This window comes from Panthera onca, chromosome C1 (assembly GCF_046562875.1).
Source record: "Panthera onca isolate mPanOnc1 chromosome C1, mPanOnc1 haplotype 2, whole genome shotgun sequence".
NCBI classification, from domain to species: Eukaryota; Metazoa; Chordata; class Mammalia; order Carnivora; family Felidae; genus Panthera; species Panthera onca.
The window spans coordinates 57,288,975-57,433,153 of NC_138346.1; the positions used below are offsets into that span (position 1 = coordinate 57,288,975).

The 144,179-nt window shown below is 37.2% G+C and overlaps 1 protein-coding gene and 2 long non-coding RNA genes across 3 annotated transcripts; 1 reads left to right on the plus strand and 2 right to left on the minus strand.

Annotated features, from left to right (window-relative positions):
* Positions 1 to 24,277: 24,277 nt before the first annotated feature.
* MTX2 (metaxin 2) lies at positions 24,278 to 90,539 on the minus strand. The gene is made up of 10 exons (XM_060621847.3): positions 90,321 to 90,539; positions 67,559 to 67,606; positions 66,519 to 66,565; positions 43,873 to 43,945; positions 39,307 to 39,383; positions 37,950 to 38,042; positions 37,404 to 37,442; positions 36,893 to 37,018; positions 35,711 to 35,787; positions 24,278 to 24,722 (listed from the first exon to the last, which is right to left on the minus strand). The coding sequence occupies exons 1-10, from the start codon at positions 90,358 to 90,360 to the stop codon at positions 24,539 to 24,541; spliced, it is 804 nt and encodes a 267-aa protein (XP_060477830.1). The 5' UTR covers positions 90,361 to 90,539; the 3' UTR covers positions 24,278 to 24,538.
* A 29,094-nt stretch (positions 90,540 to 119,633) lies between these two features.
* On the minus strand, positions 119,634 to 135,480 carry LOC132671258 (uncharacterized). The gene is made up of 4 exons (XR_009607020.2): positions 135,387 to 135,480; positions 131,557 to 131,743; positions 124,997 to 125,114; positions 119,634 to 119,802 (listed from the first exon to the last, which is right to left on the minus strand). It is a non-coding gene; the product is annotated as an uncharacterized LOC132671258 (long non-coding RNA).
* Positions 135,481 to 135,614: 134 nt separating this feature from the next.
* LOC132671259 (uncharacterized) lies at positions 135,615 to 137,473 on the plus strand. Its single transcript, XR_009607021.2, has 3 exons — positions 135,615 to 135,733; positions 136,575 to 136,689; positions 137,197 to 137,473. It is a non-coding gene; the product is annotated as an uncharacterized LOC132671259 (long non-coding RNA).
* Positions 137,474 to 144,179: the final 6,706 nt, after the last annotated feature.

Genomic DNA, 144,179 nt, shown 5'->3' on the forward strand with positions numbered 1-144,179 from the left:
AGTCCTAACTAGAATCTGAAGTATGTGGAGACACAGGATGAAAGGAGAACCCTCTTCCCTCAATAATATCTCATAATTCTTAATAAAAAGTAAAGTATATTAAATTGGAATCTAGAATACTGATCTATCACTGATTTTCTCTTAAAATTTAAAGAGGAAATTGAAAACCTAAACAAATTAATGACCAAAAATATAAATTGAACTGGTAGTCAAAACTCTACTCTCTACTCCTTCCCCAAATCCAGTAACTTTGAAGAATGGGAATCCCTACCTTATATAAGTTTCAGACAAGAGAGAGAAAGTGTCACCCAATTCATCTCTTTAAATCATCTTTATTGAAATATGGTATAATTTTCACAGAATAAAATATAGTTTGATGGGTTTTGCCAGAATTTGTTATACATCTTATAAACAACACCATAATCAAAACATAGAACATTTCCATTACCCCAAAAAGTTCCCTCGTGCCCCTCTGTATTCAATTAACAAAATATATAAAATAAAAATTTTCAAAGCACTTTACCCCATGCAACCATTGATCTCTCATTACTATAAATTAAATTCGCCTACTCTAGAATTTCATATATATGTACATAGAGTATATACTTCCATTTCTGGCCTCTTACATTAATAAGGTTTTGAGATTCATCTAGGTTGTTGCAAGTAACAATAGTTCATCCCTTTTTATTACTGGGTAGTAGTCCACTGTTTGAACATACCATAACTTATCTATACATCTATAGATGGACTTTTGGATCTTTTTCAAAATTTAGGCTATTACCAATTAAATTGCAATGAACATTCAGGTACAAATCCTTATTTGGATATGGTTTCATTCCTCTAGGGCAAATACTTAGAAATGGACTTGCTCAGTCATATAGTAAATGCATGTTTAAGAAACTGCTAGTTAGAACGCCTGAGTGGCTCAGTCGGTTTAGCACCGACTTCGGCTCAGGTCATGATCTCACGGTTCGTGGGTTCAAGCTCCACGTTGGGCTCTGTGCTAACAGCTCAGAGCCTGGACTCTGCTTCGGATTCTGTGTTTCTCTCTCTCTGTCCCTCCCCTGCTCGCACTCTGTCTCTCAAAAATAAACATTAAAAAAATTTTTTTAATTAAAAAAAAAAAAACAACTACTAGTTTTCCAAAGGGCTCACACCAATTTATATTTTCACTGGCAGTGTATTAGAATTCCAACTGTTATTACCCATCTTTGTCAACACTTGTTAATGTCAAACTTTTCAATTTTAGCTATTTTAATAAGTGTGTAATGGTATCTCATTGTGGTTAATTTACATTTATGTGATAACTGACATTAAGTTTGTTTTCACACATTTATTGGCTATATATATATGTATATATATATATATATATATGTAGATATATATATATATACATATATATATGGGTATATATATATACATATATACGTGTGTGTATATATATATATATATGGTATAATTTCTGTGTAAGTTTTTTGCTCAAGTTTTAACCTGGGTTGTCTTTTTACTGATTTCTAAGAGTTCTTTATGTGTTCTAGATAAAAGACGTTTATCAGATACATTATTGCAAATATTTTCTCCCATTCTGTGGCAACCCTTTGCATTTTTTAGTGTCTCCAGAAGAGCAGAGGCTTTTAATTTTTTTTAATGTTTATTTATTTTTGAGAGACAGAGAGACAGAGTGTGAGCGGGGGAGGGGCTAGAGAGAGAAGGAGACACAGAATACGAAGCAGGTTCCAGACTCTGAACTGTCAGCACAGAGCCCAATGCAGGGCTCGAACCCATGAACTGTGAGATCATGACCTGAGCCAAAGTCAGATGCTTAACAAATTGAGCCACTGGGGCACCCCTCCTAGTATTTTCTTTTAGAAGTTTTAGAGTTTTAACTTTTACGTTTAGACCTACAATACGTTTTGGGTTAATTTTTGTGTATGGTGAGGAAGTTGTTGTTGTTTTAATATGATATTGAGTTGCTCCAGAAACATCTGTCTAAAAGGCTATCCATTTCTCTTTTGGAATTATTGAGAGTTTTATAGATTATTCTCTATTCATTTCTGTTTTCTATGTCATTTTCACTGATTTTCTCTATTGTATGTCCATTTCATATTTTATTGATTTCCATTATTTATCATTTTCTTCATAGTACTTACTAAGGGTTAATTGCTCTTTTTCTACATTCTAAAGGTGGAAGCTAAGATCGTTGATCATAAACTTTTTCTCCTTTTCTAATATGAACATTTTTTTTTTTTTAAGCTTATTTATTTATTTTGAGAGAGAGAGAGAGAGAGAGCATGAGCAGATTAGGGGCAGAGAGAGAGGGAGACACAGCATCTGAAGGAGGCTCCAGGCTCCCAGCTGTCAGCACAGAGCCCGACCCACGAGGGCTCAAACCCAGGAAGCATGAGATCATGACCTGAGCCGAGGCTGAAGGCTTAACTGACTGAGCCACCCAGGCACCCCTGTGATTTTGGTTTTGATTCTGGGTTATTTTGAAGTGTGTTGTTTCATTTCCAAACATCAGGGGTTATCCCTGACCTAAATTCACACATTAACTATTTGTTGAGTATCTACCATATGCTCAACAGGTAGGTACACTCTTGGAGATAAGGGGCAGTAAATTAGGCAGATCTTTATTCAGACAACTTACCTTGCACCGACCCTGAAGACTAAAGATTTTTACTAAATAAATGAAAATAAGCACTTTGGGGAATGTAAATATTAAATCTCATTGGAACTTAAGTCTCAAGAGTATTAGGCTAGTGATGCAATAAGAATATGATACCAAGAGAAAGACAATGTGGGTCTTCAAGAACTTGACGAATTGCTTCCTGTGCTGTCCAATGAGCAATTTAGCACCTCTAGATTCTCCGAGGGAACAGATAGATAACGGATGCCTAAAACGTTACTGCTTTTGGTTGGAAAAAAATTTTAACATCATGTAGTCAAATGACTGGCAATAAATGCTACTGTGAATCTACATTATATGAATGTGTTAAATTATTATTTACATAATTATGGCCTTATATCCAGTAATATATCATAGATTAAGTAATCTTCCAGTCTATTTAAAACATCAACTATTTATCATGATAAACAACTAGACAGTTAGGGAGTGATCTTTCCTCATTAGAAGCCTGGACATTTAAAAAATCATTAATAGACTTAATTTCATTATTAGCTTTGTCTTTTTACTGTGAGACTCCATGTATGGTTGTTAATGAGACTTGCTATTTGTTTTTCCTCACGGTGTTTGCTTCTTGGTTTTCAGTTTGTGTTTGTTGTACTAGTTCTAAACAATATTCCTTTGATGATACCTCGCTTATTCCAACAGAAAAAAATAAATAGGACCAGGAATTCAAACCAAATACATACAACAAAAACCTAAAAATACTAATATCCTTAATGTTTTATTCTTAATTCTCTCTGGTTTTATAGGCGTGAAACATTACACTGATGAAAGTATACTGAATTAAGCTCAGTAAGGCAACATCTCTGATTTAAAGAAAAAACAGCATAAAATTAAGAGTTTTATTTTATAGTTCTTTTACATATTATTATTTTTAAAAGAATTTTGTTAAGTTTAATTTGAAAACCTAGGCAGTGAAAAACAATAAGAAACTAATCCCCCAGAAACAACTTTGTGCCTATGAATGGTATTTCTTTAGAATATATTATTAAACCAAAATGAAATAATTACATGTTCAACATTAACAAAATATACATGTTATATGGGAGCAGAGAGTATGCTCTCCTCTCAAGAACACAATTTTAACTCAATAATCATTGAAAGTGCACATATTAAACACATATTGTGTGTAAAAACCACAACAATACTGAATAAATACCTAATAAACCAAACTTAGGACATTGATCTAACAGTCAGTATAATCACCTAAGTTCGTATTTCAGTAATTTGATATTTGGTAAAGTTTTCAAAATACTTAGTAAATAACAAAGTGTTTAGTTGTTTTTTTTTAAGGTATAGTCCTTGAGCATCTCACACTAATGGAAAAAAGTATGTCAGGAGGGAAAAACATCATTTCTCAAATTAAAATAATACTATTTCCTCCAACACAACCTCATCAGTAGGTAGGCAAGGATAAAATGAATGCTATATATCTTTAGTGTTTTAATGGGATATGAATGCTAGAGTGACATCACCACGATGATGACATAGGTTGTTCCTGATTTCACTCCCCCTCACAAGAACAATTAACCACTACTCAAGAACAAGACATCTTTTTGGACACTGGGCTGGCTCAGTGGTTAGAACATGCGACTCTTGATCTCAGTGTTGTGAGATCAAGCCCCATGTTGAGCATAGAGTTTACTTAAAAATTAAAAAAAGAGGGTGACTGGGTGGCTCAGTCAGTTAAGCATCTGACTCTTGATTTCTGCTCAAGTCATGATCTCATGGTTCGTGAGTTCAAGCCCTACATCGCTGCATCATGCTCTGTGTTGGGCATGGAGCCTGCTTGGGATTCTCTTTCTCTCTCTCATTCTCTCTCTTCTCCTCCCCTGCTTTCACAAGCATGCACATGTGTTCTCTCTCTAGGAAGGAAGGAAGGAAGGAAGGAAGGAAGGAAGGAAGGAAGGAAGGAAGAGGAGAGAGGGAGGAAAGAAGGGAGGGAGGAGGAAGACAGAAGAAGGAAGAGAGAAGAAGGGAGGGAGGAAGAGAAGACACCATTGAGAGAATCCTAGAACATGGGGTGAGACTGAAGCACCCCAGCACTTCAGAGACCAAGAAAGACCACATTAGAAGGGTAAGAAAAGCTGTTACATGCTGACCACTTTGCCCCTCCCCAGGCCAGCATGGCACCACTCAGAGAGGTCTCCCCTGAGCCTCTGGTTCCTCCACTGGGAAAAGAGAACCAGCCTCCTCCCCTGCATTGTGGGTCGCTTTGTAGGAACCTCTACTCTGATCTTGCATCACAAGATTGCAGGGGAATCTGTGGGGCCCACTGGCACTGGGAACGTGACTATGACAGAGAAGAGGGGCTTGCCACAAGCAGCGCGCAGATGGTGGCGAACCGAGTGCACGTCTGCGGTGCCCAAGTAGTAATCCCAGCCAGTGGCTTTCCTCATCTGCAGAACCAAGTCAGGGCAGCACACTGACCAGGGAAACTCAATAAGGTGCAGATCTGCCTGATCCAGATCCTCAAACAAGGAGTTGTGCTGGCCCTAGAGCCCAGGCGCTCATGCCCAGGCAAGGTGCTGAATCACAGCCCCACTTGGGAGTGTCTGCCAGTCCCATCTGTCCAGAAGGGCTGGTGACAACCTCTGAAAGCTGTGCTGTCCCAGCAGCGCCCGCCCGAGCTGAGAGGCAGGCAGAGTTTGCAGAACAAAGCCGATAGTCCTGTTCGATCAGGGAACTTGAGGTGTGGGTCGGCTGGAGTAAAGAGAACAAACAAAGAGCTTCACCAGATTTAGAGCTATTTCTCCTACTGTGCCTGGGCAGGGAATCTAATTCATAGCCCTGCTCATTGCTGAATACAGCCTTCAGCTTCTCTGATCAGGAAACCTAACCAGAGCACCCAGGAAGCTGTGAAGCCCATTCAACAGCCCTAGGTACAGGGACACCTGAACAGGGAATGCTGCCCGGGGCTTCTCCTGTCTTTAGAGCAAAACTGGTGGCCTCACCTGACCAGAAAATGAAGTGCACCCTCTGGACTTAACTGGGTCCCCAAACAACAAGTTGTATAGGCCCTGGGTCCTGTCCTGTCGCCCTGCCAGGGCAGGAAGGCTAATTCACAACCCCATCTATTACTATGGTACCCAGGCCCAAATATCTAGTAAGCCTAGATAACCCATGGAGCCCATCCTACAGCCTCACTTGGGTAAAGAACCAAGCCAGCAGACTATCCAAGTGTTCTCAGCCAGGGGCACACACCCCACCATCCCAATCCTCAGAGCTCAAACAGTTGCCTCACCCAAAATAAATAATAGCAGGCCTCACCTGCCCAAGGACACTACCAGAAGACACATCTAGAAACCCAAAATGAGCTGGCTACCAACGCAAACTTTTAAAGTCTGAAAGAGAAGCCTGATTACCCAAATGTGCAGATTCCAATGTAAGGAATCAAGGATATGAAAAATCAGGTAAATATGACGCCATCAAAGAAAATTACTAAAGCTCCAATAACAACTCTAAAGAAATAGAGATCTATGAACTGTCAAAGAATTCAGACATCGTCTTAAAGAAGTTTAGTGAACTACAAGAAAACAGACAACTTAGTGGGATTAGGAATACAATACAGGAAGAAAACAGGAAGTGCAACAAAGATTTGGCAACCATTAAAAAAAAGGAAAAAAACAAAAAACAAAAACAGACATCCTAGAGTTGAAACATACAATATCTGAAGAATTGAATAGAGTTACAGGTAGTTGACCATGCAGAAGAAAGAACCAGTGACCCGGAGGACAGGACATTGGAAAGTACCCAGAGGAGCACAGATCAAAAAGAATGATAAAAGAATGAAAGTCTATGGGAATTATGGGACTCAAAGAAAAGAAACAATATTTGCATTATGGAAATTCCAAAAAAAGAGAAGAGAAAGGGACAGAAACTATATTTAAAGAGAAAAGGCTGAAAACTTCCCAAACCTGGGGAGAGAAATCTAGATCCATGAGGCTCAAAGGACCCCAAAGAAGTTGAACCTGAATAGGGCCACACACAGACACATTAAACTGTCAAGACTCACGAAGAAAGAATTTTAATGGCAGCAAAAGAGAGAAGTTACCTACAAGAAAACTCCCATAAGACTATTGGCGGGTTTCTCAACAGAAACTTTTTAAGCCAGGAGAAATATTGTTCAGCTCTAAAAATTGAGGAAAGCCTACCATATGTGACCACATGATTGGACCTTGAGGGCGTTATGCTAAGTGAAGTAAGTCAGACAGAGAAAGACAAACACTGTGTCACCTCACTTACATGTGGAATTAAAACAAAAACAAAAAAACCAAACTCATAGGAAAAAAAGTAGGGCTTGTGGTTACCTGAGGCAGAAGGTAAGAGGAGGGGCAATATGAAAAAAGTGGTCAAAAGGTACAAATCTCCCGTTATAAAATAAGTAAGTATTGGGGATATAATACATCCCATGAACAACATCATGACTATAGCCAAGACTGCTGTGTGATATACAGGAAAGTTGTGAGGAGTGTAGATCCTAAGAGTTCTCATCACAAGAACACTTTTTTCCATTTTCCTTTCTCTTCTTCAATACATACAAAAAGATGGATAGTAGCTGAACTTATTGTGGTAATCATTTCACAAATACATAAATCAAACCATCATGCTGTATGCCTTCAACTCCTATATGTCAATCATTGCTCAATAAAACTGGAAGGAAAAAAGATAAATAATGATGTGGTAAATCAAAGTTTTAGAACTTTAGAAAGGTTAACAATTATGAGTTAAACATGTATCTAGCATTCTAGCAACTACCTATATCAGTTAATTGGCACTAAGGTTCTTCATTCTAATTATAACTGATTTTAATAAAAATAACCCTAAAGCATTACAATATCCTAGAATACTTTCTGATTCATTCTGAGAAATTCAAATAATGCCAGATGCAATTTCATTGTTAACTACATTCTATTGCATTTTAATTATTTGAAAACTGATAATCCATGTAACAAGAAATGCTATAGCTTACTGTAATAACTAAAGTCACTGTAACGTTTCTGGACAAAATTTCAAATTACGATTTAATACAATAAATATGGCAATTCTTTTTTTTTTAATAAAATTTTTTTTAATGTTTATTTATTTTTGAGAGACAGACAGAGACAGAGTATGAGCAGGGGAGGGGCAGAGAGACAGGGAGACACAGAACCCGAAGTAGGCTCCAGGCTCTGAGCTGTCAGCACAGAGCCCAATATGGGGTTCGAACTCGTGAACTGCAAGATCATGACCTGAGCCAAAGTTGGATGCTTAACTGACTGAGCCACCCAGGGGCCCCTAAATATGGCAACTGTAATCAGTGAATTCGTAAAGTGGTATTGGGACAACAGCCTAGAAATTTGTATAAACAAGTAAATAAACATACAAAAAATAAAGCCAAGTCCTTAACTCTCTCATTTCTTGCCTTGAAATTTCTGAACAGACCAAAAGAAGCACACAGATCAGAAAGCCACATGAAAACAAATACACTTAAATTTTAATGTATTCATTTACACTTACATTTAATGTATTCATTTACATTTACATTTATGTATTTACTTACATTTACGTTTACATTAATGTATTTATTTACATTTAAAACAATATGTTTAAAATGTTTAAATTTACTTCTGGAAAAAAATAAAGCCAAAAGCAAATGCCAAGCTGAGGACAAATACCCACAATACCTATAAGAACAATGCATTAATTTATCTATGACACAAAGATCATGCCATGTAAATCAATAAGAAACAATCCAAATGGCAAAAGACAAAACCAGAGGTTACAAATAACCAATAAAGATATGAAAATGTTTAACCTCACTTATAAAACTGAAGATACAAAATGCAAGAGTAATGAGATATTTTTTACTTAGATTGGCAGATATACATGTTTCACGGTGAAACAGTTTTATGGGAATCTAAATTGATATAACTTAGCTATGTGACCTTGAACAAATTTCTTAATCTCTCTATACCTCCTTAGTTTTCTCATCTTGAAAAAGGTGATGATATTCAATCATAGGTTTACTGTGAAGAATAAATTATTTAATATCTGTAAAGAGCTTAGAACAAGGCCTCATACACTATAAGCACTGTATGTCTTTATTAAATAAATATGTCTTAAAAATTCAGACTTTATTTTTAGAGTAGTTTTAGGTTCACAGCAAAGTTGAGGAGAAAGAACAGAGGCTTCCCTTATACTCCCGCCCTCACATGCATTATTATTGTCAACATCCCCCACCCAAGGAGTACATTTGTTATCACTGATGAACTCACATTTACAGACCTATCATAATCACTCAAAGTCCACAATTCACAGAACATTACAGTTCACTCTTGGTATCGTACATTCTGTGAGTCTGGACAAATGTAAATATGCTTTTTAAAAAGACAATTTGATAATATATAGTTTTAAAATGTATTAAAAACCTGTAAAACCTGTAAAAAAAATTTTATTAAAAAAAAATTGCCATATTTATTGTATTAAATCGTAATTTGAAATTTTGTCCAGAAACGTTACAGTGACTTTAGTTATTACAGTAAGCTATAGCATTTCTTGTTACATGGATTATCAGTTTTCAATATGTATTAAGAAGCACATACTCTCTGACAGAAAATTTCTGCCATTTGAAATTTATCCTTCAGAAATATTTACATAAACATGTGAAGATATATGTTCAACAATGTTCATTATAATGTAACTTATACATACTGTAAACGATTAAAATCTGTTAGTAATGGCACATCTTCATATAATGAAACCTTATGGAACCACTGAACATGTGTCCACATCTCTTTTATTCTATAGCCTATATATATATATATATATATATATATATATATATATATATACACACACACACATATATATATGTGTGTGTGTGTTCTAAATATATATTCATAACAACAGTGAAAAGCAAGAAAAAGTGCTCCCAGAGGGTCAGAAATTCTGAAGAACTCCTGATTGGAAAAAAATAAAGCAGATGGCATTAGATCTACAAAGAAGTAAGTTTGAAAGAAACCAAAGTTCCAAATGATAGCAGAAGGTTATCACCAAAAAAATGAGATCTAAGGAAATTACATAGGTCAGTGGCATGTTATACAAAGTACAGGAAGGGATCCTCAGTATTCAAGTGATTAATTAGAAAAATGGATTTTAAGAAGCCAGGCTAATGAAGCTCTTCTCCAGATTTTTCTAAGAATACAAAGCAAGTGTTCAATAGCAGTATTTACTCTCAGATGATGTAGTGAGCACAGACCTGGGATCAGAGAGATAGTGAAGCACACAGGAACAACTAATCCCAAGAATGAGAAACAACACACTCACAAGACAAACCACCACCAAATTCTATTTAGAAGCCTATCGTGAAAAATGAGAACCAAGTAAGGTTATATTACTAGCATCTGCAAAGAAATGATCAGCGATTCTCAAATGCAAAGATTAGCAGACAACCAAGAATTGTCAAACATACAAAGAAAACCAACCTCATGAGAAAAAGACCCCAAATTCAAAAGAGAAGCCTTCATCCAAAAAGAGTGACTTATGCAACCAAAGATAAATTTAAAATAACAACCAACAATAAATTCTTAGAGACTTCAGAGAATACTGTTAAGTGTGAAACAAAGATAAATAAAAATCTTGGAAATTAAAACTACTCTTATTTGGATAGCAGCTTCTGCCAAGACAAGAGTAATAGGGACCAGATTTACCCTCCAGCCTGAAATACCTAAAACCAGACAAAACCTAAAATTCAGACAAAAACATGAAACGATGGTTTCAAGACACTGGATATCAGGCAACAGAGGACATCAATCCCTGAGAGATGAGAAACAAAGTGATTTCTACGCTTCCCCGCATTACTGTCTTGAGTTCCAGGACAGGGCACAGGGAAGAGGAACCTGAGCGGGGCCTGGCAGACTCCCTAAATTGGAGAGGTAGAGGGGAGAGTCCAGGGAGACAAAGGTAGCTAGAGTTTGCAGGGTAGAATAGTAGAAGGAAAAGAGAACTCCAGAGATCCACAGAAGATCCCCTTTGAATATTTAGCAGGATACTGATCAGTACACATGTATGGGGAAATAATCTGGGGCCAAGGCCAGAAAAACACCTAAAAGGATTAGAGAGGGCAGTATGATTAGAGACATATAAGGGTAAGAATAGTGCCTATTCCCACCAGTGAGATTTTAAATTTTCATAATTCACAAAATGTTAGTGTGTTTAGAAGGGTCTTGTCTGAGAAGAGAAAATAATTAGCCCTAGACTAAATATTGTTGCTCTCATGTCTGACAATTATTACAGACAAGACCTAAAAGGATCAAACCATTTCCAAGTAATTTAACTGAATCCCAAAACAAAGCTTGAGAATTGTCACAGGAATGCAAAATTTTCCAGGTCCCCAAAAGATAAAGTTCACAATATCTGGCATCAAATGAAAAGTTATCAGATATGCAAAGAAGTAGAAAGATAAAACCTGTTAATAAGGAGAAAAAAAACCAGTCTATATGCAGAAAAACATAAAACTTTCATGAGGTAAACAAAAGAAAATCTAAATGAATGGAGAGATTTACCAAGTTTTGAGACAGGAAACTCAATATTTTTTTAAAATGTCAATTCCCATCTAATTAATCTGCAAGTAAAAAGATCTTTTATTCTTATTTAACATTAAGGTAGAGGTGCTGGTTACCATAATATGACAAGAAAAAGAAACAAAAGTGTAAAAGAACTAAAACTGCCTTTTTCTAGGAATTATATTATTTTATCCATAGAAAACCAAAAAAGATCCTTAGAAAGATCATTTGAATAACAAGGTTCAACAGAATTACAGGGTAGATTTCACATAAAAGTCAAGAACATTTCTTTATATCAACAATTTAAAATTTTAATTAAATATCATTTATAGTAACTAAAAATAGAAAAAGTGAGCAAACAGCAACAAAATCAACAAACAAGATTTCTCTGTGGAGAAAAACTTTATCAAAAGACATTAAAGAAACATATGGAAGCAAGACACATTTAAGAATATACTCAATTTTGTAAAGGTAGTGATTCTTCCCAAAATAATCCAGAGATTCAGTATAAATCCAATCAAAATCCTAGTTTTTGTTTTTGGTGAAATTTTAAAAGTTGATTCTAAAATTTGCAAGAAAGTACAAAGATCCAACATCAATTCCTGAAGACAAAGAATAAGATGGGATATTTGCTTTATCAGATGCCAAAACTTTATATAACTACAGTTATTATGAGCATTTATTTTTATTTTTTTTATTTAAAAATGTTTAATATTTATTTATTTTTGCAAGAGAGACAGAACACAAGTCGGGGAAGAGCAGAGAGAGAGGGAGACACAGAATCTGAAGCAGGCTCCAGGCTCCAAGCTTCCAGCACAGAGCCAGATACAGGGCACAAACCCAGGAACCGTTAGATCATGACCTGAGCCGAAGTCAGATGCTTAACCAACTGAGCCACACAGGCGCCCTGAGCATTTGATTTTGACGCAAAGTAGGATAGTCAACTTAATAGACCAATGTTATAGTATAGCCAAGAAACAATCCTATGTGCAATGGGATAGGTAATAGAATTGGGATTTTGGACCAGCCAGAAAAACTCAGGCCAGTCAAGAAGGTCAATACGCAGTCCTGGGAAAATTAATTATCCATTTTGAGAAAAGAATGAAATTAAATAGCTACCTCATACCATTAAAAAAAAAAAAAAAAAAAAGATATTCCTGGTACATTAAGAACTTCAATAGGAAAGGCAAAACTTGTATAAGAAAATATTGAGGAGTGGCTTTATAACCTCACAGTTGATGAATACAGTGGATTGATGTTCAACACCCGTGACACCATCCTTTTAGGGTGCTATGCTCTCCTGCAGAAGCCAGAAATTTAAAACTTACATTTTCCAGACGGGCTTTACAAGAAGGGCCCTGGATGTTACTTAGGTTCAACCAGATGCATTTGTGAAAAATTTGAAAAGCGAAAGTGACGTGCAAGGTACAATTCATTCCATAAAGGTTTTTTCTGTAGCAGCATCAGCAGAGGCCCTGGTAATCTAGTCACTAGCTTTGTGAAGTTAAGAGGCAGGGTGTGGACATCCACGTTGCCAATGCGTATTACAGCAGGCACTGCTGGACTCCTGATCCACGCTGCAGCATGCCAACAGCATCCCGATCGTGGCAGCTTGTTGATCACAGCAGTGATGGAATGGCTGTGGAGCCCACGGTTTCCCGACTGTAAGGGGCAGAAGCTTCACTGGTGACCAAGTCCTATGGAATCATTCCTGAAAGTACAACCTAGATGTTGCTTTCAGCATTCTCAAAAATTCTGTAAGCCATTAACATCTTATAATGAATTCCTTCTTGTTTAAACTATCCAGAATAAATTCCAGTGGGCTTTTGTTTAGTTTTGCTTCTTAATGTTTTAAAAGATTTGCTCATTAACAGGATCATCATATGTTGTCATCAAAATACCCAAGACCCAGGTGAGCAGAGTTTAGTCCTTTGTAGGACAATCCTTCAGGCCAATCAGTATGTGAAGAACTTGACTTTTTTTTTCTTAACTTTTATAAGTATGCGATGCAGTTGAAAATTGTATCTTTGTCAACATATCTGATGTCAGTTTCATTGTATCTTTGTCAACATATCTGATGTCAGTTTCATTGTCTTCCTCCACAAATTTCAACCGTGCTTAGGAATTACACAAAGTGTCCTTTGCCTGTATTACTTTTGATATATGATTTTTTAAGGTCTCCCCTAAGTTGGTAAAGTAAGCAAAGCTTACAAAGGGAACACTAAAATACACAGAAATATTCTACTCAACATCACACAATGCACATTTAGTTTCCAGTTATGGGCTCTATGACATGGCGATCCACTATAACCATATTGGTTCTCAAGACTGTGTCTACCTGATAGGTTAAAATGCAGAAAATAAACCAGCCACAAAGGCTTAGGGGTCACCTCCCAAGGAAAACAATAAGGACTTCTTATTCTCATGAATGATGGGACACTAAAACTGACCCCTGAATTATACACAAGGATGGGAAAGGGTGTCCTTTTTTTATAAACAAGGCACAAAAAGCTCAACTCATAAAGGAAAAGACTGACCAAACTTTCAACTATATAAAACTTAAGAACTTCTGAACATTAGAATATACCATAAAGGGAGTGAAAAGACAAACCACAAACTAGGAATACAAATATTTGTAGCACTCAGAACCAAGTAGGCATTAATATCTGTAATGCAAGGAGGACTCCTATAAATTACTAACGGCAAACAACCTAACAGAAAAACAGGCAAAGCCTACATGAGTGTCATATCACAAAAAAAAAAAAAAAAAAAAAAAGGAAAAAAAGCATTGGCAATAAATATATAAATATATACTTAGCTTATTGGGAATCTTGAAAATACAAATTATAACCACATTAGGAAAAAACTGTCTAATAATTCTTTGGCAAAGAGTCAGATAGGTATAAAGTGCAAACTGGCACAAACATTTATGAAAACAATTCGGAATTACCTAGTTAAGTTAAATATACACATACGTGACAACACAGCAATTATACTCTGGAAAAGCATATACCCTGTAAAAACTGTTGCACATTTATACCAGATATGTAAAGGATTGTTCATAAGCAACATTTTTTAGAACATCAAGACTCTGGACATAACCAAAATGTCCGGACAAGGGCACAGAGAAATCAAGTGTTACATTTTGGGATAAAAGAATACTATATAATTAACCACTGCTAAGCACAAGAAAATGGATATTCAAAAATGTAATATTGTGGGAGAGAAGGAAAACACAGAAGAATGCACATAGTATAATTCCATTTATAGAAAGATCAAAAGCAAAAAAATTAAATCATAGGAATGATTAATACAAAATTCAGGATAGTGGCAAACTCCAGTGGTAGGGTAAAGAGCTGGGATTGGGTGAAAATAGTGTCATATACAGGTCTTTAAGATATTAGTAAATGTCCTATTTTTTAACTTCGGTGTGAATACGATCCACATAACAACAACATATTAAGCCACTGAGATAAAAGAACGTGTTTGTATATCTTCAAAAGCAAACTTCTATGAACTTATGTACATCATATATTAAGTAAATAAAGCTTATAAAAATAATGGGATTATAGACTGCCCTCAGTTGGGAGCATCTGAAGCAAAGGAGTGGTTCACTGGTACCTGGGAGTTTTTATTATTTTCTCTTTTCTGTATGTTTAAAATTTTATATAATAAAACCTCTAAGAATTTACCACTTTTAATTCTAAATAAGCATTTCTTATCTCAAGATTAACAAGCAGCCTAGATTTCCAGATTTTCAGTTTTAGAATGTAGAAAGCCGAAAAACGCACTGCTCCCACCCTCAGAATAATGATGAACTGGCCGTCTACAAATTCACCCCAGTTCTCGACCGGCAGAAAGCTGAGACTGCACGGCCAACTAACCAGGTCTAAGGAGAGAAGACACACAAGCATTTGTTTACTTTAAACAGACACTACTGAAATATAAAAGATAAACAGACACTACTGGACAACGGTAAGAACTCAGCTAAAATTTCTAATAAACTGCTGAGTGTGGCCTGACAAAAGACTATTAAAATCCTGGGGCCACAGCAAAAGAGGAATTCACATTCACTGCCAGGCTCTTGTCCAAGGACCTCATAGGAAGTTTACAAAAAAAAAAAAAAAAAAAAAATTGGAGACACAGTGAGAATCTAAGAAAGTAAGTAAGTGTCCCTTGTGGTTCCTTGGTGAGAACAGCAGTAGTTGCAGGAAAGGCACAAAATTCTCACCTGGAACTTTCTCCCATATTTCTCACATGGAACAAAAGGTGTCAAACAAAAGCAATTATATTATCCATATACAAAAACAAACAAATACACAAAAACTTAGACTCTTACTTCACCCCATTAAAATTAACTTAATATGGATCACAGACTTAGATGATGTAAGAGCTAAAACAATAAAACTTCTAAAAGAAACCACAGAAGAAAATCTTTAGGACTTTGCATTATGTAAAGATTTCTTAGATATGCCAACAAAAGCATAATCCATAGACAAAAAGTGTGATAGACTAGACTTCATCACAATTAAAAATTTCTGCTCTTCTAAAGACACCACTGAGTAAATAAAAAGACAAGCACAGACTGGGAGTAAAGCAGTATATATTATTTGAACATGGGCTCTGCTTAAAGATATATATTGTACACTGTATGTTATATGTAAGTGATGAATCACTAAATTCTACTCCTGAAACCATTATTACACTATATGTTAACTTGGATTTAAATAAAATTAAAAAAACATTTTTTTAAATACATATTGTAAACCCTGGGTGACCACTATAAAAAAATTAAGGTATAAATAATAATAGTGGCTCAGTGAGTTAAGCGTCCTACTTCAGCTCAGGTCACGATCTCGCGGTCCGTGAGTTCGAGCCCCGCATCGGGCTCTGGGCTGATGGCTCAGAGCCTGGAGCCTGTTTCCGATTCTGTGTCTCCCTCTCTCTCTGCCCCTCCCCCGTTCATGCTCTGTCTCTCTCTGTCTCAAAAATAAATAAAACGTTAAAAAAAAATTTTTTTTTTTAAAATAATAGTGGTAATAAGCCAACAGTAGAGATAAAATGGCCTCATTAAAAACAAACACAAAAAACAAAAAACCCAATCTGAAAGAAGAGTTAAAAGAAACATGGAACAAGTAGAACCAACAGAAAATAACTCGTAAGATGATATGTTTTAATCCACCTGTATCAATAATTACTTTAAATGTAAACACCCTAAACACAGCAATTACAAGACAGAAATTGTCAGGTAATGCAAGATTCAATTCTAAGCCATTTAAAAGAAAAACATTTTAATCTTTTTAAATGTTTATTTTTTGAGAGAGAGAACGCATGCAGGGGAGGGGCAGAGAGAGAGAGAGAGAGAGACAGAGAGAGACAGAGGATCCAAAGCAGGCTCCACGCTGAGAGCAGAGGGCCTGATGTGGGGCTCGAACTCACAAACTATGAGACCATGACCTGAGCTGAAGTTGGGACACTAAACCAACTGACCCACCCAGGCTTCTTTATTTAAAAAGAAAAACATTTTAAATAAAAGTATATAAGTAGGCTAAAAGTAAAACGATAAAAACAAAGAGATCTTGCAAATATTAGTAACATGAAACATAGAGGAGGAGCTATATCAAATAACTAAAGTAACCAAAATAACTAAATATCAGACAAAAAACTTTAAAGCAAGAAACATTACTAGAGATAAGGAAAGACAGTACACATCAATAAAGGGATTAGTTTTCCAAGAAGAAATACTAACCTTAAATATCTATATATAACTAACAGAAGATCTTCAAAATGTATGAAAAAAATTTGATAGAAATGAAAGGAGAAAAAAAAAACACAAAATTCTACACTCTTCTCAGTAATGTAGAACAAGTAGGCAGAAAATCAATATAAGGATATAAAAGACCTTAATAATATTGTCAACCAACTAGACTCAAAACATATATAGAACAGTTGTCCAACAATAGCAAAGTATTCCTTTCAACTGCACATGAAACATTTACCAAGATCAACTATATCCTGGACCATAACACAAACTTTAACAAATTTAAAAGAAATGAAATATAAAGTATATTCTAGAAATATAACAGAATTAAACTACAAATCAATAATACAATGATATCTGGAAAATCCTCAAATACTTTCAAATAAAAGAATACACTTATAAATAATCCATGGGTCAAAGAAGAAAGCATAAGGGAACTGGAAAATATTTCAAACTGAATGAAAATGAAAGCGCAATATCTCAGATTTCCGAGGCATTGCTTGGAGGAAAATGCTTAATATTAAAAGCTTATATTAGAAAAGAAACTTTCAAATCAGTCTAAGCTTCCACATTAAAACTATAAAATGTAGAGCAAGTAGGGGCACCTGGCTGGCTCAGTCAGTAGAGTATACCCAACACGACCCTATCTTGATCTTGAGGTCGTGAGTTCAAGTCCCACCTTGCATATAGAGATTACTTAAATAAACTTTAAAAAAATGTAGAGGAAGTAAAAGAAAGGAAATAATGAGAACAAAGAAGAAACTGAGAATGACAAAACTACACAGAAAATCAATGTAATCAAAAGCTGGATTTCAGAAAAAATAATCCATACAATTGATAAGTCTCTAACCAGACTAAGAAAAAGAGAAAACAAAAAATACAAACATAAAGAAGGAAAGAAGGGATATTACTACAGATGCTACAGACATAATCATGGAATACCAAGAACTCAATGCCTATGGAGAAAAATACACAAATTCTTTGGAAAGGCACACACCAAAACTCTCTCAAGAGAAAACCAGTAACTTGAATAGTCCTAAATCTATTAAATAAATTAAAATTTTAAGTTTAAAATCTTCCAACAAAGAAACCTCCAGGCCTAGCCAGCTGCATTGATAAATTCTACCAAACACTCAAGGAAGAGATAATACCAAATGTAAACTCTTCTAAGAGGAAGGAATACTTCCTGATTCATTTAATGAGGCCAGCATTAACCTGATACCAAAACCAAAGGTATTACAAGATAACTGGAGACCAACATCTCTCAAGAATATGGACACAATAATCCTTAACAAAACCTAGGAAATCACATCCAACCATATTATGATCATATGGGATTTACCCCAGGAAACTAAAGCTGATTCAACATTTGAAAATCAATTAATGTAACTCTTCATTTCCACAGACTAAGGGGAAAAAAAGATATGATCATCTCAATGGGTACAGAAAAAGTCTTTGATAAAATACATCATTCATTCATAACTTAAACACACATACAAACTCTCTACAAACCAGAAACAGAAAGGAATTTTCTCAATCTGTTAAAGGGCATCTACAAAAACCTACAATCATACTTAATGGTGGACTAAATACTTTCCCCCTAAGATCATGAATAAAGCAAAGATGTCCATTCTCATTACTCCTGTTCAACACTGTAATGGAAATCCCAGTCAGTGCTATAGGCAAAACAAAACCAAAACAAAACAAGTAAAAGGCATGTGGATTAGAAAGAATTAAATAAAATCATTTCTATTCACAGAACACAGGATTGTCAAAGTCGAAAATCCAGAGAATCTACTATAGTTTACCACAAATTCAATTACTGTAATTTGATAAAAATGTAAAAAAAAAAAAAAAAACAAAAAAAACCCCTGAAGATATAAATTCAACCCCAATTCTTAAAAACTTAAAAACAGATTAGGAAAATATTTATATCAGTCTAGATATAATCAATCTTTTTAATGTTTCCTTTTAAGACTCAAAATACATACATTAGCTCATAAGAGGCAACTGGTTATAATTAAAACAAGAAGTTCAAATAAGTTCAAAAAAGTTACTACATTAAGTGTTACTTTAGAATACAGTATCTTGAAATATCTCAATGTACAGCTACATTTTACCCATCCTCATCAAGGGACAATCATACACAACAGCAATAAAAACAACTACTCATTATCTGTTCTTCAAAAAAGTATCAAGATGTATTAAATGAACAGACTGACATTTTATAATTCATCTTTCCTAGACTTGGGCTCCTAATGAATTAGTTAATACAATGGCTACTTGTCCAGTAGTCAAGTCAGTTAAAAATAACAAGTTGGGACTTCTAAAGGGTTTAATACAAGATATATTAAATCCTTAATGTACATCATTCAGAAGTCATCAAATAACACTGTAAACTGCATCTATCTTGATTTAAACTTTCTCACTACTCATAATTTAAATTTTAATTTAAATAGAGGATCATGCTACTTAAAGTTCAGTATATACATTAGGTATTTTGTCAGTAAAACAACACTTAACTTTTTTGGACAGAAAACCAGCTTTTCAATGATCATTTTTAGCTACTATAAACTGGCTTTGTGGACCCATATTTAAAAGATAAAAGCAGGTAACTAAATCACCATAATGGGATGGTCAAGGTTTCTACTTTCTAATGCATTATTTTGATGGTGATTAAGTCAACACTAGAGAAAAACAAGGCCCCCCAGAGTGATCCATAGATACAGTAAGTCTTAAGAAAGAGTAAATAACTCAACTTGGAATAAATAACCATTGTCTCCCAATGTTCCTCATTTTAAAATAAGAATATAGGCAGTAGTAAAGATTCCAAAAAAATAATGGAAGGGAAGTTTCTGGGCTTATTCTATGAAGCCAGCATTACCTTGATTTCCAAACCAAAGACCCCACTAAAAAGGAGAATTACAGGCCAATATCCCTGATGAACATGGATGCAAAAATTCTCAACAAGATAGTAGCAAATTGAATTCAACAGTATATTGTTAAGAATTATTCACCATGATCAAGTGGGATTCATTCCTGGGCTGCAGGGCTGGTTCAATATTCACAAGTCAATCAATGTGATACATCACATTAAGAAAGAGTAAAAACCATATGATTCTGTCAATAGATGCAGAAAAAGCAATTGACAAAACACAGCATCTTTTCTTAATAAAAACCCTCAAGAAAGTTGGGATAGAAGGAACATACCTTAATATCATAAAAGCCATATATATGAAAGGCCCACAGCTAATATCATCCTCAAAGGGGAAAAACTGAGAGCTTTCCCCCTGACATCAGTAACATGACAGAAATGCCCATTCTCACAACTGTTGTTTAACCTAGGGTTGGAAGTCCTAGCCTCAGCAATCAGACAACAAAATAAAAGGCAACCAAACTGGCAAGGAAGTCAAACTTTCACTTTTCACAGATGCCTTGATACTCTACATGGAAAACCTGAAAGACTCCACCAAAAACTGCTAGAACTGATACATGAATTCAGCAAAGTCGCAGGATATAAAATCAATGTACAAAAATCAGTTGCATTTCTATATACCAATAATGAAGCGACGGAAAGAGATGTCAAGGAATTGATCCCATTTACAACTGCATCAAGAACCATAAAATACCTAGGAATAAACCTAACCAAAGAGGTAAAAAATCTGTACACTGAAAACTACAGAAAGCTTATGAAAGAAATTGAAGACACAAAGAAATGGAAAAACATTCCATGCTCATAGATTGGAAGAATACTGTTAACATGTCAATACTACCCAAAGCAATTTACACATTCAATGCAATCCCAATCAACATAGCACCAGCATTCTTCTCAGAACTAGAACAGTCCTAAAATTTATATGGAACCACAAAAGACTCCGAATAGCCAAAGTAATGTTGAAAAAGAAAACCGAAGCTGGAGGCATCACAATCCCAGACTTCACCCTGTACTACAAAGCTGTAATCATCAAGACAGTATGGTATTGGCATAAAAACAGACACATGGATCTATGGAATAGAATAGAGAACCCAGAAATGGACCCACAAATGTATGGCCGGCTAATCTGCAGCAAAGCAGGAAAGAGTATCCAACGGAAAAAAGACAGTCTCTTTAGCAAATGGTGCTGAGAGAACTGGACAGCAACATGCAGAAGAAGGAAACTGGACCATTTTCTTACACTATACACAAAAATAAATTGAAATGGATGGAAGGCCTAAATGTGTGACAGGAAACCATCAAAATACTAGAGGAGAAAACAGGCAACCTCTTGACCTCGGTCACAGCAACTTCCTATTTGATATGTCTCTGAAGGCAAGGGAAATAAAAGCAAAAATGAACTATTGAGACCTCATAAAGATAAAAAGCTTCTGCACAGTGAAGGAAACAACCAGCAAAACTAAAAGGCAACCAACAGAATGTGAGAAGATATTTGCAAATGACACATCAGATAAAGGGTTAGTATCCAAAATCTATAAAGAACTTACCAAACTCAACACCCAAAAAACAAATAATCCAGTAAAGAAATGGGCAGAAGACATGAATAGACACTTTTCCAAAGAAGATATCCAGATGGCTAACAGAAATATGAAAAGATGTTCAACATCACTCATCACCAGGGAAATACAAACCAAAACCACATTGAGATACCACCTCACACCAGTCAGAGTGGCTAAAACTAATACCTCAGGAAACAGATGTTGGCAAGGATGTGGCAAGAACCCATTGATGACCTGATCATCATCAATGACAACCTGGACAAGGCCTATCAGGCCCTGGTGGAGGCACTGTCCGAGGAAATCAAGAAGACCCAAAGGACCAGCCACTCCTGAGAGGGACGGCCAGCTGTGTCCTCCCTGATGGGGACTCCACTCACATCAGCCAGCACCTCCTTCCCTCAGACTGCCATGTCTGGGGGACCCTGGCCTTCCCTATCCCCCTCCTATGGGAGCCAGGCCCATGTCCTAATAAAAACTGCTGGGTAACTGTGAAAAACAAAACAAAACAACAAACAAACCCTCTTGCACTGTTGGTGGGAATGCAAACTGGTACAGCCAGTCTGGAAAACAGTGTGGAGTTTCCTCAAAAAATTAAAAATAGAATTACCCTACAACCCAGCAATACCACTACTAGGAATTTATCCAAAGGATACAAGAGTGCTGATTCATAGGGGCACATGTACCCCAATGTTTATAGCAGCACTATCAACAATAGCCAAATTATGGAAAGAGCCCAAATGTCCATCAACTGATGAATGGATAAAGAAGATTATGTATATATAGACAGATAGATACACACACACACACACTAGAATACTACTCAGCAATGAAAAAGATTGAAATCTTGCCATTTGCAGCAACGGGGACAGAACTGGAAGGTATTATGCTAAGTGAAATAAGCCAGTCAGACCAAGATACTGTATGTTTTCACTCATATGTGGATCTTGAGAAACTTAACAGAAGACCATAGGGTAAGAGAAGGAAAAATAAGTTACAAACAGGGAGGCAAACCATAAGAGACTCAAAAATAGAGAACTGGGGGGGGGAGGTTGGGAAAGTGGGGAAAATGGGAGATTGGCATTGAGGAGGGCACCTATTGGGATGAGCACTGGGTGTTGTATGTAAGTGATGAATCATGGGACTCTATTCCCAAAGCCAAGACTATACTGTATATACACTGTTAGCTAATGTGACAATAAATTATTAAAAAAAAAAAAAAAGATAAAGATTAAACAACTTAAAGAAAAGAGTCTAGATGTATATACTGAAGTACAAATGGTTCTGGTTCAATTAAATGAATGTTATGGTAATATTAAAAGAAAAAAGCATTGGGGTGCCTGGGTGGCTCAGTTAAGTATCCAACCGACTCAGGTCATGATCTCTCGGTCTGTGAGTTCAAACCCCATATCCAACTCAGAGCCTGGAGCCTGCTTCAGATTCTGTGTTTCCTTCTCTCTCTGCCCCTCCCCCACTCGCACTCTGTCTCTTTCTCTCTCTCTCTCTCTCAAAAATAAATAACCATTAAAAAAATTTTTTTAATTAAAAAAAAATCACTAAGTACAAAACAAGTATACAAAAATATACACCAAAAAAAAGGTCATAAAAATTCTGCAAAAACACAGGTTAACTTGGGATTTTTTATTTTAAGAATATACATTACAAAACTAGTTCAGGAAGGCTATAAGTAGCATTATAGTCCAAAGAGAGTACCCAAAGTTTACGTGGGATTTAGACCAAGGAGAACCTAATATATCCCTTATATGGTATAAATCTATGATCTTGACAACAAAAAGAAGTGTAGCGTTCGCTAAAGGCCAAACCGATGCCAGACTGCCTGTGTTTGAATTCCAACTCTGCCACTTGCTTAAAACTCTATAACCTTGGGCAAGGCATTATTGCTTTCTTGGTCTCCATTCCCTCCTCTGTAAATTGAGGATAATATCCCTCATATTGTTTTTGTAAGGATTAAATGAAGTAAAAATGCCTGGTATTACATAGACAGAAAATACAAATGTACAATTATTCTAGATATTTTCAAGAATTAACATGATTTTCACATCTCTTTATAGCATCCCTGGTTTTATATAAAATATGAGAAAATTTGAAAGGGACAAAACATATAATCCTTAGTACTTACATATAAATTCCTGTTGATACCTCAGTGAAAACTATACTCTCTTCCCCACAAGAGGAATAAAACATCATTAAAATAATCTTGTCTCAAAAACATAAGGTCCTTGAAACTATCCATTTATCAAATATAAATTATAGCTGCTCTGATGAGATGTTTAAAAATTCAAGGGGTGCCTGGGTGGCTGAGTCGGTTAAGCGTCCACCTTTGGTTCTGGTCATGATCTCATAGTTCGAGAGTTCGAGCCCCACATTGGGTTCTGTGTTGACGGCTCAGAGCCTGGAGCCTGCTTCGGATTCTGTGTCTCCCTCTCTCTCTGCCCCTTCCCTGCTCATGCTTTGTCTCTCTTCCTCTCTTAAAAATCAACATTAAAAAATAAATAAATAAAAATAAATAAAACTTCAACTAGGTTTAGGTATGAAAAATGCTCTTAAACGGTAATCTGTTCCAGGATTTAATTGCCTTGCAATTATTTACATTTTCTGAGTGCATGTTTCTTAAGAACATTTTTCCCATGCCTAGGTTCACCATGTACCTATTAAAGTAATCTTAAAAGTATGGAGCATAAATTACTCGCCTTAGAAAAGACCGTTTATTCCATGTAAAAAAACTCAAGAGTGGCTTTCAGAAAGATCAAAAGGAAATAAATACACCAGCCATACAGTTCTTTGAGCTTTATTTTTATAGGCATACGTTTCAAGGAAAACAAAAATTTCAAGATATAGAGTACAACATAGCAAATGAAATCATTCAGAATTGCTTTAATTAACAGTATAAAGTACATGTATAGGATACATTATATAATTTACTCTGAGGTTTCAAAAAGCAGTATTTTTGGTTTTAAAATTCTGGTATCATTTACTAGGTCTTTCACATATTTCAAGTTAATTTTTTTTCCATCACTAAATTAAGACATATCTCTAAGATGATCTGATAGATGAGCTGCCTTTACCACGGTCTTCAAAATAGTGCTGTTCAATTCTTCTACAGAAAGCAAGGAGGTTGCTATAGTTTTTTACCTTCTCGCAAAGTTCATCATTGGTCAACTGTGTGGTTAGAATGGTATACAGATGGCCAAATACCAGTGCATCTAGTTCAGTAGGCCTAAAACAAAGATAGAAATGAGAGTAACATGAACAGCATTTAACTTGTATGGTAGAATATACACTACTTTTTAAAACATTCTATTCATCTATTTAAAAGAAAGTCACATGAGAAATAAATCCTACCTCAACTTGATAGAATTTATTTTGTTTTTACTTGGGAGTTTCTGTTGTAAGACATGAAAAAAACAACTTTTTAAGTCATGATTTGCTAGTTGTGTGACTTGCTTTTTAAAGTAGTAAGACATTAAAATAACCTTGGCACAATTGTTTATATTCATTTTACTCATTAATTTATCCTTTAAACAGGTCTCCAATGCACCAGGAACTGTGTGCTAGGTGCGAGAGCTACAAGAACACCACAGATATTCTAAGACATGGGACACAAAACATAAATTACCACAGCACAATTTAGTAAGTGCTGTAATAGATGTATAAACAAAATGGTATCGAAGCACAGGATTTCACTGTGGTGCGGGAACAAGTAACACCTGATTACCCAATCATGTATCAAAAACATGATTTAATTTTAACTTTACCACTTTTCAAGTCACTTAGCTTTCTGAAAGAGAAATAAACATTGCCTCAATAAAAAAATTTCCAGGGTTTTTTCCCCTTTAATTAAATATTAGTAACAAAAAATTGAAATTTATCTACCTCACTACTAATGGTCTATGAATGAGGCATCACCAAACTACATTATATTAAAATAATTGCCAGCACAATCTTACTAAAGGGAAAATATCATCATAATTAGGAGCTAATTATTGGTGTCAGTCCCACAATGATAAAGCTTTTGAGAAAATATGTGTTAGCCTACCTAAATGTGAAAGTATGTTGCAGTGATCTAGTTTAGAATAGATTTTGGGGTCCATCAAATCTAAGTATGAATCCTAATTCTGCCACTTCCTTTCTAGCTATGTGGCCTTGATCACTAATGATGAATGACCTCATGCTGCTGCACGGCTTTAAATACCTCTTTATGCCACTAAGTCCCCACTATTTGTCTCCAATCCCAGTCCCTCTTCCAAATTCCTCAATCATACACACATACATACTACATAACATCTCCGCCTGAATGGTGAATAAGCATCTCAAACATGCTCATCTCATTTCCCAAACTAAAAGGCACCACTAGCCTCTCAGCCATCTGCACCAAAAATCTCAGGGTTACTATTGAGTCCTCTCTTTCTCTTGCCCTCATATCCATCAGCAAGTGTTGTAGACACAACCGCCAAATGTGTCCTGATTACTACTAATTCTCTCCCTCCGTTCTCATCTACTCTGAGCCACCATCATCTCTCAGCTAGACCACTGCAATAGCCTCCTAACGTTGGCTCTATTCATTGTCCACAGAGTAGCCAGTGATTTTTTGTTTCAAGTCACCACACCGTACCACTCCAAGCATAAAATATTCCAACGAATATCCATCCCACTTACAGTAATATGCCAAACTCATTACATGAAGCATGCAAAGCCTAGATGACCTGGCCGCTGCTTACCTCTTCAGCCTCATCTCCCACCACTGTCAACATACTACTAATAACAGCCTTGCTTCTTCCATCCAAATGTAACAAACTCAAGCCCATCTTACGGCCTTGACACAATTATTCCTACTGCCTCTAACACTCTTCCCTTGACTTCACATTGCCAGCTTCTTATTTTTCAGAATAAGGTTTAAATGTCACATCTTAAAGCCTCCCCTGAACACCCAAATTAAAGTGGACATGCAGTCACTTATTACCACGTGATCCATTTTAATTCTCCATGTGGCACTTAATACTATCTAACATTTGTTGTTAGGTGTCTGTCTCCCTCTACCAGGGAGATCTTCTCTACTTGTTTCCTGCTGTGTCCCCAATACTTAGAACAATGCCTGGTATAAAGTAGGTTCTTACTAGGTTTTGAATGAATAAAAACGTGACGCATTTATATTACCACACTATAATTGTGTTCACGTGTTTCCCCTCATTTTACTCCAAGCTCTTTAAAGATAACACTGCATATATCTTTTATATCCCCAGTTCTTGGAAAAGGATCTCAGGAACTGAACCTGTATATGCTGGATGCAAATAGGGAGAAATGCATCCTGCCTAAGGTATGCAGGGTATTTAATTTTTCAATAGTGGTTATTCACATTCTTTCAAAGCCTTCCCTTTTTTGACACATTCATGAAGAATTATTAGTCAGGTGAGGGTAGCCAACGTGTCCTTGGACTTAATAGCACCATGATCCTATCATATAAATGAAGAATCAATAACAAAGGGATGCCTGAAAAGAACCAGAGATATAGAAGGTGGACAAATGTAGAGCTGAGGCACTCTGGGAGAATTAATATAAACACTAACTCTTCCATATCCCTAAACATATTTCTTAAAAGATGTATCTTATCTCACCAATCTTTCCTAATTCCTGTTTAGGATTAATGACTCTTTGCTTCTTGAATTAGATAATAAAAAAAGGTGAATTTATTTCCTGATGCAAATTCCAGTGGTATAGATGGGCATCCTTTATCAATAAATGAAGGCTCTTAAGGAGTTCAAGCATAAGTATATATTCAAACTAGAGTGGTCTAAAAGTACCCCTGAAGTGGTCAAAATGTTATTTGCTGCAAATAAACATCCACATAATTCAAAAGTTGCTGAATTATACAGGTAATAAGCATACAGAAATTGATCTTATGTTACATAAAGATAGGAACTCTTTGGCAAGTTACTTTAGAACATCTAACAGGAAGTAGAATACAATATACTATATCAACTGAAACATACATAACTTCTAATGCATATTTTTTGTAATCTTTACAAATTTCAGCCATTACTTAATTATATGTATATATATGACATATAAATTACCAATTCCTACAATTCTTTCTTTTTAAAAAGTACACCTGTGATAGTAGTTACACAACTGTATACCATTACTAAACATCAGAGCTGTAAACATAAAACTGTCAATTTTACTATATATAAATACCATAACAAACCTAATTTTTAAAAAACTGTTTTAAGTTTATTTTTGAGAGAGAGAGAGAGAGAGAGAGAGAGAGAGAGAGGGAGGGAGCGTGCATGTGCGAGCAGGGGAGGGCAGGGTGGGGTGGACAGAGGATCTGAAGCAGATTCTGTGCTGACAAGCAGAGAGCCCGATGTAGGGCTTGAACTCACAAACCATAAGATCGTGACCTGAGCCAACGTAGGACACTTAACTGACTGAGCCATCCAGGCACCCCTAAACCTAATTATTAATTTTTTTAAGTGTATTTATTTTGAGAGAGAGAGAGAGAGTGCATGTGCATGCACAAGCAGGGAGGGGCAGAGAGAGAGGGAGAGACAGAATCGCAAGCAGGTTCTATGCTCTCAACCTAGAGCCCAATGCAGGGCTCGATCCCATGAACCAAGAGATCATGCATGACCTGAGACAAAATCAAGAGTCAGAGGCTTTACGGATTGAGCCACCCAGGTACCCCTAACCCTGATTTAAAAAAAAAAAAAAAAAAAAAAAAAAAGGCAATAAACTCAGAAAATATTTGCAATTCATATGCAAGCACAAAACACACACTTTGCCCAGTATTTCTACTGAATTAAGAGCCAAGATCCTGATGAACATCCAGTTTTAATAATTTTTCCTAAACCATATATAAAGAAAAACAACATTTCTACCCTTCTGATAAGTAGTGGATTGTAATTTGAATACTGATGGCAACTCTCCTCCTAAGATTTTTAACATCTTTTATATATATTATTACATCTAGCTTTATAGACTTTTTATTAGAAAAACATTCAAAGGTCATAAATACATTTTTAAATTCCTTATCTTGCATTATCATTCTTCCCACATTTCTGTTGGTTATTACTATTCTTTTTCTTCCTATTTTTATTGAGAAATAATTAACATATATCATTGTATAAGTTTAAGATGTACAGCATGGTGGTTTGACTTACATATATTATGAAATGATTATCCTAAAAGGTTCAGCTACCATCCATCGGTTATCTAATATTCTTTCATTTGAATATCAAAATAAAAATACTGTAAAATGTGAATGTTTTCTTAATCTTTCCCATTTAAATTTCTCTGCACTCAACTTTTTTGCTTTATTATGACTGCATATTTCTTTCTTTCGGATACCTTTTATAGTCAGTTCAGTTAAAACACATTAATTTTGTCTCAGTTTTCAAGTAGTTTTTCTCTCCCTTACACTACTAACTTGCCATGTCTTCATGCTCTAGCAATAATCTACATATTCTTTCTTTATATACTAATCACTGATCTTTAAGACTGTCATTCAAGTTTGTAAATCAAGTCCCTTGCCAGCCTTTTTTATATCTAACCTTTGAAATTTTAAGCAATCCCTCCTTAATTTTCTCAGGTGGTGATTTTTAAAATTACTATCACTAAAGTATAATTGACACACAATGTTAGATTAGCTTCAGATGTACAACATATTGATTCAACAATTGTATACATTATACAATACTCACCACAATAACTACAGTCACCATACAACATTATTACAATATTACTGACTATATTCCCTATGCTGTACTTTGCATCTCCATGACTTGTTTATTCTATAACTAGAAGTTTGTACTTCTTAATTCCCTTTATCTATTTTGTGTATCTTTCCCATCCACCTCCCTTCTAGTAACTGCCAATTTGTTTCTGGGTTTAAGAGTCTGGTTTTTTTGTTTATTTGTTCTGTTTTTTGGGTTTTTTTTTTTTTCCAGATTCCAAATGTAAGTAAAATCATATGGTATTTGTCTTTGACTTAGCCTAATACCCTCTAGGTCCATCCATGTTGCTGCAAATGGCAAGACCTCATTCCTTATGATTAATATTCCATGTTATATGCATACATATTATATATAGTATATTTTAATTATATATTATGTATATATACATACATACATACACACTTTCTTTATTCATTCACCTATTGATAGATACTTGGGTTGCTTCCATAATTTGGGTTTTGTAAATAATGCTGCAATAATAAATAATAATAAATATGTATCAACAATATTTATTATCAACAATTATTATCAACAATAATAAATATGTACCTTTCCAAATCAGTGTTTTATTTTTTGTGTATGTGTGTAAATACCCAGTAGTAATATTACTGTATATTTCTATTTTCAATATTTTGAGGAAATTCCATACTGTTTCCCACAGTGGCTACACCAATTTACTTTCTCACCAACAGTGCACAAGGGTTCCCTTTTCTCCATCCTCACCAACACTTTTTTATTTCTTGTCTTTTTGATAATAGCCATTCTGACTGGTGAGGTGATATCTCATTGTGGTTTGGATTTGCATTTCCCTTATGATTAAGTAATGTTGAGCATCTTTTCATGGGTCTGTTGGTCATCTGTATGTCTTTTGGAAAAATATCTATTCAGGTCCTCTGCCTATTTTAATCAGACTGGTTTTTTGATGTTGAGTTGTAGAAGTTCTTTACGTATTTTGATATTAACCCCTTATCGAATATATCATTTGCAAATATCTTCTCCCATTCATTTTGGTTTTGTTGATGGTTTCACTGTGCAAAAACTTTTTATTTTGGGGTAGTACCAAGTTTATTTTTTGCTTTTGTTTCCCTTGCCTGAGGAGACATATCCATAAATATGCTGCTAACGGTGATGTCTAAAGGATTACTGCCTAATTTTCTTTTAGTTTTATGGTTTCAGGCCTCACACTTAGGTCTTTAGTACATTTTGAGTTTATTTTTATGTATGGTGTGAGAAAGTGGTCTAGTTTCATTCTTTTGCATGTGGCTGTCCAGTTGGCACAACACCATTTATTAAAAAGACTATCTTTTCTTCCTTTGTCATGTTGGATATTTTTACCTCCTTTGTCATAGATTAATTGACCATACATGCATGGGTTTATTTCTGGGCTCTCTATCCTGTTCTATTGATCTATGTGTCTGATTTGGTGGCAGTACCATACTGTTTCGATTACTATAGCTTAGTAGTATATCTTGAAATCTGGGATTATGACGCTTCCACAGCTCTGTTCTTCTTTCTCAAGATTGCTTTGGATGTTTGAGGTTTTTTTGTGGTTCCATACGTATTTTAGGATTATTTGTTATAGTTGTATGAAAAGTGTTATTTGTGTTTTGATAGGGATTGCATTAAATCTGTAGATTGCTTTGGGTAATATGGACATTTTAACAATATTAATTCTTCAAAACCATGAGCAGACTATATCTTTCCACTTGTTTATATCATGTTAAATTCTTTTCATCAATGTCTTATAGCTTTCAGGGTATAGGTCTTCTACCTCCCTGGTTAAATTTATTCCTAGGTATTTTTATTCTTTTTGGTGTAACTGTAAATGAGATTATTTTCTTAATTTCTCTTTCTGTTACTTTGTAACTAGTAAATAGAAACATAATAGATTTCTACAGATTAATTTTGTATCCTGCAACTTTACGGAATTCATTTGTCAGTTCTCATAGCTTCTTGGTAGAGTCTTTAGGATTTCCTATATATATTATCATGTCAAATGCAAACAGTGACAGTTTTACTTCTTTCTTAACAATCCGGATGTCTTTTATTTATTTTTCTTATCTGATTGCTGTGACTAGGATTTCCAGTACTATATTGAATAAAAGTGGTAAGAGTGGATATCCTTGTCTTGTTCCTGATCATAAAGGAAAAGCTTTTATTTTTTCACAACTGATGTTATCTGGGTTTTAATATATGGCCTTTATTATGTTGAGGTATGTTTCCTCTATTCCCACTTTGTTGAGAGTTTTTATCATGAAGAGATGTCATACTTTGTACTTTGTCAAATGCTTTTTGTGGATCAACTGAGATGACAATCATATGGTTTTTATCCTTTCTCTTATTAATGTGATTTAGCACACTGATTGATTTGAGAATACTGAACCACCCCTGCAACCGTGGAATAAATCCCACTTGATCTTGGTGAATGATCCTTTTAATGTACTATTGAATTCAGTTTGCTAATATTTTGTTGAGGATTTTTTGCATCTATGCTCATCAGAGATACTAACCTGGTTTTCTTTTTTTCCCTTTCTTTCTTTCTTTCTTTCTTTCTTTCTTTCTCTCTCTCTCTCTCTCTTTCTGATAGTATCTTTGCCTGGTTTTGGCATCAGGCAAAGATACAGATCAGAAAATCAGATCAGAAAAGATACAGATCAGAAAATCTATAATGCTGGCCTTATAGAATGAATTTATAAGTTTTCTTTCCTCTACTATTTTTTTGAATAGCTTGAGAAGAATAGGTATCAACTCTTCTTTAATGTCTGGTAGAATTCACCTGTGAAACCATCTGGTCCTGGACTTTTGTTTGTTGGGAGTTCTTTCATTACTGATTAAATTATCAATTGGTAATTTCTTTATTGAATAAACCTCAATAAAATCCAATTCCCCTCTGAAATCTTTCATCTTAAGATTCCTATGTGTAATTTTTGCAGCATTTCTTCAATATCCTTTCCCATCAGTATACGAAAGTTTATTTTCAAGTTTTACCATTTAATAGTTAATAACAACACTCTTTCTTTTTCAAATATAACTCTTCTTCCAATTTCTCAATTTAAGCTAGTTTTTTTTTTTTTTTTTTTTACATTTTATTTATTTTTGAGAGACAGACAGAGCACAAGTGGGGGAGGGGCAGAGAGAGAAAGACACAGAATCCAAAGCAGGCTCCAGGCTCCGAGCTGTTAGCACAGAGCCCGACGCGGGGCTCGAACTCACAAACTGCGAGATCATGACCCTGAGCCGAAGTCGGACGCTTAGCTGAGCCACCCAGGTGCCCCTCAATTTAAGCTAGTTTTAAAAAACACTTACTGAGCCTCTGCTACCAACTAGGTTTTATTTAGAAAATACACAGACCTGCAAGGAGCTCATAAATGCTTTACAACAATGTAATTCATTCATCCTGACTATACTTAGGGGGAAAAAGGTAACATAAAAATAACCCTTTAAGAAAAGTTTACTTTTTCATTCCAAGTCCATGCTCACATGAAAAAGAATAAATGACCCAGTAGTCTGTCAGTATGTGTCTTAAAAGAGATCACATCAGCAAGATAGTTTATATATAACAAGAAAATACAGATTTTGTTTAACTGCATTTCAGAAATATGATTTAAAGATTTAAATGCTACCAACACTATATACTATTAAGAATAAAGAGGCCACCTGATGTTAATAACTATCTTGCATTATTTCTAATTTCTTTCAATTTCACCTTCCTTTTTTCTTTCCACCATTTATCTTCTTTGTCCTCTTTTCCCAATTCCTATTCCTGCTGCAGGATTTCCCTCATCTCCCTTTCCCCTTCTCTCATCAAGTACAACTACTGAGTTTCTTTCATGAGTTCTCTCAACATCCCCAGAAGGTAAGCTAGGAGAAAATTTTAATCTAATTTTAGAGGGTAAGGGGACGATACACGGGGAAATAAAGTAACTTGCTGAAGTCTGGTATATATTAAAGCCAAGAAGAGAGTTCAGGCCACTGGCCTGGAATCCAATACTACCTTATCTAGTAGTATCTTAAGTATCTTAAGCTAGTGCTCTATTCACTAAGGTAAGGTATCTCACAAAGTAATGATTCCTGATACATAAAAGAGAAAAATTCTGTCATATCAAAGTGAAAATACAAGTTACATTTTCCTAATTCCAGTTCAGCATTAGACAATGGGGTAAAACTAAAGTTAAAAATAAAATGTATTCATTTTTCAATCATTAGGGGAAAATGTTTATTTAAGTCTCATACAAGGGAAAACTATTTCAGAAACCTACATCTTAATATTAAACGGTTCCTCCATAGCAACCGTTGGTTTTCTGCCTGTTCTAAACTTTGAATTTTTCATTACAAGCTTAAATATAATCGTACCATTATATGAAAAAAAAAATTCTTTCTATTGCCACTAAATTACATGCTAAATGATACCTGGTTATGAAATCCCTGACACTGAGTCAAATGAGAAAAATAAGATATATTCTCTTGGCCTCTCATGAAGATAGCATGTATAACAAAACTAACTCCTAACACATAACAATGCACTTCAAACAATAAAACACACCTCTTCTGAGTGTTTCAACCTCTAAGAATTCCTATATCAGCAAGACAAGGAACTACTTGATACTAACATGTGGATACATTTCTTTTGTGTTAGAGACACACAGAGATCTGTTGATCTCTGAGGCACATACAGAATCTACATTGCAAACATTACTAACATTGCTGTAGAAGCTTTACCTACCAGGATTTCACGGTATGAATTCTTTGACCTCTGTGCTTCAGAGATCAACAGACTCCAAATTTCAATTATAGGTAGTATACTTTAATATAACAAATATTTTTTCTTTTTTTGAAATTTTTTAAAGTTTATTTATTTTGAGAGACAGACAGAGCGTGAGTGGGGGAGGGCAGAGAGGGGAGAGAGAGACAAAATCTCAAGCAGGCTCTGCGCAGTCAGCGCACAGAGCCCGACGTGGGGTTCAAACCCATGAAATTGTGAGATCATGACCTGAGACTAAATCAATAGTCAGACACTTTACCAATTGAGCCACCTAGGCATCCCTTCCTTAATATAACAAATATTTCTAAGCTATCACCACAGTTGTGTTTGTTACAAATATTAATATCTATACCAAAAGATGTTTGACGTGGCTACAGAAGATGAATGCCTAGAAAGATATAATAAACAATAGCAAATAAACCTTTTTAAAATTACCAATCTAAAAAGCAAAAATTTGTATTACAGAGCCAAGAAAAGTCTAGAATTTCTATGTAAAACAGTGCGATTAAAATGCTAATTTAGGCCCATCTTAAATTGTATCACAGGATAATTCTGCCATATTAAAATTGTAACATTTTTTTAAAAAGTTTTTTAATGTTTATTTTTGAGAGAGAGAGCCCGAGCGAGCAAGCATGAGCAGGGGAGGGGCAGACACAGGGAGACACAGAATGCGAAGCAGGCTCCAAGCTCTGAGCTGTCAGCACAGAGCCCGACAGGGGGCTCGAAGTCACAAACTGGGAGATCATGACCTGAGCGGAAGTCAAACACTTAACCAACTGAGCCACCCAGGTGCCCCAAATTTTAACATTTTTTTAAAAAAAGGAAAATTCATTCTTTGCCTTGATACTCTTTTCCAGATTACAAAATAATTGTCTCAAACATGAATTATTCAATTTACATATACATACATACATATTTAACCTACATCCTTCATACTCATTTCTGTGCTTTACAAGTATTTTCATTAACTTTTAAAATTAAAGCACAACTTACAGACCTATTTTTTTTTATTTTTATTTAAGTTTATTTCTTTATTTTGAGATAGAGAGAACCTGTGGGGAACAGGCACAGAAAGGGGGACAGAGGATCTGAAGTGGGTTCCATGCTGACAGCAGAGAGCCTGATGTGGGGCTCGAACCTACAAACTGCAAGATCATCACCTGAGCCGAAGTCGGACACTTAACCAACTGAGCCACCCAGGCACCCCTATTTTCATTAACTTTTAAAAGATAAGTTCATAATAGTGTTTGTCCATCCAACAATGTTTTTAATTGTTTATTTTTATTCAGTCTTCTACTCCCCAGGGTATCACCCTACATAAAAAAGTATAGCTACACTTCATGTTTTAACAGTACTTTGCAAATGCAGAATTTTATTAAGATTATGTAGTTCCAAACACAGCATCTGGAACTACCCGTAGTAGCACCTCTATCTGACTGTCTAACCAGTCAGACAATAATGACTGGTTTACATGTCTGCCCTGAAGACAAATTTTTAATGGCAAGGGCTACATTTTAGAAATTTGAGTCTCCCAGAGCCTAGAGCTGTGTCTGATAGCCAAGAAGTGCTAAGTAAATGTCTAATGAGGGCAAAAATGAATTTAAATATACCAAAATCTTTTCACAAATACTGATAAAACAATCCCTCTACGATAGAATAAGTTTGTAACCTAACAATATAGAAAAGAAACTCAAAAAAGATAAACTTTCTTACTGCTTATTGAAGAAATATGGTTGTGTTCCCAGTCTTTGAGAAAGTGCTTGACAGCACTGGTCTACATCTTCTAAGACCTAACAAAGGCAACGGACCACAAAGAAAAATATTTAAATTAGCAAAACAATAAAATGTGTCTAACACTTAGTCTGCACCACAGTTTATAACAAAAATATAAATGTAGGTAACTTTTTATAATATATTTAAATCGGACTACAGAACACATACAGAACATAAGCCATCTTTTTTTTTCATAAGCGATACTTTCTATATAACAAACAGGAAGACGATGTGAGAACAGCTTTCCTTTAAACACAAGTACACTTACGTTACTTGTAAGGATTACTATCAAGAAAGTTTTTATCTCAAAACTCCACACCCTACAAAAATGTTTTCCTGAATCCATATATTCAAATGATCTTACATATATTAAAAAGCTTGTTTCATAAAGATGACACTACCGACCTAACCATGAGTAAAAGCATCTGAGTGGTCTTCCTGCTAGTGGAGATGGATTTATGTCATTTACTCAATCCCTATTCATTTACCCAATCCCCCTGGTGGCCAATGGCACACATCGGTAAACTGGTGCTAGGACTACGCGTAGCCTTGGAAAAGAGACATTAGTTTAATGACTGAATTAGTTCAATCTCATGACCTTGACCAGATACGTATTTTTTTAATTTTGCTACTTCAGTAAATTTAAGATTAAAAAAAAAAAAAAAAAAAACAGATATATTAAGCACTGTATTTAACAGGGTTTGGTTTTTTTTTTTTTGTTTTTTTTTTAAGCCCTGATGTTGCAGATCTACATTTACTGACATAAAAGATGTCCACGATGTACTGGTGAATGGGAAAAAAAAAAAAATCAGATTATAGAGTGACAGGTATAACATGATCCCATTTAAAGAAAGTGTTATTAAGAGATATCCAGAAGAATGTTCTCCAAATAGCAGTGGCAATTTCTAGGTGGTAGGATTTCAAGCAATCTCTATTTCCTTTTTGAATTTTTCTGTGTTACGTAATTTGTTTATAAAACAAATAAAAACCACTTCAAGTCAGAAAAAAATAAGAGCAAAAATTTTCTTAATTTTTTTTAATTAAAAAAAAACTATTAATATAAAAAATGAATTTCTTAATGTATTAAAGTTGAGGCTTTTGTCAACTTCAGTCTGAACTCACCTGGTCCAGAGTCTTGTTACCCCATCCAATAGCTTTCATCTTACGTTTGACTTCCCACTGTTTCTGGTAGGCCAAAATATGATTCAGGGGCCAAGGGTAAGGAGATCCATATCTAGCATGAGTGATCTAGAACAAAAGGATTTTGTTATCAACACGATTCTTTCTAAAAACAAAGCCTGTTTTTACAAACAGAATACTCAGGAAAACATATTTTCAGAACACAAACACAGCAATCTGAAAAAAATACACAGCTTGCAAGCTAAAAAATTAAAATTTTAAGCCATTCCCTTTAAAAATATATAAACTTTTATGTACTTTGCAACCAGTTATATCAAACGATGACACATAGCTTCCCTAAAATGTATGTGCAAGCAAAATTAAAGTAAGTGAAAAACTATATCACTAATGGTATAAACCACAATGTTTCATTTATGAGCAGGGACTTAAGATTCTGAGCAAAAGTGTTTTCTCATTAAATTTTAATTAAGATAAATGCTGCAGAACCACTCACCTCCCCTACTGTAGCTTCATCACACCACTGAAGATACAACTAGGAACAAAAGAACAGTCACTAGAACTTTAGAACACCAAAGAGAAAATGGATAAAGAAAATTATTTTCTGCCATGGTGATTTTTTATGAGCCAACCCTATAAATGTCACACGTAAGACAGTTGCCCTCCTTTGGCTAATGTTGCCATACAGAATTATTAAATTTAACTGATGGTAGTACTGCATAAAAGTATTTCTTATTCATATAGTAGTGTATCTCTAAATATCATCAAAGTATTTTACAGATATGAATGAAGTAAACATCCCAAGCCCAAAGTCAAATAACGAATGGGCAAGAATCACTCCTTTTTACAAATAGAAAAACTAGATCTGAAATGCCAGGCAACTTGTTCAAACATAATAACCAAATAATTCCAGGAACCATCCTAGTCCGAGAGTTGACAGACTATATTCCTATTTCTCAATAATTTTAAAATAACCTATAAGAAAGATTATCTTTTGTAAGAGGAAAAGCTTATTTTCAAGGCCTATTATCTTCTATTATACCTCTGCAGTCAACAGCATATTGTTGACTAATTCCATGTAGGCTTTCATTTCTGCTTTTTGGACTTCATCCAGCCCATCACTAAGAGAATGGCCCTAAAGGGAATTTAAAAAAATTTGAAAGAGCATCGTATTAAATAGAGAATAACTTTCAGTTATCTTACTACCAAATAATATAAATGTTTTTACATCAATGGTTTTATGACAAATGTCCAATAAACTTCTAGAATATCTCCTAAAATTTTATATGAAAAATCATTAATTATCTGCTATCACTACAAAATATTAGTAAGTAGTATTTCTATGCTATCATAAAAGTGTATCTTTCAATGGACAAAATTAAATTTCCAATTATTTCACAAAAGAAGAAAACAAGAATGATCAGTAAACCTTTTTTCTAAGAGACTAACCTTATTAGTAATAAAATAAATGCTAGAAGATTGACATGTGTTACTTATAAAGTGGTCAAAGTTGAAAAAAATGTTAGTAAACGTATAGGGAAACAGACATTAATTTTTAAATTCTAATATACTATAATAATGAAAAAATGCATAAAATAGTATATCCTTTAGTTCAATACAACCATCTGTGGTGAGATTTTAAAAATGCACACCCCCTTTAACATCACAGGATCACTCTTCGGAATTTATCCTAAAAAGATAATCTGACAAGTTTACAAAGGTGTGTATAGAAAATATTTACCTGAACACTCAGTAAGAGCCAAAACCTGACTACAACTTAATGTGCCCATCAATAAAGACTTAAGTGAATAAGTTATAATACATCCATATAAAAGAATACTATACAAGAATTTAAAAGGATGATGTATTTCTGTAGTCATTAACATGGAAGAATTTCCAAACATATTGATGATTTTAAAAGGCAGGTTGCAAAATAGCACATAATAGTAAGATCTATATTTTTCTACATATGCAAAGAAAAAGTCTGGAAAGATGTTCCCCAAAATGTTAGTGGGGGGTTGTCCTTTATAAGTATTAAAACGTAAGCTGAATAATTCAAATGTATATATTAATATTCAACTTCCAAATACACCCTATATTTCCTTCTCAAAGGTTAACTCAACATTTTATAACAACCTAAGTTTTCATTTATGACCAAAATTCTCATAAGTGTAAGTTAGAAACTTATCTACCATTTTGTAAAGATCAAATTACATCTTTTGCCATTGATTTACATTACGGGGGAAAAAAACTTCCACTTTAGAAATATTTCTCCTCTAGTTTATATTGGCATTTTATGAAACTAGGTTAAAATCAATGTAAATGTTAAGACATGCTAAAGAATGATGAATGACTTAAAAGTAACTGTGATCAAATATATTTAATATCTTTTTTATTACCTTTGCTTTAACGAATTGGACTATTGGACCAAGTTCTGATACTACTTGATTTCCTACATGAATAAAAGGTACTTTACCTGTTGAGGAAAAAGAAATGTATGAAAATACTTTCAGTAAATTAACATAAAAATGGAATGTTTTATTAATATACTGCTCTTGTAATCCTATAACTTTTGAAAATTATAAATGTGTATGTTAAATTCTATAAACTATTTTTTTAAGTTTATTTACGTTGAGAGAGAGACAGAGACAGAGAGAAAGAGAGAGAGCATGAGCAGGGGAGGATTAGAAAGAGAGGGAGAGAGAAGATCCCAAGCAGGCCATGAGCTATCAGCATGAAGTCCAATGTAGGGCTAAAACTCTCGAACCCTGAGATCATAACCTAAGCCAAAATCAAGAGTTGGACACTTAAATGACTGAGCCACCCAGGCACCCCAAATTCTATAAACAATTACTAATTTTAAAAGAAAAAAAGGAGATTCATTTCTAGAATTCTCACTTGCATATAGTAACCGACCACAATAATATTCCCTTTTCAGAACTAACACTGACAAGTCACTCTATAGCAGTAAACACTAATTATTCAATTTACATGAATAGGCAGGACATTGGTCCACAACCACTGATAGATTTGTAAGAAATGTAGTGGGTCTTTCTCTTCAGAGTCCAATGAATCAATCTATTTTTAAACTACATTTAAGAAGACAACTTCTTTTTACATCTACTTTTAAACCTCAGACACGTAAGTTCAATATCTTAAGCACATAACGGTACATTAATAAATGTCTTTGACTCAAAAAAAATCAGGAATTAAGAGAATTAACAATCTTTGAAGGTATGCTAGTTTATGAATTCTAATACAAAGTATGTTCCCAGACATATTTGGGGGAAAAAAATAAAAGTATGCTTATAAAAACTGGCTTCTCTCTATAAATGTCACATTAAAAAACTAATATTTCATTTTTATAAAAACTAATAGTTGACAAAATTATCAGAGATGATAATAGTCTCCAAACAGCAATGAAGTTCACCCCAAAAGCTAGAGGATGAAATCTGCTGTCAGACCTAATTCAGAGTTCACGCTAACAGCAGGCTTCTTCATGGTCCTTTTCAACAGATTGACTCCTCTCGGCCTCATGCAGACCTAGGGTAAAGGATGAGGTGCACAGCACCAACAAAAGCTTCACCTACATCCATAAAATAACGTGCATTATAAGGGAAAGGCAGTCCCTCAGGGAAACAACTCTATTGATGTATTTAGAAGACATTTCCATGATACCAGTATAAAAACACTGCATTCCACATACCTTTCTTCTAATCTTGCAAAGGTGAGAAGAATTTATTTGGGTAAATAAGTACTGGGTAAATAAGTAAAATCAGTAAATAAGTAAAAACTAAGTTAAAAATAAGTACTGGTAAATTTATTGGGTCAGTAAGTAAAAAAGTATTGGGTCATAGTGTTTTTTAGCTTGAGATAAAACCTTTGTTAAGTACTATAATGCTAGAAATAGCACAGGTCGTCTGAGATAAAATGATCTAAGAATGAAAACTATGTGTGGATAAATGCCTAGACTAAAGCTATTTTTAGGGCATAGCATTTTGAAAGCAAAGTGTATTTCTCATTTTCAATAACGAGTTTAGTTTGTATTTTATTTCTTTTCTTAAAAATACTTTGAGTATTGGGCACTGGGGTGGCTCAGTTAAGCATCTGACTTCGGCTCAGGGCATGATCTCTGGTTCGCAAGTTCTAGCCCCCCATGGGGCTCTCTGCTCTCTGCTCTCAGCACGGAGCCCACGCCAGATCCTTTGTCCCCCCTCTCTCTGCCCCTTGCCCGTGCATGCTCTCTCTCTCAAAAATAAGTTAAAAAAAAATATTTTTTCAGTATTGTAGATTATGAAGCAGGAAAGCAGAGTACTCATACATCTCTAAATATAAAGATATATATAAAAATCAAGGCAACAAATTAGAAGTAAATAATGTTTTTTGTCACTAGCCTGACTTAAAGTGGAGCCAATGTTGGGGTGCCTGGGTGGCTCAGACAGTTAAGCATCTGACTCCTGATTTCAGCTCAGGTCATGATCTCAAGGTTCATGAGTTTGAGCCCTGCCTTGGGCTCTGTGGTAACAGCACAGTCTGCTTAGGATTCTCTCTCCTCCTCCTCTCTCTCTCTCTCTCTCTCTGCCCCTCCCACATTCATATGCGCTCGCTCTCTCTCTCTCTCTCTCTCTCAAAATAAATAAACTTAAAAAAAAAGTGGAGCCATTGTTACATCCTTATTATTGCAAGTATCAGGCAAAAGCACAGTCAGACATTTATTCGCTGGCACCAATCAAACACCATTAAAAAAAAAAAATCTGAGGGCCCTATTTCTTATTTTATGCAAAATAATCATTTTTTCAACTTTTGTTTTTAAGGGCTCCTGGCTGGCTCAGTTGGTAGAGCATGCAACTCTTGATCTCAGAGTCGTGAGTTCAAGCCCCACAATTTGGCATGGAGCCTACTTAAAATAAAGATTTTTTTTAAAAGTGCTTTTAAAAAAGAATTTTTGTCTTTAAAGGAAGCAAGAAGAAAGCAAGCAAGTTTGTAGGTTCAGAAAATATTAGAAACAAAAAGAACCCCGGATACCATCTAATGCAATCACCACATATTACAGATGAAGTCACTGACACTCAAAAAAGAGAAGGGAAATTTCCCAAGGAAACTGTTAATAAGTGACAAGGTCACAGAAGGATTAGAGTAAAAATTTCGTAGCTCTTAGCCAAGCAGTCTTCTGATTACTCCATGATGCTCTCTGCTTTAAAAATCTACTAGAACAAGATCATTCCAACAAATAAAACATCCCTTGATCACCCCAAATCATATGATGAAAGAGAGTAATACTAGTCATATGATACAATTTAAATAAATGCCTTAAGAGAAAGTGCCATTTTCATCTACTTATGGGAGACTCCTCCCTATGAATGTATATATGTATATACGTATGGTTTGTAGCCTCTATAGTATTTATTTGTCTTTCATAATATCACCTAGGTGATACTTAGTACAGTCATTTTAGGAAACAGGTGGATGAACCACATGGCTTTTCCTCATTTGCCAAGGATAGTAACTTTAGTATTAGATTATTAACATTTTTGTATGCATAGCTACACTCTTTTTGTATGACTACATAAAGGAAAAAATGGACAGAACCCAATATAATTCATTTCACCAGAATTCAGAAAGTTTATAAAATTTCTATACAAAAATAATAGAAAATGAGTTAATTAATGGGCTTCAAGAATCTAAAACATGTCTATGTTTACAAATCTAGAAATTCTTTTATGGAGATGTTTTAAAATGTATATTCATAAATCTATAAATGTAGACTATTAATGTAGAATTTTCAGTGTGTATGGAGGCTGTCTTCACAGCTTTTGATAATTATTACCACCTTTAAGAATCGAAGATGAAAAGAAAAAAATGCTTTATACAAGTCATTTCTAAGTTATTTTCACAGTGAGGAGACAGAAAAATGTCTCCCTAAAAGCAATGTAACTCACTTATCCCAACAATTTATACTCAGTGGATTTACCCATAAAGGAGTGATTCTGTGTTATTACTGTAGCAGCAAAACCATAATTATAATCCATACCAATTTTAGTTAATATTTATCAGCTTTGTGGCACTATATTTTTATATTAAAAATTATCTGAACCAGGGGCACCTGGGTCGCTTGGTTGGTTGGACGACCAACTTCGGTTCAGGTCATGATCTTGCAGTTCATAGGTTCAAGCCCCATATCCGGCTCCGTGCTGACAGCTCAGAGCTCAAAGCCTGGAGCATGCTTCAGATTCTGTGTCTACCTCTCTCTCTGCCCCTCCCCTTCTCACGCTCTGTCTCTCTCTCTCTCTCTCTCAAGAATAAATAAATGTTAAAAAAAAATTAAAAATTAAAAAACTGAAAATTACAATTAAAAAAAAATTTATCTGAACCATATTTATTTAAAATTGTACCCTAATCTACTAATACATGACACACAGAAAAGGCAACACTGATTATAAAAAATAGCGGAAAGGCTAAAATCTTAATAAAAAGTATTTTAAAACCTGTTGAAATAAAAATAAAAAAGAAATAATTAGAAACCAAAAGCTTTCAGAGACGACCTTAAGGTCTTTGACAAATTAATTATTCCACACTCTCTTCTTCCCTCTGAATAATAAGAGGACATAGTTTAGAGAAGTGTGTTTAATAATGAATGGATTCATTAATATTAAAATTTGTTTTCTGAAGTGGAAACAGCACTATGTAAATAAGATTGGGGATATCTGAGATTATGTATTTTCTTAATATTTCTTAATATTTACTGTGACTTTCCACTAACCATCTATGACCGCAGAGTTGAAATGAATAGCCATGTCCACCCAAAGATTATCAAGTTTACAATTGTTACTTCATAAAACCATGGGAAAAGTCTTCAAAGGGTAAACAAAACAAAAAAATCTAGGTACAAACTGAACTATCACTACAATTTCACCAATACAGAATATTAACAGAAAATTAAAAAAAAAAAAACAAAAAAAACTTACCAGATGGAGACATATATTCTGCATTCGCCCTACAAACCACTTTGACAGGCAGGTTACACATTTGCAAAAAGGCCTGCAAGTCAATACAAGTATAATTAGCCTAGTGAAAGTAGATATGTATTTGAACAAAACTTTTTATTTATTTTCTAAACTTAAGCAAAAGCTCATAGAGTAACACTTCACTGGAAAAGAATGAATCAATTTAAAGTAAAATACTTGTCTGAACAAAATCAAATGTCATTTCAGTGCTAAAAAAATCAAGGACTTAGACACCAGTAAATGTATGTATGACACTTAGAGCGTTTATACACACTTTAAAAAATGTAAATTATCCACACTTATTTTATTCCATTAGTTTATATAAGTCAGCAATACTATATATTGGTTTAACCTTTAATACATGACTATAAAGTCCAAATTTTACAAGGTATTGCTTAATTCCACTATTCTTTACAGGATCTTCATCTTTGTCTTAGAGGAAAATTCTCAAAATGTTATTTTTGCTACTTCCAAGTTCTCTCTTATATACTCAGTGTTCTAATGTGTAGCTTTATGCTTACCAATTCTTTTTTTTTTTTTTTAATTTTTTTTTTAACGTTTATTTATTTTTGAGACAGAGAGAGACAGAGCATGAACGGGGAGGGTCAGAGAGAGAGGGAGACACAGAATGTGAAACAGGCTCCAGGCTCTGAGCTGTCAGCACAGAGCCCGACGCGGGGCTCGAACTCACAGACCGCGAGATCATGACCTGAGCTGAAGTCGGACGCTTAGCCGACTGAGCCACCCAGGCGCCCCTCCAATTCACTTTTTAAAGACATAAGTTGTTGGTTTTCACTTTGTTTATAGTAACAAAAATTTCACAAGCAACTTAAATGTCTAACAATAAAGAACAGGTAAATTATTTACGGTGAATCCAAATCATGTAATGTTATGCAATGACCTTTTAAAAATCATGAATTGTATCTTCACACGAGGCTGCATGAAATAAGTTTATTTCCCAGTCTTCCTTACAGCTGGATGTGACCAATGTCTAAATTCTGACCAATGGGACTTAAAGTTCTGGGCAACGGCTGGGAAGTTTCTTCAAAAATAATGGATATGACCTCTCCTCTTTTTTTCCTTCCTGCTCACTGGAATATGAAAAGGATGTCTACAGCCACAGCTGTCAAACCCAACCATGAAGCAGAAGCTGAGAGAAGATGGCAGAGCAACAAGGGGAAAGATGCCTAGTTCCTTGGTAATCACCAAAGCTAGATTACCTGTGTTTATAAGAAAAAGAAATAAACTTCTATCTTTTCAAGTCTCTACTATTTTGGGTCTTCTGTAACTCCTAGCCAAACCTAATTCTTTTTTTTTTTTTTTAATTTTTTTTTTTTTTCAACTTTTTTTTATTTATTTTTGGGACAGAGAGAGACAGAGCATGAACCGGGGAGGGGCAGAGAGAGAGGGAGACACAGAATCGGAAACAGGCTCCAGGCTCCGAGCCATCAGCCCAGAGCCTGACGCGGGGCTCGAACTCACGGACCGCGAGATCGTGACCTTAGCCAAACCTAATTCTAACTAATGCACCAACAATTACTGTGTCTAGCTTTAAACCCCACCTCAACCAACCAAAAGCTGATTCTGTGTAAGTGCACACTGTCATCTAAATACCATAACCTGTGCTTCCAATTTATAATAGTGAACTACTTGACTGACCCACAGGTATAGACTAGGATCAAAATTATGTGGAAGGCTTATTAAAACACAAATTGTTCAGAACGGAAGAATTAGAGACAGTAAGTATCAACAGCTCTTTCAACAAGAATGGATGAGAAGGAAAGGAAGAAGGGGATTAGAAGGGTCTTCCTTCTATTAATATGTAGTGGTACTCGATGAGGGAGAAAGGTTGAGCTTGAAAAAAAAAAGACAGCAAAAACACACTGAAATGATAAGAAACAGGGAGAACAACAGGCATACAAGATCCATGAGAAGGTAAAAAGGGATGTAAGAGCACAGGTAGAGGGATCTGGTTATTTGTCAGAAAACAGGACAGTTTGCTACTCCAATGCAAGGGGTGGTCAGTGTCAGTGGTAACTGCAAGATGGTGAGCAAGAAGGACAAGAAAATGCGAATGCTCACATCCTGTAAAATGGGAGAAGAAATCATCTGCTGAGAATGAAGGCATAAGGGGATTGAGGCCTTCAAAGAAGAACAAAAAGAATCTGAAACATTATCTTAACATTATCTTCTCAAATGTTTGGATAATATTCCCCTGTTAACAATTACAATACTCTAAAAATAGTAAATATGGTATATTTTGCTAAACTAAATGTATAGTGGTAACTGTACTAATCTTTATTCCAAAAAGCTATATTTCACCAAAAAAATTAAGCAAAATGGTAATGTTCTGCAATCAAAGCCATGTTTCCAGTCCTGTGAATTTTTAACTTTTTTACTTTTTTTTGTTTGTTTGTTTGTTTATTTTTGAGACAGAGAGAGACAGAGCATGAACAGGGGAGGGTCAGAGAGAGAGGGAGACACAGAATCTGAAACAGGCTCCGGGCTCCGAGCTGTCAGCACAGAGCCCGACGCAGGGCTCGAACTCACGGACCGCGAGATCATGACCTGAGCCGAAGTCGGACGCTCAACCGACTGAGCCACCCAGGCGCCCCTACTTTTTTACTTGAAAAAAAGGCCAGCAATTTAGCAATGCTCAATTCACCACAGACCTCAATTGATGACATAATTCTAGTTAGCCAAAGATTAATTTTACAACATTTACTATAATTAACCTTCATCCTTCATTCAAAAGAAATTTTATAAATTAACCGGCAGTTTATAAGGAAGTCTGATGTCACAAACAGAACATTTTATCCAAATATTAAAAATGCAAACCAGAACATTACCATAACTGTCTTTGAGAATATAAAAACTTTAAATCCAAACCAAGCTTTGATCCAAACAATATTTCTCCTTTATCTTGTAGGATGGAAGAAAATTTCTGAGAGGTCCCAAAATAGAATTTTCAATTTTCGCTTTCACTTTCAATCTCCTTCTTAGGTTGGAATGATACACCAACCTAAAACACATTTTATTTTCAATTCTGAAATTGCAGTCTGCATATTTTTATTCCCATGTGAATCCAAAGAAAAATGTAGTTTTAATTATAATAAGGAAATTAGGGTGACTCAGCTAACTCCTATTCCTCCGCTGGACACTTTATTCCAAACTAATTCAAGTGATTAATAATATAAAATAATCTGCACCAATGGGCGCCTGGGTGGCTTGGTCGGTTGGGCGTCTGACTTCGGCTCAGGTCATGATCTCACGGTCCGTGAGTTCGAGCCCCGCATCGGGCTCTGTGCTGACAGCTCAGAGCCTGGAGCCTGTTTCACATTCTGTGTCTCCCTCTCTCTCTGCCCCTCCCCTGTTCATGCTCTGTCTCTCTCTGTCTCAAAAATAAATAAACGTTAAAAAAAAAATTTTTTTTAATAATCTGCACCAAAAACTTAGCACATACTATCAGAATAATGTTCAATAACTGTGCTGTCCAATATGGTAGCCACCAGTCACCGGTGGCTATTTAACTTAAATTTAAATTAATTAAAATTCAATAAAATGTTTAATTCAGTTCCCCAGTCACACTAGCCACGTTTCAAGTGCCCTATAGCCACATGTGGCTAATGGCTACCATATTTATTGGTATGAACATTTACATCATTGCAGGAAGTTCTATTAGACAATACAGATCTACAGCAATGGTAATCAGTGCACAGAAGACATCTTAGCAAGACAGGCTGACATCATCTGAAAGTGATCAGGCTAAATATTATAAAAACAATCTGCACAATATGAGAGTGCTCATAAACTCTGCAATTGATCAATCAACTTTTGATGACAGTGACGCATTAAGCACCACAATATTTTCAATTAAAAAAAAAAACTAAACTAAATAGGGTTTATTCTGAGCAACTCCAACTGATAAAATGATGAGATAAATTTATTAACATGTGAAAACTAAGAATTTAAGAATGAATAAATTAAAACTACAGCCAACAAATATATTTTCTTTGAATGGTAAGGAATTTTTTTAAAATTTTTTTTTTTAATGTTTATTATTATTGAGAGAGAGACACAGAGCATGAGCAGGGGAGGGATATAGAGAGGGGGGAGAACAGAATCTGAAGTAGGCTCCAGGCTCTGAGCTGTCAGCACAGAGCCTGACGCGGGGCTCAAACTCACAAACTGCGAGATCATGACCTGAGCCGAAGTCAGTTGCCTAACCAACAGAGCCACCCAGGCACCCCGAATGGTAAGGGATTTTTTTAACACACACACACATACACACACAGAACCCAGTACCTGACTTCTAAACTCTGAAATTTAATAAGCTTGATGTAGTTTCAACATATTAAATAAATTAAATTCATAACATCAAAAAAATTCATTGAAGGGGCGCCTGGGTGGCGCAGTCGGTTAAGCGTCCGACTTCAGCCAGGTCACGATCTCGCGGTCCGTGAGTTCGAGCCCCGCGTCAGGCTCTGGGCTGATGGCTCGGAGCCTGGAGCCTGTTTCCGATTCTGTGTCTCCCTCTCTCTCTGCCCCTCCCCCGTTCATGCTCTGTCTCTCTCTGTCCCAAAAATAAATTAAAAAAAAAAAAAAAAAAAAATTCATTGAAGCAATGTTGATACATTTTATTTCCTAAAAAATATAAAAAGTAATACCAGATCATGGATAACTAAACATAAAGAACTGAAGTTACACATTTATCTCTGTAATCCTCCAAAAATCTACCAAAATAACAGTGAAGAAATAGAAAACTGATAAACCCAGAAAGACACAAAGAAGGGGAGAGGAGACCAAAGCAGACCAGGAATATCTGCCCACTTTTGTCAGATGGAAAGCGGACTTAGGGCAGAGGAAGCTGAAACCCAAGAGCATGCAGAGGAAAAAAATCAATGTGTCCACATCACAGAAACTAGGCAGATTCCACAACTGGAGGCACCACGTACCACAGAGGGTGGAGGTGAGGTAAAGGACTAAAAATAAGAGTGGCTGAAAGTGTGTATGAGTATCGCACAACTAGTCCACCCCCAACCTGGTAGGAGACAGAGGTCCATTCTCTGAAGAAACCCAACCAGACAGACTCCTGACTCAAGGCTCAAGCAGCACAGCAGGGCGGAACTGGGTGGGTTGGGGCTGTTACACGGAAAAGAGGAACATGAAGGCAGAGTGTACACACCGACCAAAGAGACCCACAGCACCCCCTCTCCCCTCTCAGCTCTCTCACGCTGGTAACGAATTGAAGTACCTCCAAGATAAGAGAGATAACTATAGAAAAGCCCTACAAATGCTGATATGATAGTAGGGGTGGGAGAGGTTGGGATAGCCGCCAACAAAAATGGCAGCTCACTGTGCAATCAGTCTACAGTGAAGTCCACACGTCAAAAAGTCCCTCATCTCCCCATCAGCTTTTTAGTGTCTCACTCTTAAATATAAATTGTTAGGACAGATCAATAGATACTTGAGGAAAGCCTCGAACATAAAATACAGAGCCAAAAGAAGCCACAAAAAAGGAACTGACAGGAAACAAAAAATACAGAGAAGACAACTTCAAAGAAAAATTATAATGGTTAATATTTATTTAGCACTTACTAGGTACCAGGTACTTGCATAAGAGCTTTGTCCGAGCGGTAGGTACAACAAATATGCCTCTTTTAATATGGGAACACACAAACATATAAAGAGGTTAAGGGATCTGAACAAGCATACAGAAAGGAAGAAAGGAAAGGAAGGAGGAAAGGAGGGAGAGAAGAAGGGAGAGAAAGAAAGGAAAGGAAAGGGGAAAAAAGGAAAACAAAAAGTGAACCATACAAAGGACTGAGCAGATAAATGACAATGACATTCAGTGTCTCAAAGAGCAACTCTGAAAGCTCGACGGTAATACAAGGGCTTCAAAAAATCTTGTCAGCCTAAAATTCTACATGCGGCCAAGGTATTAATGAAATGTGAAGACAGAATAAAAACAGTACCACATAAGCAATGTCTTTACATTTTTATTGCCCACGTATCCTTTCTCAGGAAGCCAATGAAGAATGTGCTGTACAATAAAAATAATAAACCAAGGAAAAAAAAAAGAATACAGGATCCAGAGAATATGGGGATCCAACATAAAAGCAAAAAGAATTCCCTGGATGATGATGAATAGCAGTCATAAGAAAACAGCCCTGCAGCCAACAGAGGAAGGAACTGTTCCAATTAAAGCAGAAGGAACAGGAGTTTCCAAGGTAGTATTTCTGAGAGAAAAGACAAAAAGGATCTGATGTATTTGGCCACTGTGAGGGGGAGTAGTATAGATCAGTCAGAGTTTAAGAGAGAAAACTACTCAAATGAATTAAATAAAACAATTATTAACCCAAGGGGAGGAAAATCATAGAGAAAGAGTATGTTCATAGTACACTGAGCCACTCAATTGAGATCAACACTTATATTCTAATTATAATGTAAACACTGAATATTAATTTAATCCAAAAAGTGAAAACACTATTGGGAAGATGGAGGAGAAGGAGGTGAGTTGTAAGAGGGGAATTTCAAAATTTTTAAATGAAGTAGTAACATAAGCATCTTACTTAAAAATACAGAGGTAAATACCTGGCAAAATAATACAGCTAAAAGAAATGAAAGTAGTTATCTCTGTATATCCAGATTTGGGATAGGAAAAGGATAGGACAGTGGACTGTTTTTATTTGTGACAAGCCTCTCATATATTACTTACTGGTGGGAGTGTAAATTAATCCAACCACCTTGAAAATGTTTGGTCATTTCTACTAAGCACATGACTACCCTATCAGCCAACAATTCCATTCCCAGAAATATATCAAAAAGAAACAAGGCATATAGCCACTAACATACACATATACAAAAATGCTCTTAAGCAGCTTGATCCTAAGAATCAAATACGGGGAGCAGCTCAAACGTCTATTAATATTAGTAGCAAACTTGAATCTAAAATTCCTAACTCCAGGGGTGCTGAGTGGCTCAATCAGTTCAGTGTTACGCATCTGACTTCAGCTCAGCTCTTGGTCTCATGGTTCACGAGTTAGAGCTCTGCATCGGACTGTTTGCTATCAGCACAGAGCCTGCTTCGGATCCTCTGTCCCCCTCTCTCTGCCCCACCCCCTCTCTCAAAACTAAACATTAAAAATAAATAAAATACAATTCCTAACTCTAAGCTAAAAAGGGTATACAATGTCACCAATTGCTATTATGAGAAAGGAAAAAATATACAAGGATTATATATTTTTCTTGACTCTGAATTCTTTACAAAGAGCATTCACTGAGAACTTTTAAATCAGAGAAATTCCAGAAACAGTCCCAGAAGATGATACCTACAATACTCCATAAAGATTCTAAATTCTATGTCTTCAATTATTACCTCTGAATCATATCTTCTGGGAACCATGGCTCAGATCTTTTTGCAAAAACTGGTCTTGAAGAATAAAATTTATTTGCATATAAGTGAAAGTGAAGCCAAAAGTATAGAGAACAAAAAAAATCTGTTATCAGTCAAGTAGACCATTACAAATACCTTAAATCCTAGATTCAAAAGTTGTTATTGTTAATAAAAATGCCATTGCTTTGATTAGATTATAAGACTAACAGTTTAAATGTTGGGAAAACCTTTTCAAATGTTGTACATAACAGAGTATCAGGAATACAGACAGGGATCCCATTACAGTAATCTTTCAGTAACATGGTGACAAGCTTCTGATTCTTCTCACTTCTCATTTCAGATTCCTCTGTCTTCTAAAACTAGCGTTTACTCTTGTAATTCCCAGTTATATGCCAGATAATGATTATCAGCTCAATAAATAAATGAACAAACATGAAAATCTCAACAATACATCAAATCACAAAATGAAGACTAAAGAAGTCTAAAATTCAGTAAATCTTCTAGTTTTCCTATGTGAATTTTTTTGATGTAGCAACAGAAACTCCTGATAATAAAAACATTTTTTAAAAGTCTGCTTAGTCATAACATAAAATTTATATTTAACCACTAGCTGGAATATGAATCAATGCAGTTTTCTTGAAGGGTAGCTTAGCAACATCTATGAAAATCCTAAATGTACATATCCTCTGACCCCACAATTGTATTGTTAGAAATCTATCATATGGACATATATGCCTAAAATCATGTAAGATATATGTTAGGATATTCATGCCTAATCCCTATTTATAGTATAATTATACTATATTTATAATATTTATACTTATAATAATAGCCTAATACCCACCAATAAGAGACTGATTCAGTAAACTGCGGTGAATCCATCAATGGAATATTTGTAGTCTTCAAAAAAGAATGGTGCCCCAAAACCTATAAAAAACCTATAAAACTCAGGGCAACGGAGTGGCTCAGTCAGTTAAGCATCTGACTTTGGCTGGGGTTTGATCTCATAGTGGGCTCAAGCCCCATGTCAGGTTCTGTGCTGACAGCTCAGAGCATGGAGCCTGCTTCAGATTCTGTGTCCCTCTCTCTCTGCTCCTCCCCCACTCCTGCACACTCTCACTCGCGCTCTCTCTCTCAAAAATAAATGTTAAAAATTTTTTAAAAAGAACTTCTCAAACTCAACACCCAAAAAAACAAATAAACCAGTGAAGAAATGAATAGATATTTTTCTAAAGAAGACATCCAGACGGCTGACAAACACATGAGAAGATGCTCAACATCACTCATCATCAGGGAAGTACCAATCAAAACCATGATGAGATACCACTTCACACCTGTCAGAATGGCTAAAATTAACACAGGAAACAACAGATGTTTGGAAGGATGCAGAGAAAAGGGAACCCTCTTACACTGTTGGTGGGAATGCAAACTGGTGCAGCCATTCTGGAAAACAGTGTGGGGGTTCCTCAAAAAGGAACATTACTCAGCCATCAAAAAGAATGAACTCTTGCCATTTGCAACAATGTGGATGGAGCTAGACTGCATTATGCTACGCAAAATAAGTCAGAGAAAGGCAAATACCATATGATTTTACTCATATGTGCAATTTAAGAAACAAAGCAAATGAACATACAGAAAGGGAAAAACAAAAAGAAAGGAAAGCAAACCATCAGATACTCTTATGGAGAACAAACTGAGGATTGATGGAGGGAGGTGGGTGGGGGGTGGGCTATCATAACAAGAAGGACACTTGTTATGATGAGCACTGAATGTTATAAGTAAGTGATGAATCATTAAATTCTACTCCTGAAACTAATATTACACTATATGTTACCTGACTAGAATTTAAATAAAAATTTGAGGAAAAAAAAAGAATAGAGTTGCTCCTCAACCCAACTTCTTATACTACACTCCAAAAGACATTTCTCATCTGGAATCTTCTGTATGGCTACTGAATGACATGAGACAACATATACCAAATGCAAAATTGCTTTTTGTGTTATTTTTCTTCTAAGGGGCTGGGGTAAAACATTAAAACACAGCTCAATAAGGCCTACAAAAGGCTAATTTATTTGGTCCAATGCATAGCTTCCTGTGAACTAACTTGATAGAAAGACACAATTCTAAATATCTAGAAGAATGAGTGGAAAACATTTATGCATTCATCCCCATATTCAATACATATTTACTGAGCAGCTACTATATATCACAACTGTTCTAGGCACTGAGAACAGAACAGGGACCTTAAAGTCTCGGCCTTCACTGAGTTTACATTCTAATGGAGAGAGATGATATGCAAAAAAAAATGAAAATATGTATGGTGATTCCTGCTACTTAGAAATACAAAGCAGTATGAAGGTATTGCTATTATAAGTAGAGTGGTCAGATGAGGGCTCACCAATAAAGTAACATTTGGGCATAAACCTGAAGAAAGTTAGGGAGCCAGCCATGTTCAAAGGCACTAAAACAGTCTTATGCTTCCACTGGTGTGTCTGAGGGACAAGACCAGTCCGACAATGCAGATTAAGGAAGTGAGTGGTAACAGGGAACATCAGAGACAACCAGGAGATCATGTAGGACTTACAGATACTTGTAAGGATTCTGACTTTTACTTTGCATGAGAAGAACAATTACAAGAAGGTGCTCAGCTGAAAACTGCTGGAATCTAACGTTTTAAAGGATTATAAGCAGTTATACAGAGATTAGATTGTAGACAGTAGAAGCATAGAAGCAGAAGCACTAGTTAGAAGGATTCTGGGGGCGCCTGGGTGGCTCAGTCGGTTGGGCATCCGACTTCGGCTCAGGTCATGATCTCACGGTTCATGGGTTCAAGCCCCGCATTGGTGCCCCTGCCCAGGTCATACTCTGTCTCTCTCTCTCAAAATAAATAAATAAATAAATAAATAAATAAATAAATAAACAAACAAACAAACAAACAAACATTAAAAAAAAGAAGAAGGATTCCGCAGTAATCTAGGCAAGAAATGGTGGTGGCCTGGATTAAGACAGGAGTGCTAGGGGGGACAAGAAGTCGGATTCTGGCTACATTTTTAAACTAGGGCCAAAAGGGTTTGCTGACAACTGGATGTGGATATAGGAAAAAGAGGACTCCAAAGATGGCCCAAACTTTCTGACATAAACAACTACAACAATGGAAATGCCATTTACCAAAATAGGAAAAAGTGCAGGATGAGAAGGTTTTGGTGGGAGAAGGGAGACTTAGGAGTCTTTAGATGGACTGCTCTAACATCACTTCCTTGTCAAACTTTCCTGACAGGCAATGACTAGGAAACAACTCTATTCTCTTTTCAAAGACCTGGTCACGAAGGCAGTTATATGCTTTGAAACCAGATAAGCAGATTCTCCTGAAATGTTGAGAAGCCCAACCTCAAAGGCCACCCACGCCCTTTTCTTTTGTGGACAGAGGTGACAGAAGTACCTACAAATCAGTATAATCTTTGTCAACACTTTCCTGCAAGGATGGTAATACTGAGGTGTTAAGAAACGGGTAGAGCTATAGTTATTTATGCAGAATAAAAACACAACCAGGGATAGTTTTTACCTTTGATCTCTTCTGTTCCCTGCATCTATAGCCCACCAAGTTTAAAAAGTGAAAAGTCAATACCCAAAGTGTAAAAAGAACGGACATAAGTCAACACCAAAAACTCCAAATAATCGGATTAAAAAGTGAGCAGAGGACCTGAATAGAAATCCTTCCAAAGAAGACATACAGATGACCAACAGACACATGAAAAGATGCTCAACGTCAGAGAAATGTATATCAAAACCACAATGAGATTTATCACCTTTACACCTGTCAGAATGGTTACTATCAAAAAGACAAGAAATAAAAAGCACTGGTAGGGATGTGGAGAAAAAGGAACCCTCATGCACTATTGGTAGGAATGAAAATTGGTGCAACCACTATGAAAAACAGCATAGAGATTCCGATCCAGTCATTCCATTACTGAATATTTACCCAAAGAAGGCAAAAACATGAACTCAGAAGATATAGGTATACCTATGTTCACTGCAGCATTATTTATAGTAGCCAAGATATGAAAGCAACCCAAGTATCTGTCGATGGATGAAGAAGATGTAGTGTTTGTATACACACACACACCATGGAATATTACTCAGCCATAAAAAGGAATGAGATCACTTACATGTGGACTCTAAAACACAAAACAAATGAACAAACAAAAAACCAAAGATTCCCACAAATACAGAGAACAAATTGACAGTTGGCAGACGGGAGGAGAGGAGGGGGATGGGTGAAGGAGAGTGGGAGATACAGGCTTGCAGTTATGGGATGAAAAAGTCACAGGGACAAAAGGTATAACACAGCATTATATGGTGCTGTACCTTATGGAGAATTACGAGCCTTCGGGAGATTTAAATTAAGTACACAGGTCGTATAATTAATATAAGGTAAGCAGAATAATATTAATGAGAAAATCCAACAAAACAAAACATTTCAAAAATTATGCATACCTAGTTTAACTCTTTGTTCCCAAAGAAATATACTAAAAATATCTCAGAAAGGATCTGGAAGGGCAAACTTAATGAAATTAAATTTGAAGCTGAAAAAAATCATCAATTTCTTTTACAGAAATAAATATGATGCTATCTGACAGGAGAAGGAAAACAGAATCTGCAATATTAAGAAACCTGAAATATCAAACATCTTTTAATTGCATTAGGTTAACAACAACAAAAAACAAACAAAACAAAAGGGCAAATAAAAATATTCAGTTCATAAAACTATGAGAAGGGAAACACAGCTAGCCAACAACAGGCCTGCCCTGGCTACTACATTTGCACAGGGAGGACGCTGCCTCATTGACATTCTGTCCTACCATCATTTAGAGGAAGGTGACTTTCTGTTGCTGACTCATACACCATACCAATGACTGGGTGACCATTAGCACATTCCCACTCCTTAATTGTCACTGGTTAAGTGCCTAGCATAACCTAATGGATCCTAACAGAGTACAGACTTAAGAAGCATACTGTTTGAGAAGACTAGAATGCCTTTTGAAAAATGAAAATCCTCTGCATCAATTTTAAGAATCAGTATAGACAGAACAGTAAGACTTAACAAAGCAGATGCCTCCCAGCGAGCCATCTCTGGGCAGGATCTGACTGTTAGAGAAAGGTCCTTTACCTGATAAGCTTTCTTCTTTTTTTTTTTTTTTAATTTTTTTATGCTTATTTATATTTGAGAGAGACAGTATACGAGACGGGGAGGGGCAGAGAGAGAGACAGAGACAAGAATGTGAAGCAGGCTCCAGGCTCTGAGCTGTTAGCACAGAGCCTGAAATGGGGCTCAAACTCACAAGCCGTGGGATCATGACCTGAGCCGAAGTCGGACGCTCAACAGACTGAGCCACCCAGGCACCCCAAAAAGTACTTTTTTAAAAAATAAGATGAAGAGTAAATATATGATTTCTGGTTTACAGTACATACCTTATATAAAATCTTTTAAACAAGGCAAAAACAACTGAATAAAGATGTTTTGATATTGACATAAATGCTTACTTTATGAATAATTTTTCAAAGTCCACACATTGACAAAACTGATAAATTATTGATAACAGGCCTCCCCTCCAGACTGTAAGCTCTATTAGCACACACTGACCATGTCTGTCTTGTTCACTGCTTTATCCTCAGCATACTATAGGTTCTCATGTAACACTTGCTCGAGGAATAAGCCATAGATATGCACAATAAATACAAACATACCTAAGTTTGTAGAAAACTAGTAAACTACAACAAAGACTAGCATTTTGTTATTTTATGGAACCAAAGATTACTGCATTAAAAAGTTAGATGTAACTCCTGTTAAATTCAGAGTTATTTTTTAAAATCAATAAAATGACAAATATCAGTAAGCAGATATTGTTTTAGAAAAATAGTTACAGGAATTTAACTTAAAAAACATTATCAGAAACCACAATTCAATGAGCAGAAAAAGCTTTTAAATAGAGCAAATCTGGTACCAAAACCATAAAAAGCTAATGAAAGCACGTATGAAGACAGATCACAACAGAGAACAGATCTTCCCTAATACAACTCTCACCTGAAAACTACTTTTGGAATATTTGAATCAACTTTAGATACATCAACACCTGACAGCTGTAGGAAAAAAATCAAGTTCAGAAGGAAAGCAACAAATAAAGATAACCAGAATAGGGAAAGATATAAGCTCTCCCTGTTAGAATTAAATATAAATAAAAGTTGTAAGGTCAATATTAAGCATAAGGAGCGATAAACTAGTCAAAAGGCACAGAAAGAATAATTCTTACAACCCAAGAACCTAAAGCAACACCAGTTGCATATCTGGCACTCAATGAACAACTTGGGAATAAAGAAAGGAAACTTTTTTTTTTTTGAGCTCCTATAACGAGTATTTTAAAGTTTTATATTTTACAGATAAAGATTCCCAACTGAGAAAAATAACAACAACAAAAGCCCACCAAATTTTAAATTCTTAGGATAAGCTAAATAGTAGATGTCAGGGATCTAAAATGTATTCATTTTGATAAACTAACCATAACTCCATATTGGATCATTTACCAATAAACAGCACCAACTATTTTCTTTCCGCTTCACTATTCCAAAAACAAAATGAACATCTACTTGTCTTACAAGTTAAACACACAAGAATACTCTTTGCGTTTAAGCAATAAAATCAACATTGCTTGCTCATAAAAATATAAAAATAAGGGCGTCTGGGTGGCTCAGTTGGTTAAGCATCCGACTTCAATTCAGGTCATGTTCTCACGGTTCGTGGGTTGAAGCACCACATCGGGCTCTGTGCTGACAGCTCAGAGCCTGGAGCCTGCTTCAGATTCTGTGTCTCCCACTTTCTCTGCCCCTCCCCTGCTCGCACTCTGTCTCTGTCTCTCAAAAATGAATGTTAAAAAAATTGTTTTAAATAATATAAAATTTTAAGGAATTGTTCTTAAGTTTTTAAAAGATCAGGTGCTTTATACTGATTAATATTGTGGAACTTAAGGGATTATAAACATAGCTTCTAAATGTATATAGGTCACATTAACAAAGTTACCAAATTCTAGATAGGGAAAAGCAATTTTCAGTCTAACCATGTAAAGCTATCCTTAGACAGCAGACCTCCGGTTTTCTTTCTTAGGACAAAGCTTCTATTCATTTCATAATTAAATTTGAAATATTTCACGTAAGAATTCCCTACAGACTATTCGAAAGCATGCAATACCATTTTCAGGGCACAAAATGAAAATGGTTCTGATTTTTAATTCATATCTTGTTTTACCAGGACACAAAAGAAAATCTGTGACAACAACCAAAGAATTATTTTCCCCCTTACTGAAGAGGCATGTTTTAAAATTAAAAACCATGAACAAATCTACCTACAAAATAATTCATTTTTTATATCAAACAGCTGCAGACCCTGTAATTGAAATAATGTATCTAAGGTTACAAATGAAAAGTGTTAGGTATCATTCTTGAAGTGACAGATTAAGTTCCTAATCCAGTTAAAGTAATAGCCATATTTGTAGTTTAACATAAATTAAGACCTTAATTATATTTGTGACTATTTTAAACAAAATAACAAATTTCTTTGTACCTGAGAATGTAATTTATAGCAAAGCCAGGTTCATTTTCCAAACCAATCTATTTCACACTGCAGAAGTACTCTGGTATAATGGTATAATGTAATTCTTGTTGTAGAATGTTGAAAGAGTAGATACACTAAGAGCACAGAAGAGGTTTGAAGATAAATGAAGATGCTATTCATTCGAGGGTAATTTCATCTTAGAACTATATGAAAGATGTTTCGTTCACACAGGCTAGTCTATGGCCTCAAATTTAAGTGTATTTTCAGCTCAAATATAATGCTGCTAGATCGATTATGCTGATACTGTGTATCTAATAATGAAGAATTCTAGCCTTTTTCTATTTAAAAATAGACTGCCATTTTTTCATCTTACTGCTAGGTCTTCATTGTTCTGCTTAATAGCAACAAATTTTAAAATCCACTTGCTATTTACTTTTTAACCAGAAAAGTATATGGTTGACATTCTAACTTGCAATCTCTCCTGACTGCAGGAAAGCGCATTTTTGCTAAGTTAAAGAGATACTTAGGTTAGCAAACCATTACCCTACAAAACCATTTTATTTCACTAATTACTAAAACTGACAACTCTAAAAGCCACCTAACTGTATTCTGAATATACTTCATTCTCCCAAATCCTGTAAGACTAATTTAAATGTTTTATGTATGCCATACGATTCATATGCTGAGAAATTAATACTGAAAATGTTTTTAATTTGCTAAATTCTGTTTGTAATTTCAGTTCAATTTTAATCACCTCAATTTAAATTATCTTTTCTGAAGATCGCATTTTATATACTTAAATCCTTAAAAGCATAAATCACCAAAATACTTTAATACTCCTGGTCTATAAAGGTGATATGACATTCAATCTGAAGAATTTAAATTCAGTGATATCAAGGAAGCATCCTGTAGCCTCCATTTTTCTCATTTTAGAATACTGAAAAGGATTTCACAAGTCCCCTTATGTGACAAACGTTCCCTAAATTCCCTCTATCTCTAAGCTTTCCTTCCCCCCCTTCTAATCTTGAAAGAAAATACAGAAGCCTCATTTTGCAGCAGATGATTCAAGTGGGAGAGGTAAACAAACGTCCAAAAACTTTAAGATGCATCTATTTAAAGAATGTTTTTCATAAAAGTGTCCTCTTAATTCTCTATTAAAATATATCCACTGGTGTCATCTTTGTCAGGTTTGAACTGACACCTAAAAATTGCATACAACCATAGCCAACTTGTTTAAGGGAAAAAATCTATCCAACCAAACTGAAAATTCAAAATCATTTCCTCTACAGCTGTCAAGGTACGCTGTCCACGGTAGCCATCTGAATGCCATGACATGTTTACAGTGGCTCTATTTTCATAATCACTGTTATTTCTCCAGTAGATCAATGGACTCGCGGTCCAAAGGAGAGAGAGCTACTCCTTTCTCCTGCTCTTCCCAATCACTACATGAGGATATTATCATTTAACTGCTAATTAATATGCCCACCTAAAAGGCATCATTTGCTAAAAGAAAAAGGCAAGGGTCAGCTAACAATTTATCAGCAGATCTGACATGTTAGTGTTCGTGGCCCAGAATTAACAGGGCCTATAAAAATGTCGACTTTTTAAAATGATACAACATATTCAACAGAAAGAAAACAGGTGGGGTTTGTTTTTTTTTTTTGTTTTTTTTTTTCTGTTGTCTTACCTTTCATTTTTAGGGACAGAGTATTTATCCACAAAAAAGTAGGGGAAAACTAGAAAATTAAGTAGAATAGTGATATTTCCCTTAACCAGGCTTAAATGTCATTCTTACAGGAAGTGAGTATACAAACTAAGTGAAGTAAAAAAGCAGCATTCTCTTTTATGCAGCGTTCTAATAATGATCATCAGTTTGAGACACTCCAAACATAAATTCAAACTTTTACAATAAGAGTAAGCCATACAAAAAAGGAAAACAGGTTTCTTTTTAAATTGGATTCATATATAATAAACAAAATCCCTTCTAAAACTTACTAGAAAGTAACATTTTATTATATGCATTCACAAAATACGTATTTATAAATCTTTGTAGTCAAAACAGGCTCTAATTCAACATTCAACATCATCTTGTATTTCTACTGCTATTTCTATTGCTTTCACTGCCTTCAAAAGAACTTCTCGTTTATTATCTGACTTGAGTGAGCTTCACAATAACTCATAATATAGGTAAGACTGCGTTTATCACATTTCAGGGATCCAAAAGCTGACAGACATTTATTTTTCACATCTTAATGTAATCTATAAATTGCAAGATACGGCTTGCTAAGAAATGTCAGAAGTGATTCTTGAATTAAATGTCCACTTATTTTTGGATAAAAATTCAAAGACCTGCATCACTGGACTGGACTGTTACGCTACAAAGTGTTAGGAGCATGGATTCTTGACTCCATACTCCCTGGGTTGGCACTCCCGCCCTGCTAAGTACCACCTATGTAAGTTTGAACCACGGGCTTTACCTTCTTAATTTGTACAATGGCAATAATAATACTACCTACCTCCTAGAGTTGCTGTGAAAATTATCTCTGATACCTGAGGTACATTTAACAAGACCTGGCACATGGAGTAAGTGCTGTGGAAACTTTAGCTTCGGTTATTATGGTTGTTCTCATTAACATTGCCTGCAGGATGCGGATTACAATAGCACTACCTCATTTAGTTGTTGTAAGGACTGAATGAGTTAGTAAGAATTAAGTGCTCTCAGCATAGTGACGAGCACGTGGCAGGTACTCAGCCAATGCTGTTGCTGTCGGTTACCTCCACAATTTGTGGGCTCTGTGACCTTGGGCAAAAAAGCTTTCCTTCGTTTCAGTTTCCACATCTTTAAAAATGAGGTTCATAAGAGTACCTTCCACTAGGGTTATGGGAAGGACAGAATGAGATACTTCCCATAAAAGCTCTCAGTAGAATGCCTTCATCAATAAAAGTATTCAATACTTTTATTTTTTTTTTTTTTTTTTTGGGACAGAGAGAGACAGAGCATGAACGGGGGAGGGGCAGAGAGAGAGGGAGACACAGAATCGGAAACAGGCTCCAGGCTCCGAGCCATCAGCCCAGAGCCTGACGCGGGGCTCGAACTCACGGACCGCGAGATCGTGACCTGGCTGAAGTCGGACGCTTAACCGACTGCGCCACCCAGGCGCCCCAAGTATTCAATACTTTTAAAACAAATTTATTCAGTATTGTTTTAAAAATACATTGTTTGAATTAAAATATTCAGTATTAATAATTTGGACACAAATTCCTATGTGTCAAAAAAAATCCTTAAGCCTAACATTGATTTTAATTACTCGGGTGTGGTTGGACATCATAAAGCCTGCAAACTTGCATTCCTCCTGCTGACATGGATTATATACACTCCTGTCAATGAACAGGAGAGAAAGAAATAATAACCAACATTAGCTGCGTATTTACATTACGCCAAGTACTTTTCGAAGTGTTTTTTCTATATATTAACACATTCAGTCCTCATGACCTCCAACAGAAGAGCTTCTATTGTAACTCCCTTTTACAGATGAGGAATCTTGAAACAAAAAGTAATGTTTAAGGTATGCTGTATTTGGAAGAGACCAACTGCTCATTTCACTTGTACATAGCATATTCCAAATCAGTAAAGACCTAAACTTCTTGAAGAAAATAAGACTTTTTTATAGAAAACTTGCAGGGGAGTTCATATGTATTTGCTTACTGTATTTCTAGACATGTGCTGTTCCATACAAGAGCCATCGGCTACATGTGTCTACTGAGCACTTGAAATGTGGCTAGCACAAACTGGGATGTGCTGTAGGTGTAAAATAGACATCAAATCTTGAACTGAATATAAACAAAAGTAAAACATCAGGGGAGCTTCGGTGGCTCAGTAAGTTAAGCGTCCGACTTTGGCCCAGGTCATGATCTCCTGGTTCATGATTTCGAGCCCTGCATTGGGCTCTGTCCTGACAGCTCAGAGCCTGGAGCCTGCTTCAGATTCAGACTCCCTCTCTCTGCCCCTTCCCCACTCACATTCTGTGTGTCTCTCTCTCTCTCTCTCTCTCTCTCTCAAAAATAAACATTTAAAAAAATTCAAAAAACAAGAAAAACCTCCCATTAACAAATTTTGTACTGATTACATGTGAAAATGATAATATTTTGATACACTGGGTTAAATAAAACATTATTAAAGTTACTTTCATCTGTTTCTTTTTATCTTTTTTAATGGGACTATTACAAAATTTTAAACCACGTATGTGGCCGACTTTACATACATTATACATCTGTCAGACAGTGGTTTAGGTTTAGGAAGTGAGACAATAGTAACAGAATTATTATCAAAGTTCTTTTCCCAAACACACACACATAGATTGATGTATATATAGATATACATACATATATACTGCTACACACACACACACACACACACACACACACACACACACACTGCTCATGAGAACCAGAGGAACACGCTACACTAATATGTCACTATACTCAACATACAAGATTGTTATATGACTAGGCAAACACTTCAGGTAACACCAAAATTTGTGAATGAGGGGGGGAAAAAGCAAATCTAAGAGGAAATACCAGCCATGGGAAAAAAATTTATTTTCTTTTAAACTGAAATCATAAGGGTTCCTTTAATCAAAAAAGATCTGACCACTTAGTTCCAAGAATATAATAAATGCCAAGTCTATGTGGTAGGTAAAATTTAAATTTCCTGATGGCTTAACTGGCAGACTATTAAAATATCTGATGCTTTATATCTGGTATCTTCTAGAAATATCCAGTTTATGGATACCTGTCACATTGTTTTCATCAATTTTACACATTTAACTGATTCCTCTAAACGGATACTGGTCCATATATAGAAGAAAATTACTCCATAAAGTTTACATCAGATATCTGGAAAAGTCACATTTATAGTCATGGCTACTATCAGCTGTCAAGTCAAAGAATATTGGAGAAAACCAAGAATTTTTAATATATGCTGGTTAATTTATCATCTAAGTGACATATGTAGGATAACAAAAAAATTGAAATGCTTAAGCAAAATTCTGCATTTTTAAAAGGTTCTTTTTTTCTGGCTTTATATTTAATTGCAACTATGATTTAAAAAGCCACGGTTAAAGTAAATTAATAGGAACCATAAAAACAGAGTTACTAAATAAAGTACACACTAAGATTTCTTTTTTTCTTCCCTTCCCCAGATTATTTAAAACATTTTTTTTTAATGGTAATATACTGGTATCTTGGTTTGCACTGAAAACTAGTTAATTCCAGGGTTTCTCAACACTGACACTATTTTCATTTGGGGCTGGGTATTTCTTTGTCGTGAAGGGACTGTACTGAGCATTGTAAGATGTTTAACAGCATCCCTGGCATTTACCTAACAGATGCCAATCGCATCATCCCCAACAGTTAGGACAACCAGAAATGTCTAAACACTGACAAATGTGTTTTGTGGAGTAGAAATTTCTTTCAGTTGAGAACCCCTGGTCTATTCCTACTCAAAATACCTTCTTATTTGGTAAAAATTACTTCAATAATTTTAGGGGCTCTTCAGAGGGGATCTCCAGATAGCCTCAGCAAGATCAGTAAACCCCTGCAACCACGTGCAGAATGGTCTAGGTATGTTTCCATTTGTGTATGCGCTCTGGCATGTTTTCTGAGACATGTTTTACAGTTTTCATCAGGTCCTGAAAGAGTTATCCCAAAAATGGCAATGAAAAAAAAAAGGGTAAAGAATTAGTGCTTCAACTAAAAGATTCACTGTGTCTTGAAGCTATTTTTTCAAAGAGAAACATTGAAAATACTATTTTATACACAGCTAATAATTTGCTTGTGCTATCAGTTATCAGGCACCACACTTACAAACCTTTCATTCAACAAACACTTACTGAGTATATCCTGTATGCTAGGCACTATGTTACTTATTAAGTATCTGAAAGCTAAACTTAAGTTCTCCCTCACCAAAAAAAGAAAAAACAAGATTAACAGCAGCATAAAGTCCATATTTATTGCATACAATCACCGAGAATTTCTGCTTCTCTAAAGTGAACATAAGAAAAAAATACACTAGTTATAAAACTAGTATCTAAAGATAAAATAAAGGTAAATAAATAAAATAAATGTAATTTACTTTTTTGGTAAAAAGATTTAAAGTAAATCTAAAAGAAAGAAACTTAAAGATACTCATAGATCCTCATATGAATAAATTATTGTCCAAATATATTTCTTTCCATGTTTTCCTTCTTCCCCCGTCTTAAAGAACACAAAAATGTACTGAATGGCATGCGACCAGTCAGTCGGTAAACCCAGAGAATACCAAGTTGAATAAGAAAATGTGAGATGACCAAGTGCCTAATATCATGCCTAGAACACAGCAAAAGCTCACAGGCCCTTCTCTTCCCCTTCTTTCTGTCCTCCAGAAGCTCACAGTCCCATCCCCAAAAATGTCACACGTCTTAAGGTTTCTCTTTTATCTTGTAGGTGTTCCACAATAAAATCCTCTTTGTGATTCAAACTATGTAAGCTAACTAAATAAATAATAGCTAACTGTAAAACGTCTGAATAATTTTAATTCTATAAATCTACCTAAACATTTCTCTCTTTTCTTTTTTTTAGTGAATTGTGGGATATTCATACAGTGGAATAACATACATCAATAAAAATGAATAAATTAGAGGTACATCTATCAATATGAACAAATATAAAAAACAATGTCAAGTACCAAAAAAAGAATCAAACAACATATAGAGTTTGTTTAAATTTACATGAAGTAAAAAAATGATCTATAATACTAGTTAGGTTTGTTCCCTTTTTATGTATGCGTAAGTTATCGATAGTCTAATCATATGATAAGCAAATTCAGTACAATGAAAGAGAAGGGAGACGGAAACAGAATCACTGAGGGTTATACCGGGCCCTTTAGCAATATCTGTAAGAATTTTTTTTTCTTAAGTTTTTATTTTAATTCCAGTTAATTAATATACATTGTTATATTAGTTTTTAAAGCAAATAATCCCCACTTATCCCCTTCTTCCTATAGTACAGTGTAAAGTTTACAGGACCACTAGCCTTTTTTTGGATTCCACAACTGTGATCTACAATGTAAAGAGCCACTGCAGTCAATAAGTGGTCTGGGGGTAACAGATACCAGTACAATCATAAATACAAAAGGAATAGCCAGAGAAGAGTATGTCTACTTTAAGATTGCCAAAAGGATTTAGGCTAGAATGAGCACAATGAAAGAACGATGCTTAAAAATATGTGGTAAATAAATCTTTACAAATAAGTTATTAAATTGTATCCATAAATGAACTTGTCACCACAAATAATTAACACCATCATATCTAGTCAAAAGCTAAACTACGAAGAGAATACATCTAGCATAGAAGTGATTTTTATAAAAAGAATGAAGACTTTTCTTTTATATACTGATAACAATTAACTGAAAATATTGCATAATAAAATTGCAGTTCACAGATGAGATGTTATATTGATAATGGTAAATCACACAGAAAAACTGTACACATACGACATCAGAGACTTCCTGGTGAGGAAAAAACACTTGCAACTCAAATTGAAAAAATATTACATTATTTACATATTTACCTGCACAGCAAGAGAAGCTGCATTGTCAGAAAGCAAAATTTGCTCCCCTGTGGAAATACAACGAAAGGTCCGAGTCAAAAGTGAGATTGCTAAACAAGTATAATACACTTATAAATGTTTTGATTTTAAAACACTATTCCTATTTTGAAAAATAAAAGGTACAGCCTTTCATCAAAGTAATTACAAAGTTCTCTATCAATGCTATTGTGCAATCATAATTTTGATTAAATTATCACAATATGTACACAATGATAAAACAAGACTATTTCCTCCAAAACTATTTGACCATTTATCGTATTTCATCAACAATATTTAATTAAAATCACTCACTTAAAAACAAATTCATTTTTCAAGTTTTCAAGAAATATTATTCTTCTTTTCATTAAGCAAAACAGTATGTTCTCAAACCCCTCTAGTTAAAAGTAAAAGCATTCAAAACCATATAAAACCAGCTTGCAGTTAATATTGCACAGAGTGTCTAGGTCTGTCACACAAAAGAAAGATGACAAGTTTGCAGCAATAAAAATTCCATGCTTAGAAGACTAGGGCTGCTGCCTATTAGTCTTCATTACTTTGCAGTCTTCTGACAACTGCAGCAGGCTGCCGAGCCCCAAATGGGGTCCATAATGTGATCTGATGATATATGAAGAGCTGCTAAAGGGAGCCTGAACCATCCTAGCCTATACATTTTAACAGTTCCTTTTTACTGAGAGCCCACTTTACCACAGGACTTCAAAAATCTGCTGTGTCAGCTATTGGTGCAGTAAATCTGCCAACTGCTCCTGCAACCACATCATTTTACACTGCCTACAGCAGCCAATATAATGAGTCAATAATAAACTAAGAACCTTATAGGCCATGAATAGTTGGTTTACACTGGCAGATACAAGTTTAGGCAAACTCTCCAATACAAATTATATGAGAGAATCCCTTCTTTATGTTTTATGTTCTCTCGGAGGTAAATGACATTATCGACGGGTTTTTTTGGTAATAAGTACATTTTTATACATAACCATTTTTAATCGTGAACAAGTGCCTACCTTTCAGTTGCTGATATAAGGTAGCATTTTCGGGCCAAGGCTCTGCAGCTGTGGAAACGAGGCAGTGATAATCAGGTACATAAGGCAAACACATATCAATAACCAAATTAATAAGCACAAACATTTGCCTAGAGCATTTAACTGAAAGTCGATTGCCAAGGTTACCTTCTATATATGGCAATAATCACACCACCTTAGATGGTATGGTATCCTGTGTAAGTAGGTTAGATAATTTCTTTTACGTGCATGTTTGGTTTCTTATTTGGTGGCAGGTTGTATTGTTGTTGCTTTTGTTGTTGTTGTTTTAATGGAGAAGAAGTGGAAGACATCTTGCCCAATCAAAAGTGAAAATTTATTTATGTATTTTAATATGAAATGTATTGTCAAATTGGTTTCCATACAACACCCAGTGTTCATCCCAACAGGTGCCCTCCTCAATGCCCGTCACCCACTTTCCCCTCCCTCCCACCCCCCATCAACCCTCAATTTAGTCTCAGTTCTCAAGAGTCTCTTATGGTTTGCCTCCCTCCCTCTTTTTTTTTCCCCCTTCCCCTCCCCCATGGCCTCCTGTTAAGTTTCTCAGGATCCACATAAGAGTGAAAACGTATGGTATCTGTCTTTCTCTGTATGACTTATTTCACTTAGCATCACACTCTCCAGTTCCATCCATGTTGCTAAAATGGCCATATTTCATTCTTTCTCATTGCCACGTAGTATTCCATTGTGTATATAAACCACAATTTCTTTATCCATTCATCAGTTGATGGACATCTAGGCTCTTTCCGTAATTTGGCTATTGTTGAGAGTGCTGCTATAAACATTGGGGTACAAGTGCCCCTATGCATCAGCACTCCTGTATCCCTTGGGTAAATTCCTAGCAGTGCTATTGCTGGGTCATAGGGTAGATCTTTTTTTAATTTTTTGAGGAACCTCCACACTGTTTTCCAGAGCGGCTGCACCAGTTTGCATTCCCACCAACAGTGCAAGAGGGTTCCTGTTTCTCCACATCCTCTCCAGCATCTATAGTCTCCTGATTTGTTCATTTTAGCCACCAAAAGTTAAAATTTAAAAACTAAAAACAGCCTATATGCTATTACTTTAGCCTCCAAAAAGCAGACATCCCAAAATGTTACTTATAAGATACTGAATTTGATTCACTATCGAAAAAAAGTGAAACAATATTTATAATATTTTACTGTAAACTTTTAAGAAAGTAAAGTTTTAAACAGACATCACTGTATGAAAGAATCAAATATATCTCTTTCAGGCTATGCATCTTTCCTTATAAGCTGGTGGTATTTAAACCTACAGAAGAATCTTACTGTATTCTAGAACATTCCATTGCCTTGAACCCACCACCACCACTCCATAAAAATAAAGTGGTGTAACATGATGAACCAGTACCTACACTGTGAAATGAAGCTACTAGTAAAACTAATGTTAGGCCTGAGTCCAGGCTTGACTATAATTCTTAACCTCTCCTTAAGATGCACTAAACAGTCCAGGGAGTGGGGGGGGGGGGGGGGGGGGGGAGGGAGGAACGCTTTAATTTGTTTTTATTCATACTTCAGAATGAAAAGAAAAACACAGTATCATTATAAATTATAAATGCTACTTTTGGTTTGGTTTGGGCTATACAAAATCAAACTCATATTTAGGAATAATACCATGAAATCATCAAGCAAACAATGGACCATACATAGTAGTTTTGTATGCTGTTGCTCATAATATTATATATATATGTAAAAGCTACTGAATTTCAACTCACATACCAAAAAGCAGTAAAAATTACATATTTATTGTATGTTACTGTAAAACTTTTAACAAAGTAAAATTTCAATAAGAGCCCAATTAACCTGTGTAACAGTGTTTTTAAAATAAAAGTCAGGGAAACAAAAACAAGCTGACATCAGCGAATTACTAAAAAATAACCTTTTAAGATAAATTGTATGGTCAGCACACCTACACCGTTTACCTCTATATGAGAAACAATACAATGAGGTTCATTCGTTATAAGATCCTACATCATTGAAGATTCAATTATTTAAAAAAAGATTCAATTATATGCATCTTAATCTTATTAAAGCAATAAAGCAGAAAATAAAATCTACAAAAATTTCAAAGACGCCGAAACTAAGTTTCTTGAGGGCACAGATATGTCCCATTTATATGTTACTCTGACCATGTTTTGCATACAGTAATTGTGGAAAGAAAGAAAGAAAGAAAGAAAGAAAGAAAGAAAGAAAGAAAGAAGACATTTGATTAAACCTACCATTCTATTCCCTAAACATTCAGGCTAACCAAAGCTTTACTGAACTTAACATTATCAACTAGGCTAAAGTAATGGAGTGTTCTAATTAAATAGTCTGGTTTATTTTAATTTATGGTTAACTGGGTTTTACATGTACTAAACAAAGATTACTTTTCAAAACAATGGAATAACATACACTTAGCGCTAAGCATATACTCAAAATAATTTAAGTATTCTGTGACTACTCAGAAGCTACTTAACTACACTGCAAAACTGCAGAGTTCTCATATGAACAGCAATTTACGTGTTCAGTAGTTCCAGGTAACAGTTAATTTATTATCACCACCATGAATTCTCCAGTTCTAATACAACAGACATTTGTGAAAGTAATCTTGAGACATAACACCTGACTACAAATAAAAATAAAGAAGTTGCCTACAAATACTAAAATCTCTGTTATAAATAAGGAACTAAAGATGCAAACTGGGGTGAAGGGGTGAAAACTGGATGTTTTTCCTTGATCCATGATACAAAATACATTCCAACTCAGAAACTACTGTTGAAAATAAACTCTAAAAAGTAACTCTGCCAAAACATCTGATGTTATCTTCACAAATAGAAGCTTTCATTTAAAAAGAGAAGGCAAGTAGATTGCCTGTGTGTGTGTGTGTGTGTGTGTGTGTGTGTGTGTGTGTGTGTGTTTAGCAGCCTGGCATTCTACTATATCCGTGGACAAGGAGGCAAGAAATGGTAGAGTATGCAAGAAATGATCAACTGCCTATCTCACCCTTGAGCAACTCAAAGTATACAAACATCACTGATTTAAGTGCATTTTCCACTGGAACCAGCTCAAATAATTACATTTTAAACATGACATGGGAGAAGAAATACCTAGAGTGTTATTCAATAGAGTGCCAAAAGTGAAAATTCTAAGTGTGGCATGGCAATGGATCTACAAACCAACCATGCAGGTATCTTTCTAGGAAATGAGCTCTATTAACTGCCTTCATAAGTAAATCCATGAATCACGAACATTATTATGACACATAACAAATATGAATGTTATGAATGGCTGTTCATATGAATGGCTGTTCATATGAATGGCTGTTCCTTGGTTTGGGCAATATTAATTGAGGTTTTCTTTACTGAGAATGCCTATTATTGAAAGACAAAGCCCAAAAATGCAACGGCTTTCCCTATACATCTTTCCCAAGGCTAGACAAGTCAATATCCACCCCTTGCTCCTAACCACATGTAAATGAGAGGGAAATTAAGAATTTAAAATTATGGTGCTGACAATAGACCTTAAAAATCTGTAGCATTTAAAAAAAAACATCTTAATAATAAAACATTTTCATCTCTTACTGGTTTTACTTCCATCGACCTAAAATGTTTTAGACCATAGACTAATTCAATAGTGAGTAAAATGTCACGACTCACCTAAGCTATGTTCAATTTCTACCACCAAAAGTACTCCCTGGTGTGAATTCATTGCCTTTTTAAACTTACTTTTGGGAAAGGCTAGCCTTGGAATAAATACAGAAGGTAAAACTCAAAGCTTCTGAAAAAGAGTTTGGTAGGAAATGGGGACTGAGAGAGAATGCTGTCCAATGCTATCAAGGTGCAAGACACTGGTATTATTTGTGCCTTAAAAGTAAACTTTATACTTAACACACATCAATGGTTGATGTGGCTCTTGGAATAAAGATCAGAATCCTCAACTTGGCCTTACATATCACCGTCTCTACCTCTCTGGCCTTCTGCCTTCTGGCCTCATCATAACTCCACTCTGACAACTCTACACTCCAGCTACACTGGCCTTCAGACAGCTTCTGACTGCACCATGTTCCTTCCTGACCCAAAGATTCATTTGTGCTGTTTCCTCTGCCCTGGCACTATCTTTCACTCCTAGTATGGCTCAGCTCACACATGCTGAGATCTCGGGCCAGCTTCCTAGATGTGCTACCTGAGCAACTGCACATGGCTTGCACTTAGAACGACTCCACGCTTGATTTTAAGTCTATTACACGCTGCTATTACAGTCTTGGTATTGTTTTGAACAAGGAGCCTCATGTTACCATTTTGCACTGGACCCTACACATTATGTTGCCAGTCCTATCCTCAGGGATGTCTTCACTGACCTCCCCAAATAGTGCAAATACTCTCTTTACAAGCTTGAATAGCACGCACAGTCCTTTGTACCACTTATCAAAGATAACATTTTTACACTGATATGAGGACTACCTGGTTGATTATCTCCCTTACTAGAACATAAACACCACGAATCCAGTGTTCATTTCTGGTCTTTGCTCATTACTTCATCCCTGGAACTGAGCACCTAATAGGCAATCAGTAAATGTTGGCTGAATAAATGTTTTTATTATTACCACTATCAGCGCTGTTATTATTCTGTATTGTTTGGGTTAAGAATGCAGCAGACAAGATAAAGAAATTACAAAACATGGCCAAAAAGAAAAAACTTTACCAAGTAAATTTAATACTACAATCAATAACCCAAATACAAAACTATCAAGCAGCTGCCTAAATAACTGGCAGAATCTACTTCTATAAACTTACCTGTGCACTGACCCTGAACCTGGAAATTTGTTTCTTTGTTTCATATCAAATATATAGTTCCCATTTGATATTCCTGTTGTAGCATTCCTAAGACAAACAAAAGGCCTTCAGTTATCTGACCAGTCATCTCAGTAGTCCCCTTTCCACATCCTACAACTCTAACCCAGGCATTACCACTTTTTAAAATCTAACCCCAATCGATAAAATATTTGAGGTCCAAATATTTCAAGTCCAAACAGATTTAGGAATCATATGGTTGGTATTCCTAAGCTAACAAATCACGCACATTAAAAAGCGTACATTAAAAAAGAAAACAGAATTAAAAAATAAATTCAAGTCCAAGCTCCAATACTTTCTTCCTATACTTGAAAGGATTGTCTTACATAACACAGGGTGTATACACCCCACTCCACTTTGGAAAACACTGCTCTAATTAAATAACTACTTATTTGACATTTTAGCAGGGAACCCAGTTGCTCATATACACTTGAACAAAGAAGAGTCCTCTATTCTAGTGAAATCATCTTTTTTTGACTATGAGAAAAGGTTGGAAAGAACACACACAAATTAACTGGGGGAGTGGGGGGTGGGGGTGGTAACAAGACCCTCATACCCCACCAGAATACTTAATGCTATATACTTCATGCTTTCTCACCTTTGTGACTTTGTTCAACTTATTCCCCTCTGGACAGAATACTCCTTTCACCACAAATACCCAAATCCTACACCTTTTTCAACACCAAGTTTAAATGCCACCTACCTCAAAAAGGCTTTTGCACTGAACAAATCTAATTTCTTTTATCTATATTGTCCATAACAGTTTGTACTTGTTTTATATCATATATTACTTTCAACTCTATTCTATCATTATGTCAATACCTTATCTTTCTAAGCAGTAAGTTCCTAGAATACAAAAAAATTCCCATGGTCCTAAGATTATTTATTAAAGACTTGGCTTCTCAATTGCTCCAAACTGAATGTGGCCAAAATATGAGATACAAATTAAGCTGAATTTAATTTTTTTGTCTGAGTGTCATTAAAGCTAATATCTTTATTACAACAGTTTCAAAGTAAAACTACCCACCTTTCAGAAATTCTTTCACAATAAGAAACTACTATATCATTTTCATAACAGCAATGACTTACTCTAAGGTACTTAGTGGCCGACATTAATTATCTAAAATCAGAATGACTTCTTATTCCCTAGCAAAAGACCCATGAAAGTTTTTTTATCATTTTTATAAAGAAAAAACATATTCCTATTCTATAAAGAAAAAAATCTAGAAATAAAGCAAATATGAGAGCACCTCATAACTAAGTTTCTATCCGATTAACATTATTAAAAGTCTTTTACCTACTTAGCCTTTTACCTACTCTCAAATTCTGCAGAGGCAAAACTGCCATGATTATTTTATATTTAGTGCCTCTTTTACCAGAAGCAAAGGAGATGCCTCTTCAAGTTTCAGTCTTCAGTGGAATGGTAAGCTTTTTTATCAAAATGAGTGTTTTTTAATTTTTCAAAGAAATTTTCTCCATTCTTTAAGTATTTATGTTGGAAGAGAACAAAGTTTAAAAGAAAAAAAAGAGGATACATACTCTTGGGACTTTTGAAAGCCGTAAGATAAAATAAACGAAAGCATATGTAGCGTTAGAAATGTACACAGGGTAAACCAATACCCATAGCCCCCCCAAAATACATATTTGCTTCTCATTTAATTACGTTTAAAGCATCTACTATTTTTAAGCTTTATCAACCAACACAACATAACAACAAAAAAATCAATATTCTTTACTACTAGTCCATTATAACTTTTAGAGAAATGACTACTGGTCCATAACTTCACATATAGCTATCCCTATGTCTCTTACAGATGCTATATTTTACCTGCAGGTAAATTATTCTCCCAAGTATCAACCTGGGTCACTCCAGGGGCGATGTTCTATCTATGCCATTCAATACAGACTATTCCACGGTATGGAAATGCTATGACCTAATAAACATCTCGATGATCTCATCTAAGAGGGCAGGAGAGGGGCCATGGAAAGAAGTGCCCTCTGTTGTTTTTTAAGTTCTGCATTCTTAATGCACAACATGACTCTTCTGGCATATGAATGTAGGTGAAGACATAATTTGTAGAATAATAGGCACTAATATTACATGCTGCTTCAGTACTGTCATATTTCCAATCCATCAAATTGATTAATGCTATAATAACTCTACACAACCCTATCATTTGTGCACTAATGAAGTCAAACCCAGTATATCCTTAGGCAACTAAATTCCAAAAGCTCCTTCCTGTATGTCATCTCTTCAGCTTCCTACGACTATTCAGACAGTGTTATACAAAAGGAGTAAGAAACATGTGTACCCTATCTCTAAATTTGGATGGCCTTCTGCCAAAGGTATGAATGCAAATACTGAGATAACAAAACACTCAAAAAGCATTTGGCAGCTCATAAACATGGACAAGTTACTGCAAGACACACAGAGAAAGAAGGAAGTAAGTTTACTAGTTTGACATAAATATTATGCTGATGATCTCCATGATATCACCACAGACATCTATCAAGTTTCAGGCAGTTATGATATAAAGCCTTCATTTAAAATACATTTTTAAGGGGCGCCTGGGTGGCTCAGTCGGTTGAGTGTCCGACTTCGGCTCAGGTCATGATCTCACGGTTTGTGAGTTCAAGCCATGTGTCGGGCTCTGTGCTGACCGCTCAGAGCCTGGAGCCTGTTTCAGGTTCTGTGTCTCCTTCTCTTTCTGCCCCTCCCCAACTTGTGCTCTGTCTCTCTATGTCTCTCAAAAAAATAAAATAAAAATGTAAAAAAAAAAATAAAAAAATAAAATACATTTTTAAGATGTTTAAAGTATGATGCCATGGGACTTTATCAAAACTAGAATTTTAAGAGCTATGTGTTAGATTTAACAGTAATTTAACCTGCAGACTATAGTACAGTTCAAAGACAACACTACATCCCAGAAAATACTGATCATGAAAGTATTAAATATCAATGTCGCCGAGCTACTGTTTCATAGGGGATGTTTAATGACACTACACAGGATGTTTAAGCAGGAAGTGACCCTTCCCATAAAAGGAGTTTAAAACCATTGTCCCATCGCCTCAAAAGTCAGAGATCGATGTTCATGTCAGAAAATGGCTCATGTTAGAGAACAAAGAAGTGCAGTGCCATGGTGTCATTTCCACAAACCTGAAAAGACTGGCAGGTAAGCATTCTGTAACATAGTAGTAAGGCTACTGTCTTAGTCCCTGTGGGCTACTGTAACAAAATACCACAGACTGGTGACTTCTAAACAACAGAAATTTCTCACGATTCCGGAGGCTGGAAGTCCAAGATCAGGATGCCAGCATAGTCAGGCTCTGGTGAAGGCCTTCTTCTGAGACTCTAACTGCTGAAGTCTTGCTGTGTCCTTACATGGTGTAAGGGACTGAGGAGCATTCTGGGATCTCTTTTACAGGGGCAATTAAAATGACCCAAAGTGAGGGCATATGGATGAATGATACAGGAGAATTACTATCCAAGGCAAATGGGTTCTAATAACCTGCCATTCAGAAAGCAGAGGACAGAAAGCAAAACAGATTGAAAATTCAAGAAAACTCGTAGTCACTTCTGGTCAAACACTACCTAAAACTTCTGTCTAGGTAGGTAATGACAATGATGATGGTGGTGGTAACAGCTAAGATTCCAAGACACATAAAGCTGATATCCAGAATAAAGAATTTTTACAACTCAGTAATAAAAAAAAATAAAAAAAATAAACCCACAATTTTTTTGATGGGCATAGGATCTGAAGAGACTTTTCTCCAAAGGAGATATATGAATAAACAACAACCACACGAAAACATACTTAATATCATTAGTCATTAGAGAAATCCAAGTCAAAACCACAATAATGAGATACCACTTCACAGTCACAGAATGGCTATAATCAACAAGATTCGGGGCGGGGGGGGGGGGGGGTGCGGAATAAGAAGACAAAATAAAAAATGTTTAAAAGATGTAGAGAATTTGGAACTCTCACATACTGCTGGTGGGAATATAAAAAGTTTGGCAGTTTCTCAAAATGTTAAACACAGAATTACCATATGACTCAGCAATTCTACTCCTAGGTATGCACCCAGAAGAAATGAAAAAAACATATATCCACATGAAGACTTGTACATGAATGTTCCCACCAGCCTTATTCTCAATGTCAAAAAAATGTAAACAACCCAAATGACCATCAACTGATGAATGGATGAACAAAATACGGCATACCCATACAAAAGAATAGCGTTTGGCAATGAAAAGGAACCATATGTTGATACATGCTACAAAAGGGGTGAACTTCAAAAGAATTATGCCCAGTGAAAGAAGCCAGTCACTGAAGAAAACAAACTATTACTCCATTTATCTGAAATGTTCAGAATAGGCAAATCTACAGAGATAGGGAGTGGATTAATGGTTGATTCAGGCTGGGAATAGGAAGCGACTGTAAATGAGGAAGGGATTTCTTTTGGGAGTGATGGAAATGGTCCACAATTAGATTGTGGTAATAATCACAATTCTGTAAATATCCTTTAAAAAAAATCACTGAAGGGCAGCTGGGTGGCTCACTCGTTTAAGCGTCTGACTCTTGATTTTGGCTCAGGTCATGGTCTCACAGTTTGTGAGTTCGAGCCCCACATCAGGCTCTGTGCTGGCAGTGCAGAGCCTACTTGGGTTGGGATTCTTTCTCTCCCTCTCTGCCCCTCTCCTCGCACTCTCTCTCTCAAAATAAATAAATAAACATTTAAAAAAATCACTGAATTGTACACTTCAAAGGGTATGTAAACTATACTTCAATAAAGTTGAGGCAAACGAAATTTTAAGACTCTTACTGTGTCTATTGTGCACTTAAGTGCTTGGCATGTTAACTATCTCACAACTTTATTAAGTAGACTATTATTATTATCCCTAATTTACAAAACTGAGACACAAGCACAGGTAATTTGCCCAAAGTCACAGTGTGAATAAGTGTTAAGAGCCAGGGTCTGACCCCAGGTAGTCTGGTTCCAGTCAGTGAACACACAGCTATATTAGCTAACTTATACAGCCTACAAATAAACATTCTTGGGTGATAATTAAATATTAGAATTAAAGCAACTATAATCATCCTACAACAGTGGTTCTCAACCCTTAGTATGTAAGAATCATCTGTGGAACTTCATAAAATTATGTATTTCCACCAAACCCTAAACTCTGAAATTCTGATACCATATAGAGATGAGGACCAAGAATCCAAACATGCCACAAGCACTCCCAGTAACTCTGATGCAGATGGTCTGTAAATACCACAAAAAAAAAAAAAAAAAAAAAAGACCGTCCCTGAGACACAGAATGCACCTGATTTAAGATTAACTTCTTTTCACCTCTTTCATTCATTTGCCTCAGAATGTGGTAGTGAGGCTATATGTAGATTAACTTTATTCAAGATTTCTGTCCATCTTATTCTACTTAAGTATTTGCGCATTTGGCTTAAAGTCATGTTTTAAAACATGCCTTAGTTAGCATGTTGCAATTTTACAGTGTTCCAGAGTAAGCCTTTAAGATTAATGAACCGAAGCATCACTTATTTTGGAGCCAAAGTGGTTAAATGATAGTTTTTCCATTAGATGCAATCAATAGGAAAGTAAAATTAAGTTCATCATTATGAGACTTGAACATGAACCATCTAAATCTATCTATGTGAAACTGGAGATCAATTTCAAAATGGCATTCAAAAATCAATTTCATAAAACTAACAAACTTCTGAAGGTTAACAAGGGTCAAGAAGACTAATGCACAGCATCAACAAGCCAATAACTGAAGCTAAAGTGAATACAAGTTAAATATAAAACCTTGCATTCTTTCTTAGTAAGTACACGTGTCATCTTCTCAAATGGTCATGTTTATTATTTTTTTTTTTATTTTATTTTTTTTTATTTTTTAATATATGAAATTTACTGTCAAATTGGTTTCCATACAACACCCAGTGCTCATCCCAAAAGGTGCCCTCCTCAATACCCATCACCCACCCTGCCCTCCCTCCCACCCCCCATCAACCCTCAGTTTGTTCTCAGTTTTTAACAGTCTCTTATGCTTTGGCTCTCTCCCACTCTAACCTCTTTTTTTTTTTTTTTTTTTTCCTTCCCCTCCCCCATGGGTTTCTGTTATGTTTCTCAGGATCCACATAAGAGTGAAACCATATGGTATCTGTCTTTCTCTGTATGGCTTATTTCACTTAGCATCACACTCTCCAGTTCCATCCATGTTGCTACAAAAGGCCATATTTCATTTTTTCTCATTGCCACGTAGTATTCCATCAAATGGTCATGTTTAGACTTTGTCACATTATAAAAACAATCAGCCATTTGTCATTAATTTCCAATAAAAAGCAGGTCAACTACATGTGATCATGAATAGATATGAACCTTATAATTGGGCTGCAAGATTTGAATTCTCTTTTAAAAAATGGTCATCTGGGGCACCTGGGTGGCTCAGTCGGTTAAGCATCCAACACTTGGTCTCAGCTCAGGTCATGTTCTCACAGTTGGTGAGATCAAACCCCACATCAGGCTCTGCGCTGTCAGTGCAGATTCTCTCCCTCTCTCCTTCTGCCCCTCTCTCCCACTAACGCTCTCTCTAAAATTAAAAAAAAAAAAAAAAAGGAAGGAAGGAAGAAAGAAATTATCCGTTTCAATCGATGTGTTCTGCATAAGCATGTAAGTTCATCAAAGGTAAGAACTGTTCTGCTCTTCTATGTAACCCAGCACCCAGCAGAGGACCCAGCACAAATTAAGTACTCAACCTAACAAATATATTCTATAGGAAATCAAGCAGGTCTTTTGCTATCTAAAGCCTGAAAAATATCTGACAGCAAAAAGTTGCTATAACTCTGGAAATAAAATCATCAAACAAAATTAACATCTCAACAAAAATGTGTACTAAATTCAACAGTAAAAACTCATAAACTCATTTTCTCTCCCAAATTGTTTAATGGTTCTAACCGAGGTATACAACCCAATCATCTATGGAGGTTTTGAAAATATCCTTGCCCTAGAGCTGTCCTTAACCTTCACATGTAACAGGCCTTTGGTGAGAAAAAAGGGAATGTGTGTGCAAGTGCATGGATGAGGTCTGAGAGATGCCATGCAATGCAAGCGTGGCTTTAGAGAGCTCCACAGATAATTGTGATGTGCAATAACACCCTACCACCTTTACACACCATTCTACCCACACCCACATCCCATCCACCCCCACCTCATTTTAGAACCTCTATTAGTTCATGAATGGGACTAGTCAGTTCCCAGACTTAATTAAACTCAGCTGATCCCTCCGCACCAGTATTATTACCACCTTGTTTACCGCAGCACATTATATTTCTTAAAGACAGCCACAACAGTATATCCTGTTCTAGAAGCTCTTCTAGAACCTCACCAACACCCCACCTACCCCATCCTCCTATCAAGAGATGAAAGCTAAATCTCCTCCCCTTGAATCTGGGCAGACTTGTAACTCTGTTGTGACTGACAGAATATGGTAGAAGTGATGCTTCAAGACTTCCAAGGCAGAGTCATAAAAGGTGATATATCTTCTCCTTTGGTGGCTTGAACATACGCCTTTGGAGAACTGAGTTAAATGTCTGACCTCTCTATGGCCTCCAGGCTCTGAGGAAGTCCAGGCCACATAGAGAGGCCATGTATAAATATTCCAGAAGACAATCACAGCTGAGTTCCTAATCGGCAATTCTTCGACATGTAAGTGAAGACGTTTCTAGATGTTCTAGCCTCCAGCTATCAGATCATCCCTAGCCTTTGTGTCTTTCCAGCTGAGTATCCACACACTGTGAGGTAGAAACAAGAAATCTCTCCGGTGGCCTATCTGAATTATTGACCCACAGAATCCATGAACATAATAAAATGGCTGTTTTACATCCCTAAGCTGTGGTGTGGTTTGTATACTACAATAATAACTGAACAGTTACAGTTTTAATAGTTATATTAGTCACAGATCTATCATTAAAGACAGAATTAAATATTAATCCATCTGAAGCCTCAGAATTCCCTCTGTTCATCTAAATCAGACTCCTGACCATGTCATATTTATAAACCCCACTTTACTGCTTCAGGCATGGATTTTGGTATTTTCACCTTCCCTCTAGTCAGTTCCATTTTATTAATCCATTACTTTGAAATTTTACCTTCCTGAAATCTCACTCTCCAGCTTCCTGACCACATTACTGCTCCCTGACCTCCAGAATTTGGAACCCAGTAACTACAATGGCATACCTCCATCAGAAACTCTGGTCTGTTGGCAGTTACTACATTATTCAGGAAATGAGGAAAAAAAGAATCCAAGAGAAAAATGATTTAAGTATGCTAGCTAAACTCAAAGCTTACCATAATCTTTTCATAAAATGCAGACCAGTAAAGCCATTTACCTATGATACAAAGATAATCCAAAACAGTAAATAATGAAACATACTTTATATTTGTTTTTAAACTGTACCCCATGACTTCTAAGACATTATCTCCCTTTCTAAATATTTAAGACTAAAATGATTTTACCTTCTCCAAATAGCCACCACATGATAGTGTGGGAAAATCAGTACAAGTATATATGACAAGAAGGAGAAATCTGTTTGAGAAGAAAATATATCAAGAATAATTCACATCTCAACTAAAAAAAATAAATAGAAACTACTACATAAATACCTAACATTATATAACCAATTCTCATCCACTAGCCAAAGTACGTCATCAAATTGATGAATAGTAAAAATTACAATGATAACAATGCCTAATGAAAAAAAGAAAGTAGCTTTTATTTTTACATTCTTATTGACATAAAAACTTTTTTTAATTGATAAAACAAGAAAATCAGAAACTTCTCATTCACGAAGCCAAAACATTCTGCTATAACGTAAAGGCTAACAATCAAAAGAAAAGGAGGTCAAAAGGCCAGATCATTAAAGCATCAGCTGCCAATACTAACTTACAGAAATAAATGCTGGAGTAATGATGGCCCTCTTCAGGCCCAACAAATGATACAATTTATTTGTATGAAGTTCTAGTCAGTGTTCTAGTTTGAACAGGTAACGAAATACGACGTGTGTGAGGCAATTCCATTTCAGTATCTAAGGATACCGTATCCCCTGGGATAAATATACCAAACAAACTTTTTTGAAAACCCAAATGCAGACTAAGTCATAAAGAAACTTCTTTGGTTTATAAAAGTTCTTAAAGATAAAAATATATAATCAGCACAAAAACACAGCTAAGTGTGTAAGCACAACGAAATGCTTTTTACGGTTTCCATTTTGCTAACGCAGTTACAGTTAATGGGAATTGCCATGACAAAATGATTGTTTTTATGAAAATAACACTCTTTATCACTAACCAATCAAATTTCATTTTTATTACTGATGTAGAAAAGTTCAAAACCATGATTCATTTATAGAGCGTACAAAAATAAGAAAAGTGTTCAAGAATAGAGTAAGGATCATTTACAAAGCCATAAAAAATTAAAACATGCATTTCTCTTACTGGCAAGGCAAATATTTCTACACATAAATGTCTGTAGCTGAATTTGCTGAATATTATTACTTCTGTCTTTGAACAAAAAATGAGAAGCCTGAATTTAATATCTCGTCTCCATTTGGTATCTTCAGTCCATCTGATAACTGCTTACCAAGAAATTTAAAAAATGTTTGAAAAATGTTAAAAAGTTTGATTTTTTTTCACTTTTCACTCATATATGGAAGGCTTGAGCTAACATTAATTAATAACTCAAAAGTCATCACAGAAATAAGATGAAATCTTTATGGGGTACCCATCACCAAAAACAACTAAAAATCATGTAATTTCAGAGCACGGAATGTTAATAAAGCATACAAGAAAATTAAAACTCACATTATAATTAACTGTGGACTACTTCAAGGTCAGAAACTTTCAAGTTATCTTAACATCATATCAAACTTTTCTAAAAGACAACAAAACACTGCCTCTGAGAATTTGGTTTCCAACCTATTCATGAATATAAGTATGATAAAATAAAATAGGCCACACGGCTGTCAATAAATTGTCCTTTGCCTCTAATCTGAAGTATAACCTATTTTGTCTTTGCTTTGCTTCTCCATCTGCCCCTTCAATATCATCTTCAAATACTCCAGGGTGATAAGGACTACAGTGTGAGACTATTCATGTGGCTGATATGAATGAAAGAAGATTCTCTGAAATGTGATGGCCAGTTGAAAACGTCTCAATAATTCCTAGGTGCATTCCTCAGTACTGGAGAATCCTCAGAATACTAAGTGAAAATAACTAAAAAAAAAATCTTTATTTTCGAGAACAAAAGAATTGAACACAGTGTATATTTTCAATTATCTGCTACAACTTCATCATTAGATAATAAGGCATGCAGGTATTAAGAGCTTTGACTATCATTTTCTTCATTCTCAATAAACCTTGTGAGCAATAGCAACACATCGATTTTACTCTTTTTTTTTTTAATTTTTTTTTAACGTTTATTTATTTTTGAGACAGAGAGAGACAGAGCATGAACGGGGGAGGGGCAGAGAGAGAGGGAGACACAGAATCGGAAGCAGGCTCCAGGCTCTGAGCCATCAGCCCAGAGCCCGACGCGGGGCTCGAACTCACTGACCACGAGATCGTGACCTGAGCTGAAGTTGGTCGCTTAACCGACTGAGCCACCCAGGCGTCCCTCGATTTTACTTTTAAACTACGTTTTCCACTTTGAGCTTCTAGTACCCTTCTGAACTGCTGTCAAAGTCCACATTTCCTAGTACTTACATGGAAGAGGGATGAAATAGACAATACTTTGTTGCTGATATAAAAACAAAATGTTGTAGGACACCTGGGTGGCTCGCTAGGTTAAACATCCAACTCTTGATTTTGGCACAGGTCACAATCTCACAGTTGGTGAGATGGAGCCCTGCACTGGGAGCTGTGCAGATACCATGGAGGCTGCTTGGGATTCTCTGTCCCCCGACCTCTCTCTCTCTCGCTCTCTGCTCCTCCCCCACTCATGTTCATTCTCTCTTTCAAAATAAATAGTTTTAAAAAATGTAAACATGCCTGTTTTGATAATACTTTGAAGATGCTTAGAAATGGATTCCATGGAACCCATAAAACTACTTTCCCAGATCATACTATAAATTAATGCTACTGCTAGAATGAAGTTATTAATAAACTTAAATAATTAAGCACCCACATGTCCACAAAGATAAATGAAATACTGAAAGTCTTCTTTTTTTTATCCCTTATATAGTTTACTGAGCTTCTAAAAAAAGAACAGAACAGATATTATACTGATTTCAAAAGATTAATAATTACAGTATGACGAAATTAACTGATATGCTTAAAATATAGAAAGGCATTGGTGAAGTAATAAGGTCATTCAGAAAGATGGTATAGGCTTACTAAAAATAAAGATACTTTGGACAACATGCTGTCCAAAATGGCAATAGGATAACATTACCAATGGAACATCCTCAGAGGCTCTCGGGCAATGAAAGTAGTAACAACAATTATCATGTACTGAACATTACTATGTACCACCCTATACTAAGTGCTTAATATATATTATAAAACATATTATCCCCTTTTACAAATAAGGAAACTGTGGCCTGGGACAGTCTGCCCAAAATCACAGAACGAGAGGGACAGCTGAGCTTAGAACTCATTTCTGTCTTACTCCAATGGCCCAGTTCCTAACCTTTATATTCTACTACCCAACAGAGCTTCAATTTCCTCATCTATAAAACAAGAATAATATCTATCAGACAGGATCAGAAGTGCCTAGGAGGCTCAGTCAGTTAAGTGTACAATTTCAGGGCAGGTCATGAATCTCCCGGTTTTTGAGTTTGAGCCCTGCATCAGGCTCTCTGCTATCCATTGCAGAGCCTACTTAGGATCTTCTACGTCCCTCTCTCTCTCTCTCAAAAATAAAATAAACATTAAAAAAAATTTTTTTAAACAGGATCAAATTGTTAATATTAGCAATTATGTATATCAATCATCTAGAACAGTGGCTCAAAAAAGGATGCTTACAGTGGGTCAGATACAAGGTTAAGCATTATTATTTTCTCATCATCTTTAAAATTTTCTTAATTAAAATTAAAATTGAAACCATCTTGCAAACAAAAAACCTGACACTTAAAAAGGCAAGTAATGGGGCGCCTGGGTGGCGCAGTCGGTTAAGCGTCCGACTTCAGCCAGGTCACGATCTCGCGGTCCGTGAGTTCGAGCCCCGCGTCAGGCTCTGGGCTGATGGCTCGGAGCCTGGAGCCTGTTTCCGATTCTGTGTCTCCCTCTCTCTCTGCCCCTCCCCCGTTCATGCTCTGTCTCTCTCTGTCCCAAAAATAAATAAAAAACGTTGAAAAAAAAAAAAAATCTTAAAAAAAAAAAAAAGGCAAGTAATTTACCCAAGGTCACATTTAGTGAGTAGCCAGGTCTGACTTATTCCAAAGTCCACCACAAGTGTAAAAACAAGGTGAAAGAAGTGACTGACTGATGAAGCATCTGGTTGGTTCAGTCCATGGAGCCTGTGACTCTTGATCTTGGGGTCTTAAATTTGAGCTCCACTTTAGGGGTAGAGATTACTTAAAAATGAAATCTTAAAAAAAAAAAAAAAAAAGAAGTGATTGACACTGTGGGAGATTTCTGCTGCTTAGGGCTCAGCACCTCTCTCCTTTTGTGTGTATGATGGGTCTGCGGAGCCCTAAAGCCTGGAGCCACTCCTAGTACAGGGATAAGCAAGAGTCCGGTCTGTCCATCACAGTACTCAATCCTCTTTGGCTCCAAATGGGCTCACACAACCCAAATGGGGATACTCAGCCCTCCCCTATGATGTATTGGAAAAATCTTGCCATAAAACAAACAAACAAAACAACAACAACAAAAAGCAAATAAGTATTGAAAATACACAGTTCCAAAAGATTTTGAAAATGATTCAATATCCAGGACTATTTTTATCCCTCTTCCAAGGTTCTAAATCTAGCATATCATCACCTAGAGATCCAAGCTATAATTCAAAAATTAAAAATTAAAAAAAATTAAAATTCAAAATTATAATTTACCCTTCCTTTCCATATTATTAAGTAATAAGAACAATTCAAAATCCTCTTCCACTTTAGGAAATTTATCCAAAGAAACTACTCAGGAGATACACAAATATGTCTATGAAAGCACTATTGACATCACAGAAAAATCATATGTGATGATTTTATCCTAAAGCCAGTGATGGCTTTAGGATACATCAACTTGACTAGACTGAACCACATTTGCCAGAATTCTCTTTCTACTGATTAGGATAAGCTACAAGGGACATTTTCTAGCAGACCCTGGGAAAACAAAAGAGAAGAGCCATTTTGTAGCATATAAACTCCTTCTCGGTTAGCCATGTGCTGCTGTGAAGGGATTTTGCAGATATAAATAAAATCCCTAATCAGTTAACTTTACATTAATCAAAAGGGGGATCGGGATGCCTGGGTGGCTCAGTCGGTTAAGCATCCGACTTCAGCTCAGGTCATTATCTTGCGGTCTGTGGGTTCCAGCCCGCAGTGCTAACAGCCCAGAGCCTGGAGCCTGCTTTGGATTCTGTGTCTCTTTCTGCCCCACCCCCCACCCATGCTTGTATCTCTCTATCTCTCAAAAATGAATAAATGTTTAAAAAAAATTTTTTTTTTTTTAAAAAAAGGGAGGGATCATCTTGGGGTGTGCCTGATTTAATCGGCTGAAGTCTTTAAAGAGAGGGCCTATGAGCTCACACACTGCAAGCAGCACCTGCTGCACGTACCCTTTCTTCCTCCTGGATCTCCCATTCCTGGCTACCTGCCTTGTGAACACAGTCCTTGGTTGGCCTACCCCCACCACAGCATAAGCCAATTCCATGTATGTGTCCATGCATGTGTGTGTAGACATACAGATATAAAGCTAGAGCTAGAGCCAAAGGTAGAGCTAGAGATCAAAATCCTATAGCTTCTGCTTCTCTGGTTGAACTAATACAACACCCTAAATACCCACCAAAATAAGACTGGATAAGTTATGATTTCTTCATTACAATGAAATGCTATGTAACCACAGAAAACGATGATGAATAATTCAATTTGCAGACATGGAAACAGATCTCAATGATATATGGCAAAACAGGTTCCAAAAAAATATGTACATTCGATAATTTGTTTCATTTGTTTTTTAATTTAGGGGCAGAGAAGAAGATAGCTCTGCTCACCAAAGTTTTAATGATGAGGGTGAAACTTTAAAGTCTTAACCTGGTGTTACGATTTTAGGTGATTTTTACTTTATTCTTCATATTATTTCATTGTCTACAAGGCCAGGTATCATAATTATTATCAGACAAAAAGGAAAAAAAACCAAACAGTTCTCATTTGACAAGAAAAAACATAAGATAGATTTATAGGTTAAAATGTGCCCAGAGTCTTAAGGGACAAACGAGTTACAAAAGCAAAGTGGGCATTTCAAGCAGAGGACAACATGTGCCAAAGATGAACTCTAAAACAGTTTAGAAAGGTGAGAATTTAAGAGTGACAAGAGATGAGGCTTACTTATGACAGGTCTTATACACTTCACTCCACCTGCGAACAATACGGAACTAATGAAGATGTTAAAACAAGAGTCGCATTTGCATTTTAAGAAAATAATGGTAGGGCGCCTGGGTGGCTCAGTCATTTATGCGTCCCACTTCTGCTCAGGTCACGATCTCGAAGTTCGGAGGGCAGGGTGGGGTTCAAGCCCCACGTCGGGCTCTGGGCTGACAGCTCAGACCCTGGAGCCTGCTTCAGATTCTGTGTCTCCCTCTCTCTCTGTCCCTCCCCCCCACCAAAACTAAATAAACATTCAAACAAATTTTTTTTAATAATAAGGCTCTCGGGGCGCCTGGGTGGCTCAGTCGGTTAAGCGTCCGACTTCGGCTCAGGTCATGATCTCGCGGTCCATGAGTTCAAGCCCCGCCTCGGGCTCTGTGCTGACAGCTCAGAGCCTGGAGCTTGTTTCAGATTCTGTGTCTCCCTCTCTCTCTGACCCTCCCCCGTTCATGTTCTGTCTCTCTCTGTCTCAAAAATAAATAAACGTTAAAAAAAAAGTTTTTTTTAAATAATAATAAAAAAAAATAATAAGGCTCTCAAGAATATCACAGATAGATGCAAGATGCCTTTCAATGTTTCTGAAAGAAATGTCAGTGTGTCGGCTCACATCCACTGAAAGGAAGAAGAATAAGCACACTGTTAATAAAGCTCTCAGCTGCAAGAACAGATTCACAACTATTTATTCTATTTATAATAGAACTATATAGATATGTACCTCTAATCTCCTGAGATTGATCTCTTCCGAGAAAACCATATTATTGCCAGAAATAGAAAACTCTGAATAGTTGTTGGATTGGAGTCACACTTAAAAGTCACTTACAAGGCAAACATAGGGTTTCAAATAAATTGTTTATTTTGGCCACCCTTATTTCACTGCTCGTCCAGATACAATCTTTTAAATTTTTTTAATTATATTGTTTAAACCACACAAGTAAAATATTCTCATTATAACAATTCAAACAATTCAGAAATGTAGCTCCTCCCCCTCCACCAACTCCCTACACTTATTACTCTGAAATTACAAGTTAAAATTAGTTGAATATTCTATTTTTCTGTGCTTACATAAACATATACATGTTTATATAGGGTTTATTTAACAACAATGGGGTTCATACAATATATATATTATACTATAACTTGTTTTTATTTAAGATAATCATAAATTTCAAGCCGATATATTTAACAGATGTATCTCTTGATCTCTAGTATTTGTAATAATGTGGGCATACCGTAATTTGGCATATATTTAGTACATTTCTGGTTTTTTGCTATTAAAATTAATGCTATAATGCATATTGCTTTAAACAATAGTCCTTATATTTTTATCAAATAAATTCCCTGAAAAGTTTCTGGATCAAAGGACGATATTTTAATAAACACTGCTATATTAAGTTCCCAAAAAGTAGTAATAATTTATAGACTCACCAATAGTTTAAGGGTAGATGTTTTCCCCATGCCTTTGTCAGTACTAGAAATTATCATACTCATTTTTGTGCATCTGACTAGCTGGAAAACTATCTACTTTCATTGACGGAGAGCATTTATTCATATGTTCATTGTCCATCTGCATTTCCTGTTTGTGAACTGCCTGTTCCTATCCTTTACCCTGGATTCTGCTGATATTTTCATTAATCTGTAGAAACGTATGTCTTTTATCATATAAAGCTTTTTAAATTTTTCTGCAATCAAATCTGCCAATTTTCTCTCCCAAGGATTCTGGATCCTGTGTGTCCTTAGGCTCCCTCTGCTACCCAAGATTATTGAAAATTACCACCTATATTTTCTAATTATTTTATTACAATTTGGTCCTTGTTCTTATTTTACATTTAAATCTTTAATTCATTTGGAATTTATTCTTGTGGTGTTATGACTTAGGAACTGGCCCAACACCATTTATTGAATTTTCCATCTTTAAATGCCTCCTTCTAGGGTAATAGAGCATTACAAACAGCTAAGATGACAGACAGATTACAATTCCTAGAAATTCTTAAAATTTTACTAACTGACACAAAAGTCCAAACTCATTAAGTTTACTAAAAGACATTTATCATTTTTTTCTTTAGAAGAAATCACACATTGGAATACATGCATACAGTATACCATTATCAGCATACAATATGAAATGGCTGATTTTTTTTAACATTGCAGAAATGGAAATTAAATCAGTGATCTAACTTTTTTTTTTTAACATAAGCGGTAAAAAGAGAAATAATCATTGTTTGAAATCTTAAGATTATTCACTGACTCGGGTCACAAATTCTACTAAGCACCAACTAACAGGTGTTCAGGATATAATAGGGGACAAAACAAATAGATCCCTATTTTCATGAAGCTTTTAATCTAGTGAGGCCTTCCCTCTCTGCCAGAAAACAATGTATTTAAGTGAAAAAGAAAAAAAGAAACGTTATGTTCACACAAATGCAATGCAATGAAAACCATTTTACAAATTTTAGGACACATTCAGTACTTTCCATTTCCAAGACACGACTTCATTTTAAATATACCTATTTATCCTGGTAACTGTCTCTTTACTCATGTTGAAAATACTTCTGGGAAGTTAAGATTAACTCCATTTAAAGATTATCCCATCAATACATACCTACAATACCTGTGTCTAGTCTCCTCACTTCCTCAACAATATTTAATTTCTTCCACTACAGTAAGAACCTCGCAAACAGAAAACATAAATCTATTTTATTTACATCAGCTACATTCAGTCCATCAAATCAAAGGTGTTTCTAAAAAATATATGTAGATTGACTTTTCGACGAATCCTGCAGACCTAGCAGATGGCAATATCGTGGTGCTGGGAGAGAAAGCAAGATCTTCGGTAGCCCCTCAACAACATTAGGTAACAAGGGCAACTCATTAGTGACAATCACTTTAAACTTCAGGTCCAACGACGGAGGCCAACCTCACTCTCAGACTGAATGAAGCCTTACAAGACCTGGCCCCTGTAGCCACGCCCCCTCATGCCAACCCACGACATCCTTCACGCACCCCAACCCCTCTTGACCTAACCGGAGGGGAACCAAAGTACGCCCACGAGAAGGAAGGCGGTATTCCCGCCCCTGCTAGGTGACCTTGGCCAAGTGTCCCCCCTCAGTTTTCCCATCTGTGAAACGAGGCTGGTACTCCGTGCCCGCCTCTATCCCCAGGCCTGGGTTCTGCATCTAATGCCGCAAGGTTGAGGCAAAGCTGCAGCCCTAACCCGCACGCTGCTCCCGGCGACTGCCCTGCGCCGCCCCCGCCTCCACCCGCAGCCCAGGGCCACGCGCGCTACCTGCGATCTGCGAGACGAAGGCTTCCGCCACTAGAGACATGTCGGCTGGGCGGTCCTGCGCCCGCAGTTCCTGGTCCCCACGGCCCTCGGCGTCCTCTCCTACAACCCCGGCGTCTCCTAGCTGCTACCAGTCCCGACCCGGCTGAGGCTCAGACTCGCGCAGCCCACCCTGGCGGCGGCGGAGGCGGCGAGGACCCCAAGGTTACCGCCAGGCCCGACCAGGAACTTCCGGCGCAGCTGACAGTGGCGCGAGAGCGCTTCCGCCGGCGCCACTCCGCCCCCCTCCCCCCGCGCGCCAGGTTTCCTAATGCAAATCTCCCCGCCGCAGCCAAGCGCTCCATGGACATGGGTACGTGGTTGCCGACCGCGGAAAAGGGGAATCCGGAAAAGGGGATCCCGGATGTTTTCAGTATCCTTTCTGTAAACGAGAATTTTGTAAGCAAGTAAAGTTTTTAAGCACGCCATACCAGGCACTTTAAAAAAGGTATTAACAGCATTCTGTTTCATGTCCGCTCAACAACCCAGTAAGCCGGTATTGTGATAGCCATTTTAAGGGTAAGGAAACAGAGAGTTTAAACTGCCTGCTCAGGGAGTATGCCACGTTAACTTTCCTCTGTTCCACTATACTGCTAGGTTGATAAGTCCATGGACAGACATTAGTGTTTATTCTTTTATTCAAACATGCTTGCTAGAGAGGAGGCTAGACTAACACCTAAGCTGAGAGACAGTTTGTCCATCAACTTTATTACCCGAAATGAAGCTCATCTTGCAGACTAAGATACTCTAGTTTCACACACTTCTCCTTTTTGGAGGTGGGTGAGAGGGGCAGAAAGAGGAGGAGACATTAAATCCATAAGTGACTTTCTATACAGTTTATACAAAGCTATACAATTAAGGAAAAATCAGAATATGTTACAGATTTAGAGGCATAAAGTATTACAAGTGAAACTGACTTCAGAGATCATCTGGTAAGCCAAAGCCCCCTTTCACTGATGAGAAACTCATAACAGATCACCACAAACTAAATGGCTTAAAGCAATTTTATTCTCTCCCAATTTTAGAGGCTAGATGTCCAAAGTCAGCGTGTACAGAGGGCCATGCTTTCTCTCAATACTCCAGGAAAAATCCTTTCCTACCTCATTGTAGCTTCTAGGGGGTGCCAGCAATCTTTGATCTTCCTTGGCTTATAGACACATCACTCAAATCTCTGCCTTCATCACATGGCAGAGTATGTTCATGTCCAAATTTCCCTCTTATTATAAGTCCACCAGTCCTTGGATTAGGGTCTACCCTAATCCAGCATAGCCTCATATTAACTTGATTTCATCTGCAAAGACTCTATTTCCAAATAAGCTCACATTCACAGGTGCCAGGCGGTAGAAACTTGAACATACTGGTTTTTTTCTTCTTTTGGGGGGGGGGGGACACAATTCTACCCACTGCACTAAATAATAAGTATTTTAAGGATAAGTCATCAATTTGCATCACCTCTGAAACTAGGAAACTTGTTAAACTAAGTTTAAACATACCCAAAAACGTAAAAGAACATAAATTCAGCCATGTTTGAAGACACAGTATCTTCTCATTGGCTGAGACTCAGAGTTGACGAGGGGCTGAAATCACAGGTTTTTCTGGTTTGTGCTACAGGAGATAACATTGATAGTAAAGAATATACTATGCCCATGGGTGTAATGATCAGGAGAAATTAACTGTTCCAGGTATAGGGTGTCCATTGAAAGAAAAACTTTCATTTCCTGTCTGTTTCTCTGCACAGTGAAGTAGTTTAACTTGTAAAAGTGAAGACCTGTCACCTATTCAAGTTCTATTACCACATTTTGTTTGTCCCTTTTTAAAAGCAGGAATAAAAATTTTGGCTACTTTTTTTTGTTAATGTTTTATTTATTTTTTGAGAGAGGGTGAGTGGAGGAAGGGGCAGAGAGAGAAGGGGACAGTATCTGAAGCAGGCTCTGCATTGACAGGCTGACGGCGGCAAGCCAGATGTGGGACTCCAACTCATAAACCATGAGATCATGACCTGAGCCAAAGTCAGACGCTCAACCGACTGAGCCACCCAGATGCCCCTTTTGACTACTTTTTGGCACATGCAGATTTCTTTAAGATTTCTCCATGACATAGAGATTGTGTGGAAGCCTGAACCAAAGTCCTTAGTATTGGACCAGGGAATCAAAAATCCAACAAGTCCCAAAGGCAAAGGTGAGCCCAAAAATGGAAGGAGAATGGCAAGAGCCAGAGACTGGACATACATGCAAAAGAGCAAGATTAAAGGTAAAGGAGAATGCACCCACAAAATTTTGTTAGGTGTCTATGGCTTGATGCATAGATGAACTGGACTGGCTCAAAGATACTGAGTTGAGACTGACACGAATCCTGTTCTAGCAAGCTTTTGAGAAAGAAACATGGATCTGCTGGGGGCACTGTCTATATTCAACCCTTTCATCATTGTAGTCGGGGAAACAGACTCATCAGCGCCATATGGATTCACTTTTTCTCCCTGACTGATGGTTCTTTTGCTTCCCACACAGGCTAATTTAGACTGGAAAGAATCTATAATGTGGGAGGTCTTTATTACTAAAAATTAGATCCAATAAAATGCAGATGTCCTGACAGTATCCACAAACAAGCTGTCTTTGAATAAATAACCAACTGGAGAAAATGTATTTATGCATCTGTATCAGAACAACTGGCAGATTTAAAACTGAGGATCTGTTTAAGATCACAATTAAGGAAAATACAAGAAAACAAGCCACTGGAATTTTTAAGGATGAGATGATAAAACAAAAGTGCTAGGGAATCCATATGTTACTAAAAGGATAATCACACAATTATTTAACATAAAATATTAATGCATGCTATTAACATTGTTTGCCCTAATAAAATCACTTTTCTTGCAAAACTGTTCCATCATGAGAATATTTTCCTGTCTCTAATCTAGATTTTACATTACTGTATTAAATAGGAAATATACAGCTGTCATGATGAATATATACTTTATTAACATTAAAATACTAAGGCATTTTATCTGCATTTCATTTTTCTCTGACAGAATGTTAATATTTTAAATGTAAATATCTTCTTTCTTGACAAATGGCTGCAAGATAAAATTTTGGCTGAGATTCCTTCAAGATTATACTACTTATTTGACAATGATGTAATAAATTCATGCCTTTTATTCAAATTAGACCATCCTCCCACCCTCACCAACAGAAATAATCGTGGATAATTCTATCAATCCAAATAAAGTGTAAATGCAATTAAAAACACTAAGGTAACCATGTTGTGCCCCAGAACGTTTTTGTTCATCTGTTAACAGTTTTTACTTCCTTAAAAATAATAGAGGGGCACCTGGTGGCTCAGTTGGTTAAGCATCAACTTCAGCTCAGGTCATAATTTCGCCATTCGTGAGCTTGAACCCCATGTCCGTCTCTGCTCTGACAGGGGATGATCCTCTGTCTTCATCTTTCTCTGCCCTTCCCCCATGCTCACTTGCACTCCCTCTCTCAAAAATAAATAAATATTAAAAAAATAAAAATAACAGAACTGTAGACAACTACAAGCAATCTAATATATCAGGTTTGCAAAGATATTTTTTAAAAGGTACAGAAATGTGTCAGCCATTCGTCCTTACATCTCTCAACTCTTCTTTCATCCATTTTGTTTAATTCCTAAGAAATCATGATCGATCCAGAACTAAGTTCTTACCATTTTCTCACTTTCTGATCCCACCCTCTTGTATTTTAGGCTAGCACACCCTCAAATGAACTACAGGCACATTGACTACAACGCTACACTTTGGGAAATAACTACATTATTGATTACAGTGGGCCTAGATACTTCAAATATTAACCAGTTTTCAATAGAAATTAAAATGATAGATTTCTGCCTAATTTGGCAGAATATGTGTGTTGTCTCATTTTCATAGCTTTATGTTTTTATTGGGATCTGAGTCTTTTAACCGTATCTAGTGGTGCTTTTCACTGGCGGTTGATGTCTTATCTACCATTGTAGGAACTGAATTAGTTAGGACTCTCCTGGTTGCAAGTTATAAAGACACAATTAAGCCTAGCTAAGCAAGTTTAAGTCATAGCGGTAGAAAGTACACCAGAGTAATTCACAAAACTGAATGAAGCGCTCTGGGGACCAAGGTATCAGCTCTGTGTCTCTCTTTGCACTTCTCATATCTGTTCAGTGTTACTCTCTTTAGCCGAAGGCACACCTTCTCCCAGCTGGCAGGAAAAACAGTTGCCCAGATAGCGCCAATCTCACATCTTCTTACGTTGGCAGCCCCAACTTCCATAAATTAATAATCCCGGGGAAGAATTACAATTGCTTGGATGTTGTCACCTCTGAACGAAATACTTTGTCCAAGCGGATGGGTTCCATGATAGACCAAGCAAAGGAGGAATAGAATCTGTTACAAAGGAAAATGTTGGAAAAGACACCAGGCAACCAATGCCATATACCACAGGCCACAAAGAAGAATCAAGCGTGCCATAGTGAGGCTACCACTTGTTTTAAAACTACAAAGGTCACTGAAGCTCTTTAATGTTTTTCATTTCCATAAAGGGGGTCATAAAATGTCATGAAGCCTTGACTACAGCCCCTAGAGTTGGGAAGGGGAGAGAAATTCGGATGACTATGTTAACTAAGAGGAAAAGCTGAAGATGTCTTCAACAGAATTTTTACGTTTATTATTTACGTAGATACTATATTATTATATATATTATGGAAGTAGTTACTTTCACATAAATGTAGTGAGCGAACAACCTTAAATCACTGTAGCAGTAAACTTGCAGGGTTTTTTTTTTTAATTTATTTATTTTTGAGAGAGAGAGAGAGAGAGAAAGAACAAGTTGGGGAGGGGCAGAGAGAGAGGAAGAAAGAGAGAAGCAGGCTCTGCATTGCCAACCCTGAACCCAGTGCAGGGCTCACAACCTGAGCCAAAGTTGGACACTTAACCCACTGAGCCACCCCGGTGCCCCAACTTGCAGGTTTTCAAAACAAAAAAGAAAAACCACTGTACACAATGGTCTCATCCCATTGTGTATATATTGTCCTTCCAGAGCTGGCTAACAAGGACATATACTTTCTGAAGCTGTAAATAATATGTGTGAACATAACAACATGGAGAATATGAATGATGCTATGTTAAGTAAAAAAAGCAGAATTTAAAAACTACTTTATGGGGCGCCTGGGTGGCTCAGTCAGGTAAGCATCTCACTCTTGATTTCACCTCGGGTCATGATCTCACAGCTTTATGAGTTCCAGCCCCGCGTCTGGCTCTGTGCTGACAGCTCAGAGACAGGAGCCTGCTTCAGATTCTGTGTCTCCCTCTCTCTCTCTCTCTGCCCCTCCCTCCACTCATGCTCTCTCTCTCTCTCTCTCTCTCTCTCAAAAATAAATAAACGTTGGGGCGTCTGGGTGGCTCAGTCGGTTAAGCGTCCGACTTCAGCTCAGGTCACGATCTCACAGTCCGTGAGTTCGAGCCCCACGTCGGGCTCTGGGCCGATGGCTCAGAGCCTGGAGCCTGCTTCCGATTCTGTGTCTCCCTCTCTCTCTGCCCCTCCCCGTTCATGCTCTGTCTCTTTCTGTCTCAAAAATAAATAAACGTTAAAAAAAAGAAATAATAAAAAATAAATAAATAAATAAATAAATAAACGTTAAAAAATTTTAATAAAAAAATATGGAGATCAAAAAGTCTGGAAAGCACTAATCCAAATTAAGTAAGTTTCTTTATTATAGGACTTCTTAGAACTACAAACATGCTCCTAAGAATTATGAGCTTCCATAATACAGAACGGTATGCAGATTTCTACACTTTTTTTTTTTCCAACTAACCAAAATTCCCTTAACCAATCTCTCCAAAAGAATTTCTCAAGATGAGATGCATCTCGGAACACACTTTGGCATTTTGGAGCACTCTGTACACCCGTTTCCTTCACCTCCTCTCTGCCCTCCAAGTCAAACACAGAATCTAGGAATTTTATTTCTATTTTACAGGAAACAGATCTTTCTAACTTTGGAAGATTGCCACAGAGTACTGCTAGTGTTGTCACTAACATGCTACTGAACAGCATACTGAAAGCCACTCTAAAGCAGGCTCCTAGAGCTGGAGACAGTGGAGTGCTGAGGAGGAGAGCGGCTCTGTTGAGGGCAGGGGAGAGAACAAGGAGCCATTTGAGTCAAGAGGCCCAGGAGTTTCTGGAAACTCACAAGGAATCTGGCAGCACAGTTCCCAAGAGGTCTGACCCAGGAGGATCAGAAAAACTCTGTGGTTCTCAGAGGCAAATCCCCAACCCTGGGAGTCCAGAAGCTGCAGGCTCTTTCCAGAAGGGAGAAGTTCCTGCCAAGGCCCTTCCAGACTAAGCCTGTAGGTGAGTAACAACATGGCAGGCGGGGTGGGGACAAGGCTGAATGGGATTCTATGTCTCAAACAGAAAACATCCTGAACATTCCAAACATTCCGAATGAACTTTTTAATTGAAAAATTTCAATGAAGTCACTCCTCAAGAAATACTTTGTCAGCACAGGAGAAAATGACTTCTCAATAAAACTTTGGAAGAAATTATAATGACAGTGAGAGATAGATAGCAAAAAGTTGGATGGATTTATCATAAATCTGTTCATTGAGATGTTGCATTCATTTAAACAGAAGTCATATTGTGTGCAAAAAAAAATCTTTTGCATGTTTTTTTAAAATTTATTTTTTATGTTTTTTATTTACATCCAAATTAGTTAGCATATAGTGCAACAATGATTTCAGGAGTAGATTCCTTAGTGCCCCTTCCCCATTTATCCCATCCCCCCTTCCACAACCCCTCCCGTAACCCTGTTTGTTCTCCATATCTATGAGTCTCTTCTGTTTTGTCCCCCTCCCTGTTTTTATATTATTTTTGTTTCCCTTCCCTTACATTCATCTGTTTTGTATGTTAAAGTCCTCATATGAGTGAAATCATATGATTTTTGTCTTTCTCTGACTGACTAATTTCACTTAGCATAATACCCTCCAGTTCCATCCACATAGTTGCAAATGGCAAGATTTCATTCTTTTTGATTGCCGATTACTACTCCATTGTGTGTGTGTGTGTGTGTGTGTGTGTGTGTGTGTGTGTGTGTGTGTGTGTATACCACATCTTCTTTATCCATTCATCCACCGATTGACATTTGGGCTCTTTCCATACTTTGGCTATTGTTGATAGTGCTGCTATAAATATGGGGGTGCATGTGTCCCTTCAAAACAGTATACCTGTATCCCTTGGATAAATGCCTAGTAGTGCACTTGCTGGGTCATAGGGTAGTTCTATTTTTAGTTTTTTGAGGAACCTCCATACGGTTTTCCAGAGTGGCTGCACCATCTTGCATTCCCACCAACAATACAAAAGAGATCTTCTTTCTCCACATCCTCACCAACATCTGTTGTTGCCTGAGTTGTTAATGTTATCCATTCTGATAGGTGTGAGGTGGTATCTCATTGTGGTTTTGATTTGTGTTTCCCTGATGAGGAGTGATGTTGAGCATTTTTTCATGTGTCAGTTGGCCATCTGGATGTCTTCTTTGGAGAAGTGTCTATTCATGTCTTTTGCTCATTTCTTCACTGGATTATTTGTTTTTTGGGTATTGAGTTTGATAAGTTCTTTATAGATTTTGGATACTAACCCTTTATCTGATATGTCACTTGCAAATATCTTCTCCCATTCCATCAGTTGCCTTTTAGTTTTGCTGATTGTTTCCTTTGTTGTGCAGAAGCTTTTTATTTTGATGAGGTCCCAATAGTTCGTTTTTGATTTTGTTTCCCTTGCCTCTGGAGACGTGTTGAGTAAGAAGTTGCTGCGGGCAAGATCAAAGAGGTTTTTGCCTGCTTTCTCCTCGAGGATTTTGATGGCTTCCTGTCTCACATTTAGGTCTTTCATCCATTTTGAGTTTATTTTTGCGTATGGTGTAAGAAAGTGGTCCAGGTTCATTCTTCTGCATGTTGCTGTCCGGTTTTCCCAGCACTGCTTGCTGAAGAGACTGTCTTTATTCCATTGCATATCTTTCCCTGCTTTGTCAAAGATTAGTTGACCATACGTTTGTGGGTCCATTTCTGGGTTCTCTATTCTGTTCCATTGATCTGAGTGTCTGTTCTTGTGCCAGTACCATACCGTCTTGATGATTACAACTTTGTAGTATAGCTTGAAGTCTGGGATTGTGATGCCTCCTGCTTTGGTTTTCTTTTTCAAGATTGCTTTGGCTATTTGGGGTCTTTTCTGGTTCCATACAAATTTTAGGATTATTTGTTCTAGCTCTGTGAAGAATGCTGGTGTTATTTTGATAGGGATTGCATTGAACGTGTAGATTGCTTTGGGTCGTATCGACTTTTGCATGATATTTTGTAGTAAAGAAGATAACAATTGATTACCTAATACTAATGCATATATACATGTATGTATATATATATATGTGTGTATATATATATGTATGTATATATACACATATATATAAATACAGTCAGCTTTATCAGTGCTTGCCTCATGGAACTTCACCCAGTTTCAGATCCTAAAGTTGCTCCAGTTCTGACCAAGTCTGAACCAAGCCTGGTAGCATATTGGAAGCCCCATTCCTATCATACATAGGGTCTGGAATTAGTCTTGGTATTCTAAGTCTGGTATCCAGGGCACCTATAGTTCATACTCTGACCTGCATCTTCCCTGCTCCCTGTATTCTTCGTGCATGCCTAATTCTTCTGCATTACAGGACTTCTTTCCCAATTTATTTGGTAATCCATTTTTCTCCTAGATATATCTGTCCTAAACTCAAGCCCTTTTTTTTAAAATGTTTTTAATTTATTTTTGAGAGACAGAGCATGAACAGGGGGGAAGCAGAGGCAGAAGGGGAGAGAGGATCCAAAGCGGGCTCTTCACTGACAGCAGCAAGCCCCATGAGGGGCTTAAACCGTGAGATCATGACCTGAGCTGAAGTGGGATGCTCAATCGACTGAGCCACCCAGGTGCCCCTAACCTCAAGCCCTTTTGACTGGGGTCTTGACAGTCACCCTAGTCCTTGTCAGCAGCTAACCTCGACACCCTCCCACACCATCATTACCCTTACATTCTACCTGACTGCTGGGGTCTTGCTTCCAACTGGACAGAAATCTCACAGCCACTCTTTTCTCACCATTTGACTTAAATTATCACCACTTCATGGAGATCCCTGCCACAAGGCCTCACCCCAAATATCTGACATTTTTAATATAGGCACTAATCAATTGGGACGAAAGTTCATACCAGTTCGCTGGACATCATGATTTGTAATACTGACAACTCCCAACCATCAATCAGTCTTAGCCCTGCTTATGACGAAACAACTCCCCTCTCCCAGAAATCTGCCCAGAATGAGGCCCCAAAATACTTTTTAAAAATTTAACAGCTTGTTCTTTTCTTATGTTCTTAATTTCTTCTATGAAGTAGATAGTTGTAAAAATCAGATATTTTGAATATCTAACCAATTTTCCCATTAATTGAATTTCTTGGGGTCTAATCATGCCATATGATATATTTGCTGACCTTCACTCATAGTAGATTATTTCCTTGTGTAGCCTATAATTTTAATCTGTGAAGCTTTCTGTGGAAATTATTGCAACTATGACTAAAGGCATATCCCTCCAGAAAGGTTTTTCCTTTGCTTCTACCAAGCACTCCAGAAGTAATGCCAGCGTAGCCTAGACCTCATTATTTTTGGTTGATTTCTCCGTGTGGGAGAGCCTCTACAGATAGTGTAAATTCAAGTGACAAATCGGTATGAGGACCTATGGTTACAAATTTAAAGTGGATATGACTTTAGTCCACCCAAAATACAGGTGTAAAGCATCCAGCTCCTGCTTGCCTCCTTGTGTTGGTTGATTTTTGCTAGCTTGCCCTTCCTCTGAAGGCACAACCTTTTGGGGCCTTAGCATTGTGGGGATGTCTAACTTAACACTGGCCCAAGGCCTCTTGTTTTCTTGCATGGGAAATAAACCCAAGGCTCTAGGTTAACAAGACCAATAAACTCTCCAGGGTAATCATAGCATCATCTTCCGCCACCCTGTTTTGGTTCTCAACTCAGTCTTCACTTTGGTGTATGGGGATGTTTTATTTTACCCTGATTTCCAAGTGTTTTATACTGAGAGATGTTTTCACGTTGTTTAATCCACAATTTTTCTGGAAATAGAAGTGTCAGTGGTGCCTTTTTTTACAATGAAAAATTCAACTGGTTACTCTATCAGTATAATTATATATCATTATATATAATGATATAAATGACTTATATAAACAAAAACTACTTTCAAGAAAAACAAGAGAAGGCCTTACAATGATGTATTTGAGAGAATATCTCACTGTCATTTATATATTTGTTATAAATCAGAAAGCCTAGAAAATAATTTCTGCTCTGTGAAATAACAAAATAGCATTCATTTCCTGTTATCTTTTTGCATGTTCTTTGCATATCCACTGCCACTCTGGGTTAGGCCATTATCTCATGCCAGGATTTATGAAATAGACTCTTAATTAATTTCCACATTTCCATTCTGTCTCAGCTCCAAATCATGCCACAGATAACCACCAATTAATCTTCCTAAAAATGCTGCTTTTGCAGTAACATTCTTTTTATATATCTCTGATACTTCTCTATTCAGACATTTACCCGCTATACCTTTGTGCCCTTTTTATTCTTGCTTTTGTTCGTAATTTTTCTCTCATCTAGAAGGCCTTTCTTCCTTTTCTCTGTCTTTCTGACTCCTGCCCCACTCTTAATGTTCTGTATAAATCTTCCATCCTGGAAAGTTCTCTTACCTACCCCCCTGGAAGCAATCTTGCCCTCCCTAGTACCCAATTAAGTGAGTAGCATCTGAAATATTCACTTAGCATTTATCATATGGAACAGAGAATCCTCAATTTTCAAACAAGTGTGTTCCAAAAGTATCTTTGTAAATTGGCTGCTTAAAATACTAAGTACAATTTCCCTCAGAAGTTAGATTGTAAATACTGGTTCGATTCTGAAGCTAGCTCTCAGAATTCTATTCAGCCCCTGAGGAAGCTGAACCAAAGTACTAAATAGTAACAATTCAAGAATTTGTGAGTCAAATTTTACACTATCTAGAAAAAGCAAAAGAATGAATATTAATGTATTCCCCCCTTTGATAAAGCAATAATTTCCACTATTAGGCCAGTTTCTACTCAATTTAACAAATATTTTATTGGACAATTGCTAAGTGCCAGGTACAGTAGAAATACAGCAATCAAGACAGACACATCCCTTGGCCTCATAACAGTCTCTTATCCCTACCCCTTCATGTATCCAATCTTCCCCCATCTCAACGTGCCCTTCTTCCAGGGCCCAAAGTTTCTGACCCAGCAACTGGGCTGTTGCCATTCACCAGTGTGGGAATTAACAGAGAAAAGATGGCCTTGGTTTTGCTTGCTTTGTAGTTTTTTTGGTGGCTCGCTTTTTATGATAGAAGTGGCAATGAATGTGGTTTCTACTATTGTTATATTTTGTTTGGAGAGAGATGGTGTTTTTAATAACATGGAAGACATTTTATTTTCTTTTTTAATTAATTAATTAATGTGAGAGAAGATTATGTGTTCTATTGGAACTTAAAGTCTGGCATGCTGTGGTACATCATATAGAGATCTACAGAGTGATAAAGAAAGGAAATCCGGTCTTAGAGCTTATGGGGATAAGAAGTGACCTGGACTAGAGATAGAGGTTTAGATTCATCAATGATTCATTCTCATCATAAGTATGAGTTAGATCATTGTTTTGTAAGTATAGGCTGCTTGAAGGTTTATTTTTTAAAGTGCTAAATTGGCTGTGTGATCTTGTATTTTATTTTGTTTTTTTTCTCCCCGAGGGCATTCTACAACAGCAGCTAGTCTGCTCCCCTAGGGCTAGAACCTTTCCAGTCTAGCTTTATGCCTCATAAAGACTCTCATACTGTACTATGTGGATGCAGTAAATATTTGCCGATTGTTCCACTGTGTCAATGTTAGATTCTGAGACACATCAATAATTTCCCTAGGGTTAATAAAAGTAATTGTAAACAGTTGGATAGTCTGATGTACCACAGGCTGGCTAAATATAGCAATAATAGCTACCACATTTGCTAAAATAACAGCTAAGCTGCTATACACAATTTGGGATTAAAGACTCATTAAATAATAATGCAATTCTTTCCAGCCAAACTATTCTGCTTATTCTTCCAAGACAGGCATTGAATATTTCTGTTCCCATGTTTGTGATGACTCCATTTATCCTACCCGGAAAGATTTTATCACTTTTTCCCATAGGTCCACCCTCTTCTACCTTGTTAACCTTTCTCAAGTCCTGTCCAAAAAGGTCTTCCTGAACACTCCGGCCCTGGGTTATCTTACCACCCAGTACACATCAACCTGTTTCCTTAATTTTATCTATGTAGCCTATTTTCCAGCCAGATTGAAGAGGAGTCTTTTAAACTTTTCGGTATCCCCCTTTGCCTAGCCCAATATGGTGAAATAATAGGCATGATAATAACTCGTTGTTGATGATGATTGAAGGATAGTCACCAAATAAGTCATAGGATCATAGAATATTAGAATTTGAAGGAAACTTTGGCAATTCCATGATGCCGGCTTAACATCTAACAGGCATTGTGCATTTGTCCTCAAATTGACTACATAGGCTAATTGGAGGTTCCCAACTAGGATTCCCCAGACAACTGCTAAAATGAGATCTTCTGATGGGGAAGCAGGTCCAAAAACAACCCAGGCTAGCCCAATGTTCTTATTTTGGAAATAAGGAAACATAGTTCCAGGAAGCCAAAATTATTTTTCCAAGGTTGCACAACTGGCTAGTGATTTAATCTAGTTTATCTAGATAAACCTAGTTTACTGATCCCTGAAGGTTTTTGCATAATGCCAAACTATTTGGAGACCGGTACCTTAGCTATATTACCTATATAAAGGACATACATACTTGACAACTTTCCCTTTCTGCTTTCAATAATGATATTTTGAGTTCAAAATCTATTGAATAATTGAACTAGACAGTGACTGGATAAAAATAGTCTTTTGAGTTAACCAAAATAACTTTAAACTTAAAAATGTTCTTTATGGTTATTACCACTGAAACTGAACTCCAAATGGAGTAAAGTAGGAGAAAACTTCCAGAAGGAAACTGCTTCCACTATTTTATCCTTGCTACCAATTCCCATAGGTCAAGGATATTATGAATCACTAAATCCTCCAAAATAACTTCTATAATGTAAATATGGCTTCTTTGGTGTTGTGAAATTACCACGCTTCATTTTGTTTTGAACATCCTAAATAGACTTCAACCAATAGTCTTGAAATATAGGAAGCTCTAAAAATGGAGTAGGCTATAATATAGTCAATACCTCAAAAACAGAGTTTATTAAGTAAACAAGCATATTTAGCTTCCATTGCATCCTCTCAAAAGTCTGTAATGGGAATAATCCATGCGAAAATTTAAGAAACTATTCATTTCATATCTATGCTTATTAAAAATCTGGAGTATCCCTTTTGAACATATGCAAAAATCCTCAACAAAATATTAGCAAACTGAATTCAACAGTACATTAAAAGGATCATGAGGAATAAAAATCATACGATCATTTCATTAGATGGAGAAATATTTGATAAAATATTTGACAAAATATTTGCCAAAAAATATTTGACAATATACAACATCCGTTATAATAAGAACTCTCGGCAACATGGGTATGGGTGGAGCATACTTCAACATATTAAAGGGCATATATGACAAGCCCACAGCTAATACCACATTCAGTGGTAAAAAACAGGAAGGTTTTTCTCTAAGATAAGGAACAAAATAAGGATGTGCAGTCTTGCCACTTTTATTCAACATAGTGTTGGAAGTCCCAGACAGAACAGTTAAGCAGGAAAAAGAAATAAAAGACATCCAAATCAGTTGGGGCACCTGGATGGCTCAGTCAGTTAACGTCTGACTTCAGCTCATGTCATGATTTCGCAGTTGGTGAGTTTGAGCCCCTCATCCGGGTGCGCTCGTGCCCTGCTTCCAGTGAGCTCTGCTTCAGACTCTGTGCTGTTAGCATGTGATTCTCTCTTTCCCCCTCTCTCTCCCCATCTCTCTCCCTCTCTCTCTCCCTCTCTCTCTGCCCCTCATGGGATTCTCTCTCTATCTCTCTGGTCCTCACTCACTCTCATCCTCTGTATCTCAAAAGTTAATTAATTAATAAAATAAAATGCCCTCCATGTAATTAAAAAAAAAAAAAAAAGACACCCAAATTGGAAAGGAAGAAGTAAAACTCACACTATCTGCAGACATGATTTGATACATAGAAAACCTTAAAGACTCTACCAAAAACTATTAGAATAAACAAATTCATTAAAGTTGCTGAGATCAATACACAAAAATCTGTTATGTTTCTATACAGTAACAACAAACCATTAGAAAGAGAAATTAAGAAAACAATTCTATTTACAATTACAACAAAGGAATACGAAAGAAAGAAAGAAAGAAAGAAAGAAAGAAAGAATAAAACACCTAGAAATAAATTTAACCAAGGAGGTAAAAGACTTGTAGACTGAAAATTATAAGACATCAATTAAAGAAATTGAAGAAGACACAAACAAATGGGAAGATAGTTCTTGCTCATGGATTGGAAGAATTAATATTGTTACCCAAAGCAATCTACAGAGTCAATACAATCCCTATCAAAATTCCAATCACCCTTCTCACAGAAATAGAACAAAGAATCCCAAAATTTGTATAAAGCCATAAAAGATACCGCACAGCTAAAGCAATCTTGAGAAACAAGAACAAAGCTGGAGGCATCTCACTCCCTGATTTCAAACAATATTACAAAGCTGTAGTGTAGTGATTAAAACAGAATGGTATTGGCATAAAAATAGACACATAAATCAGTGGAATAGAAAAGAGAGCCCAGAAATAAATCCATAAATATATGGTCAATTAACTTATGACAAAGAAGCCAAAAATATACAATGGGGAAAAGACTATCTCTTCAATAAATTGTGTTGGGAAAACTGGACATGTGCAAATGAATAAAACTGGACCACTATCTTACATCATACACAAAAATTGACTCCAAATGGATTAAACACTTGAGTTAAAGGTCTGAAACTATAAAACTCCTAGGAGAAAACTTAAACAGTAAGCTCCTTGACATTGATCTTAAAGATGATTTTTGAGATTTGATTCCAAAGGCAAGGGCAACAAAAGCAAAAGTAAACAAATGGAACTACATTAAACTAAAAACCTGCACAGCAAAGAAAACAATCAACAAATTAAAAGGCATCCTACTAACTGGAAGAAGATATTTGCAAATCATGTATCTGATAAGGGGTTAAAATCCAAAATACATAGAGAACTTATACAACTCAATAACAATTAAAAAAGAGATCTGATTAAAAAATGGGCAGAAGATCTGGATAGACATTTTTTCAAGGAAGATATACAGATGCCCAACAAATACATGAAAAGATGCTCAATATCACCAATCATCAGGGAAATGCAAGTCAAAACCACAATGAGACATTACCTCACACCAGTCAGAATGGCTATTATCAAAAAGACAAGAAATAACTAGCGTTAATGAAGATGTGGAGAAAAGGGAACCCACATCATTGGTGGGAATGTGAATTGGTGCAGCCACAGTGGAAAACAGTATGGAGGTTCCTCAAAGAAATAAAAACAGAACTGTCATATTATCCAGCAGTTCCACTTCTGGGTATTTATCCAAAGAAAACAAAAACACTAATATGAAAAGATATATGCATCCTTACACTCATTGCAGCATTCTTTACAATAGCCAAGATATAGAAACAACCTAAGTGTCCACTGATGGATGAATGGATACAGAAGATATGGTATATATATATACAGTGAAATACTACTCACACTTAAAAAAAAGCACAAAGAAATCTTGCCATTTGCAACAATATGGATGGACCTTCAGGGTATTATACTAAGTGAAATAAGTTGGATAGAGAAAGCCAAATACCATACAATTTCACTTATGTGTGGAAAACAAAAACAAACAAACAAAAAACAAGCAAACAAAAAAGAATGAACAACAACAACAAAAAACCAAGCTCACAGATCCAGTGGTGGGTGCCAGAGGGAAGTTGAGTTGGGGAGTGGACAAAATGGGTGAACGGGGTCAAGAGGTGTAGACTTCCAGTTGTAAAATAAATAAGTCATGGGATGTAATGTACAGCATTGTGACTATAGCTAATAACAGTTATTGCATATTTGAAAGTTGTTAAGAGAGTAAATGTTGGAAGTTCGCATCATAAGAAAAAGAATTTGTAATTATGTATGGTGATGGATAGTGACTAGACTTATTATGATCATTTCACTGTTATACAAATGCCAAATCATTATCATACACACCCAAAACTAATGTTGTAAGTCAATTATACTTCAGAAAAAAAAAGAATTTTCTACTTCAGTAAGAAAGAAGTAGCATTTAAAAGAAGAATTCGTTTTCTTGCTCTTTCCCTTCCCCCATCTTTTAAACTGACAATAAAAAAAATAAATATAAATTTTACTTTTCAGACAATTTATTCAGTCTTGCTATTGTTATATCTCCAGGGACTAGATTTACATTTTGAAAAAATACCATGATGTACAAATGTGCATACTATACTCAGCCAACATATCATAAGATACTATATAATAACATCTGGGAATATTAAACTTTGCCTTTACTGGCAACCCAATTGGCATCTTTAATTTATAGTGCAGATGTTTTATACTGATGTGTTTTGGAAATATTTGAAGTATTCTCAAGACAGTATTCTGAGGTTTCTGCAGTGGTCCACTTTAGTCTTTTGAAGTTCTCTATACAATAGGATACATACATAGATTTTCCAAAACATGCTTTGGTGGGAATAAAAAAAAAAGAAAAGTTCAAGTTGGCATTATCCAAAGCTTCCCTGAGTAGTCTGTCCCCAATTCCTTTTTGGCACTGTCGTTTTGACAGTCAATGAGCTTTATGATACCCATCTGATAAAACCGTTCCTGTTTCCAGACTGCTTTGTGAAATCTAAATCATTTTAATGCCTTATATTTATGAAACACTTATATTTCTAAAAGACGGATATGAAATTTTAATTTCACCTCTGAGCACATCATATTTTGGTTGTGCATTAACCAAAGGGTGATGCCCCACGATAGCAATTATTGTCTCTGTGTGTGAGGAGATGGCTGCTGAATCCGATGTGTGATGAGGAGCCCTTCCACGGTGTTGCCACTGAACAGAGTTCTTTCATTCAGGTCCTCAATCATCTCTCCTAGAGCTTGCTCCTATTCACACAACCAGCTTCTCAACTTGAGCACAGTCTGGCTTTTGTTTAATAGGAGCTGACTTTAACCATCTGTTGCCAGTGCTTGCCAGTGGTCCACCACTGTGCCACATGCTTAAAACGTGGACCTTGGAACTTCTTACAGCAGAGTTTACATCTTCCCTATGTCAGCGTAATGTAATTAGCACGTAGAAAGCACATAGACTTTGAAGACACATATGCGTGGGTATAGTTCCTAGGTCCATTATTTACTAGCTCTGTGACTTTGGGTAAGAATGCTTTGGGGCTCCCAGTTTTCCTTCTTCTATGATAGAGACAACAATACTTTCATGACTAGGCTGCAGTGAGGATGGAATTAAAGGAGGTGAATAGAACACTTTCCACAGTGTCAGATTCCTGTTAGGGTATGCAATTGACATTCTCTGAACTGACTTGGATTAGCAGTATTAAAACGCACACTGCTTCAATTCCTTTTTTCGTGTGTTAAAAAATACATAACACAAAATTTACCACTTTAACCATTTGTAAAAATTTTAATGTTTATTTTTGAGGGGGGAGGGGCAGAGGGAGAGGGAGACAAAATCTGAAGCAGGCTGCAGGCTCTCAGCTGTCAGCACAGAGCCCAACTCAGGGGGCTCGAACTCACAGACTGTGAGATCATGCCCTGAGCCGAAGTTGGATGCTTAACTGACTGAGCCACCCAGGTACCCCCATTTTAACCATTTTTAAATACAGTTCAGTGGCATGAAGTACATTCACCACTCCTGTCTGTCTCCCCAACCACCATACTAGTTTCTGTTTCTATGACTTGACTACTCCAGGTATCTCATATAGGTGGACTTATTATAATATGCATCCTTTTTCTTCAATTCTTATGAATTAGCCACTATTTGGAACTTTGTTATTGATTACCTTGTCTTGGCATTAAATTATTAAGTTAACACTGCCATACACGCATTGCATTCAAGATATTAGGGTCTAACATAATGCACCTGTGTATATATGTATCTTAACTATCCTTTTAATGAGAGATTAGACTAGATGATGATGATGATGATGTATCCTTCCACTGTTATCTCCCCAGCCTTCCTTTTGCCCTCTGGAAAAGTCATTTCATTGTTAGCAACTTCCTGTCATCCTTCAGTCTCTTCACAAAATCTGACTCATCTCTTGCCTATGGAGAACTTGGGAACTTTCTGTGCCCCAGCCACCCTGCTATAGCCCTGTGGAATAGAGGCTGCTCATTTTCCATCTCTTATATTCAATGAGCCTGGAGACTGTATTGGCATTCTCCTAATATTTCTGTTTTGAAAAGCATTACTTTTGGGGCACCTGGGTGGCTCGGTTGCTTAAGCATCGGACTCTTGATTTCTGCTCAGGTCATGATCATGGTTCATGAAAGCAAGCCCCATATCAGGCTCTGCGCTGAGCATGGAGCCTGCTTAAGATTTCTCTCTCTCTCTCTCTCTCTCTCTCACCCTCTGCCCCTCCCCTACTTGTGCTCTCTCTATAAAATAAAAATACAAAAGCATTAGTCTTTGATCTTTATGCAAAAACACTTCCTCATTTGGGTCTCCTGTAAACTGAGATAAGTAACAAGGTTTGCTGAGAAATTTGATGTAGAGTAGGAGAAAAAAAAAAAAGATGTCAGTGATGATGCCAAGATTTTAGGACTTTAGAAGGATGGAGTTGCTATTAACTAAGGTAGAGAGGACTGAGAAAGCATTTGGAGGCAGAAAGGAGTATCTGGAGCTATGCTTGGACATGTTCAGTTTGAGAAGCTCAGCTGCTCATTAGATACCAATGGAAGATGGCAAATAGGCAATCTAAGTGAGATTCAAGGGAGAAGTTCTGGGAACCTGAAGTTCATCAGTCTATAAATGGTACATAAAGTCAAAAATTTGCATGAGATCATGTAGGGAATGAGTGTAGACAGAAAGGAGGAGAGAGAGGTCCAAGGATTGGATACTCCAACATTTCCAGGTCAGCAAGTCACCAAATGAAACTGAAAAGGAAAAACCAGAAAAGTCAGACGAAAAGCAAACTAGTGTGGTACCCTAGAAGACAGAAGATGTTTCAAGGAACAGGACCATTAACTGTCAAATGTTGCCAATGGGCCAAAGGAACTGAGGACTGAGAAATGAATACTTACTTGAAAGTGTGAAAGCTATTGGTGACCTTAGAAAAAGAGCAGTTTGAATGCAGTAGTGAGGGTTAAAATCTGCCTAAAGTGGGTCCAACAGGGAATCAGGCAAAGGCATTGAAGATGGCTGCCATAAACAACTAATTCAAGGAGTTTTGCAGGAAAGGGACAGGGACGTTAAGTATGTAGCTGGACAGGGAGAGAGGGCTGAGAGGCTTTCTAAGATGGGAGAAATAACAGTATGATTGTATACTAATGTGAATGACATAGTAGAGAGGAGAAGGGAGGATCATGATGCAAAAGAGAAGGGGACAATTGCCAGAGTGACATCCCTGAGTTGAGACGGCATGACCCCGTGTGCAGTGAAAGGACTGGCCTTTTCTAGAAGCATGGCAGTTCATCCATAGCAACATGAGAGAGGATGGTGTATACAGGCACAGATAGGGGTAGATGAGTAGACATGATGGTAAGAGCTTGTGGAATTCTCTTCTGATTCCTACAAGTGTCTCAGTGAAGCAAAATCATCAGCTGAGAGCGAGGGAGGGCAAGTACGAGGGAGATGTTTGAGGAGGGAGGAGAAGGTGCAAAGTAGTCTAGTCATTTAGAGCAGCATTCCTCAAAAAGGCTAGTCTAGGGGCGCCTGGGTGGCTCAGTCGGTTAAGCGGCCGACTTCGGCTCAGGTCATGATCTCGCAGTCTGTGAGTTCGAGCCCCGTGTCGGGCTCTGTGCTGACAGCCCAGAGCCTGGAGCCTGTTTCAGATTCTGTGTCTCCCTCTCTCTGACCCTCCCCCGTTCATGCTCTGTCTCTCTCTGTCTCAAAAATAAATAAAACATTAAAAAAAAAAAAAAGGCTAGTCTACAGACCAGTGCTTTTTCACAAATTCTTTGTTATCTGTCCATGAAAAGGTTAAGTACAGGAATTAAGGGTAAGCATTTAGAAGCTTTTAGCAATTTAATGAAATAATTTTATGACTGCTAAATTTAATGATAAAAATTTGGGACTTGCATTTTGTATGTCTCTGTTTTATTTCATTTTTCTTGTAACTCATTTAAGTTGTATTTTCCAAAAGTATTATTCCAAAATGGATTTAAAAATATAAGAAGTTGACCCTTCACCCAGATAGTTTGAGAAACACTTGGTTTCCACTTAGTGGGGGAGACTGGATGAAGCAAGTATAGCATAACTGCTGGGAAGCATTAAGCACCTGATGTTAGAAATCATGAATTTAAAACACACAGTTAACATAGTTGTTGTTGTCTAGTCTTATTCAACCTCACAGGTAACTTTTTATTGGTTGGAGAATTGTGTTTAAGCAGGCTTTGGTTTCGCCAGGTGAAGTAAAATAAAGAGAGAAGGGACACGAGAGTTGAGGTATAAGCAAGGAATTGATGACAAAGAGTGACTATATACTTTGCCAAAACCCAACAAATGTGAACTTTAGATTTTTGCCTTTCTTTGTGTGTAAATTTTACATCAAAGGAAGAAAACTGTAAACAAAGATTGAACTAAATGATACGCATGCTGAAAACTGTAGGGAGAAAGTCAAGATGTCTGTAATTTACTTTGAAATCACTTTTTAAATTGCTGGATAGAGGCACCTAGGTGGCTCAGTTGGTTGAGCATCCAACTCTTGATTTCAGCTCAAGCCATAATCCCAGGGTGGTGGGATCAAGACCCACATCCGGCTTTGCGGTGAGCCTGGAGCCTGCTTAAGACTTTCTCTCTCTGTCCCCCCGCCCCCAACCTCTCTGCCTTACTCTCTCAGCGCCTGGGTGGCTCAGTCAATTAAGTGTCTGACTCTTTTTTAAAAAATTTTTTTAATGTTTATTTATTTTGAGAGAGAGCGCACGCGAGAGAGACAGAGCTTGAACCGAGTAGGGGCAGAGAGGGAGAGGGACACGAATCTGAAGCAGGCTACAGGCTCTGAGCTGTCAGCACGGAGCCCAACGGGGGCTCAAACTCACAACCTGTGAGTTCATGACCTGAGCCGAATTTGGACGCCCAACTGACTGAGCCACCCAGGCGCCCTTAGTGTCCAACTCTTAATTTCAGCTCAGGTCATAATCTCACAGTTCAAGAGTTTGAAACCTGCTTCGGGCTCTGGGATGACAGCGCAGAGCCTGCTTGGGGTTTTCTCTCTCTCCCTCTCTCTCTGCCCCTCCCCTATTTGCAATCTCCCTCTCCCTCTTTCAAAAAAAATTTAAAAATAAAAGATTCTCTCTCCCTCTGCCCCTCTCCCCCACTCACATGCTCGCTCTCTCTCTTTCTCCTGTCTCTCAAATTAAAATTAATTAATTAGTTGCTGGATGGATAGAGTAATGGTTAAACAGATAAATATATGATAAAACTGGATGCTAGAATTTAAGTGATGGAGACATGGGTAGGCACTATAAAATTCCTTCCATTTTGCTCTATGTTTAAAATTTTTCATAGTAAATGTTGAAAAAAATATTGCCTTGAATATTTTTATGATCATTCATTTTATGTCCCCAGCCAGATAATTAGCTCCTAGAAAAGAAAAAAGGTTATTTCCAGAAGGTTAGCTACTCCATGCTTCTTTTCTTCACAGATGAGGAAACGGAGTCCTAAAGATGATGAGTGACTTCGTCAAGATCAGATGGCAAGTTAGGGGCATATGTGACTCCTACAAAGTTTTCTTCCCAATACATAAGAGGCAACTGTAGTCCATAACTCACCCCTATGGGATCCATGGAGGAGCCTCTGGAATGCCCATAAACTCCAAAAGCTAAATGTTGAATTTTGAGTGTATGTTCAAATGTGCACTTTCTAAGAAGAAAATTAATAGCTTCCAAAATATCTTTAGTTTGTGACTCAAGAAAGATTACTATCTCTTTAAAAGGGTAAATTTGGGGGCGCCTGGTGGCTCAGTCCATTAAGCGTCCAATTCTTGATTTAGGCTCGAGTCATGATCTCACAGTTTGTGAGATGGAACCCCGCCTTGGGCTCGGCACTCACAGCATGGAGCCTGCATGGGATTCTCTCTCCCTCTCTCTCCCACTCTCCCTACTCATGCTTTCCTTCTCTCTCTCAAAATAAATAAATAAACATTAAAAAAATAAATAAAAGGGCAAATTTTATTTTCATCTGCATTCCTTGAAAGTACTGAACACAGTTTTAAGACATTCAAGAAATATATTTTTTTACATTTTTTAAAATTTAAATCCAAGTTAGTTAACCTACAGTGTAATAATGATTTCAGGAATACAATTTAGTGACTCATTACTTACATATAACACCCAGTGCTCATCCCAACAAGTGCCCTCCTTAATGCCCATCACCCATTTAGCCCATCCCCCCACCCACAGCCCCTCATCAACCCTCAGTTTGTTCTCTGTATTTAAGAGTATTTTATGGTTTGTCTCCCTCTCTGTTTTTATATTATTTTTGCTTCCTTTCCCCTATGTTCATCTGTTTTGTTTCTTAAATTCCACATACGAGTGAAATCATATGATATTTGTCTTTCTCTAATTAACTTATTTCGCTTGGCATAATACACTCTAGTTCCAGCCACATTGTTGCAAATGGCAAGATTTCGTTCTTTTTGATTGCCAAGTAATACTCCATTGTGTACATATGCCACATCTTCTTTATCCATTTATCAGTTGACGGACATCTGGGCTCTTTCCAAACTTTGGCTATTGTTGATAGGGCTACTAAAAAGATTGGGGTGCATGTACCCCTTTGAATCAGCATTTTTTTTTAGCCTTTGGATAAATACCTAGTAGTGTAATTGCAATTTTTTTTTTTTTTCAAATTTTTTTTTTTTTTCAACATTTATTTATTTTGGGACAGAAAGAGACAGAGCATGAACGGGGGAGGGGCAGAGAGAGAGGGAGACACAGAATCGGAAACAGGCTCCAGGCTCTGAGCCATCAGCCCAGAGCCTGACGCGGGGCTCGAACTCACGGACTGCAAGATCGTGACCTGGCTGAAGTCGGACGCCCAACCGACTGCGCCACCCAGGCGCCCCTGTAATTGCAATTTTTTGAGGAACCTCCATACTGTTTTCCAGAGTGGCTGCAACAATTTGCATGCCCACCAGGAGTGTAAAAGTGTTCCTCTTTCTCCGAATCCTCGCCAACATCTGTTATTGCCTGAGTTGTTAATTTTAGCCATTCTGACGGGTGTGAGGGGTATCTCACTGTGGTTTTGATTTGTATTTCCCCGATGATGAGTGATGTTGAGCATCTTTTTGTGTGCCTGTTAGCCATCTGGATGTCTTCTTTCGAAAAGTGTCTTTTCATATATTTTGCCCATTTCTTCACTGGATTATTTGTTTTTGGGTGTTGAGTTTGATAAGTTCTTTATAGATTTTGTATCCTACCCCTTTATCTTATGGGTCATTTGCAAATATCTTCTCCCATTTCGTTGGTTGCCTTTTAGTTTTGCTGATTATTTCCTTCACTGTTCGGAAGCTTTTTATCTTGATGAGGTCCCAAAGGTTCATTTTCACTTTTGTTTCCCTTCCCTCTAGAGACATGTCAAGTAAGAAGTTGCTGCAGCCAAGGTCAAAGAGGTTGTTGCCTGTTTTCTTCTCTGGGATTTTGATGGCTTCCTGTCTTACATTTAGGTCTTTCATCCATTTTGAGTTTATTTTTTTATATGGTGTAAGAAAATGGTCCAGGTTCATTCTAAATGGCTGTTTTGTTTTGTTTTGTTTTGTTTTGTTTTTTGAGAGACAAAGAGAGACAGAGTGAGGGAACATGAGCAGGTGAGGGGCAGAGAGAGGAGACAGTGGATCTGAAGCAGGTCCTGCACTGACAGCAGAGAGCCCAACATGGGGCTCGAACTCGTGAAGTGTGAGATCATGACCTGAGTCGAAGTCGGATGCTTAACCAACAGACACCCAGGCGCCCCAAGAAATACTTTTGAACTGATAGTGTTTTACTACTGATAATCAGTGTTAAACTGATAATATTTTAAACTGGTTGGTGATAATGGTATTTAAGAAGGCTTTTTGTAATTCCAAGATTGTAAAGCTATTTATCATTTAAGACACTCAAATGCTTTATAGTTTTTAATCATTGTTGAGCTTACACCTTCGTGACTCTCATAAGCCTGACTGAGGTCTGATTAAAGATTTCTTTTTTTTCATTTCTTTGACATTTACACATTACTGTATTGTTTACCAAAATCCATCCAAGGCTTTCAATTCTTACTCTCTAGGAAAATACTGTATTATATAATATAATATATTCAAGTTTGGACTATATGTTATTTTGCCTTTGTATATGGGGTAAGAAGTTGACTTTGAGCATAGAGTCAAGCTTGTGTGTTTTCCCCTGGTCCTCTGCTCTCCCATTAGAGGAAAGCCATCTTCCTGAGCATTAGCTTTTTTACCTATAAATTCAGTAGTTCCTAAAGTGTGTCACAATGTGGTGTTGGTATTAAGTGAATTATTATTTTTAAATAGTTTAAAGAATATGAAACAACAAAGTATATAATATTATATTTGGTCAAGGGAAATATATATTTACATACATATGTTCTATATATAGATTATATACTTCAAGAGATCCAAGATTCTGTAAATTATTGAAGAAATGAATGATTTGGCCACAGCTTCTTCTAACAATTGGGGGAAAATATTCTTCATTTCATATAAGCATCTTTCCAGAGTGACTCTCCCATCTACCTGTGCCTGCATTTGCCATCCCTCTATTTTTCTTATTTGTCAACCCAGTCAATGTCTACCTAGGTCTTCTAAAGGCCACATTTGTTAAGTAAATATTATAAGAACACCTAAACACTGACTGCAACAGGTTTCTCCTGAATCTCCCAAGGATAAACTGAATAGATAGGTTGGCATGGCTAACACAGGACTGTCCGTAAGTCTGCCTGGGCTGTCAAAAGGAAGAGAAGAAGAATTGTGCAGGAAGTAAAACAGTCAATGAGACAAATTAAAGGAAATAAAGAATTCTGGTGTGGATTGAACAGACAAGCTCAAGAACAAAATGATAAAGACCTTTAATCACGTCAGAAAGTCTATAAAAGTATGTAAGTACAAGGACCAGAAAATGTTAATAATAAACCTTATCCTATTACATAAAGAGATAAAAGAACTGCCAAAACTTCAGAAAGGTCATCTCTATCATATATGAGACAATCAGGGGAATTTTAGTAATAACTGAATATTTAATAATGTTAAGGAATTCTTGGGGATTTTTTTTGATGTGATAATATTATTGTGGTTATTTTTTTTTTAGTCCTTATAGAAATACATACTGAAATATTTACAGATGAAAAGATATGATATTTGGTTTTGTTCCAAAATAATTCAATGGGGAGGTATAAACAAAACAAGATTGTACATGAATTGATCGTTGCTGAAGCTTATTGCTGAATACATGGAGGCTCGCTTCTCTCTACCCTTGTGTACGTTCAAACCTTTCCATTTTTTTTTTTTTTTTTAATTTTTTTTTTTTCAACGTTTTTTATTTATTTTTGGGACAGAGAGAGACAGAGCATGAACGGGGGAGGGGCAGAGAGAGAGGGAGACACAGAATCGGAAACAGGCTCCAGGCTCCGAGCCATCAGCCCAGAGCCTGACGCGGGGCTCGAACTCACGGACCGCGAGATCGTGACCTGGCTGAAGTCGGACGCTTAACCGACTGCGCCACCCAGGCGCCCCTCAAACCTTTCCATTTAAAAAATGTTTTAAGATTATGAAAGAATATCATTTGCACACAGGAAAAGTTTCACAGATACTGCTCTTTCTCATGATTGACAATTAAGCCCTACTATTGCAAAAAACCCTCCCTTTGCAGACACTTGTTCCTCTGGAGACCCTCAATGGCATTATATTAATGCAAAGATCCCCCTGGGCTGAAGAGTGGCTCCAACCAACTTAAGAATGGAATGAAATCATGATAGAGATGCCTATGTACAATGTGTGCCCGTAAACTGTAGTACATGTTTTAGTGTTAGTGTGTACTCACTGAATGACTACCTTTTTTAACTAGCCAGTTTTTAAATTATTAAAATAAAACCATGTTCGGGGTTAAAAAGTCCAAATAGTACAGAAGACAGAAAAAGGCAAAATGTAAAATTCTTTCTCTCAACATTCAGTCTCAGTAGATAGAAGCACCTAATCAACACTTAGAGTGTCGTTCCAGAAACATTCAATGCGTAATTGCACATGTGGTTGTATGGTTGTATGGGAATACAAAAAATATTAAAATAAGCACAAAAATTATTGGGCTTTTGGCTAATTTTATTATAAACAATTATTAGTGAACATATAATGCATCTTTATTTTGCAGCAATATTTATATATCCACAAAGTTGTCTATTCATAGAACTTCATCTTAGCTCTCTTGTCTCATATGATTTCCCATATCATTCTAATATAATTATTTAGATTTTTATTGATCATTTGAAAATGTAGCTGAACTTTTTACCTTAATTTAAAAGAAAATGGGTTAACATGAAAACAAATTAATGGCTTATTTATTGTTTCTTTTTAAACATTTTTTTAGGGGCGCCTGGGTGGCTCAGTCGGTTAAGCGGCCGACTTCGGCTCAGGTCATGATCTCGCAGTCCGTGAGTTCGAGCCCCGCGTCGGGCCCTGTGCTGACAGCTCAGAGCCTGGAGCCTGTTTCAGATTCTGTGTCTCCCTCTCTCTGACCCTCCCCCGTTCATGCTCTGTCTCTCTCTCTCTCAAAAATAAATAAACGTTAAAAAAAATTTTTTTTTTTTTTTTTGAGAGAGAGACAGAGTGCGAGCAGGGGAGGGGCAGAGAAAGAAAGGGAGACACAGAATCGGAAGCAGGTTCCAGGCTCTGAGCTGTCAGCACAAACCTCAACATAGGGCTCGAACTCACAAAATGTCAGATGTTGACTGGAGCTGAAGTCAGATGCTTAACTGACTGCATTACCCAGGCGCCCCTATTGTCTCTTTCAACCTTTCAAATTGAAAATGTTTAGATGGATTTTCCTTTGGGGCTATTACAATGCTCTCATCAATGAAGTAATATAAAACTTTAGTGCATGAAAAGACAAGAACAAGATTGGTATCTTTATTTAATCTTATGTCATCTGTCTGAATTAGGAGTAAAAATGGTTATGTTATAGGTATATGCAACACTTTTTTCAAGATACATTAAATTGTAAGAGCAGCTTTTTTTATATTACCTCTCTGTAATGTTTAGCCTTTTTTTAAGTTGTAAGGTTTGCAGCAATAAAAAACATTATTTAAAAGACTTTAATGCACTCATTTTCCACACAACTATGTAATTACTGCACTTAAGATGATTCTCAATTGAACATTAACTACAAGTTCTTTTTTTTTTCCTGTTAATTCTTTTTTCTTTTTATTGCTTTTTTAAAGTTTATTTTTTTAGTAATCTGTACACCCAACGTGGGGCTGAAACTCGTGATCCGGAAATCAAGAGTCCAATGCTCTTCCTTCCAGGTGCCCTTCCTGTTACTTCTTTTACAATATTCCAAGATTCAGCTTAGGCTTCAGTTAGCCAAAAACAATCTTATTTTTCAATATGGCCCCATTAATGTGAGCTCATTTTGTGTTCTTCCAATGGTTACTGATTTTTCAAACTACTGAAAAAGAAAAGACGACTCTTACTTTGGTTACATGCAGTGCTATTCATGGGCACGTGACCCGTGCAGGCACACAGATCCCAGGGTCAAAAGAGCCCCAGTCTTGGTTTAATGCTCTATCACTGTGTTGAAATTCATAATAATTAATCCTTGAACTTGGCTTACATAAGCAAAGTCCAAAGGGACAAAGAAGCAGGGCGTGAGCAGATAATGCAGAATGTGCACAATGTATGTGTATCTGATGTTTCTTGCCACCCCACTTTCATATAGCATTCCTGATGCTGCGTGAATACAGAACTCCAATGGATCCAGCATGGGACTCAAAGCAAGCACAAGGCAAGCATTTTATTGAAGCTGTTGGCTTCTGCAGAGTGTTAGGAGAATGTGCACGTATCAAGAAATGAAAGAAGGGCACCTGGGTGGCTTAGTCGGTTAAGCGTCCGACTCGTGTTCAGGTCATGATCTCATGGTTCGTGGGTTTGAGCCCCGCATTGAGCTCTGTGCTGACAGCTCAGAGCCTGGAGCCTGCTTCAATTCTGTGTCTTGCTCTCTCTCTCTCTCTGTCCCTCCCCGGCTCACACTCTGTCTCTCTCTCTCAATAATAAATAAACATTGGGAAAAAAAGTGAAAGAAAAAAACAGGTGAGTCAGTTTTTTGCAACATATCCAGGGTGGTAGTAAGAACAAAAACATATACACATGCAAGTACAAGCTACAAAACACAAATTGTACAATTTTGGTTATCCTGCATACAAGTTAAATGTTCTCATATAATTTGGGGGCACTTGGGTGGCTCAGCCAGTTAAGCATCCGACTCTTGATTTCAGGTCATGTCATGATCTCACGGTTCCTGAGTTCGAGCCCCACTTTGGGCTCTGCACTGACAGCACAGAGCATGCTTGGGATTCTCTCTCTCCCTCTCTCTCTCTGCCCCTCCCCCGCTCGTCTTTTTTCTCTCTCTCTCTCTCTCTCAAAATAAATAAATAAGAATTTAAAAATTGAAGAAAAAAACCAAATGTTCCCAAATAATTCAATAAATATATCTGAACAAATATAAAACTGGAATTCTAAAATAGAAAGATGAATGGTAAAAAAAAAAAAAAAAAAAAAAAAAGCCAGTAATTTAAAATGTTAAGTCTTCTTTACTCAGAGCAGCATGAAGTAAATAAAAGAACACCATGACAAGTCAACAGAGATACTGTGGGAGAAGGGGGAAAACTTTATATTTTAGTATCTTTAATGACACTTTTTCCCCTGACTTTTGAACAAGGGGTCCCCCATTTTCATTTAGCACCAGGGCTCACAAGTTCTGAAACCAGCCCTGGTTAAGGGTTCTCTGCCTGAAGGGGAATTCTCCTGCAGGAAGCATCTGTCTTCCATTCTGAAGTCATTAGTTCACTCTGGCAGCTCGGGTCTGGCTGGAGAAAGAACATCTTTATTTTGGCAAATGGGCGACACTCACAAACAAGTAGCAAAAGGAATAATCATGTGTCCTGAAATCTAGTATGGTAAAGTGCTTAGGCTCTTACGGATTAGGTTTGCTTTCCTTTGTTGCCGTTTACAGCTGTGAATTTTTCACACCGAAGAGCAGTTGTCAAAATAAATGTTTTTCCTTCGCCACTTCCTTACAAATGCTCAAGACTTTCAGTGCCGTCTTGCTGTGAATTTTCTTTTCTCTTACAGCTACTAGAAATGACCCAAGGCTAACCCAAAACTGTGTTGTTAATTTTTGTTATGTGCTTTTCTGTCATTGTCTCTGATGAATCATCTTCAGAATATTTCAACAAATATTTATTAAGACCTAGCCTTGTGAGAGGCACTGAGCTAGGCACTTGGGAGACCAAGTGAAATAGAAAGGGTCTCTGGCCTCAAGGGATTTAGATGGACGAACCCTCCAGAGGAAACAAGTAAGGCCAAAATGTGCTGGTGCGTGATCTGGTGGCTCATAGGGCAAGTCTTTTGTTTCCCACACAAACTAGTGAACTTTACCTCTGGTGGTACATAAATCACTCCCTCATGACAAGCTAAGCACATTAAGTTAACTTAGAGCACCACTGGATAAAAATATTCATGTTGCCAGAAGTGGCAAGAAGGGGTAAAATGAGCTCATTTGGGAGGGAAAATGCTCCTTTGAAAAAAGCTGCTATCCTTATGAGTTAAAGTTTCAGTGTCTCTGATTTGAAAATCGAAGCACAGAAATGCTGCTTTGGAGAATCTGACCTAAATGAAACTCACTAAGTCCCAAATCCGCGATTCAGAGTAACTCCACTGACAATGGTCAAAATCATTCCTCAAGTTGTGATAGGTGCTGTCACACTTCCAGAGTCCATTTATCCATAGGTCCCTGAGATCTTTTTTTTTTTTTCAGCATTCACTCAGTCTTCTTCATTCTCAACACCTACAATGGGAATAATAACTGGTGATGTGCTTTTAATACCAGGCTCTTGAGAGTTGGCTTGTGGTTCTGTTACAGACATGTTCCTGAACATGATTTAACATATATTTAAAGTTAGTTATTTAATGCTAGAAGGCAGAAATTCTTTGGAACTTATTTTCATGAAATTCTTGTGGATCTGTTTACTCCTAACAGTCCCCAGTTGCCTCATACTTGTCTATTCCCCAACATCTATTCTTTCCTTCTTTTTGGCAATACTATTCCTGATCTGTAGCTGAGCCCGTGGTCACCTGGCATAAAGACATTTCCCAGCTTCTTTAGCAACTAGTAATGGCCATATGATGAAATTTTATCTAATGTGATATAAACAAGAATATGTATATAGCATCCTTCTTTCTTGTTGGCTGGAATGCAAATGTGACAGCTAGGGGCTTAGCATCCACTTTGGACCAGGAGATAGAACGCTAAAGACAGACAGTAAAACAGAAAGACAGGAGGAACATATATGCCTGATGACTTCAGGAACTGCTTATTTCTAGACTTTCACATGAAGAGATAAAGCTGTAACTTGTTAAAGCCACTATTATTTTGGGTTTCTGTTACTTGCTGCTGGATCTAATCCTAACTGATACATTTTCGTAGAGATGTCTGTTTCATCTGTCTTAGATGAACTCAGTCTGAATATTTATACTTTTTTTTTCTACCTTGAAAATTACTGCTCCTTCTGCTAAAGTTTCCTTAAGGAAAGTTATGCTCTTCACAGCTCCAGTTAATTCTAGTTTTAAAAAGGGTTTAAACAGCATAGCAGCTGCAGATATGAACGCAATGGCTACAAATACCAGTTATTGGCTTTCTGCCAATATGTATTCTAATTCTGCTAAAGAATTCCACCTATTTTATATTCTAATTCTGTCTAAAGCATTCAGCTCTAAGCCCACCTCTCGTCTGCTTTCTGATCCTATCCATCCCACCTGCTTCCACAATTTGACACTTAGTTAGCAAAAAAAAAAATTTTTTTAAGGGGCACCTGGATGGGCTTAGTCCGTTAAGCATCTGACTCTTGATTTCAGCTCAGGTCATGATCTCACAGGTTTGTGGGATCGAGCCCCATGTCAGGCTCTGTGCTGACAGAGTAGAGCCTGCCTGGGATTCTCTCTCCCTCTCTCTCTGCCCCTCCCCTGCTTGCACTCACTTTCTCTCTCTGTCTCTCTCTCAAACTAAATAAACATTTAAAAAAAATTTTTTTTAAGAAACAGGGCATGTGGATTCCACCTCAAGCCTGGACCAAGTCTGATAGAAGCTTTCTAAGTGGAGGTCCAGAGAGTGTTTCCTGTGGCAGCCACTGAAGCTTTTGCTGGCATGGGAGAGTCACAAGATGCCACAGTTGTGAGCCGGAAGACAAGTGGTGTGCTTCCAACCCAAAGGACAAGGTGAGGACTAGATGGCTAATAAACTAGATGGACAAACGAGCTGTAGAGTCACTAGAGGAGAAAGTCTCAGCAGGATGGACGAGTACCCGACTGGGTCTGAAAGAGCAGTATAAGATTTAGTCCTGAGGCAGCGTAAGCAGCAGGGGGATCCCTTTACCTAATTCCCTGCAGACACAAGTGAGAGATGTTCCAATGGCCTTAAAATGAAAAATAGAGCCTAGGATCATAAGGAAATTACTGCAAATATGAGCTGGACATGATGACAGGTTAAGGTGATAATCGTAAGGAAAAGTCCTAAGTGTGGTTAAGATGAGCGAAAGTTAAGGTACATAAAGAGATAACTGCATAACAGTTAAAAATTTGAAGAAATCTATGAAGGTAATTATGATTCTGTAATTGGTTTAACTCTTTAATTTGACTTTTGGGGGGTCTAGATGGAAGGAGTGCTATTAATACCAAATGATAATCGCTAGTATAAGGGCTACTATCCATTTTAAGCTACTTAATTTCCTTTACAAGGAATCATGTCAAACATCATGAAAATCCTGATGCATTCAACAAATGAAATTTTAACTGAAAGTGAAAAAATACCAAGAAAGTTGGAAATTAAATTAATAATTGAAACAAGCCATTCCCAAACAATCTCAGAATATACTGGTTTGAAAAACTGGGCACGTTAATCCCTACAAAAAGCAAGAGTCAAATATATCAGCCAGTGGCAATAAATATCCAGGATTTAGCAAGAAAACTAAAGGAATCGATTATGACTACACTCCACTGATTCAGGTAGGGTCTTTCCTTTCCTGTTCCCTTTAATGAAGTGATTTGCAGGGGTGCCTGGGTGGCTCAGTTGGTTAAGTGTCTGACTTTGGCTCAGGTCATGATCTCACAGCTTGTGGGCTTGAGCCCCACATCAGGTTCTGTGCTGACAGCCTGGAGCCTGCTTTGAATTCTGTGTCTCCCTCTGTCTCTGCCCCTCCCCCACTTGTGCTCTGTCTCTCAAAAATAAATAAATGTTTGGGGCGCCTGGATGGCTCAGTCGGTTGAGCATCTGACTTTGGCTCAGGTCATGATCTCACGGTTCGTGAGTTCGAGCCCTGCGTCGGGCTCTGTGCTGACAGCTCAGAGCCTGGAGCCTGCTTCAGATTCTGTGTCTCCCTCTCTCTCTGCCCCTTCCCCACTCATGCTCTGTCTCTGTCTCTCAAAAATGAATAAACGTTAAAAAAAAACAATTTAAAATAAAAAATAAATAAATAAATGTTAAAAACAAATTTTTTAAAAAGTAATGAAGTGATTTGGAGAATGATCTCTTATCCCTGAGAGCTGTTCTTTCCTCTTTTTTGTTTTCTTTACTGGAAAATGGTTCTAAGCAGTGGGCCAGGGAGCCTCATCTGTGAGGGGTACAGCTATGCCTCCTAGATGGACTAGGATGGGGGAACTAGCCCAATCTATTGGATCTGGAGCTCTCTAGGCCGATTTGACACCTGTCCCAGAGTGTACAGAAAGAGTGAAACAAGCATCAGTTTCCGATCTGATTTCCTTCTTTGCCTCAAGGCCGTATCTGGTGCCTTTGACACCAAGGCAGGCAGAGTAAGAAACTCTGAACTATTAGCAGAAAATGTATAAAACAAAGTACCTACTGAATGCCAATGGATATAAAACAGTAGATATGAATTCTGCCTTTTACTTATGATAAAGTTGGTGAAACAAGAAACAACCAGGGGTCATTACCTTTTTGTGTGTATCTTCCACTAGATTTTAAGTTCCATGACTTATAGTAGAAACTATATTCATCATATTCACAGTTGCCCATTGATGCCCAGTCCCTGCCCACCCAATAAGTACTTGACTAAATGAATGAACATACACTATTGAAGCAACAACAAAAGGCAGCCTCTACATAATCATGTACCAAAGTGCAGGGTACATGAAGAATAAAGCAGTTAGAAAAGCAAAGGTAGGGGGCACCTGGGTGGCTCAGTCGGTTAAGCGTCCGACTTCAACTCAGGTCACTATCTCGCGGTCCGTGAGTTCGAGCCCCGTGTCGGGCTCTGGGCTGATGGCTCAGAGCCAGGAGCCCGCTTCGGATTCTGTGTCTCCCTCTCTCTCTGCCCCGCCCCCCCCCCCACCCCCCGTTCATGCTCTGTCTCTCTCTGTCTCAAAAATAAATGTTAAAAAAAAAATTTTAAGGAAAGCAAAGGTAGCTAAGTGGACAGTCAGTGGGTTTGGAGGTTAAGGTTAGAGTTGAACCTTCTGACTGTGTGCAGGATAAAAGATGCTCCCCCAGCTTGCCAGAGCCTGGCAGCTTTGGGACTCTGTCCTATCAAATGTATAAGGCATTCTCTTTTTTTTTTTAATTTTTTTTTTTAACGTTTATTTATTTTTGAGACAGAGAGCGAGCATGAACGGAGGAGGGTCAGAGAGAGGGAGACACAGAATCTGAAGCAGGCTCCAGGCTCTGAGCCGTCAGCACAGAGCCCGACGCGGGGCTCGAACTCACGGACCGCGAGATCGTGACCTGAGCTGAAGTCAGACGCTTAACCGACTGAGCCACCCAGGCGCCCCTGTATAAGGCATTCTCAAGAGAGGACATAAAACAGTGAGTATCACAACTTCAATATCAAAGATGTCTGTCCCATATGGGACAATGGTAGTATCTTGGTAGAGGTTCCAAGAACAATCGCTTCTCTAAAGTCTAGAGACCTTCAAACAAATGACACTTAGTAATGAGACGTTCTTTGGTCACTAGACCTGGTGAAGAGACGACTGATGGAAAGATCATCTCACCTTTAACTGGTAGAGGAAGGATCCAGTTTTCTTGAGGATTCATAGATACTGAAATAACTCCATTCATAAGGCAATCCATAAGGCATAGTACTATAGTGCCCCAGGGGCTGTTACCACCCTGCAATAACAAGGGTATAGAGAAGTTACTGGAACCTGAAGGTTGTACACAGAGGGACGCCAGACAGGAGCGAGGACACAGCCAGCCTAATGAAACCCCTCAGGGAGGAAACCATAAATACTCTCTTCCCTCTAATCTCCTTTACCAATACCAACAGGAAGCCGAGGGGCAAGGGGAGCCCTTTGATGCAATCTCTACAGGTCAATTCAGATGCAGACAGCAAGAGGGAGGAGGCTAGGCATGGATCTCAGGGGGCTCCAGCACAGCTGTGCTTTATCCATTCTTCATAAGTCTGCGTCTGGGTAAAGACTCCTTCATTTCAAATAGAAAAAAAAAAAAACAAAACCCTCCTTCTAGAATTAGTCCTTAATCAGACTAATGCAGTGAACCACAAACAAATCAAATCATGGAATCAAAAGCCTAAATTACAATCCCAGTTCTGCCAATAATTGGCTGTGCGACACTGAGAAAGTAAATTTTCTGTATTTAGGCTTCCTAGTCAGTCCACTCTTCGCTGTCTCATGAAAGTATTTTGAGGATATTTGCAGCACTTGACTATATGTTGACCACAGTCATTTTCCTTAATAGCTCAATAACCAGGAACTTCCTTGGTTCCTTCTACTCATTTCTTCAAAATCTCAGTCTCTCTCTCCATCATTGTTTTATATTCTTTCCCACTGCGTTTCATCTGATATTGAACCCTGCTTTGTGGTGACGTACTATGAATACTGTTGTGGTTTAATTCCATGTTCGGTGCATCTGTTGTTAAGCTCTGTAAAAAGCAGATCCTTCAAGTTTAAGGTGAACCCCACACCAATAGCATATTTTGCAATCCTGATACTATCGCAACTTGTTCAAAACACAAATACCGTTCACAGATATTGTTGAAAATCTCCATACAGAAGCAGTAAAATGCCAGAAGCCACATTATTCAAAGAACAACTGATTCTATAGGATTGTGAATATGGTGATAATAACGATGATGATGATGACGATAAATAATAGGAGTTTACCTTTACGTATGTTTACATATTATTAAAGAAATAACGGGTGTTTGTGTGTCAGGCACCATACTATCTATTTTGACATATAATTTCATACCAATTATCATTAGGTATTATTAGATGTCTTCATCACCCCCACTTTGTAGAAGAGGAATATGAGACTGAGAAAAATTAGATTACTTCCCAAAGGTTGTCAGGTATTACTCAGATTAAGGATTCAAATCCGGTTTGAATCTAACTCTACAGCCCATGTTCTTACATGCTACAATATAATTGAATTTCGAAAAGGGCACATAATTCAAACTCTCTGACCCAGTAATCCCACTTACAAGAATTTTTCCTACTCCAAAAGAAAGGCAATTCCGTTCTGGAAGTGGATAATGGTGACAGTTGCACAACAACATGAATGTTCTTAATGCCACTAAATTGTACACTTAAAAATGAGCAAAATGGCAAATTTTATGTTAGGTATATTCTACCACAATAAAAAATATTTAAGAATTCAACAAGAAAAGGGGCACCTGGGTAGCTCAGTCAGTTAAGCATCCGACTTTGGTCATGATCTCAAGATTCATGGGTTCAAGCCCCGTGGCGGGCTCTGTGCCTGGAACCAGCTCAGAGCCTGGAACCTACTTCGAATTCTGTGTCTCCCTCTCTCTCTCTCTCTGCCCCTATCTCGCTCTCACTCTGTCTCTCTCTCTCTCTCAGAATAAATAAACATTTAAAAAAAAAGAATTCAACAAGAAAAAAAGAAGGCAATATTTCAAAATAAAAAAAGTGATTTTTGTAATATGGTGATTTAAATGCTTGTGTGACAAAATTAATTATAAATATACATTACCTATTTTGTTTCTATGTATAAAATTGTCTACTCAAGCTGGCTAAAAACTTTGAAACTGTATTCTTACTGGGGAGGTAGAATTTTTCTTAGGTTTGATATTGCCATATATTTGGGCATGGCAATTTTCAACCAGAAATCAATAGCCATCTAAATTAATATTTAATGAACAGAAAAACAAAGACAGCTTTAGCATGAAGTGACTCAGAAATTTTGCCATCCAGCAACCACTGAGGATTATCTGAGGAGTTACTATAGCAAATTGAGGAATGTACCAAGGAAGAGAAAGACATGGGAAAAATGAAAGTTAAGTAAGAGAGGGGAAAAAAAAAAAGAACCACATCCACAGAGATGATGGTTGTTACATTATTTTTAATTGCAAATTAAATAGGAAGTAATGGAAATGCCTAAAGAGAATGAGGAGGTTAACTAAATCATGCAAAATTTTATTCACATTATGCTCCCCAGCAATATAAATGTATGCAGACTGAAATAAAACAGGCAAAAATTAAGCCACAGTTGTGATTGAGTAGTAGAATTATGGACGACTTTCCACGCCTCCCTTTTCCAAACTTTCTGTAATGCCATTTCACTGTTGTAATAGTTCTCTATTGTTATGACACAAATTATCCCAATAAGCATTGATTTTCCCACAGTTTTTGTGAATCAGAAATCCAGGCACAGCTTTTCCAGATGCCTCAGTCTCAAGGATGACAGCTGGCTCAAGGCATGACCCAGAAAAGATCCCCTTCCAAGGGCACTCAAGTGGTTGTTGACAGGACTAGGTTCTTCTGAGGTTGTTGCATTGAGGGCCTGGATTTCCATTCTCTGGCTCTTACCCAGGAGCCTACCTCAGTTCCTTGCCACGTGGCCTGTCCATAAAGCAGCTCAAAACATGGCGGCTGATTTTCATCAGAGCAAATGCATGCAGGCAAGCGCGATGGAACCCAGAGCCTTTTTGTGGCCTCACCTCAGAACCAAAATTTCATTATCTTTGCCATATTCTGTCTGCTGGAAGCAAGTCATTAGGTCCAGCTCACACTCGAGAAATTGGAATCACTGGAGTCATCTTAAAGGCTGTCTACCACAATGATCATTAAAATAAAAGACTCGTGAACTAGAGCTCTTCTTTTCTTTTTATCATCCAGCCCATGACCCATTACTTTCGGGGAACAGGATTCAGCAACGTCTTTTAGCACAAGAGCTTCTAGACACTGGAAATACCAGCAACCATGTCCTCCCCTAAGGCCTCTCGAAAGGAATGTTCCTCTGCCAATTCCGTGGTTTTAAGCCAGTGAAACCTGCATCCGCCTTCTGCCTCCAGAACTGCACGATGATAAATTTGGGTTGTTTTAAACCACTGGTTTGTGATAATTTGCTAAGGCAGTAATAGAAAACTAATACAAGCCACATGCCAAACAAATCACAGAAGTGTAGCTTATCCAGTCTCAGTTAGATTGAATGGTTATTTTACTAGAAGGGGTCGCACAGAAATATAAGGATTCTTTGGGGTCTGGCTTGTAGGAGTCCTGTGAAAGCAGTTTAAGCCTGCTATTGCAATCATTAGAAGTAGTCGCAGAAAGAGCAGTCTTAAATCTCTCATTGACTTCTCTCACTGAGTTGTGATAGTAACTTTCATCCACCACAGAAATTGATTTTAGTTAGTGAAGAAATTGGAAAATATACGCTTGTTTATTTCAACCAACATGAATGAATAAAGACATTTAGCTTCTACCGATACTCTGAGAATACAAAGCCTCTTCTCAACTTTAAGTGCAAGAATACAGTGACATTTTGGCAAAGGCAAAGAAGGAAGGAAGGAGGGAAGGAAGGAAGGAAGGGAGGGAGGGAGGGAGGGAGGAAGGGAAAATCCTTTCATTTCCATGTAAGTAAGAGGGGCCTGGCTGAAAACTTGTCCTTCATGGGTTAAGTTAGATGGGACCCCATTAATCTATCTATTCTAGAAAGAAAAAGACAGCAAAGTCCATCCTCCAGGGATGGCAACACATGATTCCGAATAGTTTAGCCATTTTAAAGCTAAGGCTATAGTGTGGTGAATTGGTAAGTGCAAAGAGATGAGATGGACTTCTTCTTGAAAATTCCAGGGTATTTTTTTTTTTCCTTTGCTTTCCACTCCACTTCAAGAGTCTGTGGATGGAGACTGACAGATGAACGTGAAGGTTAAGAGGTAGATTTCCTTGATGATGCACTTGCCAAGCTTCCATTAACACTTCAGGGAATTGTGTACAACTATCAGTGGGAGTATATCTCCCTAATACTCTATTTTTAATTTTTTTTCAATTAACAATTATGTTTAGTCAATCCCCAGCAGGATTTGTTGGTGAGATTGCCGGTTTCCTAATGCAAGTTTCTTTTCCGTTAGCCAAGCTAATGCTGATGACCTGTTTTCACTTGATGATGTACTGTTAGGTATATCCAGTGTCTACGTAAATGCCTTTGTGAATTAAATCTTGTCTGGGAAGATTTGCTCATTCAACCTAGGGATTAGAAATTATATTGACCCAAGAAGCAAGACTTGCTATATTTAGTCTGGGATCTGTGCCAAACATGCATAGCCAGACCGAGGGATTAGGGAGCCCTGACACCAGTTTTACTCCAGTGCCTTATAAAACATCAGGGTTAGTGATTATGCTACATCATTGGAAAGATACATTCCCAGGTTTCAAATTATTTTAAATTTTTTGTGTGGTGCCTCATTTTCAGATCAATAATATTCAGTGCATGAAGGGAAAGGAAAGGACTAGAAGGGGAAAGAAACAGCCTTTTTAGCAAGGACCAGCTGATATTTTTATTCCCATTCTGTGTGAGAAAACCAATCCACAGAGAGGCTAATTAAGTAAATTATGGAAAGGTACAATCAAGTTGGTAGCAGGATGAATATTCCAGCCCAGACCTATCTGACTCCAGATCCCATGCTCTTACCTTGTTACTATTCATTCCACCTTTGTGTGAGAGAAAAGGGGTGTGTATATTTCATTTCAGATAGAAAAGTAAGTGGGACCATTATAATAATGGAATGAGTTCAGAATCTCCCAAGAAAAGCTGAATAATAGCTTCTGACTCAAACTCCCCTTTTTCAGACAGTCATTTTCCTCCTCTTCTGCCTTTCCTTCCTAATAAAAGCACGAATGAAATTAAACATTAAAACTCCAGGAGGAAAAATATCTCCAGGAGGGCACAGATTGTCATTTATCTTTGTATTTCCAGTGCCTTATACTTACCTGGCCCAGATTAGGTGCTTGTCACTGGCTTGTCATAGGAAAAAGAAAATGAATTAATAAACCAATGAAGATTATTCTATTTATAAAGCTTATTGGAACTGCTATTCCACTTTCAAATGTAGGAAAGTATTTTGTTATCATTTAAGCCAGCTGTTTCGATGATATTAAATATTCCAAATTTCTGAAGTGTGTTACTAAAGACTGATTCTGAACATGGAGCGATTTTTCTTCCTCACCATACACAGACACATATACACATATATATGTAGTGCTATATATTTTTTACTGTTTTCTTTATTTTTTGGGGGGAGGGAAGGGGCAGAGAGAGAGGGGTGGACAGAGGATCCAAAGCCGGCTCTGTGCCGACAACAGCAAGCCTGATGTGGGGTCGAACTCACTGACCACGAGATCATAACCTAAGTCAAAATTGGACACAACCGAATGAGCCACCCAGGCGCTGCTGTAGTGCTATATTTTTATTATGCTCCCCAAAACGATTTAAAACAGTATATTCAGAGGTATGAGCACTCTGAGCTCCAAGTAACATTCTCAGAAAGGGCCTTTTAAACTTTCATTAATTAAAAATAAGATCTCTAAAAATGAGAGCATTCATAGGTCTCTCTAAACTGTAGGTATCTCTTGGGAAGGACTTACAAATTGGCCAACTGCAATGTAAAATACTTTTGAAAATGTGGGTAGATGTGGAGGATATTGCCATTAACGGAAACTAAGCAAAAAGCGGTAGTTCATATTTAAAGTCTGGCTGTATTTGAAGCAGCTCCATGGACACAACCCCAGACAGCAGTTAAAACTTTCCAAAGTAATACGTAATGGTGCTCTGAGAATTCTTCTCAAGACGTACACCTAATGTTTCCCACATTAGACTTTTCTTTAGAAGCAAGCATGGCATCTTAAGTGTCTTCTAGCAAAAAACAAACACATTTTAGAATTTTCATGTGAAACATTCCACGAAATGCCTGGTTTCCAAGTGAAAAAAACCCTAAGGAATTATAATTAAATACAAGTTTTGCTTCAGTGAAAAGCCCATTTCTAGAGCATTAGTTCTATCAAAAGTGAGACATTTGCTATGAAAGGCTTTAGTTCATAACCTTGAGAATAGAGATTTTTTTCTTCATTAATACCACCTTTGGAGGATGCATTGGTATAAAGAATATCAATACACACAGGTCATACATGAGGTGTGTTTGCATTGATTATACATTCTAACAGCCTAAAATCTAACTGAAGAAGAAGGTAATATAGGACCACAGAGATCTTTGCATGTTATAAAAATACATGGGGAGGTGTGTTGTAATGTGGATAAGACTAATTGATCATCTTATTGGGGAAACACTTACCTCAAGATGAAAAATGGCCACATTGTTGTCTGACATTTGGATTGTCGATGACCTGACCAGAAGAAACCTTAGTCAAACACTCCAGAGACATGAACAGTTCAAGAGAGCAGTTTCTTGCCAAAGGTCACTGATAGAATAATAGGGTTTTTTCTTCACCATCTGAAGAAAGGCTGATGCTGCTTATATCCTAGTGAAGGGGAAATAAAACGACGGCCAAAAGCCATGCTTTTATTAAAAATAATATCATTCATGTAACAATGAAATGACAGGATAAACTCTAAAATTTCTTCATAATAGAATCCCTAGACAGTATACTTAAGGTGTAACCTATACTCTGCTCATGTGATGTACATCAAAGTAAAGTATTTAATTCTTTTTGAGAAAATATAAGCTAAGAAAATACCAAGATGAATCACTAGTTAGCTACCTTGAAAATCATTCAAATGAATAGAATTCTGAAGATGAGAAGCTATACTGCTTCTAACCTTTCACATAAAAAGAGACTTTAGGCAGGCTTAAAAGTAAAAAAAGATAAAGAGAGGCTCCTGGGTGGCTCAGTCAGTTGAGCATCTGACTTTGGCTCAGGTCGTGATCTCGCTGTTCGTGAGCTCCAGCCCTTCGTCAGGCTGTCTGCACAGCCCTTTGGATGTCAGCACAGAGCCCTTTGGATCTTCTGTACCCTCTCTCTCTGCACCTCCCCCGCTCACACTCTCTCTCTCTTTCTCTCTCTTTCAAAAATAAATAAAAACATGAAAGAGAGAAAGCCCATTGGAGTTCTTTGTCCCTCTCTCTCTTTAATGTTTTTATCAATTTTTTATTTTTATTTATTTATTTATTTATTTATTTACTTCTCTATCACGCAGTTAAGGTGGTCAGATAGAAGGCTTGGTGGATGTTCTTAGTCACCTCATGCACCTTTGCTAATTTCAGCATTTCCTGTCTGCGAAAGCTGTTCACATGAAGAATTTTAATTTTTAAACCTGTTTGGGATTTCAGTTTTCAAGTCCCAGGGGAAAATAGATGGATCTCTGAAATTAACCCTTCCCAGGTGGCTACCAATTCCACGAATCTAGTAAAATTAGGTTTTTGCCAACATTATTTTTACAAGATTCTCTGCAGATTGACCTATTACTTGCAGTCAGAAATTGCCAAAATCTCATAGCTTCTTATGATCCATGAATGGGAGATGACTACAGGATCCTCTTCCACTCCAGAAACAGACCTGAGTCTGAATCTCTAGTCTATAGAAAGGTGGTAGCATCCTTTCTTCTATCTGATTTTGAGGGTGGATTGCATCCTAATCAAATCAAATCGTTCAAGTGCTTGCACAGTTTTATCATTGTCACCTCTGAATCATAAATGTTAAAGCTAAAAATGGTGAACCAGAGCTCCTGGAAGGACCCAGAAGGTCCACCAGCATGGTCTTTGTCATTAACTTCTGTGTTGTTTTGACTACTTCTTAGGAAGAAGTCCCAAACTCCTTCTCTCTTTCTCTTGTCCCCTACTTCTTAAAGTTTACAATAAGCACATTATTTAATAATCAAGTCTTCAATAACAGAAATTTTATTAGGAATGAAGAAGTGTTTACATTTGTTTCAGACTCCCATGCAGCAAAATCAGGTGGAAATCCAGAACCTTCCATTTCCTAGCTGTGTGATCCTCAGAAAATTATTTAACCTCTCCCAGCCTGTTTCATCCATCTGTAAAATAGACCCAACAATACCTCCCTCACGGTGTGTATTGTAAGGATTAAATGAAATATAAGAAAACTAGAATGTCATAGGTACATAAGAGATGTTAGATTCTTTTTAACAAAAATCCAAATTTATTTACATAGAAACTGGTAAATAGATGCGGTTTTTTATTGTGGTTTTTTTTTCATATGTCAGTAATGTCTTTAGGGTTAATTTATCTCTTTTCACCATTTCATAATCAAACTTGTTTAAAATTTGCATATTAAGGGCTGATTTTAAGTGTTTATATACACACAATATTCTCTTGCTATTGTCCAGTTACCTTTATATTTTTTAAAATCTTATATAATTACATAGTATTTATAATATTCATTTTGTGTATTCCATAGAGTGATGTATGATAATTATTTATTTCTATCCCTGAACATATAATTTGTTTCCATTTCTTCAATAGTATCATCAATAGTGTCACAGGGGAGGAGGAACTTCGTTCACACAAGAGTGAACACTACTTTATTAGTGTTAATGTCTTAGGATACAGTTCTAGAAATGGTGTTACTAGATTAAAGAATATGAACACATTTTTGTGGTTTTGATTTGTTTTTGTTGATTTTTTAAAAAATCTTTTTTTTTTACATTTATTTATTTTTGAGAGACAGAGACAGAGCATGAGTTGGGGGGTGGGGGGACAGAGAGAGAATGAGACACAGAATCCAAAGCAGGCTCCAGGCTCTGAACTGTCAGCCAGAGCCCGACGCGGGGCTCAAACCCACAAACCTTGAGATCATGACCCGAACCAAAGTCAGAGCTTAAACAACTGAGCCACCCAGGCACCCCCCCCTTTTTTTTTTACATTTATTTATTTTTGAGAGACAGAGCACAAGTGGGGGAGGCGCAGAGAAAGGATAAGACACAGACTCTGAAGCATGTTTTTGTTGATTTTAAGTACAGAGAAGGAAGAAGCTACTGGGAGGCAGGATTATCAGAGGTCTGAATATGGAGATTTGAAAGGTGGGAAGAGAAATATTCCAGGAAGAAAAAAAAATAAACAGAACAAGAGCTTAATATGAAAAAAAGGGGAAAAGACAGAAGGAAATTAACCTGATTGAAGTAGAAGGGTTTTTTTAGCGACGGTGGGAAATCAGGCCAGATGAATAGATTCCTATTAGAGGCGCCCTTGAGATAAAATAGTGTAAGCTTGCTGTCCATGTCTGGAGCCCAGGGCAGTGGCACAACTGAGAGAGGGATGGTTCATGAAGAATCACTGGACAGGATTGAGGCTGAACTGGACAGGAAGGACACCGGAGTTATGGAAAATATCTATAATCAGAACTTCCCATGTGATGTCAAAGGAGGGGGATGTGGAAAGTGAATCCAAATGCTTGAAGAGAAAAATGAATAAAGGAACTTAGAAAGACATTAGTGTAAGAGAATGAACAAAATTGGACTTCCCCAAAATTCTCACCTGAGTGACTGCAGATGAGGAGAAGGTGGTACCACTAAACTGACAGGACTTGAGTAACCAGGAAGGAGAACCAGTTTACTGGAGGGGGATATTGGGCGTGGGATATGATTTTGAGTTGATAGTAGGATATTCAGGGGGAAAGGCCTCCTATAGGTGGTTGGAAGCCCTTTTGTTCTTTAGAATTTTTGTGGTTGAAGTCGGATACATACAAAACAAGGAGTTCATATTACAATACAGAACATTTTACCAGAAGACCGAAAAGGGACTATGGAGCTTCTGAGATGGTCAGATTACCCATGGCCTTGGACCAAGGCAGCAGGCCATCTTGATATCTGCCTGCGGCCTCCCAGGACCATGATGTGAGTGTCAGAATTTTATCAGAAATCATGCCCCATTCTTTAGTTCCATGATCAACTATGTGGTAAAACACATTTGTGGTGAAACGTCAGAACAAAAAAGAATGAGATCTGGGATTATTTCATTTAAGGTACTGTAGGGCACAAAACGGGTAATGCCAGTACAGGCTCAACCCATTTTACTTGGGGGCCAATAACATATTGCTCATGAATTATTAATTTTTTCCTTCAGAAGACACCTGTGTGAGAAGACTCCTCTAAAATATATGGTAGAGATACTAAACTCAGAAAATCTCTGAAGAACAGAATAAATACCTTTCAGGAAACTACATGATGTTGAAAATTTGGCAGGCCTCACACCTGCAAAATCTTACAGATGAGCTCCCATGTCCACACCAAACAGTCAGAATTCCAGGTTCATCTTTTAACTATAGAAAATTCCATAAGAAGAACCTAATAATCCCCCGGGTCATCCAGAACCACTGAACACATACCCTGTGTTCTAAATATAATCCTTTACATTTTTCCTTAGAGGAATACTAATCACATGTGTGGGCCATATGTTGCCGTTTAATATCTCCCCAATCAGCAAGAAATTTCCTCAGATTTTTCACAGGATCCCTGAGGAACCAGAAATAGACAGCAGGAGAATCCAGTTTGAAGTAATCATCTTAGATTGAATTAAATATACTCATATACGTAATAGCACCAGGATCTGCTAGAAGAATTTGAGTGAAGTAACTTTTCCCAAACTCGTGTGTTTTATCTTTCTTTAATTATTGCCTTTAAATGTCTGGAGAAATTCTTCCATTAAAATAGCTTCCAAATCGAGAATCGTAAATAAGACTGTTGGTGTGAGGCCACTGTTAATCACCTCAGAAAATGCTCACACTGTCTTCAGGGTAAGTAGGGAATGCACCAGAATAGCTCATAGACAGTGGGACTGCTTGTGGCCCAAGGGTCCCCCCAACACAATCTGTCTGCTGAGCATTCTCAGTCTGCAGAGGAGGAAGGTCCTGGAGATTGCTGGTGGTGAGCCACCCGAAAGCCCTGTATCAGAATCACCCCTGAAGCATGTTAGATACATCCAACTCCATGAGCCATGGGTCTCTAAGGCCTTCTGAATGTAGAGGCCCGGGGTCTCCTGCTTTCTCAAGGTCTGTGAAGTCAGAGTGAATGAGGATGGAAGGAGTGGTAAAGGAGAGTGAGAACAGTGGTTTTGATTCTTTTAAACTGGTGGATGTTCACAGAATTACGTATTTTTTTCCTTTTTTGTAACTCCACTAAATATGCTCATTGCAATTAAATAAGATTTTGCAGTCCATTACCCTGTAATAAACGTAGCCTTTGGGTATTTTTGAAAACTGAAATTAGAAGAAAAACGAGCAAGAAAATGTGTTGATTAATGCATCTATGAGGATCTTTATACTATCTTTTAAGCAGACTAGTGAATATTTTAAAGCAAAATAATAACACGAAAATAAATATACTTTGTATTTGTAGTGAGAAACGTGTTTTTCAAAACAACCGTCGAGGAATTTACATCGTCAAACCCATTTCAAAGATGAGAGACAGTAAGGCATGAAGAGATCAACTGGCCGTCGCCTACAATGTGTTGGTAAGAGCAGTAGTGGCTGTCTAAAACTCCTGGTGGAGCCGGGTGACAGGGATTACCAGGGCATTTGTTCAAAATTGTACCCAATTTGCTTAAAAGAGGAAACATCTTATCTGTATTTCCCAGGCATGACTATGCTCCCCAGGTCTGTAGCTTCCTTCTGCACCCTCCAGACTCAAGCTGCCTTTTGGACCCTCTATTGGGACAGGGAAAGGTGGATAAAGCTCACTTCCGTGTATTCAGGGCCAATGTCAGGCCTCCCTCCAGACCCCACCCGACCACCATGTTTCTCCCACTCCTGGGGTAATTCATATCCAGAATTGGAGCCGAAGACGGAACTAGTGGCTGGCCTCCAAGGGCCTTGCTTCCTGCTCTTCACACCCTTGTGTAGTCCCCTCCCACACTGGATCAGAGCTGGCCTGTGTGACTGGTAGAACATTCCAAAGTGTAGTGTGTCATTCCAGAGGCCAGACGGGCAGGGTATTGAGGCTTTTGCCTTGGTTTCTTGAGTTTCTTGTTTTGGAGGAAGCCAGTATCCAGGTCGCAAAGACTCTCAAGCAGCCCCACAGAGAGGCCCGAGTGGAGAGCACTGACCTGCCAGTCACATGAGGGAGTCACGTTAGAAGTAAACCCTTCAGACCCAGCCAAGCCGTCAGACCGCTGCAGTGCAGCTGATATCTGGCTGTAACCTCGTGAGACATCCTGAGCCAGAACAACCCAGCCAAGCCACTCCAGAATTCCCAAGACGCAGAAACTGTGAGGTCACGGGTGATTGCTGTTGCTTTAAATAAACCACTACCTTTATAAACATATAAGCACCTTCTATATATTGTTGTATTTAATCCTTACCACAGTCTTATGAGGCAGATACCATTTTGTTCATTTCCCCGTAAGGTAACTCAAGCACAGAAGAGAGAGGTCCAACGGCCTGCCCAAGGGCAAAGAGTAAGGAGTAGAGTCAGAATTCGAACTCCAATCCTCTGATTTCCAAGCCCATGTTTTGGGACTGGAGCGGAAAATCACTAAGTCTCTTTCTGGCCCGAGCAGAGTTGTGTGTTGTGAGTTCTGTGTTGTGAAAAGCTCCTCCTCCCCTCCTTGCTTCATGCCACCTAAAGCACCAGCCACCTTTAGTGGCCTGTCCTGGGGCCCTAGAGCCATCCCAGGTGCTCATCCGCATGTGAGATTTGGGAGAGCCCCAAGCCTGCTCTGGCCAAAGTCTCCCATCATCTCTCCTGAATTTTCCCTTTCTAGATTGTCTGTAGGAATTTTTAAAGTCTAGTAAAAAAAATAAAAATAAAAAAAAAATCCCTAATTACAATTTGAATGTTAGCTGGGAAACGTTTAAAGAACATTTGAGAAAGATCTGAAAATGCAGCGTTTCCGGGTGTTGGAAGGCCCCTGAGCGGGTGAATACCCAGTAGGTGAGCGGACAGTACTTCCTACACGCGCATCCCACCCACACCCCCAACGCAGAAAGAGAGAAAAGTATAGCTTCAATCATCCAAAATTTGCAACCAGAAAACCCAGAGATATGCTTTCTTAAATTTAAGGGTACGTATAATTTGGTGTGATTTTGAAAAACACGATTTTACCTTAAATGCCTCGTATTAGAGGTGAGGCACAACAACATTCGTTCCTGTTGTGAAAACATCATGCTAACTTAAATATGCCAGACGCAAATGGACAAATAATACATGACTCCACGCATGGAAGGTATCTGGAAGAGACAAATTCGTGGAGACAGCAGTGGGAATGGTGGTTGCTGGGGCAGCGGGGGGTGGGGTAGGGAATGGGGAGTTCGTGTTTAATGGGCACAGAGCTTCAGTCTGGGGAAATGAAACAGTTCTGGTGATGAATGGTGGTGATGGCTACATAACAATGTGAACGCACGTCATGCCACCGAATTGTTCACGTAAAAGTGCGTACAATGGTGAATTTTAATTTATGTATCTTTTACCGTAACAAAAAACTTATTTTCTAATCGTTTCTGTTGCTAGAGCTCCAAGGTCTATATCTGGTCTCACTAACTCCTTCCCATTTTTCCTCCAAAGTGTCTGTTTTATGTTTTTCCATCTTCTTCCTTGCCTCAAGCCGTCATCATCTCTCATGTAGTCTATTGAAATGAACCCGTTAAATGGCCTCACGGATACTGCCTCATCCCATCCAATCTGTCTCACAGCACTGGTTTCTGTGTCATCCGAGAGTTTAACTCTCTCAGGGCCTCACTCTTGCCTTTAGAAGAAGCTTCACACATATTAAAACAGTCTTCTCTCTGGCCGACTTCGGCTCAGGTCATGATCTCGTGGTCCGTGAGTTTGAGCCCCGCGTCAGGCTCTGTGCTGACAGCTCAGAGCCTGGAGCCTGTTTCAGATTCTGTGTCTTCCTCTCTCTGACCCTCCCCCATTCATGCTCTGTCTCTCTCTGTCTCAAAAATAAATAAACATTAAAAAAAAATTTTTTTTAAACAGTCTTCTCTCTCATTCAGAGGGAAACCCAGGCTGGACAACCGTTTTTAACAAGCATTATTCCACTTATTTTTTAATTTTATTTTTAAGTAAACTCTACACCACACGTGGGGCTTGAACTCACCACCCCAAGATCGAGAATCGCGTGCTGTACCAATTGAGCCAGTCAGGCACCCCTCACTTATTTTGATGGTGAAATACAGCATACAGGCAGAAGGGTACGTTAAGCTTTCGTGTGTAATTTCAACTACCCATGTAACCTGGTTGCGATAGAATATTGCCAGCTACTGCTTGTTGCTAACTGACTAGATAGCACGGGTAAATGGAGGAGTAGCAGAGAGTGCCTCAAAAAAAGAAGATACAGAGACAAATTTCTCTTACTTTATCATCTTAACCCAAGCATGGGCGAAAGAACCTTCTAACAGGACCAGAGTGGGACACATGGACAACTCCTTTAAAGAAAAACCTCTTCAGGGGCACCTGGGTGGCTCAGTTGGTTGAGTGGTCGACTTCAGCTCAGGTCATGATCTCATGGTTCATGAGTTTGAGCCCCGCGTCGGGCTCGCTGCTGTCAACGCAGAGCCTGCTTGGGATCCTCTGTTCCCCTCTCTGTCTGCACCTCTCCTGCTCGCGCTGTTTCTCTCAAAAGAAATAAACATATAAAAATTTAAAAAATACAAAAATCTCTTAAGTAATTATGGTGTGTAAAACCAGCGTAACACTAAACAGATAAGGTAGGGAATCCAGAGTTAGGAAGATGAATACTACAGCTCCTTTCCTGGAGGAGACAGACACCGATGCAGATCATTGCGACATTTTGTGTACAAAATGCAAAGTGGAAGACAGAAGGATTTAGAAATAGAATTAAAGTTAATCGAACTATGAAACAAAGCAAGAAGCAATTGACAATGGGGTCTTTGCCATCATTTAGTTCAAAATTCCCACTTTGAGCTGAGAAACTTCCTGGAAACCAAAAGAGATGGATGGAAAAAACCTATTCCATTTCTCTAATGCCAGTCTATGAAGCGACTCACAATGAGTTTCCAGTGGAAGTTGTGGAATCCCTTCTCCAGAGATCTTATGATAGTCTCTGAAGCCTCATGTATCCAACGGGCTGCCAAATTTGTTAAAGCAACTGGACGCGTGCCAGACTGCCACTTTGTTTTGTGCTGTGTAGACACAGTCCTAAGCATGTGAAGCTCCGATAAGGCACTTAAAGTTATTTTTGGACTTGTCTGATCTCCCTTACTACTCAGTTTTTAAGTTCCTTGAGGGCAGTGCATCACACAGGGTTCTAAGAGGCACACATTGGACCCACTCAAGTTAGTTGAAACAGGGTGGGAAAATGATTAGGTGTGGTTCCTCCAGGAGGGTCACAGACCTTTGCTCAGAGGAGGCTCTCCAGCCAGCCAGGAACACCTCCCTCAATATAAGCTAGCACCCGTCCTAGAGCTGGCTTCGCTGCCATGGGCAGGACAATCAGCTGTTCCTTCACCCCCCGAAAAAGCAGAAAGCTGTTGGAGAAAGAAGAAGAAGGCACAAGGTCAGCCAAAATGACCAGACCACTAGCAGCCGCAATGCAGGTGCTCCACAGAATTTTAATACTTTGGGCCACATGAAGACACCTCATACGGTTGGAATACATACCCATTTTAAAGTTTCTCACAAAAACTTAGAGGTATCAAGTTGCTAACAAAATAAGCCAACCCAAAATAAAGCCAGTGAAAGAGCTAGCATTTTCTTCCGGTAGTTATTGGACCTTGAACTAGTCTCCCGGAGGCTCAACTGGACCTGAGTTTTTGGTGGGTCTCTCTCAGAGACCACCGTGACATTTCATTAGTCTTTCTACAACATGAATGGACGATGGATACCAAAGGATATTTTGGTGTCGCTTTCCAGAAAAAATGCAACGCAAGTTAAGAATACTCCTTCTTATCAAAAGTTTGCTCACGTCTTCGGAAACTTGATTTTCACATAAAAAGCAACGTTTCCCCAATTTTGCTTTAGACGTATGGAAAAATGATAACCAGGAGTCTAGTTTGGGGGGGCTTGGGGGATGGGCAAAATGGGTGAAGGGGAGTGGGAGATACAGGCTTCCAGTTACGGAATGGATAAGTCAAGGGAATAAAAGGCACAACACAGGGAATATAATCGATGGTATTATAATAGCAAGGTGTGGTGGCAGATGGTAGCTACGCTTGTGGTGAGCACAGCATAACGTATAAACTTGTCCATTCATGGGGCGCCTGGGTGGCTCAGTCGGTTAAGCGTCCGAGTTCGGCTCAGGTCATGATCTCGCGGTCCGTGGGTTCGAGCCCCACGTGGGGCTCTGTGCTGACAGCTCAGAGCCTGGAGCCTGTTTCGGATTCTGTGTCTCCCTCTTTCTCTGACCCTCCCCTATTCATGTTCTCTCTCTCTCTCATTCTCTGTCTCAAAAATAAATAAATGTTTAAAAAAATTAAAAAAAAAAATTGTCCAATCCCTGTGTTGTACACCTGAAACTAACGCAACATTGTGTGTCAACCATACTTCCCTTTAAAAACTATGTTCCATACACTAGAATAGAGTGTCGTTTCCCATATTTCTTGGTTCTCCATTTTACTTAAGCTAAACGTATTTTTTTCTTATTCTTCTGCTAATCACGAATTCTGCTTTTATCAGCATGATTCAGAGCTTGTTTCCAACTGGTAGGATGAAAATTGAACATATGTGACACCCAAGTGCTGAATTCCCTGTTGAAGAAATGAATGATAGGGGCGCCTGGGTGGCGCAGTCGGTTAAGCGTCCGACTTCAGCCAGGTCACGATCTCGCGGTCCGTGAGTTCGAGCCCCGCGTCAGGCTCTGGGCTGATGGCTCGGAGCCTGGAGCCTGTTTCCGATTCTGTGTCTCCCTCTCTCTCTGCCCCTCCCCCGTTCATGCTCTGTCTCTCTCTGTCCCAAAAATAAATAAAAAACATTGAAAAAAAAAAAATTTAAAAAAAAAAATAAAAAAAAAAAAAAAAAAAAAGAAATGAATGATAGACCTTATCTATCATTTATTCGACTCATGTGTACACCCATGTATATGACAGACATTTTTATTTAATTATTCAGGATTTGGCACATGAGATGCATTACCTAATTCCTCTGGGGTCTTCCACTGGCAAAAATAAATGCAAAGACTGTGACTGTCCAATGCAATTTTCCCTTTTTCATGTATTTGAGAGTAATGACTGTATTACCTCTACATTTAGTGATCCATTATTTTAAAATTTTAAGCAACATAAAAAAGTACTACAGAGAAAAAATCAACAAAATTTTCCTGCCATGTAGAAACAACCATCGTCAACATTAGGTGAACATCTTTTTTGACATTCCTATCTATGTAGACACACAGACAGGAGGAATGATAGATGAACACATGCAGAGATAGCTTAGGACACGGAAATAATTTTCTAAAACTGGGGATATACCGTGCGTGTTAGTTTTAAAATAAAAATATTGAATTTAAGAAATGAGAAACAGATGAAACTAACAGGTAACTATTTCTTTTTTTTTTTAAATTTTTTTAGTGTTTATTTTTATTTTGAGAGACAGAGTGCGAGCAGGGGAGGGGCAGAGAGAAAGGGAGACACAGAATCCGAAGCAGGCTCCAGGCTCTGAGCTGTCAGCACAGAGCCTGATGTGGGACTTGAACTCGTGAATGGTGAGATCATGACCTGAGCTGAAGTTGGATGCTTAACCGACTGAGCTACCCAGGTGTCCCAACACGTAACTATTTCTTCTTCACTAAGAGAGTAGTCTCTAGAAGAGCCTTCTGACACTAAGGGGGGAAAATACTTAAAAGTCTGGACATTTTAGCAACTCAAATGTGTTTTTTGATTTTATTAGTGTCCCTAATTCTACATAATCTTAACTCAGAAAGCTTTAAGCTAACTCTATGTGTTCTGAGTTCAAAATGTTAATTGTGTTTTACAACTAAAATTAGAAGGGAACAGAATTGGAAAATCTGAAACTTTTACTTACAAATAATCTGGTGCTAGCTCACCTTTGTCTTTGTGATGCATATGACGTTAGGGACAGGTATAAAGCAATACTTTTATTCATCTTTGATCATTCAGACTGAAGTTCTTTCAGTTTGTTGGTATAATAAAATATGTAACTTATAATAGTTTTTGTTTATATGAGACTAGTTAAGAAATCTATAACTTTTTTAAAACTTTTTTTTAATGTTTATTCTTAATTGTTGAGAGAGAGAGAGAGAGAGACAGAACATGAGCAGGGGAGGAACAGAGAGAGAGGGAGACACAGAATCTGAAGCAGGCTCCAGGCTCTGGGCTGTCAGCGCAGAGCCCCATGCAGGGCTCGAACTCACGGGCTGTGAGATCATGACACAAGCTGAAGTCTGACACTTAACCGACTGAGCCACCCAGGCGCCCCTAACATTTTTTTTATAACCTATATAATTTTCAAAATTCAGGGCCAAAAGGGAATTAAAAGCAAAAGTGAATTACTGGGACCTTATGAAGATAAAAAGCTTCTGCACAGCAAAGGAAACAACCAACAAAACTAAAAGGCAACCAACGGAATGGGAAAAGATATTTGCAAATGACACATCGGACAAAGGGCTAGTATCCGAAATCTATAAAGAGCTCATCAAACTCCACACCCGAAAAACAAATAACCCAGTGAAGAAATGGGCAGAAAACATGAATAGACACTTCTCTAAAGAAGACATCCGGATGGCCAACAGGCACATGAAAAGATGTTCAACGTCGCTCCTTATCAGGGAAATACAAATCAAAACCACACTCAGATACCACCTCACGCCAGTCAGAGTGGCCAAAATGAAGAAATCAGGAGACTATAGATGCTGGAGAGGATGTGGAGAAACAGGAACCCTCTTGCACTGTTGGTGGGAATGCAAATTGGTGCAGCCGCTCTGGAAAGCAGTGTGGAGGTTCCTCAGAAAATTAAAAATAGACCTACCCTATGACCCAGCAATAGCACTGCTAGGAATTTATCCAAGGGATACAGGAGTACTGATGC

Excerpts from the sequence above, each read along its gene's own strand:
- MTX2 (XM_060621847.3), bottom strand. The coding sequence starts at position 90,360 with ATGTCTCTAGTGGCGGAAGCCTTCGTCTCGCAGATCGCAG. Across the intron at positions 39,384-43,872 it reads AGAATATATGTCTCCATCTG|GTAAAGTACCTTTTATTCAT; the intron begins GTAAGTTTTTTT and ends TTTCCTCAACAG. Across the intron at positions 38,043-39,306 it reads TCCAATTCGTTAAAGCAAAG|GGCCATTCTCTTAGTGATGG; the intron begins GTAATAAAAAAG and ends AATTCCCTTTAG.